We start from the raw sequence: 121,896 nt of genomic DNA on the forward strand, positions 1-121,896 counted from the left end.
TATTTTCAGAATTTCATTCAACTCAATTAAACAACATTTGTATGATAATTTAAAAAACGGATTTCAACGCACTCACCATCCTAAAATACATAAGTTAACAATATTCCAAACCCATTCAATGGTGCGTACCATCGGTACCGAGCGGTACCATTGTCCGAACGTACTATACTCTAGTATAGAGATACATATATTATTTCTTGATAGGGGACGGTGCGGTCAGCAAGCTCCAGAATTAATGGTGCGGGAAAGGGTTGAGCCATGCAAAATATATTATGTTAATTCGCAAGAGAGAAAATTTCTTCGAGGCGAAATCCGTTAATTTTTCATTTAATAAACACCTAGGCGTAATAATACACGTAATATTATAATTGTGAAAAGCGCGAGCATACCTGCCTGTCAGCCCCTCGTTAATTTTAAACGGCGACTTCGTGAAAACAAAACTGCTGTTTTGACGAGGAAATTCAATTGAATTTTCAGCGTTGTATGGAGGCTATTTTCCATCGATAACCGGTCGGAAAAGCGCACGTTATTCGATCACAGTTCGGAAAAGCGCACGTTATTCGATCAAAGTTTGCTAACTGGATGTTCGAACACTAACCGTTGAAAGTGCAAACTTTAAATAAGTGAAATGCGCATCTTTTTAGAGGATTGTAAAAAGATTAAATACTGTTTGCCATATAGGGATATGTCTGATCTTATCGAATTAAGACCGAATTATATTTCAAAAATTAAAAAACTGTCGAAATTGAAACATGCAAACAAACACAATCGGAAAAAATAGTTTTTGTGTTATGTTTACCTTTGCTTTTTTCCTTTATTTTATATTTTACTTGTTTTTATATCATTATCAAATGTAGGTCATTGTGGCGCATTAGGTTCTTCCTGTAATGCCACAATGGTCCTAAACTATTCATAAATAAATAAATAAAATAAATGTTAATTTTAGTCGTTAGTATAATTCGAAAATGATGATTTTTAATTCGAGAATTTTCATGTAATCTCATGTGACTCACTTCGACCCCGGTAATTTTATTTTATATTAAAATAAATGAATAAAACCAGATTTCAGATAAAGAACTGGTTAAAAATGGAGACCCGACAAATCCGCGTAATATTTTTTATTTTATCTCCTTTTTTAATTGTTAATTTTATTTTCCTCTATTTTGAGTTACTTATATTTTATTTCGGTTTTCTATGTTATTGATATTTTTTATCTAATTTATTATTTGTATAACTTTATTTATTAGCCTTGGGTACATCGGCTATATCACTTTTCCCAATTTTTCTTAAATAAATAAATATTTGCTAAACGAAAAAATTGTAGAATCAATTCCGAGCTAACAATACTCGAATTTGACATTCCGAAATAAAAAGGTTAAATATTGTTTCAAACTTTTATAGGCATTACAAATTTTATAGTCACTAAAAATTACGTGACTCAAATGTCTAATTATAATATGTTTTAATATTTATTGGATATAAAATACTGTTACGTACACCGCCGAGTAGTTGCAATCGGATTAAGCCGAGTAGCATCCCAGAGACTGTGTGACCGTTATAATTGGTTTCAAGGATTATCTCTAGACTCTAAGTGCATGTAGGCTAAACAATGGCCACCGAAGTGGCCGCTATTTGGTCCCTTCTCAGAAGTGACCGATACCGTGGGACTGGGTATCGTGGGAATACATATCCGGGTACATGCCTAAACAATAGGGAAGCAACCGGACGTTGAAGATGTCTTGAGCAACCGACCCGTTATAAGGCGGTACTTAGGCGATATCAAGACATTGTGGACGGAGCACTGCCAGTGCGTGTATCTCCTAAATCATCAATAAATGTTGTGACACGACTTTGGCCTTTTACTTGTACAAGGTGCTATCTTGCACGGCAATAATAATAATAATGACATAGACTATATAGATATATTTAAAGTCCGATTTAAAAAGTGACATTGATAGGGTCTCGTTGACACCCCTGTCAGAGTTAGTGAAAGTGTGTGAGTGAGTGTGTGTGTGTAGTTCATCGCCACAAATCGATTAGTACTCCATTAACGTCCGTGGCAGACTCCCCTATCCAATTTCAGTCAACATCGCTTTCAGAGGCTTCATACGAGACTAAATACCGTCGTAATCCGGCGTTGCAAGACCGGAAAACCTTCCGGACTACCGGTACGGTGGGCAACGGTCGAATCCAATAATCGTTACGGGCAAATTGCTTTCTTTTTGTGGCTGCGAGCGCTCCCAATTTCAAGCCGACTGACACTTTTTTCCTTCACACTCTGAATTAATCAATGAGAGTGAATATGTCCTCACTTGTATCTATTACATGTACCCATGTAAAGCTTGATCCAAGGGATTATCCAGACCACCACGGATTCGTTACACCCAATCATCCGAAGGTGGAATCTTTCGATTACTTTGAAACAAAATGTACTTGACCGTTTTTGAATTATTTATTGATCTTGAAAAGCAATCGACTACGCTTTTTCTATAAATGGTGCGATCATTGAACTGAATCCATTGTTTGATGACTTGAATGGGATGTGGTGCCTTGTAGTTCTGCTAAGACACCATGTGCTAAGATGGTGGTTTGTAGTTCTGCTAAGACACCATGTGCTAAGATGGTGGTTTGTAGATCTGCTAAGACACGCGCTCACTTTGTTTTAAAAAAGCTGTTTAAATTATCATATTCATACTCAGTGGGAAAAATACACCAGAAAAGTTACGTTTCAATAATGATAATATTAAAAAATTTTTCGTCAGTATATTGGACCATACCTTTTGAGTAATGTTCAATCAAAAATGTATCAATAGAGTTTTCAAAAAATTCTATCTATTAGTTCCCCATTGTACTCCAATCTAGAAGTTTAATCAATTGACTAAATAAAATTTTATTAACAGTCCATCAAAGTACACATGTACATATATATTCAACAATATAAAAAAATGATATTTTAATAGTTTATTAGAATTAAAATTATAGAATCGTGAACGGATATGCAAACGACTATACTATGCGCCGTTTTGAATTTAGATTTCAATAAATTTAAGCCATAGTCCAATTTTAAACATAAAGCTTATATATAAAATATAAAATAAATAACAGAGATCTTAATTTAGAACCCTGTGGTACTCCATATGGAATAATAAAAATTTTAGAAATTCTTTCATTGATTTATACATTCTGTCTTCCTTTATTATTCAGATAACATTCAAACCAACTTAATACTTTCCCACCCAATCCTAACTCATTTAATTTTTCTATCAATCTTCTCCTATCTATGGTTTCAAACGTTTTTTTGATTAAAAATAAATAATATGTTGACTGGGGACGTTTCGTGAATATTCGTCAATAGTTTTCACGCGTGTGACGTAGCATTGTCTGCATATTCGGAAAATGGAGAAAATTCGCAAACGAAACGCTTTCAAATAATTTGAGTCGTTTCGAATGAAATAGTGATGTAATAATTTAGACGATGGGTTTTCAGAGAACGGGCTCGCTTGCTTCGTTCGACCTCATTATAAATCATTTCACCTGATAATTGCGTTAACCCTTTATCCGAGACGCGGGTGTGTTTTCGACCCCACGTGCTCAACACTCGCTCCGAATTTTGATTATATCTACGTCCGTGTGTGAGGATTTAACGTGATAAAATATTGAATTTTCCACCGTTGAGACTCGCCTGGATCTACGTATAATATTTTCAACATGTGTTTCATGTGTAGGAAAATGTTTTAACTGAATTTATTCACACTCAATTATCCATGCTCGGAATAATTTCCTCCAATCAAAATGATTTCCAATTGTATAAACTTCTAAGAGAATACTTTTTGGGTTATATTTCACGGGCTAATAATTACAATTGTAAAACTGCCCGTTAACTTTAAACGAGGAATAAGCTTAAAAAAAAAGAATAAAAAAAAACAACGACGCAAAAATAAAATGGCACGTGTTATATTAATTAAACATCGTGAAAATGGATATTGAATTTATAGCGCATGCATCGTATCAAATTCCAATTGAGCGTAAATTTTAATCAAACTAATTTTCGGGTCACGTTTATTTTATAGATTTTCGAAAGTTTCGCGTGCTTTAAATATTTATAAAATATATGTGGCCGTACGTGTGCCAATTTTGCCAGAGTATCCATTTCCATTTGCCACTTAAAAGTGGAAGCTTGATGTGAATTATTTATCGACATTGTACTGCTATATTATGTACAATATGAACTTATGAAAAGACTAAATTTAAAATATCCACTTCAAACGTTTAAAAGGTCATATTTGGTAAATTAAAAATGGAAACTTTTATATGTACATATTTTTCACCATATGTATCTACATTTTTGTCAAAAGCGTTTATTTAAATTGTGTTACATCGGAAAAGCTACTTCCATTTCGGAAGCAGTATGTTTGGAAACCAGATTATTGATTCAATTAGGCAATACGTGGAAATTTCAATTACTTACTTTTACTTGCGGCTTAGTTCAAAATCAAATTAAATTAATACTTTTTGAACATTTCAAAGAACAAACGTGATTTAATTAGTATTGTATTAATTTATAAGAAGCATAGCGTTCGGGTTGCGTTCATTTTGACTACCAAAAAGTTGCCGGTTTCAATCCCGTAGGTTGACCTTGATTGAAAAAAAATATATTCCGAGTATTTCTGTAGTGTTGTTGGTCAGAAACGTACGTAACTCCAATTCGTTTGTTTGCCATAAAAAATACTAATTTATCTGATTTAATTCTTGAAATTTTAAAAAATAAAAAATAATAATAATATATTATAATAATAATAATAATAATTAAATATGATATTGATATATAATTTTAGTTATAAGAAACAATCAAAATTAAAAAAAAAAAAAACGTGAAGTTTACATTGAGCCCGGCGTTGCTTGAACAAAGCATCCTAATGTCCATTCATAATTCGTTTTAATTAATGTAAGAAATAGAGCACTTAATGTATCTTCATTCTATAATAATGTAACGTGGGAACATGAGAGAGAGAATCCACTGTGGAATGTGGGTGAATAATAAAGACCCCGGATTAAGCTAACAGAACACAATCAGTGTCCGAAAAAAGAATACGCTGGAGTTCTCGCAGACCTGGGCTAGTGCGTGCGTAAGCAATAGACTCGCCATGGTAGAACTTAAAGTGCCTATACCAATGATGGTGGACCTATGACCCGTGGGTCAGACCTAAGAAGGCTTGTTGAATGTCCCACGTGTTGATTCGTAAAAATTTAAAAAAAACATAGAAAAGCCTTGTAAAAAAATCCTAATATCGATGAAAGGTAAGTGTCAGCAATAGACACATTAATTGATGGGGGAAGCTGTGCTGGGCAACTTGTCCGTTATAAAGAGGTACACACGGTAGATCAAATTATTCTGGAGTGAGTGGTGGACTTCACTCTGATTGTCAGTGCGCGTTATTCGCTTGTACTTATTTTATTAAATATCTCTAGACACAACATATACATTGTTTTTTGAAATCTCCATACTGATCGACGCGTTTGCCACATACCCACATACACACACATCGCGTCCGTTTTTATATATTTCATTGCGAAACGTATAGAAGCCGTAAATATTCACACCGTCGCGTCCTGAATTTTTGACAATTTTCAATCGGCACTGTCCAAATTGAATTACGTTTGTTTTCGTGTCGTAAGCGTCCCCGGGCATCTCATTAGACGTGGCGAGTCGCATGATTAGTTCCACTTTCTCCAGAATCTCGTTCCAGGTCCCGTGTTTCGGGAGTCCCGCGGAATACCATTAGCATAACAACGAGCCGGCCCGGCTAAATTTTTAAGTGGAGACCCACCCCTAAAGCCTCCAGAACCTTCAGGACTTCCATGCAAAAAGCGCTTTGTTCGCGACGGCACAGCCTTAAAATAAACACACGTGCGCGGTCGCGCGCCCTTTTTACAACACCATTTTTGGCAAGGGAGGCTGCTATTAAACAAACTTTCCCAAGCAACTTTAGCCTCCATTCCCGCACCTTTGCTTTCGCCCCTCCTCCCCCCTCTCGCTACTTTCTCTCTCTGTCTCTGAATTTTCCTCCATTTTCCTCCCTCCCTCCCTACAATGTATTATATTTTAATCAGTCCCGTCCGAGACGGAACCCACTCAACCCAAGTTTTTTACTCTCCGACAGTTTCTCCTACCCGTTTTATAAACATACAAAGCCAAGTGAAAGTAATTTAATACTCGCTTAACAGTTTTAGTTATATATTATAATTTTAATTTTCTTCAGTATATCTTTGACTTGCGGGAGCTGAACCCACGCAGTTTAATCGATCGTATGATGAAAGGTTTTATTTTACTTATTAAATATAACTTAAATATAAGGTATTAAGCTCATTTTATTTTATTTTTATTTTTACATACAAATATACCAGGAAGGCTTAACAGGTAAATCCCAAATGCGCCTTCCTGGTCCACATAATTATTACATAGATACATGTAAATCTAAACAATATCTGACATATATGGTCAGATATTACAAACATCGTATTAATACGATAAATAACGATGAATAACTTTCATGTAACAATACGAATTTTATATTCGATCAACCACAGAGACATCTATGGTGAGCAATATGGCGAAACCTAAGATATAACAATAACTAAAGGTTTGCAACAGAAAATTGGGAAGGAAACGCCAATTTTACAGGAATCGTTTCAATGAAAATCAGAAAAATTGGCAAATTCTGATAAAAAATGATCGACCTCGACAAACCAAGGTCTGGCCAACAGCGAGACTTAGCGGGAATCGAACTCGTAACATCAAGTACGAAATAATTCAACATTTACCACTAGACCACACCATATTTACTGAGTGCGCGTTCCCACCAAAAATACCTCGACGAATGAACAAACTGTATCCCAGCCCTATGCTGGGAGTATAATATGTATATAAATATATGGCAGTTTTGTTCCGTGCTTCATTCAGAGCAGGGCTGGTCGACGGATCAAGAACAATAAACGCTCTCACTCTGATCTCTGAAACTTCTCTACACGTCCACGATATAATATTTTAAGGTAGGCAATATGTGTGCCTTATACTGGGTGTGTGCGAGCAAGATTCAGAATATAAAACACAATAGTCATGAAGTAACAAATAAAGACAAGCCTGGACGTGTCAAAGCCTACCCGAATGTGTCGAAAAAATAGCAATTATTAGAGACTCGTATTTTTAGCATTTTTCTTAAAAATTATGAAATTTGAAATAGATGACAATCGTGAAATATGATAATAGATGCTAAAATCACAATAAAAAATATCACTTAAAACGAAAATACGTATCAATATAATTGATTCATTTGAAGGTTCTTTCAACCCTTTGCCCATTTTGGAAAGAAATTTAGGGCTTAAAAGGATAGTTGAAGGTGTTTTCGCCACTCAAACAACACAACTGCTTTATTAAACTGAAACTGATGAAAGCAAAAGGTTTGACTTGGAATCGAATTTTAAAATGGTTACTGAGAAAAGTGTTCTCAAACTTAATTCACTCTTAATTAATCTTGAATAAAACTTATTTATTTAATGAAATATTTCTTAATTGAAATAAAACTTATTTATTTAATGAAAACTTTTCAACCCAACAGTAGCGGGTTCAGAAAATGGCATAAATATAAGAGTAATAATATTACTATTTAAAAATATACCTTTATTTTACACAAAATTAAATATGATGGGTTTGGTTCTGCTGCAGTAAAATTAATTTGGTGACCTGTAAACATTAGATTTTCTAGTAAATATACCTATAAATAATTAAGTGGTAACTAACCAATCATCGCACTAACTTAAAAAAGAAACGTGTTCAATGCTTAATATTAATAAAATTTAGTTTAACATTTTAGTGTATTTTTGACTAATTTTTGATTATTTTATATTAATTTTTTATGTTACATACAGAGACATGCTATAATAATAGAATAAATACATTGTGTCAATATTACGTAGTACGTCTCCATAACTACGCTAAAACGCACAGAATATAATCAGGGTCATCACATATTCACTACAAAAATTAAAGTTTATTTTGATATAGATTTATTTACAATTTAAGTACATATATGGTGGTGTTGGGCGTTGGTAGCCAATCCTTTTCATTTCTCAGTTGGCTGATTATTTTTATCCACTTTTTTTTATATTTGTCTGTCCTTGGGAACTCTTAAATTAGCATGTAATGTATAGTTTCAACAAAAAAATGTATAATATAAAATGAACGATGTTTATATCAATTAAACTTAAATAATTGGTTATTAATATAAGTGAGTATTCGGCGCCATCAAGAGAAATGTTTTTACATTTATTTAAAAAATAATTTTTACATTTCCTGAAATTTATGTAGAATGCAGGCGATCGCCATGGCACTTTAAAAACTGTCAAACTACAATGTTAATTGAATAATATGTTAATAATATGATCAATTAACTTCTAAAAATGTATCCCATGTTGTTTATTGTGTGTTTTTGAATGCATTGTGTAATTTTTAACGATGCACTTGCCCACCTTGCGAGTAATATAAACAAACAGAGAAGTTTTTATCGGACATACTCGTCGAGCACCAAGTATCAAATACGACTGATGCTAAAATTATTTAGGAATGTCTGTGGACAATCCTCACTTGACAAAAATATAACGCCTAAAGCCACTTCTATTAATCCATATTTATGTATTATGGTCGCGTAGGTTCAAACATATCTATTCTATACATGAAAACGTACTTCATTTCGTTGGTTAAATGTATAATTCACACTCCGACTGAATTAAATTACACGTCATTAATATTAGAGCTGAAATTTTAATTAAATTTAAGTCTTTAGAAAGAAGTTTGCGTGAAATGCGACCTAAAATTGTCCATGCAGTCAGCTCGTCCACTCGAGGTCTGACTTTGAAGTCGACCCTATAGCCTCTTACGTAAGGGTCACTTTTGCAGGGTGAGCGAATTTCACGTCTGGCAAGGTAAGGCCTGAGCTTAATTGCTGTCAGGTTAGCGATTCGTTTCCCTCGAGGACCAATTTCACAGCTGCAAAGAATACCGAAAGTTTCGTCCTCCGAAAAACATAAATTGAATCTCTCTATGTGTATTTAAGAACACTTCAAAGTCTGCATCTTTTCGACACATGTACAAACAAATGTATATAAGTCATATGTATTCGTATGTTTGATTTATTTTTCGCTTCGATGCAACAACAAAGGGATATTTTCCTTTATTCTTACATGCTACCTGTGTCATGTTTCGTTTCGCTCTTTTGTTCGATATTTATATTATTTTATTCCCCCCTCCCCCCCCCCCCCCAACCGTCCTACTAGCAAACAAAGAATGCTTGTGTATTTATTTGGGAATGTGTTCGAACGTTTTATTCATAATTTTTCCTATGCTCGAGAGGATTACTTTTCATTAAAAAAAGTTTCAGCATCAGCAGTAGTAAATGAGGGGGCAAAAAGCAACTTCATCCAACTTAATAGTTATCTTCAGGGTGTCACGTTAGAATTATTACTATCATTATTTTCTCCCTTTTGACCAATTTTTTGTGTTATTGTAATGGAGGGAAAGTTTCTTTAAATGGTCCTATCTTTGTCTATAAAAAACTATTCATCGTCTTATGATGAATTTACGATTTTTTGTTTAAAGCGAAAGCTATTAGATTATCATAAAATTTTATAACACATGTATGTATGTATTTTATATCGATTCGTAAAGTATTTCCTCTCAAAAAACATATTTTATATTTTAAGTGAATTATTTCAAAAACATTTCATATTCAACTCAGATTAAACGTGCTTAAGCTCTCATTAGATTTATATACCTGCATATGTGTGTAGGTGTATCACGTACGGTATTTAAAAAAATAAATTTAATATATAATCAAAAGAATATTAAGTTGGAGATTTATGTAACTATTTCATATCTCTGGCATGAACATTTTTATATTCTCTTTTGATAAAGTTTTCTCTGGAGAATACTCTTTGCATTTTTAATAGCTGTAGATAATTTTTGAATACCATTACGACACAAACTACAATATAATAAAACATTTAATGAAAACAAACCTTTTATATTATTTTTATCAAATCTTTTGTTAAAACTTTCTTGTGTTTTAACAATACACAATTACTTTAGCACTATACCTACGATTACATCTATATAAACATATATTTTTTGTTTACTAGGTCAATCGAAAGAATCAATGATTATGTTTGAAAAGGTTGCATTAAAAATAAATAATCAATTGACATAAATTGAAATAATAGTTTAAAAATAAAATATTCAAAACTTTAGCCACTCTATTTTAAATGAAGAAAAAATGTCTTATAACTTTGTTGGAATTATCTTTTTAGAATCTGACAAAAAGACCACTCACTTTATTCAATACTCTATATATTTTTACATACCTCCTTTACGTTTCACATGGCTTTCGTGTCAGTGGTCATTTTTATCTCTTATCCGATCGTTTTCATACTTTGCCATATTGCTCATTTTGGTCATCAATACACATTAATGTATCGTCTGCCGTTACGTTGGAGATAAAATATCGTATACAACGCGTTTTAAACACGCGGAAAGTAAATCTTCCTGACGTTTAATAAGCGTTCGTCCCGTATCTTCCAACCTGTTCGCCTTGATATGGCGATATAAGATTTTAATTGTTTAAACGCCTATAATTCACTCTATATTTTATGAATTTTGCTCTATTGGTTCTCGTTATCTCTAATTTATAAATATTTATAGATTTAAATCTCATATGTACATATATATTGGCACAAATTTGGCGTGTAGCTTCTTGTAGGGTAATACACGATATATATATATTGATTTTTGGCCAAATATGTCATTACTTAAATTAATCTGCCTTTCATATTTCTCGTATTCATGTATAGAGATTTATTATTTTCAATCTCTTATTGTATAGTAGCGATTTAAGTTGCTGTCTATTTTTTTTATTATTATTGCCTCTAACTAAATAATGGCTACATCATTCGTTAAAAAATAATAGCAAGCCTTTCGAGTAAACTTCAACGACAAGTTATAAAAAGATCCTTTTTCATAAAACCTAGTGCACATTAAGAAAGCATATATGTATAACAATATATTTTGAAACCGATCACATTCTAAAACTTTTTTAATAAAAGCATACATGACACTTTCCAGTTTTATTTTATTAAAAATTTAGTACAATTAATTAATTTTATTTAATATGTCTATACATATAGTACAAAAAAAGCGATTCTCGGATAGCTCAGTGTGGGAAATTCTGACTGGGATCTTCACACACGTATGCATGTACGTACATATGTAAGGGTAGGAAAAAATTCGCACCGACCTTTGGTCTGGGAATAAATAAGGGTCCGTGATTTTTGCGGACCAAATGAATGGGCAGGTGAGATTGAACCTGGGGCGGTTTTCCATAAAAACGTGCCCTTGCAAAAGGCCTCCATTACATACGATTTTCCTCGGCAAAATTTCGTGAATATTTACACGTTCCATAAAAATACACGCGAACGACGAATATATTTTCGAATAGTTGACTTTTTCACGCCTCTATTGATTTTTCCGACTTTCAACCGTGTCTGCGTTATACCTCCATCGAACTCGTTTTTCACTATGTGTATACATACTATGGAAAGGGGTGGGGGACGTTCAAAAAGTTCAAAGAAAATTTAAATAAAAAGGCTTTATTCAACATATGTATGGATGTCCCATTTTAGTTCAAATACATTTCCTCGCCCTTCTATGTAAACTATTCCAGTAGATATCTATGCTATTCTGATATTCGATGGATGCTCTACTAAACATTTCCCTTCACACAACTACTTTGCATTGAAAATTTAGTTAAAAACGGAATCTTTTAGAATGCACTCTGATGATTCTAAATACATTTAGAAAAAAAATTTCATAGCGTTGATATTTGGTTAAGAAATCGATTTCAATGGTTTTAGTTTGACTCTTATCTTAAGATTAGCCTAAGGTTTTCCAGCATGGAGAGAAAGATTCAATCGATTCTAGATTATTTTATTTACCAGGAAAGCTTGACAGGAAGACCCCAATGCGCCTTCCTGGACAATAAATTAAAAACATTGCAGCAGTTTTATTACATAAATCAATGTATTTCCAGAAGCTGTAGAACGTGAAATAGCAATTAATTACAGAATTAATCCATTGAGACATCTATGGATAAAGTTTTTTTACATGTTTTTTTTACAAATTATACACACAATAAATACAGAAGATTTTTTACAACAGGAAAGATGATTTTTTGCCAATTTTGAGGAACCGTTTCAACATTGATCAGATAAAATTGGCAAACTCTGATAAGAAACGATTGATTGGGAGTCATAAATACCCCCAAATCTAACCAACAATATGACGGATCGAACCCACTGATCACTTGGTGTTAAACATACACACTACCATTAAGCCATGTGGTTTCTTTAGTGGATTTAGAAACTTTACATGCATTCTAGACGGTGCATTATAAAATATTTGACTTCACACAAAAATTTTAGCATCAAATACGACGAAAGCTTCCTTTTATTTTACCCACCATTTGAAATTCTTTGTTGATCCTTCGGATTGAAGTTTGATTTCTATTCTTTATGACTTTTCACTTTATATAATTTCCAGAGTGGATATTTTCTTCACGTACCGAAGTTGACCATTTCTGCATTTGGCGTGTTTCAATGGTATTTGAAATAATGAATACAATTATTAAGATTCATATTATGCGGTGCATTGTATTATATTTATAATGATCTGTGATAGCTAAAATAATAAAGAATTTAATGTTTAATGTTTTCAAATATACATGTAATTTCATATTAACATATGTAGGTCTCAGATAATTTACGTTTACATTTACGAATAATTTTAAACTTTCCGGGAATTTTTTGAAAGCTCTACGTAGATATTTTTCATTCGCTCCGAATGGTTTTTGTTTTTTTGAGGGCTTTCGTTAATTTGCATATTTTAATCGGCAACGCCCACGAGCTGGCGCGAAATACTTTCAATATTCAATATTATGAGTACGTCGAAAACAATGTAATTTGAAAAACAGTTTGACTTGATTGAAAGGCGCTTTATGACGGGTTACGATGAAAAAAAATCGATCTCTCGCAGTGAATGCGTAATTGAAATTTTATTACCGGTTCATCGCTTTGGAATTCGAACAGGGCTTTGTTCGATACTTGCGTCTAGATCAGGCGTGTCAAATTTACATGCATATGTAGGTTCGCAGATCACAAAAAAAAATACATTAAATTCCACAATACAAGTGATCCAATGTTGAAAGAAAATATTTGGCACTCGAGTTTTCGTTAGTATAATGGATGACTCTCAATTGATGGAGTTTTCGGGTGCCAGATGTTCCATGATCAAGATTTTAGTGACGTTTTCGACATCGTTATGTGCGGAATAATCACCGAGCCAATCAAAACACCACGGTATGTAGTTTTCCAGGTGTTGATGTGTTAGTGTATCATTGATGTAGACTTTAAAATTAAAATAACCAAAAAAAAGTACGTATTCCAAAAAATTAAATCACATCATCTTGAATTCGTTGCTTTTACAATTTTAATTGAACCCAAAAGTCATTGTTTGAAAACTTGTACGGGATGTGGCTTCATCTTTTTAAAAAAAAAAAAAAAAATATATATATATATATATATATATATATATATATATATATATATATATATATATATATATATATATATATCAATGTTTGTCTGTCTGTCTCGGCTTCTAAACCTCTAAGGCTTCTAAACCACTGAATCGATTACGATAAAACTTTCAGGATTTGTTGTATGCATGTCCAAGAAGATTACTGTGCAAAAAAAACGGCTGAAAACAGGAACAAAACCGGGAAAAACGGGAATGAGTGGCATTGCAACGCAATCATTTCAAATGTTTTCGTCTCGACATGCGTTGTTAGGGTGATATAAACAAATAATTGAATGACTTCAAATGTGTGCACTGTCTGCGTTTTTCCAACAAATGGGAACGGGAACGGGAACGGGAACGGGAACTGGAACGGGAACGAGAACGGGAATGGGAACGGGAATTTCATGCGTTATTGTAGCATTGCAACGCATGCCGGGCTCAGCTAGTAATTCATATTTTGTAAATAATCATCAGAATTATTTATTGTATCTGAATATTTGATTTGAGGTGCCGGGGGCGAAGGCACCGGGGCGCAGACGCCGGATTCTGGTGGGTCTACGTGACGAGCCAGAACGTTAAATTACAGAAAACGCAAAAATCGGAAGGCAAAGATCGAAAATCGAAATATCAAAAAAAGGGTGTATGGTAAATGGTACATACTCACTTAATTTGCGCGAGCAGGATAAAACAGGAACAAGAGGAACAGGCTTTTCCTCCCGTAGTAATGTGCGCGCGCAGAATTTCGTCACGAAGACCGGATTCTGTTATACATATAATTTCGAAAGAGACTTAGTATACATATATGTTTGTTTATTTGTGACAGTCAATTTAATAAAAAAAACAAATGAGTATTCAAATAAACTTATATAAAATAAAACTATTCAAATAAATTTAATAAAATTTTTACTATTAGATTAGTCATATTTAAGCGGTTTACCACTAGTTATTTATTTATTTATTCAAATTCAAAATGCAAAACTGCTAATACATATAACACAAAATAACAAAAAAAAATTATAAATCATCTTCCACATAGATATCCATTAAAACCACTAGTAAACATGTATGTAGTTGTAGTTATCAAATCAAATATTCAGATACAATAAATATTTCTGATGATTATTCAAAAAATATGAATTTTATTTATTGAATAGTTTAATGCCAATCACTGATCCACTCTCTTTTTGTATTGAAACTTTCCATAGCATCACGTTCAATACCCCTGTCTTGAATTTTTCGCTCAAAGGGTCTGCTCTTGACATTTTCGAAGACGTCATAATTCAATCACACTAAACACGGTCTTCGTAAACATTCTTTATGAGATTTACGCGCAGCAGGTGCCCCTCATCCCGACCGAAAACAATCGATACGAAATCAAAAGCGTTATTATTACATTTGTGTATGAAAATTCTTATCGTTTCCCTCTTTTTATTCCTCTCTTATTTTACGTTCGTGCGAAAAACGTGCCCGCGTTACTAAAGTGTTCCTCTGCTGGTTCATTAGCTCTTTTGAAAACCGACGACGCCATTTTATTCACAAGAAAAAGCGGCGTATGCCGGCGCTAATGTGTTAACAACGATAAGAAAAGACAAAAACGTCATATCGTAACAATATTCCACTCTATATGTACTCCAAAGAGATCTTCACGTTTTATTTCATGTTTTTACATTTTTTTAACACCATTAAGTGTAAAACCATATGATTTATCAACATTGGCCGAAAATTTCATTTTATATACATATATATAATAGTTATTGGCGACGAAAAAATTGTTTTATTAAAATTCAGTGATTTACATGACTGTATTTGTTTAATTAGTTATCACTATATTTTTGTATCTATGTGAAAATAAATTACTTTTTTACATACCTCCTTTACGTTTCACATGGCTTTCGTGTCAGTGGTCATTTTTATCTCTTATCCGATCGTTTTCATACTTTGCCATATTGTACATTTTGGTCATCAATACACGTTAATGTATCGTCTGCCATTACGTTGGAGATAAAATATCGTATACAACGCGTTTTAAATACGCGGAAAGTAAATCTTCTTGACGTTTAATAAGCGTTCGTCCCGTATCTTCCAACCTGTTCGCCTTGATATGGCATTATCAGATTTTAATTGTTTAAACGCCTATAATTCACTCTATATTTTATGAAATTTGCTCTATTGGTTCTCGTTATCTCTAATATATAAATATTTATCGTTTAACTCTCATATGTATGTATATATAAATTTCAAATTTGGCGTGTAGCTTCTTGTAGGGTAATACACGATATATATTGATTTTTGGCCAAATATGTCAGATTTGACATTTCATGGCTAAAAGTATATCTCTTCACTGGGTTTTATCTGCGAAATAAGTATTCAATAATAAGTTATGTTGTATCTAATTGTTAATATGATTTACAATAAGCTTACATACATTTAGTTTTTTACAATAAGCTAACATACATAAATCACATACAATTATTTTTAGTTATCAGCTGATTTAATTTATCTGATGATTGAAAAGTTCATTTCTGTAAATACATTAACTCATTTATGGACAATCATACATTGATAAACTATTCTTAAAGCAATCTTAGTATTAATAATCTATTCTAAACTGTAAGGTTCCCGGCATAAGTGAGTATACATATTGCCGGCAGCAACTCATAACCTCAAATTTCATTGTTTATTCCTTCATAACAAACTTTCTAACCAATACAAGCTACACATGTACACAGATCAAACAGTGATAGTTTTATTTTTAGTTATCAGCTGATTTATTAAAATCGGTGTTTAATTCAACATCCATAATTACAATCAAATAATAATTTTATTTTCTTATAAATTACTCTTAAATATGTACATACATATATCAAATAAACAAATAGCTTTATTTGTAAGTTCGTATAATCGTCAAATTGAGATATTAATAAATTATATACATATACAAACGTGTATTCTTTTCGAAACGCTATTAGAGTATAAAAATGAAAAACTATCCGAGGCTTAACTACCATTTCCGGCTGACCTATTTCGTCCAAAACGTTTTCCACAGCCTTTATTATTACGAATATAATTCTCTATTTTTTCTCTTTTGTGTAACAACACACATGCATATGTGCTTTTGAAATATATTATAGTATATACAATATTTGACAGTAATAAATGAAAGACTGTGCTTCGAAAAATCTGACTAGAAGAAATAAAATATTGTAAGAGATTTCTAGCTGGCAAAACTTTCAATAGAAAACTCCAATATAAAATCACTCGTAAATGGATCAATGACCTGTACCAGTTCAAAATCAATTTTCTACAATTCCAAGAGATACATTTAAACATCTTAGACTTTATTATTTCTTTTGGAACACGATATAAATATTAATAAGATATAATCTTATTTGAGAAGGAATACTTGAGTCAAATTAATTATTGATTCTGAACGAATTTCGTTAGTAAGTATCGTAAACTGAATTCAATATCGAAAGTCAATTAATTCGCAGCTGTCTGCAAATATAATAGTCAAAGAATATATGAATCGATAGTGATTCAAAATAATTCATTGAAATTAACTGCTCAATTTGTGTTATATTAGAAAGCTTTCAATCAATATCTGAAAATCACAAACATTTAGTATATGTATAATTCAAAATATATGATATTAATATTTTCAGCTTCGGTACTACCGGTAGATTTGTACTTTATCTATGTACGTAGTAACAATAGATGAAGTTTTGTGATCATGCGAAAATTTTGACTGATTCGAACTAAGAATCGATTACTGATCACGTTTTCATGATCTAGGAAAAATGTGTGTGTCTGTGTATTTTGATGATTTTTTGAACACCGTTAGTCCTATCAAACCGAAACTTAGTATCGGTTACTAAAATTCTTATCGACACGACGTAAATTTTTTTAAAATTTTTAAGTTGACCGGAAATGGTACCTCCCCTTATTGGTGTCCTCTTTTTTTAAGTTTTTGAATTCAATTATCTCCCAAACCGCTAACTGAATCTGATTAAATATTTTTTACATGTAATAGGAATTATAATTTTTATAACCTTATATTTTTTAAATATTTTTATCTGAACCATAAGTAGTACTTTTACTAAAATTCATATCTAAAATTTTAAGCGTAATACCAAGTTATCTATAAAATTTGGTAAGCACTTCCAGTTAATTTTGGTAAACTTAACCGGAAGTGGTAGTTTACTCTTGTTCGATTTTTCTTCCACTAATTTTTTCAACCCCTTATACATGTGTGATCTTCACGAAAAAAATCAAGTATAATTCTTATATCAATGTGATGATAATAAAAAAAAATCACAAAATTTAATCAACCGGAAGTGGGATTTTTATCTCTTAGAAAGGTCAAAAATGTTGTCGCCTGGATCCTGTCCACATTCCTGGACGTATTAAACTGAAAATTTATATTTGTTTTCTTTATGTACTAACTATTCTTTATGCTAACGTTTTGGTAAGAATTCGTAAACCGGAAGTTGTATTTTTTTTTAAAACAATATTTCATTATTTTATTTTGACCTTCTAAATTGTTTTTATTTTCTTGATATTTAATGAGTATTATACTGATAGTAATTTTTTCATTTGATTTATAATATTTTTATCATTTTAACCCTTAGTTTATTTCGCGAAACTTTCATATTTTATATTTAGGAGGCTAATTAGGGCAAAATGCCTTTGCTATCAGAAAAATCGGCTAGTTTGTACGGATTTAGTAAAAGAGTCAAACCTCAACGTCTTTTTGACCTGTAAAGGGAGCCGTACGATATTTTTAGCTTAATTTATGATTCATAAATTCAAAATCAAAGATAAAGTATGCCAAAAATATCTTACTCATACCTGAGACTATTTTCAAATCGATATCGAGGGTATAGCGGTAGAAATCGGTACTACCGGAAGTGATTTTTTTGGGGGACAATTTAAATGCGCATTTTATAAAACAAATCCACATTTGTCGTAAACATTTAATAAAAATTTGTGTGAATTAAAAAATATAGTATGTATACTAGTGGTTTTACCCGGCTTCGCTCTATAATATAAACCGCTTAAACATGACTAATCTAATAGTAAATATTTTATTAAATTTATTTGAATATTAATTTGTTTTTTTTTATTAAATTGACTGTCATGAGCAAACAAACATATATACTGTCTCTTTCGAAATTATATGTAAACCAGAATGCGCCGCCTGCGCCCCCGGAGCCTTCGCCCCCTGAGGCTTCAAAAGCCTTATGTTCCTTTAATATAATATTTGTACACTTTTGTGTATTTGCAATAAAACTAAAAACATCTAGAAAATTATTAAAAATGTGAAATAAATAATAATAATAATAATAATAATAATAGCTTTTATTCCAGACGATGAGGAGAATAGTGCAATCCCCAACGCCCATATAAATAATATATAGATAATAAAAAAAAAAAAAAAAGTATTGAAAAATAGTAAACAAAAAATAAATAAATAAATACATAAGTAAATATATAAATATTACTGATAATAAATAATATTAATAATAAATAATAATAATAATAAATAATAATAATAATAATTATAATAAATAAATAATAATAAATAAGTCTAATAATAATAAATAATAATAATTTTATGTCTATTCAAGGCGGTCGGTGTAGCAGTTCCATCCATCGAACATACAATGAAGAATGCAAATGAGAAGATGCAGCAGCAAGAAGACAATTAGGCGATAAAAATATACGAAGACGTAGAGAGGCCGCTCTCATCCTGAGAATGGCTTCAAAATGAGGCACATGCCCTTCTACAAACATTTGCGACGCGCTACAGCTCCTAGGTAACCCGAAAAGAGCACGGTAACAGTTGTTGTATTGTACCTTTATCTTCCTCATCGTCTCCCGCTTGTATCTGGTCCATAATTCACCAGTATAGAGGCTAGTACAAAAGGACATAAATAATTGTCTCTTAACCTCTACACTGGAGTGGAAAAATCGTCTAGCCAGCATATTTGCCCTTACACAAATGGCTCTTCTTTGTCTTTCGATGTCACGGTCATCAGATAGATCCTCCGTCAGCAAGTGTCCCAGATACTTGACTTCCCTAACAGTTTCAAGATTACGCCCATCTAAAATAATGTTGGGGACGAAATGAGGACCTCGACCGTATCGGAAAATCAGTACCATGGATTTACTCGTATTATACCGCATATTATGTTCTGCAGCATAACTCGAGCAAACTTCCAGGAGGCGATTCAGAGCTGACGGAGAAGGCGCCAAGATCACCATGTCATCCGCATAGCTGATGTGGTTACTGCATATTCCTCCTATGTGGCAACCAACTCCAGTCTGTCGAAGGCGATGTGAAAGTTCATCCATGTAAAGGTTGAATAAGCCAGGAGACATTGACCCACCCTGTCTAACCCCGCACTTCAAAGAAGCGGGATCAGAGTATGAATTCCCCCAGCGTACATGGCTGAACTGATTCCGGTGCCAGGATGCTAAAAACCTCACGATTTGACTTGGAGCTCCCCTTTTTAACAGTTTGGACCAAAGTAGATCATGATCCACTCGATCGAAGGCCTTGGATAAGTCTAGAAAACAGGCGTATACGGAAGTTTTTCGCGATGTATAAAAATCCACTACCTGTTTTAAAGTGTAGATGGCCATGTCCGTCGACGAGTGCTTCTTGAATCCAAACTGCTCATCAGCTGACAAAAGGTAGCCACTTAATCTGCAACTCAATATCTTCTCTAGAATTTTAGATAAAATGGTGGCTAGAGCAATAGGACGATAGCTGTCAATGACTGAAGCATCAAGCTTTGATGACTTGAGGACAGGAACAATAGTCGTCCTTGAAAACTCTTCAGGTACATGTTCATGCAAAATCATCACATTGAAAAGCCTTGCTAATATGATGAAGAAATTCTTACCACTATGCAGAACATGATCCGTACTAATGCTGTCCCAACCAGTTGCTTTCCCTCCAGACATTGACCTTAACGCAGTTTCAACTTCGTCGCCAGTTATGACGAAAAACGAATCTTCTGAGATAGACATAACCACATCAGCCCTGCCCATCAAATCCGAAACAGACTCTTTGAAATGCTTGCTAAACATATTGGCAATACTCCGATGGTTGTAGATTCCATTAATATGTACCGGGATAGTACTGTTTACTGCTAAAATAGCATTTGTAGCATTCCAAAATTGCTTGAAGTCTTTATTTCTATGATATAGAGCTATCTTGTCCATAACACTTTGATTAGCGTTGCGTTGACATACCTTCAGTGCAATTTTAAAAACATGCCTAGCATGACGACGTCGGTCGGCAATTTCTCCTGTAGAAGGGCGGCCCGCTGCGACCCATTCTATGAATGAGTTCCTCGAATCTAGGTAGCGTGCCGCTACCTGATCGTTCCAACCAGGAACCACCTTAAACCTCTTATCATTATACTGATGCGTTGGTGAAGAAAATGATGTCGAAGCGGCATTTCTCAACACATCTACAATCGAATGATAGAGGTAATTAATGGAAGTCCTATGCTCAGTATCAGTGCATTTTCTCAAATTGCAATTTTGAAGATTATTATCACATACAATACGATCCAAAGAGTTAATTATTTCTAGTGAATATGCAATTATGTCGGAAGGGTTGCGTGGCATCCAAGTTGCAATGTCGCGATGACGATAATTGTGATATGGTCTCGAACGATTCAGACCATTCGAAGCAATTATAACAAAAAGCGGACGATGATCTGACCATACTACGTCAGTATGGACTTTAAAATCTTGAATGGATCCTAAAATTCCTTCAGATGTGATACAGTGATCCAACCACCGTAAGGAGCCGTGTGCGTCACTAACATATGTAAATGTATCAGATGGAAGACACGCATAATCTTGAATCCTCAAATGATTTTCTTCACAGAAGGATAGTAGTTCGTTCCAAAATAAAGAGCCAGGATGAGCATTAAAATCACCCATGACAATAAAATTCGAGCGACTATGATCTTCGATAGCGGCATTAACAATGCCCAAGCAAGTAGTAAAATCTTCAAAGTTTTCTGGTTTTGCCGTCGGCATATATACATTAATAATTAACAATTCAATATCACCTTGCTGAAGTTTAATGCAAAGTAATCTCGGATTATGAAGGTCAATTTGGGTGACTGTAAAAGTTTTTTTGTACAATATACCAACACCACCATAGGGACGTCCAACTAAAGGTCCATTACCGCTGTCCACTGCAGATGTACCAGTGCCTTCAAATGATGGATGGAATCTTCTCAAGTATACAGTTTCAAATTCTAAAAACCATGTTTCTTGTAACAAAATAACGTCGGCCTCATTACATAGTTTGGAAATGTAGGATTCAGTACGTCGAAAAGAGCGACAATTATAGCTGACGATTGTTATTGTTTTGTCCCCCATTAATATAGTTTTTTCGGAAACGTCGGAAAACAATTCCGGTCGGCCATAAATCTTGCACGAGCAGTTTTGTTGCATTCGTGGCTTCAGTTGCAACAATGAAAGACTTGAAACCGCATTTTGTTCGAGATGGTAGTTCTTTTAAGGTGAATTTGAAATTTACTTTTTTCTTTAAATATGTACTAATTATTTCGACATTCGTCTCTAACGAGAATCTAGAGATGTAAATTTCAGATTCTGGAATTACAGCTTGCAATTCAGAATCCTTGCAAGTGCCTCTTAAGTTGGCACTTCGTCTAATGTTTTTTTTCGTTTTAACTAATTTGAAATTATCGTTGTTATCATTTTCAGCTAGTGGAGCGCCAGCACTGGTTGACACTCCCTGATTGTTTGCATCGTTCGATGTAACATTTTTCGAAGCGCCGCCACTGGTTGACGCTCCCCGCTTGTTTACATTATTCGATGTAACATTATTCGATGCGTTCGGCACAGGAGGTAGTTTCGATTGGCTATTATTTTTGTTGGTTTTATTAGTCTGCTTACGTACGGCATCCGCAAAGGTTCCGGTTTTTTTTAATATCTCTTCCACCAAGTTAGACGCATTCAAATCGCGATTTGAAACATCGGAAGTGATCTTGTTCATATCTTCGCGCAACTCAGCTATTGCATCCTTAATGAGAGAAATATCATTCGCCCCACCCTGAGACTTCAGAACTCTCACCTCTTCCTTCAAATCTTGAATGGCACTCAGTAATGATGTAACATCAATCGAATCGAAAGAAACAGGAGGCAAACGTCGCAGGTTGACAGCGCCAAAATTTGGTAGAACAGACACATCTGTCTCTTTAAACATTTTAATAATGTCTTGAATACATCTTAACTTTTTTAGATCACCTTGTCGTCGTGTATCTCGCACATCAGGCAGAAGTGAAATGAGCACGTTTCTCGCCACCATCATTTCATCCTCAGTAAAGAAGTCACATATTTGGACAAGTGATACTTCATCTAGGGTGTCGATCTTGTTGCGTATGAACGCCAGAACTTCATTTATCACCACTCTACAGGCACAAATCGTGGCCATATCGGTAGAAAGGGATGTAGGTAAACACGTCCGTCTGTGTATACCACACAACGCGAACTCTAAAAAATATACTTGAGCATTTAAAAAATAACAAATTTAAATATTGATATCTCTATTCTTGACAAAATTTACAATAAAATAAGCCAATATCCGCGAGTTCATTGAAATTGAATTTAAGATGATTCAAGCACCTTGAGGAACTAATTTATATTGACATGAATTTTGTATATATGTACATATGTACGTATACATACATACTAGGTAGAATGAAAAAAATCGTCAAAACAGTTAAGCCATTTATCAAAATAAAATTGATAAACATACATAGTACATATAAGATGCTAAATAATGTTGGCAATATAATATTTAGACGAGGTGCCCATTTAGGATCAATCTACAAATTGATGTAATACAATGCATATAGAAATATGTACATACCATGTGGTACTCGTATCATGAAAATTGTAGATCGCTTTGAAACACGTGGGGGCAATGATAGGATTTGGAGCTGTCATGAGCCGTTAGAAGCATCTGTACCGCGATTGAACGTAATGTCGAACGAATGAAACAATATCAACGGGTGGTTATTGCATACATAAGAAATAATACACGGTCGTAGTCGTCAGCATTATCAGACTGTGCCAGATTAGGGGCTGTTACTCGTAACTGGCACCCCGGGGGAGTTGAGTGAGAAATCGATTGTCGCCGAGGGATTTCCCGTACAAAGGGCGGTCGGCAGATAAGGAATATGAGAGATGAAAGGGCATCCCGGAACGTAAGATGTAATCGGGAAGTGTTCTCGCATTAAAACCCGACAGAGATTTTTGCTTCAATTTGGACGATAGGCAGTCTAACGAGCGAATTACGTGATCGCCGGCCAGAAAATGTCGCAAAACCTCAGATAAACGCTCCAATTCTCGCCCGTAATTGATATTTTGCGTTTAATTAAGCCTCCAGGTGAGAAATTCGATAAAATTCGGTGTCGAATTGATATATGTATGTAATCGTCAGTGCATTTTCTAAAGGCGCTTCATATATACGTGCTGTCACGTTCCAATGAAAGATTAATAGATTTTAGTTTACTCATTCCACCGCTGCCACCAAAATTATCACAAAGATTAAATTCTTTTTTAAAACTACTTGGCTAACTAACCAAGGTTTCATTTATCTTGAAGTTAGATATATTCGAAAAATGAATGATTTCATTATGGAACGGAGAGTTTAAATGAGATATGTAGAACTGTTTCACTTAAACTTTGCATCACTATTTAACTTAGTTCTGCTGCTGATGTGTTGACCGTCACTTACGGAGTCGATGGCGATGACTATCATTCTCGGAGTCGATGGTAATGACTGACTAATTCTAACAGTAATGAGTTTATAAACTCTTTTTTAAAACAATGAAGTGTTTAAGACACGTGACGTACAATTTTGGTTAGTCAGTAAATTAGGTGTGCCACTTATCAATGGTGCTATTTATTAATTTAGGTGTGTCACAAATCAATGGTGCGTCTTATCCCTACTGATTAGTCAACTACATTGATAAGCGAGGTACATAACAGTGCTAAGGTCTTTTCATACTGGAACAGCACATAAAACAGCAATACAAAAAAGTATTATTTGGTACATTCTATTACATACTAGCTGAACCCGGCATGTGTTACAATGCTACAATAACGTAGCCAATTCCCGTTCCCGTTTCAAGTGATGGTTGGAGCTCAACTAACGTCTCTTCAACGGCGTGTCGTCATAAACCAACTGGTAACGTGGTTACCAACGAACACATTTCGACAGTTTACTGTTTTACAAATTTTATTCGTGAGTCGTTGATATTTGTCAGTCAACTCCCTGCGTTTCTCTTAAATTTTAATTTTCTACAATCAGTATCATACTTCTAGTAGAAAAATTAAGTCGAATATAGAATGTTTTATAAGTTCAAAGAAAGTCAAATTATTGATTTTTATTTTTCCAATTAAATAATTAAAAAAGAAAAATGGGGGCGCCTCGCAGCGCCCCTTGTCTATGGCGCCCTAGGCACATGCCTACTCTGCTGGACCTTTGAGCTGACCCTGCATCTATTCATACTAAACAGCAGTACATGTCACCGTAACGTATCAAGCAAAACCGGTTTTCTTTGACCACCGTGAAAATATTTCCATACGACGTGACGTCATAGTAGCAAGTGCACGGGTATTAACGAAAGTGCGCATGCTCATATGAATATTTTCAGAAACGTCATAATATGACAAAATTGACTCGACGATACGGTGCAAGCGATATTGCACCGTATCATCACACTCTGTAATGTATTTGTAAGTCGATTTTGTCTTTCACTCAGCCGAAATTTGTCTGAACGTGCGCTAATGTATAATATTAATTAGAAGTAGTAATTTTAATGCACTGCTGTGCTGTTGCTTTGGAGTGCTGGACAATTTGAATAGACTTTTATATGTGAACACGTTCATAAATAATGTACTAATGATTTTTATTCAAACTTTTATAATTCGTTAGCATGGTTAGCATGTAACTCATTCGATTGTGTGGTCACAGGTTATATTTCTGGCTTTGTCACTGAGCAGATATTTTCGTTTCTTATAAGAGAAAAAATTGACCATTCTGTCTTATTTTTCAAAAAATTTTACAGCATCTCATAATTTATTGATATTTTAAAAATCTGAAAAAATTTGTTCACAGATGTCTCTATGATGATTGTAAAGTTTGATGATCGATGTTTGTAATTGATATCGTATTAATAAAAATGATTGTAACTCATATAAAATAAATAAACAAATAAATAATGTTTTTCCCTTATTGATTATAACTTCGTTATTGATTCTTATTTCATTATTGAAACTGGAAAATCTCACTAGATCTAACATATATTTTGGATTATTTTCATTTAATATTATATTATATAAGAAATGTTCATATACATACGATACTTATGTAGGTACATATGTTGACCTGCTTTCGACGTTAAAGTTAGTTGCAGTTTCGAAAATATATATTGCTCCACTGAAGCTAGAACTCTCCCTCTCTTTGTAGATGGATATACATATACGTATATTTATTACATAATGTATAATGTAAAAACTTAACAGAAAGAAGTATTTTCGAACTTTTCAAAGTTCAGGCGATACTTTTGATTTCTCAGTACACACAAAAAACCAACATACACATTTTCCGCTAGAAATTTCCGTTTTATATTTTTTATTTTATTTATTTAGCTACACGTGTGTATACTCAGTATAAGTACAAATGTATGTATTTATATGTATATGTACGTATAGGAGCGATTACGCGTACTTGACCCGGTGACGTGTGGTATAAAATAAGGGGGTTTGTGTTTATTATTCTGCTCAGAGTTTAACAAGTGTGCTTAATTCGGGAAGGATATACCATCACGTGTCACACACTCTGTTACCTTAGTTCTGAGATGGGCCGCGTGTTTGCAACACCTGACGGTTCGGGGAATCTTTATACCAAAACATCAAAGCTGAATGTTTACTTTAATAATGTGATATTACATATTACATATATGGCCTGACTAAATTTGAAACGTCGATAGAATAAGTTCGATGAAATCAAATAAAATTTGATTTATTGATTTTAAAATTATATTGAAAATTGCTCAAATGGGCACTAATTACACTGAGCAACAAAAAAATCTATTTTTTTTTTCATTTACCGAAGCAGAATTCAATCAATCTTTCGTGACTAGGAATTTCAAAAATATCTGAATTTCCGATACCGGTATTATCGAAATAAAGAAAAGAACAATACCGGTATTACCGGTACTTTCGGTTTTTCTTTAATTAATTAATTTTTAATAAACAAAAAAAAACATTGCTTCCGATATCCCAAGCTTGCATGTTTCAACATGTTTATTGAAAAATACGCCAAACCCAAACATTCAAATATAATATATGTAGAATAATCTGGTAAAAAACTGTAAAGTAGGTACGTCCCAAATGTAACGGATCATAAACTGTGATTTTTTTTTTATCCTTATGTTCATTTTATGTATTTTTCCATTATTTTATAGTATTTTTCTGCTTTTACCTTTTATTTATTTTTAATCTATGAATTATTACTATTGATATTATGATTTTTATTTTTCTCTCTTATTTTCTTATGGAGACCATTGTGGCGCATTTAGTTCTTCCTGTAATGCCACAATGGTCCAAGCTAATATTTAAATAAATACTATACACACTTTATATTCAATGTGAAACTAAGGATAGGATTTGAGGATTTTATTTATTCTTTTATTTGATTTTTTCATCTTAAGCTCATTTTTATGTATTATTTTTTACTATTTTTTTTATCCAATTTTTCTTGCTTTTGCTTTAATTTTTATTATATGCATATTATTTTATTTTATTTTTGTTTTCTTCTCTTTTTCAAATATAGGCCATTGTAGCGCATTAGGTTTTTCTTGTATTGCCACAATAGTCCAGAACTATAAATAAATAAATAATGCTTCGTAGAAACTAGTGCTTTGATTTTTAATTTTTTTTTTTTGCAATTCCGAGTTAGCCTTATCAGTAGAGGTACATAGGGGCCGCTCATTGTTCCATTTTTGTAAATCCTTTGTAAAAAAGGTTCGGCAAACCATTAACAATGCATTTACTATATTTGAACAATACGCGGCACCTCTGGGTCCGGGCTTTACTTATCAGATACCCAATCATCGCTCACTAGAGATGCAAACGAAGAGTCAACCATCAGTTGGGGAATTAGTTATTGTTGAAAAACAAATTATATTTTTTTCCATACTCTAATTAGAAAAATAGTCCTTGTCGTGTAAACATTTTCTTATTTAAATTAAAATTAAAAAGGTTTGCGAAATTGAAACACAATGTTAGAGGGCCTAAATATACAATAGATATATGTATTATATGTTATACCAAAAATTTTGCCGAACATTATATTTAACGATATGTATCGGAAACCGTGAAAATTAAAACAATTCTACAGACAAAGATATATGCAAAATATATACACATCATAAAAATATGCGCATCGATCGTTTTCGTAATTTTTAGCCATGGAAATATCGTTTTCGACGAATAAAATGTACGAAATTGAAAAAAATCGGCATTTCATTTTTTAATACCGGTATTACCAAAGCTATAGTTTCGATCAAATACTGATACTACCGGTATCGATAATTTTGGAATCCCTATTCGTGACCCATCAAATTCAAATCTGACAATATTTTTTGTTGTCTTGCTCTAATTTAAGAGATATGAGCGTTTAAAAAAATGTACAATTTTTGAATTTTGCAGTATTTGATTAAAAATCTAGTATTGCTTTCAAAAGTGAGCATTGGAATCAATAGATACATATTTTTCCTATTGATTGTAATTTTTTATTGCTTAAAAACTCGTATAATTAAATATCTGGGGATTTTTCAAAGTGAAAATGTTTTCTTCCGCAGTATAACGAGTTAATTTTGGAAATTAAAAGCTGTTTATTAGCTTCACTCTGTTATTTTTCACTTTACCAAGTTGAAATAAAATATGAAAATATGTGAAAGTTGATGTTTCTTAAAATATTCATTTCTTCGTTGTTATCACATTTTTTGTATTGTGATTTTTTACTGTATGTAATATTTCATTCAATTTTCACAAATTTCTAAGTATTATTGTTACTCTATTTAATGATAGAAATACATATTAAGAAACTGCTGTACCTGAATTTGATATTTTCCAGCTTAGTGAGCGTAAGTTATAGGAGATTATTTTAACCTATTTAAATTATGTTATATTATATATGTATGCTTTTATTTGATATTTTTACTTTGTCTACTATTATTAATGCTATTGTTTTTTATGATCATTTATTAATGTATTTTTGTCCGTATAAATACATATGTTATATTGTATTTTCGACTATTGTGGCGCATTAGAGATTTCTGTAATGCCACAATGGTCTAAACTTAAATAAAATTATACAAAAATAACCTCGGATTTCAAAGAATACATATTATCTTGTTACGTCAAAGCTTGTTTTTATCGTAAGCTGATTTGAATTGGTAAATATAAATACACTAGTGGTTTTACCCGGCTTCGCTCGGTATTTGTAATCATGACTAATCTAATAGTAAACATTTTTTAAAATTTATTTGAATAGTTTTATTTTATATAAATTTATTTGAATATTCATTTGTTTTCTTTATTAAATTGACTGTCACGAACAAACAAATATATATGAACATATACTAAGTCTCTTTCGAAATTATATTCAAAGCCCGCTTTAAAGGTCAAGGAATTTGACCCTTAAAGCCCTCAACATGAGGCCACCACCCCCTTAACGAATACAGTCTAAGAGACCCTTTCGTCGGAGATCAAGACGGTTGTTCATGAATATCCCACAAGAACAACCGCACATCACTGTTCTAATAAAAAAAACCACATTGTACATAACCAAGTACAAAATAAACAACAACGCATGAACACATAAAGCGCGCATGCGTTAGGAAATAATACCTGAAATGTGCCGTGCAAATGCACGCACACCTGTTATATATATACACAATTATATGTATACCAGATTCCAGCGGCCCCCCCCCAGTGCTTTCGTCATCTCCGCCGTCGCCCCCCGGAGCCTTCGCCCCCTAGGGCTTTGCCCCCGGCACCTGTGCCCTCGATGCCTTCGCCCCGGGGATTTAGAATCCTTTGAATCGAAAAAAATCGAATCGGCGCCTATGAATCGAAAAAAAAAATAATCGAATGTGTCGTCTACGAACCAACGAACGAAGCTTATATACATACATACAAAGTCTCTTTCGAAATTATATATTAGATTTGTATTATTTTCTGATAAAATTCACAGATGAAAATTACTAAAAGTATCTACATATGTATGTAGGTACATATCATACATCAAAGGAAAATTGAAATGCAATTTAGTGCAAGTATAAATATTTGATAGCACTTAAGCGCCTTAGAAATGGAAGCACTTTTTACGTCTGAAAGTGCAGATAAAAATTTAAAATGAAATCTGAAGTTCGTCAGCCGTCGGCGCTTTGAAAGCTCTCGCCGCGGGGCTACGAGTGACGAAAGCCCCGAAACGAAGCATTTTCCGCGGTGAAATGCGGTCTGGGAGAGAAAAGGGGGTGGTGGGGAGGATGGGGGAGGAATTTGGCAGGGCTTAGTGCGGGTGTGGGTGTGTTCGCTTCAAAACACTGAAACAGAGGTAGGCACCATTCGGCTCTGTCGTAAAAAACACGCCATAATATACGGGGCGAAAAGAAAACTCGTGGAAACAAAACCGTTGCGTCGTGGAAAAGCGCCTCTTCATTCATTCTACCAATATATTGTGGATGAAAGTTACATCCGAGGCTTACGTGGAACGTTTCACTAAACGCTGAAAAGCGGCTTATTGTTTTTGTCACACGTCGATTAAATTTAATTTTTAAATACGATTGAAATTTACATACATATATTTAAATTATATAAATCCATCAATTCAGTAATTGTTTCAGTTTTATCCAACTTCGTATTTTGTACCATATAAACTAATATTTCGACTTCAGATTAAATTCCATGTTCTTTATAAATATCCTTTTAATACGCAGACTTATTTTTTTATTTTTTTTTTTTATTTTAATTAATTAAATTAAACAGATTAATCCGAAGCGGCGAGTTCGCTAAAAAGATCGAGAAATTATATATATTTAATACACAATTATTACATATATCGCAACAATACATGAAATCTATCGTCAGATATTACAACCATCGTATACAATACGATCAATACGAATTTTATATTCGATAAACAACCACAGAGACATCTATGGTGAGCAATATGGCAAAACCTAAAATATAACAATAACTAAAGGTTCGCAACAGAAAATTGGGAAGGAAACGCCAATTTTACAGGAATCGTTTCAATGAAAATCAGAAAAATTGGTAAATTCTGATAAAAAACGATCGACCTCGACAAACCAAGGTCTGGCCAACAACGAGACTATAGTGGGAATCGAACCCGTAACACCTCGCACGAAATAATACAACACTCACCACTAGACCACGCTGCTGGTTAATTAATGTTTGATTATAGATGAAATAAAACTGATTTAATTTGTTTTATATACACATATGTACATATATATATTGTTAGTAAATTGCTCAATAGTCAATTACTCAAATGTCAAATTACTCTAAATACGAGTTCTTCGAATTTAAATTATTCAAAATACAATTAACTACAAAAAGATACATAGTTGTTAAACAGAATTATCAGCGCAATTTTACTAATTGTAATTTATATTGCTATTGAACTTTTTTTTCAAGTTACGAAAAAAAAACAAAAATGAAAGATATTAAATATTGTACATTATAAAATAAAAATATAGGCTAAATTGTGTTCTGTTCTACGTACATACATACATATAAAAATGTAAATATAATATACCAGAATTAATTAAGCTGCTATATTTGAAAGTGGCAGAAGTTCAATTTTCAGTTCAAAAAACAATTTGTGTTAATTCACAAATTGTTGTCACTTATTTTAATTCGATGTGTCCAGAATTTCGGTAAAGCATAATATATGTACATATACAAGCCATCAGTATTTTTAAATATTGTAAAACGCAAAACATTATATTTAATATTTTGCGAGATATTTCTCGAATTGAAGAAAAGTGGACTTGTGCCAATTTTTACAAACCTCCTGTACGTTTCACATTAAGACGGCTTTTTTATATCTCTTATGTCTTATTAATATATCAGATCAATTATAAAAAATTAAAGGTTTCATAACATTTTTAAGCAAATCGTTTTCGAGAAATTGACATTCGAGGAACTTGTATTTCTACCACTGTGACATTTGAGCACTTGATTTTTCAGCAATTGATTTGAAGAAGTTGCATTCTATAAATTTTTCCGGACACTATAAATCTATAATATTATTATTGTATGTACATATGTATATATTTTAGAAATTATAATGGTTTTTGGCATTTTAATACCATACTTAGTTTGTCTCATACGTACCTAATATGTATGGATTCCACCATTTAAGATATGCCATTTTTTATCTAAGATCGACGCAAAACGTTTCAAATACCATATAACTACGCTGGGTGAATTCTGATGAATTATGTATGAATGTGTGTAAATCAAACTTGTGCACGGATTTGTAAAAATAGAGAAAATACATTGAAGTAAATTCCCGTTTGTACGCACACACTAGGCGGAAAATCTTTGTTTTAAAGTGAAGCTCAAAAAAAATAAAAAAGGGAGAGAATTATTTGCATATATATAAGTCTTTCACCTGGCCGTTCTTTCTGCGAAAATACCGAACGGGACGAGGCGGAAGAGTGGTGGGGGGGGGCGGGATTTTCCGAGATTTTCTTTCACCTTATCGGGACGTATTCAAATCTATAGTATCCGTGGAACACCGCCAAAGAAGTCTGAAGTTATAGAATGAACGATCTAAAATCGCGTAACGTTAATAATACATACATACGTAGTTGCTCGTGCGTCGGGGAAAAACGAATATTTATTCGGACGATTCGAGCGGAAAAACGATCGAACGACAACGAACCGCGAAGCTTTCGTCTCTTTAAAATCCCATTCTCGAACGTAATTTTATTCATCGCATTTCGTCTTCCTCCACTTCGTCCCCTATCCCTGGTCGTTTTCCCGCTTTTCCGGCTGCTCGTACGTTTCCATCGCGGGGTGGAAAATCTCGTCCTCCACATTCACTTGTGGAATATCGAATGGGATTTGAGCAAACACGCACGAAGGCTGCCGGGAAAACAAGGGGATAAATAAAAATGTGCGCGACCGTATTGACTTGGAACTCGTGAGTGAAGAAAAAAATAAAGAAGAACTTTTGACACGATGACATGTGCCATTCAGACTTTTGATATGATAAAGATGCTCATATTTGAAATTCTGTTGAATTTTCTTATTATGTGTGGAATCATATTACATCGTTTTAATACGATTACTCATAATAATGAGATACATTTTTTCAATTGTCAGTCTGGCGTTTGAACCGTAAGCTACTATTTTTTATATAATATGTATTTAAAATTATTATTCTGAAGCTTATTGAGACTGCCATATTCTATATTAAAGCGTATGAAACGTGATTGTTTAAATGCTACAGAAAAAGCTAGCTGTAAAATAAACCAAGTTCTTAAGAGGGCTGAACACCAGCACCTTGTCCATACAAACGTATTAGACTTCTCCCTTCCTCAATTATAGCACTAGAGAAATTATTTTTTAATATGCTATGGATATCTAACATAGGCATGTTTCTGTGGTTTTATATTTTTTCATTAGTAATTTTTTATAGGAGCTAGGAGCCGCCAAACATATATAAAATCGCCTCTTTTTTACACCCACGAAAAGAGTCCAGCGTGCTTATTTAACGGTCGATTTCAAAAAAAATACGCACACAGTTGCATAGAAAATATCTTTTTCATACCGATGATGAATTTTTTTTAAAAATTGGTCCAGTTTCGGAGGAGAAAATTGGAGAATACGAAACCTCGATTTTGTCGATTTAAAATACGTATTATCTGGTCGAAGCGCAACTGTCGCATTCACTCAATATATATATTGATATATATTGTTGCATTCACTCAATATATATATGGAAGAAAAGAACGGCAACAAAATTAAGGTTTCGGATATCCAGCCCTCTTAATTAATCAATGACATTTATTGTATGGAATTACTAGTTGTTTGTTTACGGATCATTTAATATAATGTAATAACAAACAACAGCCACTTAAATTTATATAGTGTTAAAAGTTGAATAAATTTGGATAAATATTGACATGCTTATGATATTAAGAAATGCATGCAACAGTCGGATAAAAAATTCTTCTATCCAGCACGTATTGCAATGCAGCAACTTTAAAAATGAAATCTGAAAGCTAATGCTATGGTATTTGAAATTTAACTTGAAAACAAACACATTTATTCACATGTTAGCGAAAAAAGCACCGACAATCGGATCATTTTTCTGAATGGTATCGTTTACCTTATAAAATTTTTCCGTATGGTACATTTTACTGTATTGTAGCATTGTACATATACATATAATATTAGCACTATCAAAAACGTTACATTTGAACGAAACGAGTAAACATGAAACGAGTAAACATGAAACGTGTTGAGTTGACGTTTTTAATACGGTTTTCTGTAACCGACTGGTTAAAGTGGGACAACCGTTTGATATTTCCGTGTAGACTTTCGTAAACAAGTCAACAAACGTTCATATATATGTATTCTCTGTAGAATTACATCCTTGTATTTAAAATGATATTTGGTTTATTATATGAAGATATAATACATACATATATGTGTTCCATATTTAATATAACGTAACGGGATTACAAATGCTTTCAGAATATTCTGCGTTGAAACAAATTTCAAGTTAAAGCCCTTGGGAAAGTTACTGGTCTTCTATTGATTATTTGATTGCCTATAGCGACGAGATAAATCTGAAAGCACTCAGTTTCATGTATGATTCTGAAAACCTACGAATTTGAGTAAACCGCAGACAAAACAAAACACGCATTTACATTTAAGTATAAGCACGTATGTATACAAAATATGTATATAGTTAAATGTATACATATGTAAATGCTACAGACGAACTTTCTCTAAGGTATCATTAAGGAGTGTGTTCATGTTTTATTGAAGACGAGAAATAATAATTTTAAATTTAATATCGTTTTGCTTTGTAACAATAATATGTATGTAGGAGCATTTAAATAAAAGTTTCCGGTGTGTTCGTGTGTGTATTGCCTTGTGAAAATGTCGTATTTTCCTTTGGCGGGGAAAAGTGTACTGAAGTGTCTTTAAACATTATCATTCCTAAAAGCGGAACTGTGTACCGGTAATAGTGCTGTAGTACTTTTTCAACATTTCTTAGGACATTCTCTGGTCGTTTGCTCACTTCACAAGTCCTTAAGTAGTTTTGTCGTTCTCATTGCGACACACAGCCTCCTACAATGTATGTATCTATGTACATGCGAACCCATAGGTACGTACAAGCCCCTGAAAAAGCATGTTAAATCACTGAGCGTAAATTAAACTTTACGAAGGAGACATTCCAAAGCTCATTTCGAGATCCGTTTCGAAACGATAGCGTAATGAAGTCGAAGTAAAGTGGTTAAATAAACCGCTTTCCGGACGATTTCTTTTCGAAATTTAATATCTTTCTACGCTATACGAGTACGTACCTGTACTTGGTCTGCTGAGATATTACCTTTTTCAGTTTGAAGCATAGTTAAACAAAATCTATTAAAAACCTATAATTAATATTTGCATATACATAGTATATACATATTTGATTGTGCTCTTTTTAACACTAAAATAAATACAATATTTTTATTGATAACTTGCTTACCTCGATAAAGTAAACGAATTTTTTTTTAATCCAGAATAATAGTCGAAATATGATTTTTCTAAGTGGAATTTTATTTAATTCTCATATAAAGACAATTTAATATATTATCCTTATTAATTCAATTCAGATTCGTGCAAATACAATTACGAGCTTTTAGCTCGAACTTTTACCGATTTAAAATTCAGTACACTTCCAATTAACCCTTTTAAACAAAAACAAAAATTGTGTGGCCAGAACATTATTTCAATAAACATGTTTCAATAGAAAAAGCTCAATATAAAATAGTATTAACAGTGGGAAAAAATCCCAAGTGAAAATACGTACTTTTGACTTTTGATTTGAATTGGACGACTACTTAGAGAGATTTGAAAGCTGAAAAGTACTACAAATGAAAGATAAAATACCCGACTATAGAATCCAATATTTATTTTGAATAAGAAATTGACAGATTTTGAGACATCTACCGAACAACACCAAGATATAGAAAAATCGCTCGATTAATAAAATAACATATAAATATCTCCGAATCTCGAGCCAATCAACATTTTTTATTACCAGATTAGTATTATTGAAGTAGTTGTTATATCTTTGGTATTATTGAGGAAATGTGTTTTGGAAAAGGTCGATTCCTGTGAAGGACATTTTTCTAAATTTTATCAGCCTGAATAGCGACGGATAAATCCCGAAAATGGCCAGCTTTGTATTGCAATAACAACACGTGTATTACAATAACTAAGCCTAAAATATAATTCTAAAAATAATCAGATTTGTATCATATAATTTTTATATAAAAATTTAATGCACCTGTTTGAGAATGTTTCATATTCAGAGATGGAAAAAAGAATTTGAATATTATGCAAATTTCCCATTACATAATTATACTGTGCAAACATTATGTACCTATGCTATATTATGCTAAATTTTAGGACGAAGAATTTCTTGAAAAAATCTTTACGATTAAACTTCATATTACATTATTTCTACCAAAATTTTATACGCTTTATGTAACTCTATATTTTCTATATTGTAAAAAATCTATGTCAGTTTCATAACGTTTCAAAAATTTGTTCCAGTGATAATTTAAAACGATATGGTTTAATTAACGTAATTAAAAATTATTTTTCTTGGAAAGAGCTTTGGAATTTTTTCATATCTTTAATTACAACTTTTAAAAGTATCCATCAAAAAAGTATTCATTATAATTATGCCTCAAATACTTTTTTCTTTAAATTAATTATTAGAATATCTTGAATAAAGCGTTTATAATATATGTTATAAGATGTACACATCTAACCTCTTATTTACTACACTCTTATACAGATAGGGCAAAAACAAATATTCAATATCTAAATAAAAGCAAACAACTTTCGATAGCATTATACCACAAACAAATTTTTGGCCGAAAATGTTACTCACATGAGATACGTATATGTATATATACATACATATATGTAAATATGTATAGGTTTAAGCCTGTGCACATTTTTAGTATATCTGATAGGAAATTATTTTGATTGATTTTTAAATGCTTTTTATTATTACTAAATCATGTTCAAAATATATCTTATATCTATTTTAATAGCTACTGATCTTCTGATCATTTTATAATTTTTATTTAATTTTGTTAGTAATCATTGTACTATATTATTCTAATGTTGATGTACAGCATAATAAGAAAAATAGCTCAAAACCCCATTTACAATTCTTATAAATGCTCATAATACATCTAATACATAATATTAATAAAAGAGTCTCTAAAGTCGATGACCTAAAGCAGATTGTGTTTGTGTTTTTATACCTGAAGGGTATAGACATTTTGTCGTAATCACTAAGACTCTTCACAGGTGTGTTAGTATGGTTATTATTAGTGATTCTGTCATAGAATCTACTGGTTAATTTGTTAGTAATGTCTTGCATTAGCTAATTTATTATTTATGGCTTGCAGTTTTTTCAAGTTAGTATATATGGGTGTGGTATAAATTATCTTTAGGGATTTATTTTGTATTATTTGTGGCTTAGAAAGGTTAGTATTCGAGGCGTTAACTTATAAAATTATGAAAATCTGGAATAGTACGGATTCAATAGGATCCTGCTTGAATTATGTATGTCTTTTTTACTACTTGAACTATATAATATATTGAAATATTCTAATTGAAATATGTTTATTTTTGTAAATGTTGATTTATTCTTCCTGTTTGACAATTGGAAACTTATAGTGCATGGTAGCGGATCTCAATCTTTCCAGAATATGAAGAGCAATATTTGATTGCAAATTCATTAAAATTCAGATTTTTTGAAGTCTTTCAATTAAAATGTTATTTTTTAAATACCCATACCAGTTGTCTAATGACGCCACCCTGTATTACATTTTACACGACAAAAAAACTTATCTCTTTCAGCCTGCCTTCTCTGTTTGCAAATTCGTTTCAGTCTCCATTTGCAAGCGAAAAAAAACTTCACAGCAAAACAAAATGGCGGCTGGCAAAGAACGCGTCCATCGTCCCGGAAAGGGCTCCGGAAAGGGCGTTAAACTAAGCAGAGTGTAAACAAGATTGTACTGGTCGTGGACCAAGAAAGCCTTTTTATTTCCGGTTAACGCGCCTCATCCGGTCGTTAGTTGCCGGAGAACGATCACACAACAAATAAACTCTTTATGTTCCATCTTTCGAATTACTATTTTCGCACTGAAAAACGAGCCATTATCGTCCGGAGCGATTTGCATAATCAAATTTGCGTAAATAGTATATGGAAATTTCATCGCTGTATTATTTCAGACTTTGTATTACGCTCTCGATACGGATCACACGCGAAATTGAAATTCTAATTCAGACGATCGAACTCTAGAGTGCCAAATTATCGATACTCTCTGTATTTGTGAATATGTATTCGAACGAGTCTAGCGTACCTGTCTATTAGAGCAACTCACTTAATGTAATTATTTGAAATTAAATTCTAAACTGAGCATTGTTTGTGAGTGGGCTTTGAAGTTTGGCATCCGTTTGTGCCAGAAGGCGTTTCTAACGTACATAGACTAAAATCACTTTAAAATGAAACCCACAACGATGAAATCTAATTTGCAAAATAGTTCAACGTTCAGCGTTAAAATGGCTAAAAATAAATATACATATGTACATACGATTTATATATATACTTTAGTTAACATTTGCTTCATTAAATGTTGCATATCATATGTACATACATACGCATATTTGTTCAACTATGCAAATGTTTGCATTATTCATTGTATCAAATATAATTTTGTATTCTAGGATTCGTATGACAAATTTATTTAAATCATTTTCTCTCTAAATTTATTTGATATCTATTAAATATTTATTTACGATTAAATATTTGTGATAATATTAATACTTTTTTCGTGTAACCGATTTTAAAAAATATTAGATAAAAAGTAGGGTTGTGGAGCTGAATTCATAATCGCCAAAAATTTGTCCCAGATACTGATTTCACATTCAAGTCGTATTACTTAACAATGTATGTTAATATTGAATTAATAACGAACGTATAGAGCTCATATTTTTAAATCTGAGATGCAGTTTATTTATATATTTTTCTCAAATTCCAAAACCCTGGATTGATTTATTGATCTCAAATACTTTTTACAAGGTTTTTATTAGTTTCACCTTATTCGTTCGCAAGACATTCCTTTCTAAAATATTTCCGATCACTTTGAAACTTTGCAATTTTGGCAGTATTAGCCTGCGAGCGATATTTCAATTGTGTCCGCTAGGTCGATAGTTATATTATTGTAATAAACATTTGAAAAAAAAACCTTCAGTCGCGAATGAAATGATATAAAAGCGACCCAAGGTTTTAATCATATATTTATTTGATTTTTAAATGCTTTTTATTATTACTAAATTATGTTCACAATACATATTACATATATTTTAATAGCTACTTATCTACTGATTATTTTCCATTTTACAATTTTAATTTAATTTTGTTAGTAATCATGGTATTATATTATTCTAACTTCAATGTACAGCTTAATAGGAAAAAGAGCTCAAAAAATTATTTACAATTCTTATAAATGCTCATAATACATCTAATACAAAATATTAAATAAAGACTCTCTAAAGTCGATCACCTAAAGCAGATTGTGTTTAGGTAATCTAATATATTTAATTACATTAATCCTCTAGTATACAATTTATATTTTTATATGAAGTAATATATTTAATTAAATAAATCATATACGTAAATCATCAATTATAATAGTATAGATACATATTATTTTTGATTCATATAAAGAAATTTCTCTAAGATTATTATTTAAGCCGGTAACAATAGTCTAATTTTTAAAATAATCGAGGCTACTTGTCTATTTATTTATTACTTTTCAATCCCTAAAAATAATTTATAATACACCCATATATAATAACTTGAAAAAACTGCATGCCATATATAATATTCCGTTTGTTACAGACATTACTAACAAACTAACCAGTAGATTCTATGACAGAATCACTAATAATCATACGAACACACTTGTGAAGAGTCTCAGTGATTATAACAAAATGTCTATACCCTTCAGGTATAAACACAGATTACCTAAACACAATCTGCTTTAGGTCATCGACTTTAGAGAGTCTTTAATTAATATTATGTATTAGATGTACATATTATGAGCATTTATAAGAATTGTAAATAGGTTTTTGTTCCTATTACGCTGTACATATTAACATTAGAATAATATAATACTATAATTACTTACTAAAATAAAATAAAATTGTAAAATAGAAAATGATCAGTAGATCCGTAGCGATTAAAATAGATATAATATGTATTGTGAACATAATTTAGTAATATTAAAAAGCATTTAAAAATCAAATATATTACTTTTCAATAAAACAAAAATTTTATTTAATGCAAACGGAATATCAAGACCAATTTAAAAATCAAGGCATTGATTTGGAAAATCGTAACATAAAAGATATGGATTTGCGCAAAGTTTTGTTTAGAGTATGACATAAAACAGCGATTAAAAAAGCGTTGGATACCCCTGACGAAGACGTCTCCAAGCTTATATATCGCTTAAAGGCTGTAAATTTCACACGAGATATATCCAAACGATAGCTTTCACCGCGCGCGGTTCGCTAACTTTCAAAACGTTTCGAAGAGAGCCAAAGAAAAAACCCCATTACGACATTATTGACGTTCCGCAAGAAAAAATGACATTTTCCCCCGGCGAGGTTTTCCTCCGGGTCATGCTCGGGCATTCCATTAAACCTAGGCAGATTTTGCTCGCCGGGATGAGGGGTGTCGGTGGAAAAAAATAAATTTCGCTTTTACGCCAAGTCATTCCGTAGGTAATTTGAGCGTAGGCGGTAAACAAGCTATTTTATGTATCCAGGTCATTTAATGTATGAGAGTGAGTACAGGGTGGGATTCATGGGGATTCTGAGGAGTTTCGACGATAAAGTTTAAAACACTCCGCGAGCCGGAGAGCTCGTTAAAGTTGGCCGGCCATAACCGATTTAATACTCCGGCCATTAATCGAGTTCGTTTCGCCCTCGCTAAATATCAATTAAAACGATTGAGAGCCCCTGCATCGAGAAGCTTCACCTCCCACCTCCAACTAACACCCTTACACCTGAAGTCGTTTTCTAACATGTCAGATGCACTATGATAACAATAAAGGGGATGTGAACATATTACAAATCATTTAAATAAATCGCCTAATACATATAATATTAAGTGATTATTATTTTAAATAGTTCTAAACTAAATTCTAAACTAAATTAAATTAAACTTGGATACCCGAGAGGCCCTTTTCTGTATGAAAACACTACTCCAAAGATGCAGAGAAGTCCGTAAACCGGTGTACATCTGCTTTATAGACTTGTCGATGTACATAGTGTCGATGATCAATTCACTGGGGAGATTCCTATAGAACGAGGCGTCAGGCAAGGATGCATCCTATCACCTACTCTTTTTAACAACTATGTACAACGAATCCATCTTCCACGATGCTCTCCAAGAGGTGGAGGGCATCAAGGTGGGCGGCGAGATGATCACCAATATAAGATATTCTGATGACACGGCACTAGTCACTGAAAATTTAGCAGACCTGCAAAGATCTCTAGACCGTGTACATCAAGAAAGCAATCGAAGAGGTCTGCGCATAAATCTAAAGAACACAAAATTTATGATAGTAGATAGAATGCAAACAGACACCGGGAATCTAACCTTGGATGGAGAGGTGATAGAAAGAGTAAAAAGATTTAAATACCTGGGTACCTGGCTGAATGAAGAGATGGACCCAGATGAAGATCTAAGAATCCGCATCGAGATGACTAGAACAGCATTTGTAAAAATGAAGGTGGCGCTAACAAACAAGCATCTCAATCTTCATACGCGGTTGAGATTCGCGAAGAGCTACATACGTCTGGACAGTATTACTAGACGGATGTGAGACGTGGACTCTGAAGACCAAGATGATCAGCCGTATTGAAGCTTTTGAGATGTGGGTCTATAGGCGTATGCTGAAGATTCCGTGGACCAAAAAGATATCAAACGAAGCTGTCCTCGGCATGATGGGGAGAGGCAGGGAACTTGTTTCTGTGATCAAGCGGAGAAAGATGGAGTACCTCGGACACATGATACGGAGTCCAAAATACGAATTTCTCCGTTTGATAACCATGGGGAAAATAGAAGGAAAAAAATGGATTGGCAGGAAATAGTTATCTTGGCTTTGAAACATGCGCATGTAGACCGATATGAGCGCCAAAGAGTTGTTCCGAGCTGCTGAAGACCGATGCGGATATCTTCAAATAATCGACGAGGTGGTCGCCAACGTCCGGATGCGGACAAGGCATTAACAAGAAGAAGAAACTAAATTCACTGGATAGAGCAATTGACATTTGTCATATCTCTTTTCATTCGCTGCACCGCTTCCTCGGTTACAGGGATTCGACCAACTAGAGAAGTTAATAGTTGACAATTTTAATTGTTAATTGTTGACTTGGCTGTTATATTTTTATGGATGTGGGTATTTGTACATACAGTATTGGCGAATTATTGGCTATTTGTACATACAGTATCAATTAGTCAATAATACGTCGGCCGAAGGAAAAGTTTCTTAATCGACTTATCTTCTTATGTACTGTGTAGTGTATGTACTGTAATCTATTAGGCGAGTGTGCATGGTTAATTGATATATAATAAAAATAAAAATTTGACGAATACAAATGTATTTAGTTTCTGTCATTCACCGCCAAATATAAATTGTATTTCTTATTATATGTACATATATTTACAAATATTTATTTCTTATTTTTAACGTATATATCTTTATATGTAGGTACATATATAAGAAATATTGTGATTGCAAGAAAATTCGACCTCGAAATTATGATTTGTGTCATCATCTAATATCGAGTATTTATTGAAAGTCGATAGTTTTTTAGGTTTGTTAAAAGTGTCTGTTTTTATTTCTCCATATTGTAAATATGTATGCATATACATACATATGTTAATATGTACCTATGTAAGATTGCACGTCTTTTCTTTATATTTATTTTTTATCTCTTAAATCTGATGACTGACATATAAATACATATATTATATGTACATAATGAGAAATGTTATTTGAAATATCAAATCTTTAGCTTCTGGGCTTTATTTTTAAATATGCTTCATGCCAATAAGTGGTGGATAGTGAAAGAAATCGCCATTTTTTGGTGTAAATTCTTATTTCTCCCACTTTATTAAGTTTAAACTATTTTAAAAAATGAAATTCTGTAGCTAGAGCTGTGAGCTTATGTTTCAAATGAAAAATGAAAATAAGAAATTAAAAATGATGAATTTCATTTTATATGACAGAGCGGACAATGACATCCATATCTCCTAAATATACGTTGACCATATTTTTTTGAGAAAATAAACGACATAATATAAAGAATCGTTTTATAACTTAAAAAAATATTTCATAACATTTATTATAAAATATAAGAATACAAAATTTTGAATTTTAAAAAATCATATTGACTATACATTATTCAAATTTAAAACACATTTACCGCTTGTTAAAAAGTACGTTTAGATAAAAAATATATATAAAGATTGGGTTAAAGACTATCAAAGTCGATAAAATGTAAAAATGGCGCATTTTTAAACGCTCATATCTCATAAACAAAATGAAACCAACAAAAACCATATTTTAATTGAGTGGGTCAAATTTAGTAAAGATTGATTTTTTTTGCAAATTTTGTGTATTTTTAGAATACAAACAATATTAATATAATTGACACAGCTTTGAATGAAGGAAATGTTCAAGAATTTAACTTTACCAACGCGCGGGAAAATTTTTTAAATGTTCCTACGACTACTTTCCTGACTTTTCAGGGTGAGGATTTTCTTGGTGCCACCCTCTCCTGCCAGCCTAAGTTTTCCACTCGAAAGCGGTTTTGCAATAGAAATTTTTGTGCTGCGAGCGAAAAACCCTCTGAAAATTTTCCTATTAACTATTATATTTTCTCGCTTGAAAGCGTTTTTCTTTCATAGCGAAATGCAAGGAGATCGTGTGTAAGAGCTTTTTGCTATAACTTTATATTTTTCCACGAGAAGAATTTATTGTACCTTTTACGTAATGTTTTCCGCCAACAAGAGGAAAACTGGCATAGATAAATTTCACACGCGGATCGCTTATATTAGATTATGTTCTAACAAAGGGGACTCATCTCGAGGATACTTTGTTTCGTCAATTTTACTCACACACACAAACTCAAACATAACACATTACTTACGCTCGTAAAATTTGACTGTCTACTTTTAGATAAATTGACGCATTTAAAGTATTATGGCTTTGATGGATGAATATCATAGTGAATGAAAGTTTAAAGTGGCCTCCGCCACATATTTGTGGCTTTCCTAAACTCGCAATATGCAGGAAAGCTTATCCACAACAAAGTTAAACTTTGACACTTGAAAGCCACACCCTTGTAAGGGATTATTACTCCATTAGAAAGTTATTTCAATGTGCGATACAATAGATGTAACTGTGTAAAATCTATGTACTATGTACGTACATGAAAATACGTACGTACATAGAACTAGTTTCTCGCTAGTTTATTTTACTTTTTGCGAAATAGTATTTTCCTATGAGAGCGAGAGAAGCCATAGAATGATAAATTCCATTCCAATCTAACAGAAAGGAATGGTTGGACGTGGAATTTCAATATTAAGTCGCCTTTTCCGTAAGAAAAGTCTCTCGAGTATGTGTACATATCGATTTCTGCATTGTTACGATTATTCAATTTCATATCGTTTTCAATTTGAAAAATTTCTATTCTTATATCCAAATACATATTCCATATATTATATTCGTCTATTAAAATAGATGACATAATGTAAATAAATTGTTTTAAAAAATTTATTTGATTTCTCAAAATGTACAACGTATAAATTTATAAAACACTCACATTCAACTTTTAAAAATCTTCAATAAAACTTTGGATGGTAAAAATATGAACTGAATTACTAATCGATGTTCATATATTACTGAACGTTTATTTTATTTTATTTACAGTATTTTTATACAATTTATTGACCAATTACATCCAGACCATGAAAGCATATGTTGATTTAGCTAAGACAATACAAGTTTCACAGAGAAAAGATATTGTACATAAATATAATACTTGATTATATTTATGAATTTTCAATAGCAAAAAATCAATTCTTCTGGGATCATATACAATGTAATAAAAAATGTTTTTGAGTACGCAAACACAATTTTGTCAAAATGATACATTTTCATCGTGATATTTTCTATATAAAATTTTTTGATAGATTCAAAGAGTAAATTGCCACTTCCGATTCTTCTGATATTCTTCAAGCAATATATGTATCTAAAACTATTTTCGTCGCGACTGAAAACATGAATTTTTATTTTTGATCTGGAAACGTACTCGATCGTGCGTTCGAAATATATTATTTGATAGAAGGAAGAAAATGCCAAAGTGAAATTCCACTTCCGGTCAACGGAAATTTATCAACCTTAAACGCCGATATCAAACTATCCGAAATATGATGTTTCAATCCTTCGGTGGTTCTGAGAGAAAATACCGATCGTTCCAAAGAAATGTTTCGTAACCCGGACTATTACATGAGTGTATTTCCAATGTAATATAATTGCCGAATGATCGATTGTACCCTTATATTAAGGTTTTCTTTTCATTTTACATTTATTAAAATTGATTTTATCTTTGTTCACAGACGAAAGCGAAGGCAAGGAATGCGAAAATCTGAAAAATCACTCCATGTTATAAAAAGGGAAAAAGTACTAAATTTCTTCTCGGAATTCATAAACATTGAAACGTTTTAATAATGGTTCATAAATTCATCAACTGTGCACATTCAAGGACGGAGACGAAAATAAAAAGTTGTCTCGTCATTTTAATACGAATGAAAAGGCTGTGAAAATGAAATCGCCCCGAGGAGAAGACGAGCGCCGTCTATAAAAACGAAAAATGAGGAAGGGGAATTTTCCGCCTCGAACGTTTTCCAGTGAGAAATAAAATAAAATAAAAAAAAAAATCTGATTGACTAATAAAATCCAATTGTATCTCGCGCAGTGGATTCCGGGGCGAGCTCGAATCGTTAATTTATTTCGCGCAAAGGGGAAGAATCAAAAAAAGTTTTTTCGTCAGTGAAGCGATGTTGAATTCATAACAATTAATATAAATGGCATCGCTAAAATGGACGAGACGTCTTACGACAAGCAAAACTTGGAGAACTTTCACTACGAACCGTACATAGCGAAAGGCATTATGAATGGTGACGTCACTTCCGTCTCTGGAGGACTGCAACAGGAAGCTCGCCAACGAATCACCTGTTGTTTCTGCTTCAAAACCACCAAACTACGCAGAAGACAGTACATAGTAAGCTTCTTCACCAACCTGGGTATATTCTCTCTACTTCTGGGCTACACCTTCCTTGGATCGTTCATATTCCTGGCAATAGAAGGTGGCGGACACGGACAAGCCCTCAGACCCAGAATGCTACCCGACAAACAGTTGTCCGATGTCAAAAGTGGCGATAAAAGCAACACCACCACCAACGACTACGAAGACAAAGTCAAAGACAAGTACCAGAACTATTCTTTCCTGAACGATGTGAATGCCGAAGCGAGGGCGAGGACCGTTGAGAACATATGGGAGATTACAGTGTCGTTGAACATTCTCTACCGGGAGAATTGGACCAGACTGGCAGGACAGGAGATATCCAAGTTTCAAGAGGAGCTGGTCCAGAGAGTGGCACAAGAGATGGCAGCTCAGTACGGTGCTGTGTATCAAGAGATGGCGCTTGGAGGGTTGGCCAATTCTTTTGGAGAATACTCGTTTTCGCCAGACGAAAACGAATGGACGTTGGCTAAGGCTTTCTTCTACTCTCTCACCGTTCTCACTACTATAGGTAAGCATGCATCCATATATGTACGTATAATATATATATACATATATATGTTCGTAGAGAAAATTCAATTTCTATTTGTCTGTTTGCTTGGTCCTTGTACAGGATAGTCCAACGTCGACGATCACATTATAAAAAGCTCTTACGTTCGAGAGGTCGGGTTTATATATATATATATATATATATATATATATATATATATATATATATATATATATATATATATATGTAGAGAAACAGAATTCGATCCAGTATACATTCGTATATTTATGTATGTATTAGTTATTATATATTTGTTTTAGACCAAAGGAAAAACACAAATTTTGAATTCCCTACAATGAATGGCGTAGAATATTATAACACGTGTTTCGCTATACAAAAATCAAAATGTGACCTATTGGCGTACTTACATATATTACATTATATTTGTATGTTTTTGAAAATTCTAACAACAACATTTTTATCAAAATAGCAACGGGATCGTTAAAATATGGTAATCAATTTTCTGAAAATCTCCGTATCCGTCGCGTTAATATTGCGAAAATATTCGTTGCAAGCAATATGGAGACTGCATTAAACGATGACTTTGAATTCTTGTTAATCGATCAAAACTGACGCATTGTTGACTTGTTTAAACTGCAATGGATGATTGTTAGCCGCATTTTTCTAATAGTTTAAATAATAAAAATCTAATAAAAAATGGAAGCTTTTATCAAAAAACGAAACGAATAGTTTAAATTTTTCCGAGATAAATCGTAAATTACATTGTTTAAATGTTTTATTTAGTGTTTCCTTGATTATACGCAGGCTTTTCACAATGTCCTTTTCACGATGTCCAAAAATTTTATTTTTCACTTCAACTTAATAAGGAAACCGGTACTACCGGCTTTTGGTCAAAATTTTGTACTTTTTGAGCTTCATTACTTTTTTCATTTGATTTATGACATTTTTTCATTCTAAGTCTAACTTTCGTCAATACTGAAAAATATTGAAGTGCTGTACTAATTGTTTGTACGAGTTGTTTTAAATTTAGAAGAAAACGTTGTATCAACTAGTTTTAATTGATTAGTCGACCCTCGACGTTCTTTTTGCTCTGCAAATACCGGTATAAATAAATCAATTCCGGTAAGTACGCGCGAAAAATTTTTTTTTTCGTACCTTAGTCAAGTAACGAAACATGCCATATGAATTTTTTAATGTAAAATTATTCCATTTATATGATGTGGTGAATTAAAAAAAAATAAACTAATAAAACCGTCACAAACTTGAATGGTCCGGCAGTGCAAATATTTTTTTAGAATTTTTATACTATATTTACGGATTCCCCATAATACAGATCATCTTTTCCAACTCGAGTTGTTTTCAAATTCCAAAATTCGTTGTTTTCGATGTACCCTATTATGGATATATGTACATGTGATGTTATGAAACTATTTGTTCCGACGCTTCCCCTTTGAGTTTATCTATAAATACAATATACGTTTTCAGTCTTAAAGCTTTCATACTATTAAACTGAGTACATGTGGATGTATAATGGGTAGGGTAATGTGAATACAGCATACCTGAATAGCCGCAAATGGATCGAATACTGAGTACTTTGCATACATGTTCAAAATTGGATTTTCATTAAAAGTTAGCTGGCCGAGGTTTAAAGTTTACCTTTATGTGGAAAGTTTCATATTTGTTCAATCGAATCGTTTGCTTATGATATTCATAGAAGCCTAAGGATCAAAACATGCATTATTATTACACCGCGGTGACATTATATAATAGCTACTGCATTATAACGATGGCAATTTTATTATGTATGCATAAATTAATAATTGACAAGTACATAAGATCAAATCACACACATATCTGTTGATATGTGTGTCATTATTCATTGCGGATATTCCGACTGTACAATAAATATTTGGTTTTATTGTTATTTGCGTGCGTGAAAGGATGCAACGAACCGTTTATAAAATATTTCACCACGTCCAGTTTTAACGATTTGAAATTTGGACGATCTGTGTATATATCTATATGGGGCAATAAAGATTTTATTATGGGCAACAATATGAATGTAACGTTTTAAACTAGCACTCTATTCAATTGAATGTTAACGGTCGAAACATTCTAATAAAAGTAGTAGGCAGATACATACATACATACATGTGATTTAAAAAGTGCATAAATACAATCGGTGGTGTACATATCTGTACTATTAAGCATGTAATAAGATCTATAAACTTCAATATAACATCTTTCTCGTATCCTTTCAGCCGTGAAACGTCTGATGAAATAGCAAATGGGAAATTTCGATAAAAAAATTGGTCGAATTGCCGGAAAAATTGTGAATTCAATTTCTATCTCGCATTTCGAGCATGCTCAGCTCATTCGTTTTCGTTTGTTTGCTTATGGTAAAGTAAACATACACATCCCAACTCGATGATATCACACACGGAGACGAAATCATTTCCATTGTAGATATTTAAATGATGAAAAAAATCATATCCGATCCGTACGAGTGAACCGGTTCGAAAAATTCAAGCAAACAACCACATCCCTCGTTTCTGTTCGTACGTATTATTTTTTTCTAAAAATAAATTTGGTAAAATATAGGTAAACCTCACTTTAAGCCCAATATATTATATTTATTGTGAAAGATATTAAATTTTTCATAATACATATGTACATGTAAAAATGTCCACTTTAACAACGTTACAAAAGTTAATCAATTAATAATATTTTACAAAGAGTAATCATCGAATTTAATGCTCTCAAACAAAGGTTCTTAATTAGGTCTAATCTTATTCCCAAGAGAGTGATAAAGTTCGTGTTGAGACTTTTAAAACGCTTAATCTTTTTGTTTCAAATGAAGCTACGTGGCGTCGCTAATTATCAACTTTAAATTTATATGTTAAAATACTTTTTTATTTATTTTCCAATGAAGAGCATGATAATAATAAATATTCAAACTTAAACGATATTTTTTAACACAATAAAAGTAATATTTACAACAATTCAAAGTATTTTTACATACCTCCTTTACGTTTCACATGGCTTTCGTGTTAGAGGTCATTTTTATCTCTTATCCGATCGTTTTCATACTTTGCCATATTGCTCATTTTGGTCATCAATACACGTTAATGTATCGTATGTCATTACGTTGGAGATGAAATATCGTTTACAACGCGTTTTAAAACCGGGGCCCATAAGCCTTCCTGACGTTTAATAAGCGTTCGTCCCGTGTCTTCCAACCTGTTCGCCTTGATATGGTCATATAACATTTTAATTGTTTAAACGCCTATAATTCACTCTATATTTTATAAAATTTGCTCTATAGGTTCTCGTTATCTCTAATATTTAAATATTTATAGTTTTAACTCTCATATGTATATATAAATTTCAAAATTTGGCGTCTAACTTCATGTAATGTAATACACGATATATATTGATTTTTGGCCAAATATGTCAAATCTGACATTTCACTGTATATCTCTTCACGGAGTTTTATCTGCGAGATAAGTATTCAATAAGAAGTTATGTTGTATCTAATTGTTAATATGATTTACAATAAGCTTACATACATTTAGTTTTATACAATAAGCTTATTTAATTTGTCTAGAAGATATTTTATAACAAAATTGATTTCAAACTAGATCAATTTGTTTTTATGGCTTATTATAATATATTATTAATGCCACAAAACTTTAAATTTTCTGGTAATATTGAAGAGTACACTCATTTTTTTAAATATAATATTATATGACGGGAGAAAATTTTGTTCGTATTTAAATAACAGACCTTATACATTACTCCGTCAATCTCCAGTACAAAATTCAACGCACGATGTAATTAAAAAAAAAGATTTCCGCTCTACTCGGAGAAGGCGATTTCAATAAACCAAAAACCTCATTATGAGCACACAAAGCGTTAAACTTCAATTTGAGCGATTTAAATTTGAACCCCGGAAAATGTAGGCACGTATAATATACGTACAAAGCCCGATGGAAAATATGTCTTTGGGTGCCTTTTTAAATGAATTCTCGATTCGGAATAAATCTAGCAGGAGGGTAATAAATGCGGGCTTTCGCCACATTCACCTCGCGATATATTGCCATTTTATCAAGTCAAGTCGATACGTCGGGTCTATTAAACTCTTATATAATGCCAGCATATATTCATTATATAGGATGATTATATTATGTGTATTATACTGGCTGATTTATAACTCGGAGTACGTATTGAAAGCGGAAATATATGGGAGTTGCAAAAACCTAAGCTAGAAAATGGAGCGTTAAAAGAAGTATGTACGATTTATGTTTAATATATATATATATTTTAAATTAAATTAAATAATTATTTAATTTTAAATATAAGTAGATATCAATTATCACAAAAAGCTTTTAAGAGAATGTTTGTAGCTTAATAATTTATTTTATTTCTTAGATTAAAATATGTATGTAGAATATTTATTTAAAGATTAATTTTTATATTTACGGAAATTAGCAAAGATCATTTTATTTAAGGTCACCAACCCTAAATCCTCTATTATTAAACAAGTCAATCTTGTAAAATCTTGAAAAACGCGAATTTTGAATTTTCATTAATGGACCTAGAGGAAAACTTTCATCGTATCAAAGGATAATTACATATATAAAAAGTTCATTGATTTTAAATACTTTCTTGTGTCTCCAACCAACCGATTTATTTCGGAATTTTTTTTTTTTTTAATTAGATGTATTTTTCGAGGAAAGCTTAGAATTTCTAACTATTTAAAAAATAATAAATACTTAAATATGCATCTATGTTAATTATGATAAGTTTTGACTGATTGACAAGAATTTAAAGTCGCCGTTTTGCTAGAAAGGGCTATTTTCAGAAAACTGACATTTTTTTCATGTTCCCATAATTATTTTGAAAATAAAAATATTTAAGAGTTTCCTTGAGTATATAATTTTAATATGAACACAAAAAAATCCGTAAAAAGTAAATAATTTTATGAAATATGAGGAGGCCAAAATCACCTATTTTGTTGTAAAACATGACATTTTACGTCAAAAGAAATTTACGTGTTTGTATAGAGTACACATGTATGTACATACATATATTCATAATCTTTTTCTTGAAAAGTTGACTCATAATAGGTAGCTTTTCACATCTAACTCTAGTCTTAAAATCATAATAAAACCTATAGCTCTTTACATAATACCAGTCTAACGATTATGACAACGATGGTAAAATTGTATTATTAATCTTTGAAGGACGGAGCGTCGAGATCGAACGAGTATTCCAAACCGGGGTCAAGTAAGACCCCAGTATTTTTTAATCAAAATATAGCATTTCTCAATACAAATGGGATCAATATATGTATATCTTATTAGTCATTTTATACATCGACATAAAAAGTTTTAGTCCTATAATATGTTTTTGACTATTTTTGTATTAAAAAATAACGACAAGCATCGACACGCAAACGCACATAGGTAAAACCAATAGGCGACTGCATGACTCAATAGCCACACGCACGAAAACAATATCTTACGAAAATATAGCTGTCTCTTTCTCTCGCATTGATTCATCGATCAACAAGAATATGCAAGCGAACAGTCAAAAATACGACTTATCGCTACCGCCTTTAAATCATACTTTGGAACGTAGAAATGTATGAATGTATTTTTTTTACGATGTACCCCTTTTCTAAATCATACAAAATCTATTAAATATTAAAATAAATTTCTTGTAAGAATACAAGAAATATATGATGTATAGCTTTGAAAACCACATAGTTATTACGAAAAACGTAAAAATCGGGGCACTTGCATACCCCACTTCGGTGAGAGAGGGTTAAAGAAATATAATTATTTTATGTGTTCTTTTGTTTTATATTTTAATTTTTATATTGCTGTTTTCTCTTCAATATATTAGAACATATTTTTTAAGTGTAAATTTATATTTGTAAATGATATAATATATTTTTAAATCCTAACAAATTTTATTAAATGCTTACGATAAATACGCATTTATTTTATAAAGGACGCATATAATTTTTTGCCATTATTATTATCAATAATAGTCAAAAAAGTCAAAAACATGACTTATCGCTACCGCCTTTAAATCATACTTTAGACGTAGAAATGTATATTTTTACGATGTATCCCTTTTCTAAATCATTCAAAATCTATTAAAACAAATTTCTTGTAGTTCATTCTAGGAGTATAAGAAATATAGCTTTGAAAACCACATAGTTATTACAAAAAATGTGTTTAAAATAAGGCGCAAAATACAGATATCAATAAAACATGTTTTTAAATTGACATTAAATATGCATTAGCTTATTTTTTTAAATGCCAAACAAGTAAGTTAAAGCTTATCTTTGTTATATATTATATACTAGTGGTTTTACCCGGCTTCGCTCGATATTTGTTATATAAACCGCTTAAACATGGCTAATCTAATAGTAAACAAAAATTTGTTTTTTTATTCAATTTAATCAGAAATGAATGGTTTTTTTTATATTTACGGGAATCAGAACTGAAATTTTAATTGGAACTGAAAGAGGAATCCGGATCCAGAACTGAAACAGGAATCGGGAACCGAATCTGAAAAAGTAGTCCGGCTCTGGAACTGAAACGGGAATCAAGTGACCCAATTGAAGTGGGGGATGCAAGTGACCCAATTTTTACGTTTTTTGTAAAACGTAAAAATTGGGTCACTTGCATCCCCCACTTCGGTGAGGGAGGGTTAAAATAAAACAAATGATTGCTTTTATTGAGCAAACAATCGGAAAACATCATAGGAATTCCTAAACGATCACATTATTAAAAATTTAAAATAAAGTCAGATTGGAAATCATAACTAGCGATTTTGGCCACGTAATCGGTAACAGTGATGGCGATAATCCTCTAGTAGGGTACGGTCGTAAAAACTATTATAATCGAATTAATTGCGAATTAGGTATACGAGCAAGTTTCAATTAGTGGATGTGGGGACCTTTCGCCAGTGTAGTACACATTTGAATAGCGACTATCGATCCCGACGACCAGACTTGGCTTTGGAGGGCTAAAGCCGAGCCCTAAATGGCCCCACGGAAGCCCTAAACGCTGACACCGTGGAAAATGTATCGGATCGGAAAACACACACACACGCGCGCGCATACAAAACAAACGCGAAAAGGGGATTCGAGGATAAGCCTTCGGATAGGTCTGGCAAAGTAAAATAACAAGTTAAGGGCGGACGGAATGGAGTAATTGAAAGAAACTGTTCAGGGCGTGAGGGGATTTGTAATATTTCCATCCGAAGGAAAATCCACGAATAGCTGACGTTAAGATTAGTCGCACGCGCCAGTATGTGTGTGTGTGTGTGCACTTTTTAACGGTCTGAAAGCCAAATTGCGGATTTTTCTCTTGAGCGACCGATCCCGATGTGAAAATGTGTCGTGGAAAATTTCGAACGGGTCTTTAGAAAAAATTGGGAAAATGTGCCTCAACAAGTGTGTTTTTTTACAGGGTATAAAATAGTATCGGATTTGAAAATAAAATGTTTCCGATGACGTCACAGTTTCGACGTTAGCCTCTGGTGTATTATAGTTTGTATGGCTTTGCTTTTTGAAGGTTTGCTTATAATATAACTAACAACGTATCTTTTTTCATCCGATTCATAAATTATGCCTCGTAGAATTAATCGACTTACTGGTATTTGAAATTAGGCGTATCATACAGATATCAATGAAATATATTTTTAAATTGACTTGAAATATGCATGAACTTATTTTTTAACCATACAAGTAAGTTAAAGCTTATCTTTGTTATATATTATATACGAGTGGTATACAATAGTAACGGATTTGAAAAAGTTTACGAAAATTAAAATTTTTCCAGTGACGTCATAGTTTTGACGTTAGCCTCTTGTGTATTATTTTTTAATAATTTTAATAATAATTTTTTCATCTGATTGAAAAATTATGCCTCGTAGTATGAATCGACTTACTGGTTTTTAAAATTAGGCGTATCATACAGATATCAATGAAATATGTTATTAAATTGACTTGAAATATGCATGAACTTATTTTTTAACCAAACAAGAAAGTTAGAGCTTATCTTTGTTATATATTATATACTAGTGGTGTAAAATAGTATCGGATTCGAAAATGTTTACGAAAAATAAAATGTTTCCGATGACGCCACAGTTTCAACGTTAGCCTCTGGTGTATTATAGTTTTTAAGGCTTTGCTTTTTGAAGGTTTGTTTTTAATATTATACGGTCTTGACTTCATCTAAGAACGTATCTTTTTTCTCCTGATTCAAAAATTATGCCTCGTAGAATTAATCGACTGGTGTTTAAAATAAGGCGCAAGATACAGATATCAATAAAATATTTTTTTAAATTGACATGAAATATGCATTAACTTATTTTTTTAAATACCAAACAAGTAAGTTAAAGCTTATCTTTGTTATATATTATATACTAGTGGTTTTACCCGGCTTCGCTCGATATTTGTTAAATAAACCGCTTAAACATAAACAAAAATTTGTTTTTTTATTCAATTTATTTGATCGAAATAAATTATTTTTAACGACAGCCAATCAGAAATGAATGGTTTTTTTTATATTTACGGGAATCAGAACTGAAATCTTAATTGGAACTGAAAGAGGAATCCGGATCCAGAACTGAAACAGGAATCGGGAACCGAATTTGAAAAAGTAGTCTGGAACTGAAACGGGAATCCTTATCCGGAATTGAAAAATGAATCCGGATCTGAAACTTAAAACGGAATCCTGATCCGGAACTGAATAAGGAATTGGTAACCAGAACTGAAAAAGGAGTCGAAATCGAAATCGATATCGATATCTTCGTCATTGAAAATTAGATTTTTTCGATAACATCACGGATTCTACAAACCAAAACTTACATAAATACAAAGAATTTTCCAAAATTATATACTAGACACACACATACATACATAGATATATTCATTTTAAATATGACTTGTTTTACAGCAACGTAAAATTTCAAATTTAATATTTATCTAGTCTCCAAGCGGACTTTTCGTCGAATTTCAGAGTTGGGTGAAACACAGTTTTAAAACTACGTACTAGTGAACTTTATCATATTTAAATATTTATCTTATCACCAAAGTATCGCTCCCTTTTAAAATTTTAAACACGCGCTAAAATTCAAATCGATACAAAGCCCGCTATTAAATAAATAATGTCTGCACCGTTTTGTTCTACGCTAAATCACCCCATTGTATAAACTAGACTGGAATTGTAATTATATTTAATTGCGATGATTGTATAAAATTGTCATAACAACTGAATAGAAAATGACAACCGGCTTTTGTTCGACTCGAATTGATATAATTTAAATTCCGTTCAAAAAGTTTCCGGAGAATGGTCATTATTCGAAAACAGAATTCTATTGATGCTGTGAAGACCATGGTGAAAATTGATAACCGAATAATGATAGCTTAGACTTGGCAGGTCCATAATACATGCAAATATGTAATATGTATGCATTAAAAAAGATGAACTATCTAAACAGGCTTTACATTACAAATTTTTAAACCTTTTTAAATTTCTATACTTTGAGGTCCAATCGCCAGAATTATAATAGATTAGACAAAATCAAAAACCCTAAAACAAGTTTTATTCCATATTGAAGCTGTATGTATGTATGTATATCAACTTTCAAATTTTCTCGACGTATTTTTTATTCGTTGTTAAAAAATCGATAAAACTGTAAAAGGAGTCAGACTTTCTAAAAAATATAAATATAAATTCAATAACTATAATTAAAAGTCTATCAATGACTTTCTAATGCCTTTTCCCTTTTATTATGTAATTAAATTGATATAAAAGTAATTTCGATGAAGCTTTCGAAAAATCAAACAACTCCTTTCTATAATTGTTGGAAGTAGAAGAAGAGATTTGGAATGTAATTATTTAAATTGTTGATAAAGAACGTTTTCTCAAAAGTCACATTCAATCTTCAATGATACTTATTTATTTTTTTAAGCATTCGGCCAATTTTTAGTCCAACTCCTATATTATTAATTTATTTTATATTTAATGTATACCAAGAAGGCCTAACAGATAACCCCAATGTGACTTCCTGGCCAGAAACATCGTGCATTTGATACAAATATTATTAGTATTATAACATAAAAAGTACCTACATAAATAAATATCAATTAATACCCACAGAGACATCTATGGTCAATTTTGAAAATTTCCAGCATTTTAAACAATTCAGTAAATACACACCAATTAACATCCATAGAGACATTTATTATCAAATTTGAAAATTTGCGGCATTTTATACAATTCATTGAAATTTGAAATTGTTGAAAGCTCTAGTTTTTTTGAAAAAAATGGGTAAGGTTGCCAATTTGTTGGAACCATTTCGATGAAAATCAGATAAATTGGCAAACGATCGACCTGTAGTCACAAACCCAAGGTCTGCTCAGCAGAAACCAGTGGGATTTGAACTCTGTTCAAAGCATTATATGCTAACTTATAGGTATATTTTGAAAATATGTGCTAAAACTAAACATGAAATTCGCTATAAAATTCTTAACGTTAAAATGCTGAAATCTAAAAAAATGGATGATAAAAATTCGGGTCTCTACTAATGACGTATAAATTAATTTTTATTTAATAAAACGACTAAAACGAAATTATTCGAAGGTCTTATTATGCGCCTGGGAATACTTTAATATTCGCTCGGTACAACGCAAGCGGGATTTTACTGTATTTTTTTATTATATTGCGGGCCTTTCCAAAAATCAATAGCCATGTAGGTTTAGTCCGGTCAAATAAAATATTAATAAAAATTGCCCCGTTTGTTGTACTCGGCCAAAACGTATGTGCTCCAACATTTCTCTTGACAACTTGATCAATTATTCAATGAAGGATATCTTGGTTCATAAATTTCATTCAGTCAATTAGCAGATAAATGGATCCGGGCTTTAAATGTTCCGTATTTGAAGGGGTGTTTTCAGGAGCCATTTGCCATTTTGAATGTGACTCCGTAATGATGTGAGTTAAATAATAATTGAGATAAAAGCACATAGTAATCGGTAATATGAAAAAAGTTTCGGAAAACAAAGTTTATCGCGTATGATTTATTGATCGACCGTTTTGTGCGCTTGACAGATTAATATATCGTGAAATAAATGGCAATCGCGAAGTCGAAACAAGGATTTTTCATGTTTGTTTTTCAGTTTGAAAAATATTAGAAACGATAAAATATTGTTTTCCAGCGATACGAGCTCGTTTTATCAAGTGTTTCTGGCTTTTATACACTTGCTTACTTTTTGCCACGTATTGTACGAGTTTTGCCGTATTGTAAAAATACTTAAATGTCACGCGTCGGTCTCTCGAGACTTTATTTCTTTCCTTTTTTTTTCGCCGTTTATTGCTTATCATTTACATTGGGAAAAGTCGCGAAACGATCTTATTTTTCATGAATATCGCCCAATGCACGTGTACAACATTCGTGGAACAAAAAGCACTGAATTCGACAATAGTCGTGTAACTCCAATGGCTATAACTAGGGATTGCTATACGAAGATACCGGTAGTATCGATATTTCACAGAAAATCAGCCTTTGGTAATACCGGAATTTAAAAATGAAATACCGATAGTACATTTTATTAGTGGAAAACGATATTTCCATGTCTAAAAACTACAAAAACATCCGATACGTATATATTTTACATATATCTTTGTCTGTAAAAATTATTGTGACTTTTACTGTTTTCCAATACATATCGCTAAATACAATGTTTGGCAACATTTTTGGTATCACGCTACCTTTAAAATGTGTCTCAAGCTTGCAAACCTTTTCAATTTTAATTAAAATAAGAAAATGTTTGCTATAAAATGCTGATTTTTTTTAATTACGTACATACCTACATTGAACATGTGATAAAATATATTGTTTGGTACATTATTCAGTACGATTTATTCATATAGACTGCTGACACAACATGGACTATTTTTCTAATTAGTGTATGGAAAAAAATATATAGTTTTGTCTTTCAAAAACAACTAATTCTTCTTGTTGACTCTTCGTTTGCATCTTCAGTGAGCGATGATCGAGTATCTGATAAAAATAAATCGGAATTGAAGTAAAAAAACTCTAGTTTCTACGAAATATTATAATCCTTTATATCTGGGACGTACCTACTTCACAGTTTTGTACCCGAATATCCTGTATTTGAATGTTTGAGCTTGGAGTATTTTTTAATAAACATGTTGAAACACGTTAATGGTGCTCGGTATATCGGTATCTTTCTTTTTTATTTCGATAATACCGTTATTTTTCCAATCCCTAGCTATAACACAAAATTCTTAAATGTAAATCAAAAATATTTATTTTTACAATTCTTCAGATTATTTTATGATATGATAAAGAATTCTAAAGAATAAATTAGTATTTAATTTAATAAGTTGCTAACGAGTGACTCCGTAACGGACACTATCCAATTAAAACACGATTTTATTCCAATAATACAGTTGATCGTTTTTCGTTCAAGCTTGAGACATTCGAAACAAACTTGATGCATATTTCAATATTCGGTATATTCATATTAAAAAAATGTATCCTTAACTGAACACAGGTAGCCATGCCTTTTCCCGGTTGTGTTTATATTATACTATACAAACAAGATATTGAATTCGAATGTTGGTATTTTGCGATATTTCGCGGATATTGTATCGAATGATTGATTTAGTGCTTATTATTATCCTGCAAATAACTATTTACCTGTCAAAATATCCGCTACGAGCCCGTATCGGTACGGTCCCATCTCTCGGTAAAGGTTCATTTTTTACAAGGGGGAGCCTAGCCAATGCTATCTCGAGGGAATAACCAAGAATTGGACAGATAAGGCACACCGTAACTGTACCAGATACCCAAATATATATGTATGTGTGTGTGTGTGTGTGTGTCGGAAAATGGAGAAAAATTCAGGTGCCTCAAAATATACTCTGGAGATATTGCTATTGCATAAATTAAATATAATATCTCGAGCATAAAACGGCTATATATGTGTATGTACATTTTCTGTCCAATCATGTATATATACTTATACATACATATAAAAATATAGGGAAATTTTGTGAGTGAAAAACTTATATGATGTATCGCGGTGAAAGCTTTTCCCTTTTTTCGAAATTTTGTATATACATTTTTTTTCATACACAAAACAGAGTGAGAGATTATCACAAAGAAAAAGTTAAATTGAATTTTTTTGTAAGGTCGGCGTTCCGTTTGAAAAAAAAATTGTATGATTTTTTTTTTTGAAGAAGAAGGAATTACTTTTCTTTATAAAGTGAATTTGTCTTGCTGATATGAAAGAATCATCGCTGTAGAAAAGTCTGAAATCAAGACGAAATCGCTTAAAGATTTCATCTCGAGCTTTCGCCTAAAAAAGAATTAAATTAAACCTGCACATTTGCGGTCGAATTTTCATTTCATTTAACTTCTTCTGTATATTTATTTTATTCGAACATATTTTTCGATATTAATCGTGTAATTCACAGGGGCTCTCAACCTTTTCGATGTGTAAACTGTTATAGGAAATACGTCACAACATGTAATTTTTCACTTTTCTTATCTAAATATTCATACTTAACCCTTTGACTGCTTAACAACGATATATCGTTGTTTATGAAAACGGCGAGAATTACTAACAACAATCATTGTTGACGTCATAATGGTCGTATTTGAATACTTACTTATGAGCGAGTGCATCATTGGTATGAAACATTTTATATATGTACATATGTATATATTTATTTTATATCAACGCAAACTGTTTCTAATACCACTATTTTGTATCTATAATAATAAAGAATATGGAAAAATAACAAAAACAATAGAAAATCTTTTTGTATTACAGAGGTCACGAGCTGTCGTACAATTAAATGCAACTAAAATGTACACCAAATGTTTATGATACAAAAATCAGAAATTTTCACCCCCTACTGCATCTCACTCGTTGGCTATCATTTACTACAACGAAAGAAAGAGAGAGATGTATTGTTTCAAATAAAATGCACAGTATATTATGCCATAATAACTCGGCCAATGAAGTACTTTTTTTTCTTTAAAAATATTATAAATGTTCGTAGCAGCAAAGGGTTTAGTTGTGGATGAGGAGTGGGTTAATGTATCATTTGTGATTTGGCCACTATTTTTTACTGTATGACCACAAATACAATGCAAAAACTACGAAAACATCAAATACACATGTAAATATTCGTAGTGATAGTGAAAATGTCATTTACAAAGCTGTTCAGTCCGTTTTATTTCATATTGTGTCACAACAATACGAGTTTTTACGGCACAAAAATATTATTATTACGTAATACAACAGTAGTGTCACATTTTGCGTACAAAATGCAAGCATTTCCAACTGTGATATTTGAAACGTAATACGAGGATGAATAACGAGTAATTTTCCTCCGAGCGTACGCAAATAATCCTGCTTTTCAATAAAATGCATTTGCATCAATGCAAGCTATAGAATTGCATACAAATGCATAACTACTAAGTATCAAATAAGTACGACACAATGTGAATATCAACGTTGTGTATAATATTTTATCATTCTTTTATAATATTTTCTTTTCAATAAAATAATGTATATATTTTTTAAATAAGTGCTTTAGCTTTAGAACGTGTGAGCTAGTATTACGGAAATAAGACAAATAAAGTTTTCAACAATATAATATAAAATAAAGTAGTATTAGAGATACCTCTAGAACAGACAATTGAAACAATTTTATTACGGTACGATTAAGCGATACAATAAAAAAAAATAACATTGGTCCTTAGAACGAATCATTTGCGCATTAGAATAAAGAAAATTGGGCATATAATCAATATATTTCTGTTAAATAAAAAAATATTTTATTTTGTAACATGTAATTTTTTTTGACATACCTCTTGTTATTACATCATTTAACAGTTAAAGAGTTAAATGATTTAAAAGCGCAGTAAAAAAATTTGATAAATGAGAAATATAGCAACCTCGAGAAAGTGAATATATGCATGCGAAATGCGCATAAAAGATGCGTTAATGCGCATTTCATTCATTTTAAAAAAATTAAAAGTAACTTATCAATTTGCCGGATTTGATATTAAAAAAGCTGACCTAATTTAAACATTGAATTTGGTGATTTTTAAATCATCAAAGCTTTTTTCATTTATTTTTTAAAGGGTTTTAATCTTATTTTACTTTTTTAAGTGTACAAATATTACATATATATGTATAAAGACACATAATTTTTTTAATGCGTTCTTTTTTTATAATTTAATATGCTGTTTTTTCTTTAAAATATTAGAAAATATTTTTAAATTGTACATTTATATTTTTAAATAGTACAATATATTTTTTATTCACACAAATGCTATGAAATGCTTACGATAAATGCGCATTTGTTTTATAAAATGCGCATTTTAATTGTCCCCTTTTATTATTATATCTCTATTATAATCTTATACATATACATATATAATTTCGAAAGAAACTTTGTATGTATGTCGTAGATTCCGTGACGTTCAATAAATAAAAAAAAAGCAAATAAATATTCAAATAAAATAAAACTAATCGAATAAATTTAATAAAATGTTTACTTTTAGATTGGCCATCTTTAAGCGGTTTATATTACAAATACCGGGCGAAGCCGGGTAAAACACTAGTTATCAATAAATGACATATTATTTTATATGAGACCTTGAAACATATGTATGTACCTCGCTTATCAATGACAGGAGTGCCGGACTTTGATAAGACAAACCATTGATTTGTGGTTTACCTAATTTAACAAGTAACACCATTGATTTGTAGCACACCTTAAACACTGACTAACCGAAATTGTACGACATGTGTCTTCAACACTTCATTGTTTTAAAGAAGAGTATCTAAACTCATTACTGTTAGAATTTAAGTTAGTCATCAGCATCGAGACTCCGAGACCCAGCAAGTGACGGACACAACTCAAGAATGCCAGATTTTGCCCAACCCAAAAGATAAAAATCATTTATATAGATCACGATTCGATCACATAAGTCAGTCATCACCATCGAGAATCCGAAAGTAGTAGTCATTAATATCGACCCAGCAAGTGACGGTCAGCACAGCAGCAGAACAAAGTAAAGCAAAGTTAATTAGTGAAACAAAGTTCTATGTATCTCATTTTAAATTCATCATCGTTCCAAAATTAAATCTGCAGTTTTCGAATATATCTAACAATAACATAAATGTAACGCTTTTATGATAATAAATACATCTTGGTTTGTTAACAATGTAATTTAAAACATATATAAACTGCGTTTTGGAACATAACAGTACGTATGAATAAATTTAAATTACAAAATATTGTTCAAATCTTCGTTTTATGTATATTAATGTTTATATTACACAAATCTGATATACAGAAAAATGTTTTTCCGTCACTTTTGACGTGATCTGACGTCAGCTAATACGCGCAATATCAAATTTCTAATGTCAGAACAGTACCTACATATATGTACATATATGTATAATCGCTACATAAGTACAATATAATATAATACGTAAGATGGGGGGGTTGATAAGCGTGTGTATTAAAACAAGCAATGACGTCACGCTTTCCGGAGTGCACGTAATACGGCAATAATCAGATAAGGGTTGTTCAGAGAATCCTGTCACGGTTGGCTAGCCCTGGCCAAATACCAAATACGACTCTCACATCGCTTCATCCCTTGATTCATTCTTGATTCGCCCTTCTGATTGTGTCCCATAGATACATATCGCCGCTATCCAATGGCATACCCCCCTTCTACCCCCTTCTAGGTAGGTACGTCTGTCTATTTCTAGTTTTAATGCTCCACTCGAGTGAGAAACTTGTGAAATATCCATTAAATAATATCGCATTGTGGCAGTGATTCGCAACAGCTGCTCATGGAATTTTCTGTTACAAGTCCTTATAAATCTCATACCTTAAATATACATATGTGAAAGACTTTTTTGTTTGTTTGCTATGCGAATTTCGATCTTTAGAAAGATTCGGTTTTTTTTTGTTCCATGACATGTTATGATTTGCCCAAAATAAATATAGCTAATAGCAGTGGCAAGCTGAGAAAATGTTTTTAGGGGTACTGGGATATACCCAGTTATAGTAGTAGTTCTCAAAATAGTGTACGAGTGGAAGTTCAATATGAAATTTATTAAATATTAGTGTTGCGCCCGATGAAATATCATCGCATGGGTTATGGCATATTAAGTTATTAAATTTAAAAAAAAAAAAAAAATGTCGGTCGTATTATTTTCAAATATCAGAGCATTTAGCGTCATCTATTAAAAAATTAATTAATTATTTTTTATTGCTGTTTTATATTGTATATATGTGGGTAGGTAGGTAGGTTTTAATACACCCGCTTACATTTTCATCGAGTCTATCCATTGAAGTAGAATGGGTAGAAGCCCTCTTAGCTTCCAAAAATGTTGCTACAAAAACTCCGTGCAAACGGAGATTTCGGCTGTTTTGCTCAGTTGATTGTTAAACTCTGTAGCAGTAGGATCTCTTTGAAATAGGCTCTACTAGTGAAATTGTGTGGTAGTATTAGTTCGACAAAGTCCGAACATCTGTATGTGCCCGTGCGTCCCTGAACGTCAAGGGACGATAAGGGACGATCACTTCCACGATTTTTTTTCCTCACTCTTTTGTCTTTCTTCTGACTTTCCGTCTCTCTCTTCGATGGCTCGCTTTTAAGCGATACTTTTGTTAGGAATGACGATTCTATACATTATACTTCAATGAGTCTATCCCTATATCACAGGTCTGTTACCGGTAACAAAATTGCTTACATCACGCCATATAAAAAAATACAAAACGATAATTTGATTTAACGTGGTTTTGTACCTTTTTTTGCAAACCTCCTTTACGTTTCACTTACGATTACAATTCAGCAAAAATTTGCCTCTTATCTGATCATTTTCATACTTTGCCATGTTGCTCATTTTGGTCATCAATATAAGTAAATGGATCCTCCGCCATTACGATAGAGATAAAATATCGTTTAAGACGCGTTTGAAGTTTGCAAATTTGGAATCTGGGTGACGTCTATGTAGTCTTTAGTTTTATACTTATGTAGATGGCGGTATTAAAATAAAATTATTGGTATTTTCATTCAAAATAATAATTTATATATCTGAATATTATATACAAAACTAAAAAAGAGGTTTGTTTTTAAAAAAACTTTTTTTTAGTTATTTTAATTATTTCATATTATTTCAAAATATTTAATCTAATATATAAATTCGAAATATACTTTGTAAGTTTTTTTGGTTGGGAACATCAAAAACAAGTCAAAGTGTCTATGACGACGATTCGATTGGTTGAATATTATTTTTTTTCGATTCAAATAAATTTAATAAAACAAATAAATATCTACTATAAGATTCACCATGTTTAAACTGTTTATATTACAAATACTGCGAGAAGCCGGGTAAAACAACTAGTATCTCATAAATGAGAAAAAATCATTATTCGAATTAAATGGGTCAAATTTAATAAGGATTGAATTAGTCTCTGCTCTTATATGTAAGAAACGTGATTTTTTGTTGCTTAGTGTAATGGAAGTATTTCTATCCGGTCCGCTAATGCTATTTATGCGTGATAGCAATTGCTATATAATAATAATAGTAAGGTAGTAAATAAATAGAAGAGAATACAAGTTTTTGAATTGAAAAGGTTGATAATCGCCGTACCATAGCGATCATTGTAGAACATCAAAGCTGGTAGTTCACGCTTCGAAGCGACACAATCTACAATAGTGGATTCGATAATAATAATATGTAGTAGTACAGATGTTTCGTTCGAAATTGATAATGTCCATTTGGCTCCCGGAGATATTCAAATTAGCGCGGATTTATATTTGTGCAACGTTGTGACAGAATTTCCATCGAGATGGGGCTTTTCCCTCAAATGCTCGTTCGCTCGTGAAAACTTGAGTATCCATTTTGCAGAAGAAGGTTCGAGTCGAAACCCTCAGGAAAGCGATATTGCGATATCGAATATCGCTCACTTCCGATCGCCTAACTACTGCCCGCTAGCCGATCTGTTTGAATTTTCAATCCAGAAAAAAAAAATGGGAATATCCTATAATAAAACATACCCTCTTCTACAGAGGGCGTTTTCTTTTATGCTTTTTTTTTGATCCTCCTTTCAAACATTTACATACGTGAAAGGCAAACACATCGTTTCTTTCAAATGTGGACGATAATGTACGAATTTGAATGTTGCTTTCATTTCTTATACAAGGAAAATTAATACGATGCATATCTAAATTTTTACTTCATTTAATGTTTGTATATAATAAATTCTCAATATATTTATTATGTATGCATTTACTTTGTATACATTCATTTTATTTTAAAAACCTTATAATAATATTTTTGAATATATTATTATAAGGTTTTATAAACCTGAATATCTTATACCTTATATTATAAACCTGAATAATTCAAGAGTACACGGTAGTTGGTATACAACTACCGTGTACTCTTAATTATCCGGGCCAATGACCGAAGCACGGATATTTTTAATTATTTATTTTAATTTAGAATTAAAATACGATATATTTCTAAGCAAATAACAGTTTTAAACGTTTAACACATAATAAATTTTATTATTAAAAACATTTTCTTATATCGATACAATTTTCCTAAGAACTACATACATATATATAAAAACGCAAATTCACTAGAATCTCATAAATCTCTTTCTACATTTTCGAAAATTTTCCTTCACGATAGAACTTTCCTTCACTTTTACTTTGAACTAATATTAAATTTTTTCATTTTAATATAAATTCGATGCCATTTCATGGCAATGCCGTTATTTTTACTAGTTCAATAATATTATTTCATCAATGAAGTAACTCTTTGATTCAAAATTTAAATTAAAGGCATTAAAAAATACTGAAGTTATACACGAATAATCCACATCTGAATAATCGAGATATATAATATACTAGTGGTTTTACCCGACTTCAATATAAACAATACTTGCAATATAAATCGCGTAAACATGACTAATTTATTTATTTAATTTAATTTATTATTATTTTAAAATAATAACAACAATAAAATGACCAGTGTGACCTGACAGGTTGCTCCAAAGCGTCACACCGGTCTTACAAAAAAAAAGAAAAATAGAAAGAAAATAATAAAGTAAAAGCAATAAAAATTCCAATCATTCATCTCATTCAAATAGTCTCGTATTGAATCTCAAGAAACTAACCAGCTCATCAACATGACAGTTGAACAGGTCAAAATGCTCATCAATCACATTAAGGAACCGGATAGCTTCCACCAGTGACGAGTTCTTGAAAGTAGACGTTCTTGCAAAGATAGGTTGAAAGAATCGTCGATTACACAGCGCTCTACCGGTCTCAGGAGCCCAAAACTTAAGCTCTGATAAAATCGAAGGATTGTCAACAACTCCATTTAAAACTCCAAAGAAGTACAATTTGGAAATGACAAAAATCCTTCTAGAAGCCAAAGAATTAAAGCCCAAGGTACCTTGCAGAAACGCTGTGGGAAATAAATACGGATAATACCCATACTTTTTCAAGTATAGGTATCGTAGAAATTTCTTCTGGACTCTTTCTATCAATAGAGATAATTTAATTTCAGTAGGACTCCAAATTACAGAGCCAAACTCCAATATGCTCCGGACAAGCGAACAATAAAGTAACACCATTATATTCAGATCTTGGAAGTAGTGAGAATTGCGCAGAACAAATCCAAGCATTTTAGTAGCCCTACAGCACATATCTGAAATATGAGTCGAAAATTTGAAGTCACTCCTAAACAGTATACCAAGATCAACAGTTGAGTCAGTTCGTGTTAAATGATAGTTCCGAAGACTATAAGCGAACTCGAGAGACCTTGAGAAGGAAATAACGTGGCACTTAGTCAGGCTGAATGGTAGATTATTATTTAAAGACCATTGAGATAGTAATTCCAAGTCATCCTGCAATCCCACACAGTCGGAATGACAACTGATCGTTCTAAAAATCTTCAAGTCATCAGCAAAAAGGAGAAATCCAGAGTGATCAATCGACACACCAATATCATTAATAAACAAAAGAAATAATAATGGACCAAGGTTGGACCCTTGTGGTACACCAGACGAAGCATGGTATTCATCCGATCTATGCATAACGCAAGAAACATATTGCTTTCTGTTCGACAAATAATCTGTGAAAAAATGCACTAAATTACCAGATAACCCAAAATTAGAAAGTTTTCCAATGAGAATGTCATGGTCAACCTTATCAAAGGCCTTTTCAAAATCAGTATAGACAACATCTCCCTGAAGTGAATAATCAAGAGATTTGCCTATTATTTTGGAAAAGCATAATAAATTCGATACAACAGAACGAGTAGGACGAAAGCCGTGCTGTTGATCAATCAAATATTGGCTACAATGATTAAAAATATATCTATGAAGAATTATTTCAAATACTTTTGCTGGTGCAGAAAGAACAGAGATAGGTCTATAATTTTCAACCAGATACTTATCGCCTTTTTTGAAAATTGGTGTTACTTTTGTGATTTTCCACATTTCAGGGAAGGAACAGGTTTTCAAAGAAAGGCTAAATATGAACTTGAGTGGGTTTATGAGGCCCCTCTGACATCCCTTCAACACAAAGTCAGGGAGAAAATCAGGACCACACGAAGTTTTACACTTTAGACTAATATAATAGTAGGCATTTTATTAAATTTATTTGATTAGTTTTTAATTTTATTTTAAATTTTTTTGAATATTCATTCGTTTCATTATTAAATTTAACGTCACGGATTCTACGAATCAAAACTTACATACATACAAAGTCTTTTTTGAAATTATATACAAATGTACTAGTGGTTTTACCCGGCTTCGCTTAGTTTTTATTATATAAACCTATTAAACATGGTTACTAAAAATTAATTTGTTTTTTATTAAATTTATTGAATTAAAGAATCGAAAAAAAAACAATTTTTAATGACAGCAAATCAGAAATAAATGGTTTTTTTATATATAAGTGAATCGGAACTGAAAAATAATCCTGATCTGGAACTGAAATAGGAATGCGGATCCGGAAACGGAACTGACAAAGGAATCGGGATCTGGAACTGAAAAACTGAAAAAGGATTTCGGATCCGGAGCTTAAAAATAAATCAGGATCCGGAACTGAAACAGAAAACCAGATCCGGAACTGAAAAAGAATCGGAATCTGGAACTGAAATAGTAATCGGGATCCGGAATTGAAAAAGGCATCCGGATTCGGAAATGATAAAAGAACTGAAAAAGTAATCTGGAAACAGAATTGAATGATATCTTCGTCATAAAAACTTTGATTTGTTACCAACCAACAATATATATATACATACTTGCAAAGTCTCTTTCGAAATCATATATTAGATTAAGATTGTATTTTTATTTATATCATCAAATAATATCAAATATTTCATCGGTGAAGAGGAGAAGATGATTTATATGAATAGATATGTGATAATACGCGTGAATGTGATATTTCTTTTTGACATTACTTTACCATATTTGTAAATATGGTAAATGTAATATATTTTATACACACATATTATTATATATCTACATATATATAAGTACATGTGTGCATACATATAAGGCAGACGTATATATTTCCGAGTGACGTCACCGGTCCCGAAATAAAATCCGAACAATGTCAATCTGCGCTCGCTCACTCGCTCCGATCGTTATTGAATTCCGAAAATCGGCCGAAAAATTCACATCGAAAGTGCACACACAAAAGAATGTGCGATTAAAATTTGCCAAGTCGAATCCGGTCGACACCGGAACCACATCCGGCCATCGGCTAATCCCCAAATCTCGTTTTCCGGCAGACCGCTCCTACATGGTACGCCCACCCTCGACGACAGATAATTCGCGGACCCTTTGTTTCCTACTTTTATACGTTAAGCCATCCGTTTTGTTTAGCCGCCGAAAATAGTGGTGTTAAATCCCGAAGCGTTCCGCAATTAGCGGATTACTTGTATTCGTTTTAAGCCTTTCCTCTTCCCTAGGTGAATTCGTCCGCTGGGAACGTTCCAAGTTTCAACCCAAAAGTGCTAAAATTTCACCTAAAATTATTGTATGTATCATGTTTCATTTAAACTTCAGGATGTTTATTTAATTTTTGTCCGCAGACTGCATCCACCCCTTCTTCGAGCTATTTTCCACTTAAACGGATACATAAAAAGTTGTTTTTACACGAGTGGACAAAATCCCTCTTCGTGTTTGGTGGAATGGTTTGGACGTTGAAAAGCAAATAGGCTATAAGAAGACCGACAAAGAAAGCTCTAGATACTAGTTTTTGAGGCGTAAACTTTTATAGTTTCGATAGAGCAAATCCATATAAAAAGTGCGTCACAATAGTGTTTAAAAAGGGGATGAGATATTTTGGTAAACTGTGATTTAAACTGCTGAAAAGTGGTATTTCTATTACAAAAATTATTTTCATTAAAGCTTGACGAGATAGAATGTACGGATGGACGAATAAAGGTTTAAGCTGCCTAAATTAAATTATATATATAGGATTTAACGTATCAGAAAGCATTATAATAGTCTAATATACTATACGAGATATCCTGTCATTATATGACATACATAAGTAAGTTTTATATATTATGTTGAATTTCTTCCTAGAAATTCACAATAAGTATGCGTTGATAACGCTCAGCAACAAAACATGACGTTTTTTACCTACCGGAGCGGAAATTAATCAATCTTTTACCCATTAAAATTGTTATAGAGAGAAAAATTAGCACATATATTATGGAAAACAATGTGTAAAAATTGAGCATATTTAAATTCTCTAGGCAATTATATAAAAATCACAATCAATAGGTGCGTACAGCGCACACAACACAAAACCGTGCTCTACTAGTAAGAGTTTTTAGCTCGCAATTTTACCGATTTCAAATTCAGCACACATCCAATTAACCCTTTTAAATGAAAACAAAAAATAGTGTGGCCAGAACACTATCCCAATAAACATGTTTCAATAGAAAATACTCAATATAAAATAGTATTAACAGTGGGAAAAAATCCGTAATACGTACTTTTGACTTTTTATTTGAACTGGACGTCTACTTAGAGATATTTGAAAGCTGAAAAGTATCCTTAAAGCGTCTTTATCCTTAAAGTCGTCTGAAAACGCTTGTTGAGGAAGTTGACAACCTGATCAATTTCTGGAAAAAAATGACCATATTGGATGCTATACACGGATTAACACAATATTGGTCAAAAGTAAAGCCAGTAATACTTGTTCGATCATGGAGAAAGATTCTTCCGGACATAGAAGATTTAGTGGATTCTGTAGAGAATAAAGCAAATGATATATCTGAAATATGTGGATTATTGGAAAATTTTAAATGTTTTGAAAACGTGGATATGGAAAACATCGAGGAGTGGCTTAGTAATGATTTAAGTGATCCACGTTTTAAACGCAGATATCATTTATTTGGTTTCTCAAGAGAAATAAAATGATAGTGACACTACAAGTGGAGAATATACCAGTGGTTACATTAGTCATAAAACGGTACAACACTAGTACTAACTACTAACGGCCACTTATCTATGAGCGTTTTTCTTAATAAATAATGAGTATTATGTTAAAATTATGAAACAAAAACTTGTTTTGTAAATATTATATTACATTCGAAACCCAGTCAAAATTTGATGATTCGGATTATCAGTGTTTTTCAATTACACTGTTCGACACGAAAAATGGTACAGAGACGAGATATCACTTTTCTTATATATCTATGCCCAGTAAACACGAATCTGGTAATAAAAAATGTTGATTGGCTCGAGATTCGGAGATATATGTGTTTTTTAAATCGCGCGATTTTTCTATATATTTGTGTTGTTCGGTCTCGTGTCTCAAATTTGTCAATTTTCTGTTCAAAATGAGTATTGGAATCTATAGTCGGGTATTTTATCTTTCATTTTTAATACTTTTTAGGTTTGAAATCTCTCTAAGTAGTCGTCCAATTCAAATAAAAAGTCAAAAGTACGTATTTTAACTAGGGATTTTTTCCTACTGTTAATCCTATTTTATAATTAGTATTTTCTATTTAAACATGTTTATTGGGATAGTGTTCTGACCACACTATTTTTTGTTTTTCGTTTAAAAGGGTTAATTGGAAGTGTGCTGAATTTTAAATCGGTAAAATTGCGAGCTAAAAGCTCGTACTAGTATTTACTCGTATTTACACGAATCTGAATTGAATTAATAGGGATAATATATTAAATTGTCTTTATACGAGAATTAAATAAAATTCCACTTAGACAAATCATATTTCGATTATTCTTGTGGATTAATAACAAAAATTCTATTGATAACTGGCTTACCTCTATGAATAGATTTATAAGAAAGTCATATCTCGTCTCTGAACAGTGTTATCCGTACCCTTCCTCCCCAGCACTAGCCCGGATAATCGAGAGTGTACTATTGTAGCATTTCAATCATTCCTAAATTAATATACACAACGAAAAGCCCTCGGACAAATTGCAGTGCTGTCCCTAGCGGGCATGGAAGTGCAGCGTTCCATACAAGAGCTTTTGAATGCATTGACATTTGATTGCACGCCTCAGTTCTCGGTGCATAGCATTGCGTTTAAATTCAAAGTAATGCACACACCCACGTCGAGATACGATATATTACACGTGCAGTCTTCGGTATGTACCACTTGCAATTAGCCACTATTGATGCACGACTAAGTGCATCCCGTTCGTGCAGAATCGACGGAGCGTTTAAGACGACCCAGTTCCATCATTTCCACACTCGAAATTTTCCTGAGTGATGTTTGAAAAGCTCGGGTTGTCATTCTGGAATATTTTTCGGTGTCGTCATCTTTTCAATTGAATGTTACCTTGCTCAAAATTCTCCCATTTTGACGTCAAATTCAGCTGTCGACACAGGATGCTTATCTAATCTTATTAATGTAGCATATTCGATTCCGAGCTATTTGACGAACGTTTTCACAAATTTATATGAAATGAGAGGTTGAGAGAGAAATTTCTATGTCAACTTTTAATCACCATCTAGATAAATTGAAATATAATAAAATACATACAATTAAATTCAGAAGTCTAAAAAATTTTAATGTCTGAAATAAAAATATGAATCTTTGTTCATTGAAAAAGAAAATACTTCGCGATTGCTTAATTAAAAAAATTCGATAATTAAACATACATACACGTTCACACATACCGGTAATGAGAGCGTTTTCGATAAAAATTGAGACAAAAGTTCTACATACTTCCGATGGTTTGATTTTGTCCGAAAATTTTTTATTACTTAAAACCACTATAATTATTATACACATTGAATATCAAAAAAATAAAAGTAATTTAAAAGGTCAAAATAAAAAAATGAAATATTGTTTTCAAAAAAATACAACTTCCGGATTACGAATTCTGACCAAAACCTTATCAGCACTTATTTAATACATAAAGAATACAAATCTAGATTTTCAACTTGATACGCTCAGGGCTGTTGAAAGAATAGTGGCCACAACATTTTTGAACTTTCTAAGAGAAAAAAATCCCACTTCCGGTTTATTCAATTTAGTGATTTTTTTTTTATTTTCATAACATTGATACAAGAATAATACATGAATTTTTTTGTGAAGAGCACACATGTTTAAGGGGTCGAAAAAAATAGTGGAAGAAAAATCGAACAAGAGTAAACTGCCACTTTTGATTGACGGATGCTTACCAAATTTTAGAAATAACTTGGTATTAAGATTAAACTTCTAGATATGAAATTTCACTTCAATAAAACTAAAGGTTTTTGAGAAAAACATAAAAAAACTCGATTCTCTAGAGTAAAGCTTCTACTTCCGGTTCAGGTCAAAATATTCAAAAAATATTAGGGTATAAAATTTATAATTTCTATTACACGAGAAAACATTTAAGTCTGATTTGGTTAGTGGTTTGGGATATAATTGAATTCAAAAGAAGACACCTATAAGGGAAGGTGCCATTTCCGGTAACTTAAAACTTTGAAACAAATGTACGTCTTATTGATAAGAATTTCAGTAACTGATACTATGTTTCAGTTCCATAGGATTAACGGTGTTCAAAGAATCCCCAAAATACACAGACAGACACACATTATTTTCTAGATCATGAAAACGTTTCTGAGTTTTCGATTCTGAGTTTGAATTAAATCTCATCTCGAGTTATAATTTTCCCATGATCACAAAACTTCATCTATTGTTACTACGTCCATATACAGGTAGATAAAGTAAAAAACTACGCACAGATAAAAATTCTGAAAATTCAATACCAGGTGACAGTCTGGCATATCCAAATCCTCATATAGTACTCTACAAGTATACACATATTATATAACACGTTTTGTCTATGTAGTTGTAGATGTGTTTTGTTTCGGCAAAAAATTAATTAACAAAACGAATCGTAAAAAGTATTTGTTAGCAACTCGGCTGGCTGTTCACCAACGGGACCATTTCCAAAATTGCTTATTCATTTTAATTACTACAGAGTGTGTTATCGTATTAATTATGTACAATATATTCTTTGAATAGTGCCGTTGTATAATATAATATCAAGCAAGCTGTATCGTTGACTTCTACATACATATATACATTTGTATTCAATTGAATAATACCGCTTTTCAAATCGAATATCACATGAAATATTACACTTACATCACAAATCCTTCTGCGATATTGCTTATTGATTTATATGCAATAACATATGTATGAACAGTTCCGAGAAATCGGAGCTATAAAAATATGTATGCGATGTTTTATTTAAAAGTACACTTCCGGTAAATATTGACTTGATATCGAAACATCTTGCAAAACATACAGAGAATCGTAGAAATAAGTTAATAACTAACCAAGGATTCTGGCCTGAATTTGTATTATATATTACAGCATTTTCCAACCGGGAAATCACCCTCAGGGGTATGCGAAAACAAAATTAGCAATGACGGAAAAAGAAACAGACATTAACGTTGAAAGGTATGCTAGTACCTACATACAAATCAATACGTTGCGACATTTCCGATTATTTTATTTATTTTTTTATATGCATTTCTTACAATTATAAGTATATTTTATGCATCCGAAATTCTTAGCGGGGACAATTTAAATGTGAATTTTATAAAACAAATACGCATTTATCAAAATCATTTCATAATTTGTGTGAATTAAACATAATCTTTTATTTATTTTTTTTACAAATATACATACGAGAAAGGCTAAACAGGTAGACCCCAATGCACTTTCCTAGACAATCAATTAAAAACATTGCAGCATTTTTATTACATAAATCATTGTATTTCGAGAGGCTAAAGAACACAAAATTAACAATTAATTAATCTATTGAGACATCTATGGATTTATAATTGTACACAAATCAAATTCAGATATTTGTGACAGCGGGTAGGATGATTTTTGCATATTTTATAGAGGAACCGTTTCAACAATGAAATCAGATAAATTGGCAAATTCTGATAAGAAACGATCGACTTGGAGTCACAAATGACCAAGTCTGACCAGTATTATTAAAGATTAACACGGGATCGAACCCGGTAACCTCTCCATGCTAAACATAAACGCAACCACCGAGCCATACTGCTGACTACGTTATATCATTTAAAAAAATAAATGTACAATTAAAAAAAAAATTCTGATATATTAAAAAAAACATCATTAGGAATAAAATTATAAATGGTTTATAAAACAAAAGAATACATAAAAAGTCTTATGTTTCTTTAATTATTTTTAAATATGTAGATAATGTAATAAAATACGAAATAATACTAAAAACTGTAATAAAAAAAATAGTAATCATTTTAATAATTACATATGTATTGTTTTAATTAGACCAGCATTTTAATATCAAATGCGGGCATTTGAAAAGTTACTTTAACAACATGTAAAATATAAAGCAACCTAAAATGAATGAAATGTGCAATAACGCGGAGTATTAAAAATCTCGCATATATTATACACACTGTCACGTTCCAATGAAATATTAAATAATTTTTCTTTTTTTTAAACTACTTGGTTAACTAACCAAGATTTCTTTATTACTATTATTACTTTACATTTATCTTATTGGTAGAATGTAATTATGAAACGGAGAATTTAAAAGAGATACGTAGAACTGTTTCACTTTAACTTTGCTTCACTATTTAACTTTGTTCTGCTGCTGATGTTAACTTTATTATACTGCTTTGTTAGCCAGCAGTATGGCTTAATGGTAGCGTGTATGTTTACCACCAAGTGATTAGTGGGTTTGATCTTTCATACTGCTGGTTAGATTTGGGGATATTTGTGACTCCAAATCGATCGTTTCCTATCAGAGTTTGCCAATTTTATCTGATTATTGTTGAAACGGTTCCTCGAAATTGGCAAAAATCATCTTTCCTGTTGTCACAAATCTTCTGTATTTATTGTGTGTATAATTTGTAAAAATTATGTACAAAATCTAAATCCATAGATGTCTCAATGGATGAATCCTGTGATTAATTAATAAATTAATTGTTATTTCGCTTTCTTCAGCTTCTGGAAATACAGTCATTTATATTATAATAAAATGCTGCATTTTTTGTAATGAATTGTCCAGGAAGGCGCATTGGGGTCTTCCTGTCAAGCCTTCCTAATATATATCTATGTAAATCTCATGAAACTGACCAGCTCATCAATATGACAATTGAACAGGTCCAAATGTTCATCACATTAAGGAACCGGAATGCCTTTACAAGAGACGAGTTATTGAAAACATACGTTTTCGCAGGAATAGGTTTGAAAAGTAAATGATGACGCAAAGCTCTACCACATTCAGGCGCCGAAAAATTAAATTCCAATAAAATTGAAGGGTTGACAATTCTTCAATTGGGTTGCATTGGGGTCTTCCTGTCAAGCCTTCCAGGTATATATATTTGTAAAATAAATGTGTTGACTGCTACTCTCGGAGTCTCGATGGTGATGACAAACTGTCACTTGCGGAGTCCATGGTGATGACTACCACTCTCGGAGTCTTGATGGTGATGACTACCACTTGAATTCTAACAGTAATGAGTTTATATACTCTTCTTTAAAACAATGAAGTGTTGAAGACACGTGAAGTACAATTTTGGTTAGTCGGTGTTTAAGAGAGCTGGACCCCATCGCTTTGTCCATATAAACGTATTTGGCACTAGAGAAATTATTTTTTTAATATGCTATTTATATCCACCATAGGCATGTTTTTAAGCATATATTTTTTGAGAAATAATTGAAACATGCCTATGGTGGATATCCATAGCATATTAAAATATAATTTCTCTAGTGCCATAATTGAGGAAGGGAGAAGTCAAATACGTTTGCATGGACAAGGCGCTAGAGTCCAGCCCTCTTAAGGTGTGCTATAAATCAATTGTGTTTCTTATTGAATTAGGTGTGCCACAAATCAATGGTGCTACTTTTTAAATTAAGTGTGCCACAAATGGTGTGTATTATCCCTACTGGTTAGTCGACTATATTGATAAGTAAGGTACATAACAGTACATAGGAACAGCAACGTCTCAAACGACAACCGCACGGTGCATTAGCGTTCGAATTACAAATTCACTGACATTAAGAAGTGAATTTTTAATTATATTGTAACATCCATATTAACTGCTTGAGCTTTATTGAACTGACAATAACAGTTACACTGTAACATATACAAACAGAGGTAGACGAGTCGAAAAAGGTCGGGAGTCGCCGTTCCAATAGATGTGTATATAAAAATATCGGTTGACCCGGAATAGAAGCACGTTCGTTAGGGCACATCAATTATTGGAAAGAAGACCACTTCTAATGCGGCACTAAGCGCAACATCGGCTGAAAAGCTTCAACCGACCGAGGCTTTCACGCGAATCCAGAGCTTTTTGCTTCAGATTTAGCGCGCATCCGGTGGATTCGAGAGCAGACACGTTTTAATTGAACCCTCGGTCGATAACACACACACACACACATACAAGCGCTATAAAACCCTTATATAAAAGTACATGTGTACATAAATCCCAATATAAAAAAGTAAAATTTCATTAACGTTCTTGCAAGCTTTTACAAGAGGATTTAAATGCTCTTCATGCTTGGTCGTTAACTAACCGTTTACCTCTTAATGTGTCCAAATGTAAGGTAATAACTTAGTCTAGTTCTAGATATATACCTTTCTATATCTGGCTGGTAGCTCTGAATTGAACTGGGTAGAATCTACTGTTGATCTTGGAGTTTGATTTTGATTTTTAAATGCTTTTTATTATTACAAAATTATGTTCAAAATACATCTTATATCTATTTTAATAGCTACTGATGTACTGATCATTTTAATAATAAAAAAAGAGCTCAAAAACCTACATATTTACAATTCTTATAAATGCTCATAGTACATCTAATACATAATATGAATTAAAGACTCTCTAAAGTTGACGATAGGTATAAAGATGAAGGGTATAGACATTTTGTTGTAATCGTCGAGACTCTTCACAAGTGTGTTAGTATGGTTATTGATGATTCTGTCATATAATCTACTGGTTAGTTTGTTAGTAATGTCTGTAACAAACGGAATATTATATATAAGGCATGCAGTTTTTTCAAGTTAGTATATATGGGTGTGTTGTAAATTATGCTTAGGGATTTATTTGGTATTATTTGGAGCTTGGAAAGGTTAGTATTCGAGGGGTAATTCCATACAGGTGAAGCATAGGTTAATAATGGTAATATGAGCGCGCGATATAATTTTATTTTATTTTGAGTTGATAAAGAACTATGGCAATTAAATATTGGGAATATTGAGGATATACTCCGAATCGCCTTGCATTTCGCTGCTTCAATATGAGGTGCCCATCTCATTATTTTATCAAAAATTACTCCTAAATATTTTATTAATGACTGCCATTTCAGACTTCCTCCAGAGGGAATTTTCATATCTGAACTTGGCTTATGCTTTCTAATACTAAAGAATATCGTTTCTGATTTGGTTTGATTAATTTGAATTTTCCACTTAGTGAAGTGTTCCGTCATTGTTTCAATTGCAAATTCAAGATTTTTACGAATAGTGTCTGGTTTTTTGCTACTTGTGAAGCAAGCGGTGTCATCTGCATATAGGGCTATGTGACAGTTTTTTGTAATAGGTAAGTCATTTATATGTTTATATGGAGAATAAGAGTGGGACAAGCAAGCTCCCGATCTTGGGGTTGCTTTTTGGAGTGACCTAAGGTTTTCCAATTACATTGATTCTGTGTGTAGCTCAGATTCAAGTATGCTAGGATTTGTTTTTCGCAATTCCCGTAATTTCCATAATCCCACTGTTCTGAGGCTTTTGTACAATGCTCTGGTGAACAGTACTATGGAGTACGCCTCTATGATCTGGAGTTCTTCAGTCAAAACGCAATCTATTATGTAAACTTGAACTTATTCAAAGACTCTTTCTCCGGCTTCTTTATGAGGAGCCATATGAGATTTAACCATATTTATTTACTTCAAAATTTGTCATGGGTATGGTCGGCTACACTTTTTTTGAACACAGGAGAAATTTTGCTCTCATCAAGTTCTTGTTTTCTATATTTAGAGGTTTTATCTCATGCCAATCTATTCTGGCGTAGATTGGCGTCCATGCTCAGGAGACTTTTGATCTGGACCCGCCATCGTCCCCTATTTCATATTCCTCTGGCAAGAACTGTGGCATTATTTTGGTTCTTCCATTCCTCGAGGCCTCCGTTTCTTAAATTCATTGGATTGTGCCATTTACATTTTTCATATCTCTTTTCATTAGCTGCACCGCTTCCTCGGTTATGGGGGTGTCGACCAACTTGAGCAGTTAATTGTTGACAATTTTAATTGTTTACTGTTGAATTGGCTGTTATATTTTTATGTATTATATGAATTTTTAATGTCATGTATTTTTTCTTCTTCTGTAATTCGTGTATTTTTACTTTATCTATGTACGTAGTAACAATAGATGAAGTTATTGGATCATGCAAAAATTCGAATTCGATATTTTGACTGATTCGAACTCAGAATCGATCACTAGTCACGTTTTCATGATCTAGAAAAAATGTGCGTGGCTGTGTGTCAGTGTATTTTGGGGATTTTTTGAACCGAAACGGTTACTGAAATTCTTAACGAAACATAATTTTTTTTCAAATTTTTAAGTTGACCGGAAATGGTATATCCCCTTATACATAGGTGTCCTCTTTTATTTAAGTTTTTGAATTCAATTATCTCCCAAACCGCTAACTGAATCGGACTGAATTTTTTTTAGATGTAATAGAAATTATAAATTTTATAACCTATTATTTTTAACTGAACCGGAAGTAGTACGTTTACTCTAGAGAATCGAGGTATTTTATTTTTTTCTCAGAAACCTTTTTTGTTTATTGAACTGAAATTCCATATCTAGAATTTTAAGATTAATACCAAGTTATGTATAAAATTTAGTAAGCATCCGTCATCCGGAAGTGGCAGTTTACTATTGTTCGATTTTTCTTACAATATTTTTTCTTATGTTATTAATCTGCTTGATCAATCTGTTAGGCGAGTGTGCATGATTACTTTATATAAAATAAAAATAAATTTGAGAGATATGAGAGTAAGCTTAGAGTAGATGTGAAACGAAACACTTCAACCTAATCAGTCGCAATGGTTTAATTCGGAAAGTTCAAGGCACATTTGCTTCCGGTTGTATTTTGAAAAATCTGTCATTCGAGCAATTGTTTTTTGAGCAATTTACCTAGAACCGTCGAAGAAGTCTCCATAAAATTTACGCAGCTTTGTAGCCTGAATTGATACAGTTTCGCTAACGGTTCAATGAAAGAATGATGTAAAATTTAAGAGTATCACTCGTAAGCACACTCGTTCTACGTACGTACGTATTTATGTACATATGTACATAATGAATATTAAATAGGAAAGGAATTCACGAAAACGGTAGTGGTTTTACAACTTTCATTGTGTCGCACTTAACCCTTTCCGCTCGTAAAGCTACCCCAGTTTAAAGTTTCATTCCATGAAACAATGCCACATTTTCTTTATATAATTTAATGGCTGTGTACCGATTTAGATACTCGTATACATATTTAATAGAGTCTAACAAGCATAATTTTGTTGAATTTGACTTGTCAACTCGTGATATGCTAATCAAAGTCTTCCTTTACTTATTAGTATACATATGTATACATACGAAATTTAAATGGAAAATTTATTTAAAATATTTCCATGGATATTAACTCACTAGGTACTGAACGGAATGTTTGGGAATTTAAAATATGTGTGCATATTATGTAAATTTTTAGCCTTCAAGTTTTGTTTAATATTTATGCTTTGATTTAAAATAAATTGGGCCTTCGTTTATTACTCATCTTTAAAAAGCTCATTATTTTATAATAATTGCTGAAATTTTGAAGAGATATCAAATAAAATAACTTTTAAAATTACATTTTCCTAAACTCATCTTTTATAAATTCTGTTTTTTGGTGATTTTATTTTTAACGATCAATACAGAATTTCCTAACGAAATTTCTTTCATAATCAAGATCAAGAACAATAAACTACATCTACCACTATTTTTCGCATCTTGAAACACGTCTACACGTCCAAGCTACAATATTAATAGTATACATGTGCATATTTATACTAGACAATAGAAAGGATAGTGCATTCCCAATAATCTAAATAATAATTAAATACAAAAATTAATAATTGCGTTCTGATTCAATTTCTTTTCACACTTACATATACTGACATCGACATTATTTGAGTACTTCTAAAAATTCTTAGTACTTATGTAACCATATGCGTTGCCTTAGAGTTATTCTTGTCATGGCACATATGATGTACATATGGACTTTTATTTGTTCCAATGAAAGATTAAATCATTTTTCTTTTTTAAAACTACTTGGTTAACTAACGAAGATTTCTTTATTATTATTAATACGTTACATTTATCTTATTGGTAGAATTTTATTATGGAACGGAGAATTTAAATGAGATACGTAGAACTGTTTCACTTTAACTTTGCTTCACTATTTTAACTTTGTTCTGCTGCTGATGTGTTGACTACTACTCTCGGAGTCTCGATGGTATCGACTACCACTCTCTTAGTCTTGATGGTGATTACTGTCACTCTCGGAGTCGATGGTGATGACTATCACTCTCGGAGTCGATAGTGATGATTAGCTTAAATTCTAACAGTAATGAATTTATATACTCTTCTTTAAAACAATGAAGTGTTGACGATACGTATCGTACAATTTCGGTTAGTCGGTGTTTAAGTGGGCTGGATAACCGAAACCTTAATTTTGTTGCCGTTTCTTTCTTCGATATTTATATTGAGTGAATGCGACAATATATATATCAATATATATATTAAGTGAATGCGACAGTTGCACCTAGACCAGATAATATCTATTTTAAATCGACAAAATCGAGGTTTCGTATTCTCCAGTTTTCTCCTCCGAAACTGGACCAATTTAAAAAAAAATTCATCATCGTATGAAAAAGATATTTTCTATGTTTGTATGGTCATATTTTTTTAAAAATCAACCGTTAAATAAGCACGCTGGACTCTTTTCGTGGGTGTAAAAAAGAGGCAATTTTATAGATGTTTGGCAGCTCCTAACTCCTATAAATAATAACGAATCAAAAAAATAAAACCATAAAAACATGCCAATGGTAGATATCTATAGCATATTAAAAAACAATTTCTCTATTGCCATTATTGAGGAAGATAGAAGTGTAATACGTAATTGTATGGACAAGGCGCTGGTGTACAGCCGTCTTAAGATGTGCTATAAATCACTGGTGTTACTTATTAAATTAGGTGTGCCACAAATCAATGCTGCTAATTATTAAATTAGGTGTACCACAAATCAATGGTGCTACTTATTACATAAGGTTTGCCACAAATCAATAGTGTGTCTAATCCCTACTGGTTAGTCGACAAGCGAGTGTACATGACAGTATGTATGTAATAAAATAATTAACAAAAATATAATCATATTTTAGTTCATTTCAAATTAAATATACATAATCAATAAAGCATACATAAAACTCCATATTGAAATTTCCACAAAATCACCACGAACGTAAGCGGGCAAGAGGAAAATTCACCTCCATTTTCCGGCCACAACGTGACAATTTTCACGCAACATTGCCCGCCGGCTTTAATCCGATCACATTTATAATGAATTTCGTGTCAAGTGCGTTACAATTTTGCATGAAAATCATGTTTACTTTTAATAAGTGGCTATCGGTGCCAATAACGAATTAACATATTCGAAAGATTAGCATCTGCTTCCATGGCTTACCGTTTCATCACCCGACCCCCATTATATTCTATTATGTTTTTAATGTATACACACTCTTACGTAGGTACGTGTGTGTATCTAAAATGTGTAGCTAGACTAAACATGTACCCACCCACGGTGGAGTAGAATACTCATAAGCCATTATGGGTACAACTAAGTGGCTCCATTATTCACTGACCCTTATTGAAAGTGTGGCCATTAATCACTCATCAACATCGACGAGAAGTTCAAATACTTAATAAGTCTGCTAACTCAGTCTTCACCACACACACACACACACACACACATATTCCTCTACATTACACTTGGTAATCGGTATTATGTTAAAACTTTCTTCGAAATTTGTCGATTAATATTTATCACATGTAACTTTTATGGCCGCGATAAATCTCTTTACATCGGCTTTAGCGACTCACAAACTCAGCATAAACTAATTTTTTAACGATGGAAAGCAAATAATATTCTAGTAGAAATATTTTTGCTTAAAATTTTGTGGCAAAGCATTTTTCAAAACCAAAAAGTTAGAGCGAACTTCTGTAATATATTCTAGTATCAGAGTGTACAAACTTTCTAGCATGGAAGCTGCACTGCAGCTTTTTAAGGGCTTTATTAATTTAAAATGCAACGTGATACAATTAAATGTGCAATTTGAATGTTTGAAAAATGCATTTAAAACATTCTTAGTAACATATTTGATTTTTAAATTACTGAATTATGTTAACAATACATCTTATATCTATTTTAATAGCTACTGATCTACTGATCATGTTCTATTTTACAATTTTAATTTCATTTTGTTTGTAAGCATAGTATTATATTATTCTAATGTTAATGTACAGCATAACAGGAAAAATAAATGAATATAAAAAACTTTAGTAAAAAAACTATTGTAACGTTACATAGAGAGACGCCCCGTAGACCGGTGACGTCATGGTGACGCCGACCAATGGTGGAGTCGGGCGTTGCGGCCAATGGCTGCACCCGACTCCTTGACCAATGACTATACGTGTCATAACGTGTATGCGCTGAGCGCTGAATATTTATAAGTATGGTGCGCTCTCGAACGGTGGAATTCGGATCCTGACCTCCACCGGACGAGCAGCAATAAAGACCTGGAACCTGCCTGCGTGTTTTCTTGTACCTCGACCTGACTCCACTTACCGTTGAATACTCTTCACTATATTAAAAAAGAGGACACCTATAAGGCGAGGTACCATTTCCGGTCAACTTAAAAATTTGAAAAAAATTTACGTCGTGTCGATAAGAATTTCAGTAACCGATACTAAGTTTCAGTTCGATAGGACTAACGGTGCTAAAAATATCCCCAAAATACACACACACACATTTTTTTTCTAGATCATGAAAACGTGATCAGTGATCGATTCTGAGTTCGAATCAGTCAAAATCTCGAGTTCGAATTTTCGCATGATCACAAAACTTCATATATTGTTACTACGTACATAGATAAAATAAAAAAACTCAAGTAAAATAAGTGTATATAAACAAACAATAAAATTAATAAAATAAAAAGGCAATTTAATCAATATTTCAACAACAAATGTACAAATGTGTGGGATTAAAATTTCAATCAAAATGATTTCAATGATTGGGGTTTCAATCAAAAAGATTTCAATGATTGGGGTTTCAATCAAAATTATGATCCCGGCTTAAACTAATGTAGATAAATATATTACTAAGAGGTATGGGCCGCCTTGGTATGTATGTGATGATCTAAAAGCGGCCCATGATGTATGTATGTAAGTAAGCTTATTGTAAAAAACTAAATGTATGTAAGCTTATTGTAAATCATATTAACAATTAAATACAACATAACTTCTTATTGAATACTTATCTCGCAGATAAAACCGACTGAGGAGATATACAGTGAAATGTCAGATTTGACATATTTGGCCAAAAATCAATATACATATATCGTGTATTACATTACATGAAGCTAGAAGCCAAATTTGAAATTTATATATACATATGAGAGTTAAAACTATAAATATTTAAATATTAGAGATAACGAGAACCTATAGAGCAAATTTTATAAAATATAGAGTGAATTATAGGCGTTTAAACAATTAAAATCTGAAATAGCATATCAAGGCGAAAAGGTTGAAGATAGATTATGGCAGCCTTACGTACCGTCATAAACGTCACCGTATCCGAGATTCTGGATATTTGTTACGCATTGTATACGATATTTTATCTCTAACGTAATGGCAGACGATACATTTACGTATATTGATGACCAAAATGAGCAATATGGCAAAGTATGAAAACGATCGGATAAGAGATAAAAATGACCACTAACACGAAAGCCATGTGAAACGTAAAGGAGGTAAGTAAAAATAGCTCAAAAACCTATTTACAATTCTTATAAATACTCATAATACATCTTGTACAGAATACTAACTAAAGACTCTCTGAAGTCGAAGATCTATAGCAGATTTTGTTTAGATAATCTGTGATTGGAAATAAGGGAAATAATCAGGAGAAAGTTTACCTCTTATCCGATTGTTTTCATACTTTGCCATATTGCTCATTTTGGTCATCAATACAAGTAAATGGATCCTCCGCCATTACGATAGAGATAAAATATCGTTTAAGAAGCGAAACAAGTCCGGACATTTTTAATCTCGGTGACAGTTGGTAGTCATTAATTTTATACATAGATGGCGGTAGTAAAATAAAATTATTGGTATTTTTATTCAGAATGATAATTTTATATACAAATTATGTATAGAAGAGGTATGTTTTTAAAAAGCTTTTTTTAATCTTTTTATTTGATTTTTAAATGCTTTTTATTATTACTAAATTATGTTCACAATACATATTATATCTATTTTAATAGCTACTGATCTACTGATCATTTTCTACTTTACAATTGATGGGCTGAAAACCAGATTGGTACAAGTGAAATTTTTGAAAAAATCTGGTTTAAGTGCTAAAATAATAGCATATATGAAAAGCTATTATTTTTAACCCAGTCTGTCTGCAGTCCTGCAGTCTGTAGATGTGAATTTCTAGCATGTCCAGTTCCAAGAACTGTACTATAGCATTTAATGATATTTATGTAATATTATACATACATACGTATATTATATAAAGAAAGCAGATTCGATCGCCGAATAAATATTTTATGCAGATGGTGATGATGATGATGAACGACCGCCGCGCCGTAAATAAACGACATTTTTTTTAATCTCGTTCAAACACTGTCGTATCCGTCGTTAGTAACACTGCGAAATTGCTTCCGTCGTTTCTTTAATGTAGTCTTGTTTATTTTGTAAATATTAAAAAATAAACCGAGACATAATTCTTAATTGGTTTTACGCCGTAAATATTCTCCAGTAATTTATATCTACGCGACTGTTCAAATTTGCTTTCTTATTATATACATACATATGTATGTACTATACATATTGTATAGGGTTGTCAGATTTCATGAATGTCAAACCGGGACACCCCCCCCCCTCCCAAAAAAACAGATCAAATAATTTTTTAATTATATTAAATAATTAAATTATATTGATTACTTAAATAGGAACAAAAGCAGTCATAAAAAAATAAATTTAAAAACAATTGACAATATAATATAAACAAACGAATAGGAACAAAAGCAACCATAAACATCTAAATTTAAAAAAATACAAATAATATACACTAAACACAGTGATAGGAATAAAAATACTATACAGATTTTTATATTATTAGTAACAAAATCAGTTATAAACATAATAAATAAAATAAAAAGGCAATAAAAACAATATTTCAACAACAAATTTACAAATATGTGCGATTTCAGGATTTCATGATCAAAGAGTTTTCAATGATTGGGGTTTCAATCAAAATTATGATCCCGGCTTAAACTAATGTAATTAAATATATTACTAAGAGGTTTGGGCCGCATGTGATGATATATGTACGTATGTGATGATTTTAAATCGGCCCAAACCTCTTAGTAATACAATTAATTACATTAGTTTAAGCCGGGATCATAATTTTGATTGAAACCCCAATCATTGAAAACTCTTTGATTGAAATATTAATAATGAAATCCCACATATTTGTACATTTGTTGTTGAAATATTGTTTAAATTGCCTTTTTATTTTATTTATATTTTAGTACATTATTTTATTACTAGTTTTTTTTTAGTTGAGTTTTTTTTATTTTATAATTTTAAATATCTTAATATTATATACAAAACTAAAAGGTTAGTATTTAAAAAAGTTTTTTTTACCAGGGTTTTTATTTTAAAATTTTAATTTACTAGTTATATAACCGGAGTAGAACTTTTAAATCTAAAAATAAAACTATCACTGTTTGATCTGTGTACATATATTAAGCCTGTATTGGTTTGAAAGTTTGTTTTGATTTGAGGTTATGGGTTAAACGTCATTCTGTCAGATTCACCGAACAGTGTTGCCACCCTGCATAAAGGCCAGTGTGGCAATACCCAAGACCGTTGGCTCAGCAAGCCTCCACAAAACTATAAATATTTATATATTTAGAGATAACGAGAACCTATAAAGTTTAAATAATAAAAATTTGATAGCGAGATGGCAGGGCGAAAAGTAATGAAACTACCGATGTGAATGATGAATGTGACAGATAAACGTCACCGTGTAATACGATGCAGTATTTTCAAACGTGTCTAATACGATATTTTTTCACCGTCGTAATTGCGGATGATACCTTAACTTATATTGATGACCAAAATGAGCAATATGGCAAAGTATGAAGTACACTTGCCTTACTGTACTGTCAAACATTGGACAGCCACTGTCAAAATTGTGTGTTTAAAACAGGACTGTGGAGTCGGAGCATTTCAAGCGGAGTCGGAGTCGAAGTCTTAAACGATCAACCGACTCGGACTACTTTTTATTATTTTCTTTAATTAATTAGGTCAACTAGAATCTTTTTTTTAACTAGAAATTTAAATTTATTTAAAAGAAATTAAATTTCTTATCATGAATTTATATGACATTATAAATAAAATCGTTGAATTGCACGTATTTTGATGTGTTGTAGACAAAACCGATTGTTTCCCTCGTCTCATAATTCAAAAATTGGGTTATATGTAAGTAAATTTTTAGTGACTTTTTTAATTCATTTAATTTTTTATATTTCATAAATCGCTATTATTTTAAATCTTATACTAACAATTTTATAGGTTTATTAACCCTCCCTCACCGAAGTAGGGTATGCAAGTGCCCCAATTTTTACGTTTTTCGTAATAACTATGTGGTTTTCAAAGCTATACACCCTATATTACTTGTATTCCTAGAATGAACTACAAGAAATTTATTTTAATAGATTTTGTGTGATTTAGAAAAGGGATACATCGTAATTTTATCGTGTATTAAACATCGAATAGTGCAAAATAGTTGCAATAAAAGAATAAAATAACGGCTGAAACAGAGCCATCTTTCCAAGGTGGGTATCAATTACACACTGGCCGTTGAGGGCAGCGTACTGAATGCACCCTATCTCTCTCTCTCTCGTGTACAAAGGGCTTCCCGCGATATTAATTACTTCTGCTAATATTGCTCACATAATAAAAGTTTCAATGAGGAATACATATAGAAATTATGAAGAACCTCCATTCAGTATATTTGGAGAAATAAAATAAAATATAAATTCTGGTCACTCGCTATCCATCACAGTGCGGCAATTGAAGTAAAGTAAAGCAGCGTAATTGAAAGGAGAAACATATGTTGAGTAAAAATAAATAAAATATACTTACAGGTAAATGTGCTTATAGGTATCTGCAAGTTAAATTAAATCTCCTACCTTCACTGTAACCTTTTTAAATATTCGCATTGTTGTAAAACAACGTATATATTCACCAGCTATATGTAGTCTCCATAGCAACAGTTTGAGCGCCTTTGCCAATCATCTTCTTCATTATACATTTATGTATATAATATTTTCATTTATAAAGAGTGCACGTAATTTAATTAAAACTGTTGCATATTTTATACCATTTTAAATATTTTTTTGATTTAAATTAATATCATACAAAAAGAAACAAATTTATTTCTCACACGCGTAGAAAAATTCAACATAACTAAATAATAAAAAACACGCACTTGAATCACTTTGTATCACAACACGTAGCCAATTAATCAATAGTGACCGGTGCAAATGATGACTTATATGTAACATATATATATGTAACATATATATATATATATATATATATATATATATATATATATATATATATATATATATATATTTTTTTTTTTTTTTTTTTTTTTTTTTACAAATCAATATACACTCGCCATTACAGATTTGCTCCAATGCGACGGGTGTACGTTAACGAAATACAGAATACATAAACAATCAGAAATCAGAAATACAGTAATACATACATATATGTACAATCAGAATATATAGCATATAACAATTAATCAGAAATAATAATCATAAAGACATCTATGGATTTAGATTTTAGATTTTTTTTTTGTATACAATTTTTAAACATATAATAAATACGAAATTATAGAGATATCTATAGATTTCAGATTACTGTGTATAATTATTACAAATTATACACAGGCAGATTTTGTGACAACAGGATTAGATCTAATACCAATTTTCAGGAACCGTTTCAGCAATGATCAGATAAAATTGGCAAACTCTGATAGAGAAACGATCGATTTGGAGTCACAAAACCCCCAAATCTAACCAGCAGTGGCGAGGACTCGAACCTTTGACCTCAGTGGTTTTAAATATATACGCTACCACTAAGCAAACTGCTGGCTGTTTGGCTTAGTGGTAGGATATAAACGAAGTACACGGATTCGCAGACGAATTATTCAGTAAAACTGTTTTCAACACTTGAATTGGGACGGGATTAATTTAATTAAATATTTTCAGCTTTATTTAAGAACGATATCATTGTATCGAATGCTATTTTGTATAATCAATTGAAACGTTGATTAACCGCGAACAATTTTTAACTACTTAGTGTAAGAGTCATCCGTAGAGACACGTTTTTTGGGCATGTATTTTTGTCAATTTTAGCATTTTCATTTTGCATTTTAGCATTTTAGGGCATCAAAAGAGTTTAATTTTAAATAATAAAAAATTCGATGAATTTTAATAAAATTTATTTAGCACATATATACAATTTAAAGACAACACAACAATTAAAAAATAATATAAAAATTCAAAAATGTTTTGGAATTAAAATTACAATGATTTTTTTTTTGTTTATTTCAGGTTATGGCAGTATGGTACCTCGCACAGCGTTGGGAAAAGCCGTAACCATTGGATACGCCCTGCTAGGAATACCACTTACCATGTTGTACCTGACCAGTGTGGGATCTATGCTTTCAAAAGTGGCCAGAGGGGCGTTTTCGAGAGCCCTTTGCTGTTGCCTGTGCTCAAATTGCGGATACTGCTGCTACGACGAAAGGAGAATGGCTGAAAAGGAGCGACGCATGAAGATGAAAAGGCAACAGGAGGAGATCAAAACACAACAGAACACCCAAAAACCACAAGAACCGTTCTACGTGGTCAAAGCAGCCTCGGAAGCCATGACGTCATCTCACAACAAGGACATGGACAAGTCGAATCCAAACCTGAACAAGGACGTGGACAACATCAGCTGGCCTGATACTGATTCGAAGCTTTCCATGCAAGGTTTGAGCATACTGGCGCCGATTCTTCTATGCCTGTGCATAATGTTCGCATACATAGTAATCGGCACCGTAGTTCTGTATAAAATTGACAATTTGCGTCCCATCGACGGATTCTACTTCTGCTTCATGTCTTTGAGCACTATCGGCTTTGGGAATCTGATTCCGGGGCATTCGAAGCAGAACGGCACTGAGAATGCAACCATGTGGTTCTGCTCGATTTATATCATGTCTGGATTGGCTCTGACGGCCATGTGCTTCAACGTGGTCCACGACGAGATCATACACAGGCTGAAGCACCAGCAGAAGGAGTGGTCTCAAAAGGGCAACACAATAAAGGACGAGGTGAATCTGCGCGATCCTTTCTATATAGCGTCCTGACAGTTCTACAATGGAGGCGCGGTCAAAACCGAGAATTTGTACAGTGTAATGGAGGAGACGAATTTGTGCACGATCAAAGGGAGAATGGGGGAGAGTTCCATGTGCTTGGATGATGTCATAGAAGAAGGTTCCACGATAGGAGGTGGGTCTAGTGTGAGCGATGTTCCCATGACTGAATTCAGTGGAGTTTCTTGCAACGGCGAGGACGAGATCGTGGCCATTGTCACGAAAAAGGACACTGTGAATAGTGTCAATATGGTGGCTTATAATTTCCTACCGGAAATGCTGAGCCAGGTCATAAACACCACACCGTGAAGTGAGTGCTCGCATAGTTTTGGGTTGACGAGCAAGTGGATGCTCCTCCAGGGTATTGCTATATGTTTCTCGTTCTTCCTTTCTTTCCCCTGCATAATTAATGTCTGGATGGAGAAAACTGCTTGATATTCTGTAAGGGAAGCCGCTCGGCTTTTGTGTAAACTAAAAACAATGAGGGTAATTAATTTTAAATGTACAATATTAAAATAACAATATTTAGGCTACGTTGAAGTCTCACCTATATATCATGTAATAACATCGTAGACAAATCAGCATTTTTTAATAATGTATCAAAAAATCTAAGATATTGAGATACTCTTGCTTTGTATTATACTTTTAAGGTGGCCATTGGGGTAGAGATTTATTTCTAGAAATTTTTGTATCATTAGCTATCTCTCAGACAAGACTTTAATTCACAATACAATCACGGCTTGTGATCCCATTTGTGTTCATTGATTTTTGTAAAGACTCAGAATATTAAAATAGCAATATTGTTTTTTTAAATGTGGCTAATGATCTCTAGGTATGAAATTTTTCGTTGTCATACACAAGTTTATTCAAACAACAAATGTTCATAGAATGCATATATGTAAATATGTACATAAGTCAATGGCCACCTTTACAGTCATTCTCATATTATATCATGATTGTATACCTTTTATTTACAAAAATTAACATTCTAAACATTATATTTAAATATATATATCGTGTAATCATATGGACACTGACTGTATTGTATTGTATAGAGTGCGGCAAAGAAATGGGCGATTGCAAAAGTTAAATGACAAGAATTCGTTTTAAGTAATGTAGACATTTTAAATTAATTTGTATTATATTTACAAAAGGCGAGGTATTAATGTGTTCCAATTAAAATAAAATTATTTAAATCGTAAGTACAGTTTTAGTTAATAGCTCAAATATTTGCATACATAAATTATTTGCAGCATTTTATAATAATTTATACAAGCTTTTGTGTGTTCAATTATTTTGTTACGTGAAAATAATTATTTCCAATCGCCGAACTTTTTGCCGCATCGTTTAATAGAAACATCGTACTCTCAATTCATTCGATTATTTACATAGTTTCATTTAATATATTTAAAAATATATATAATTTGGAAAAAAAATATATATAAATATATAAATATTATACATGTACTTTAAAACAGTCATATTTTATAACATATAATGTCACAATAGAAAATAATAATCAGTCGAGTCTTTGGTTTTCATTAGTTTTAAACGCATTTTAAAATATCTTTATATGTATAAATATTTACATATCACAATCAAAACACAATAAATAAAAATATGTGGTACATTTTATTTTCAAATACGTTGGAATTTTTATTTATTTATTTACACCATGTGTCATCTTTCTCCACGAAATGTAATATGAAATAAAATTGTGTTCCTTATTTACGTCCAATATGTGTAGATGACCTGGTTAAGTAAATTTTTTATAATAATAAATATAATTAAATATGTAAGGTAATATTCCTCAAAACAATTTTGATTTTGATTTATTTTTTTATAATTCAATGTAAATATTGATACTCAATTCAATTATCATAGTTTGTTAATCGTTCAATTGTATCAAAACATTAAATAAAAAATGTACTAAACTTTAAAGTGTTATTTATTATTTTTACACATTTTTTCAAATATTTTATAAACAATTTTATTTAAAAATATTTTGCTCGAACAGTTTAATTAAAATTTAGCGTACGCCCTTGTTATAATTCAACGTCATTAAAACCGAAATATGTTAATGACGCGAAAACAGAAATCGATCAAGCGACATATTTCAATTAAATTTTTGAAATTTATAATTACGTTTTCAGACTATTATTATTTAAAATTATATCGTTATTTTAATTTTATGTATTTGCTGTAAAATATTAGACTTTTTTGTTCAACAGCTTTAATCGAGTGTTTTTTTAACGATTCTACGAGTTAGAAATATTGTATTGTCAATTAGTCATCCAAATCATTAAATTTTATATACAATTACAGTCAAACTATACTTACTAAGATGAAAGAAATTGAATTTTGATGTGAAAGAAGTGAAGTCATTAAGAAAACGAATGGCCAATAGAAGCCGTCCCATAATAATATATGCGGGAAGCTGTAATGATCATCAAAGTATAATGTATATCGTATCTATAGCTAATTTCCCAACCGTTTTATCATGAAGTATAACCACGTAGAAGCTGAAGAACTATTTATATCTATGAGAGATTTATCTGAAGTCTAAATAAGTGTACACAAACATACCGAAAAGGATGGGAGGTAAATCCCTTATTCTTAATTATAAATAAAACATTTTTTTTACGAATAAAATCCACTTTCTGGGAACTTGACGAATACCAGACAATATTTCAAAAACGGAATATTTGACTTGAAATATATTTTTGAGCTTGCAGGATCGCTCCGTGTAGATAGCAAACGGTCTGTGCGAGTTTGCACTCACCTGAGGGACTCCCGGTTCGCAAAGGGTTAATCGAAAACATTGAAATGCGATATCGAACGTCGGATTGGGTAATGTTGGGCAAATTTGCCAACTCCTTGCGACCCACCCCCTCTAAGTCGCTTTTCCGCTCAATAGAGCGCTCTTGTATCTGACAAGTGACGTTCGAGGCGGATCCGGTGCGGAAAATATGAATTTTCCGGCGCCATGTTCGTGCGATAAATTTGATTACACGTCATGCAGAAAAACCGAAGGCAATATGGTGCCAACGAGGCCGATATGTGTGTGGGGGTGGATTTCGAGGTAAATATTAAATTTCGGACAGGCCAATAAACGCAAGCACGCTTGGTCACACCAGTGCCGCACTTTAAACACCCACTCTTTCTGCCTGTTCAAAATATCATTTTCCAGGGGTGATATTTATATTTTTTATTAAATAAAATTTGAACTTATATTCTAAAAATAATTTAAAACTAATAGTTTTACGAAATTATGTTCAAGATACATCTTATATCTATTTTAATAGCTACTGATCTACTGATCATTTTCTATTTCACAATTTAATTTAATTTTGTTAGTAATCATAGTATTATACTATTCTAATGTTAATCTACGACATAATAGGAAAGAAAGCTCAAACACCTATTAACAATTCTTATAAATGCTCATAATACATCTAATACATAATATTAATTAAAGACTCTAAAGTCGACGATCTAAAGCACATTGTGTTTAGATAATCTGTGTTTATGTATACCTGAAGGGTATAGACATTTTGTTATAATCACCGAGATTCTTCACAAGTCTGTTAGTATGGTTATTAGTGATTCTGTCATAGAATCTACTGGTTAGTTTGTTAGTAATGTATGTAACGAACGGAATATTATATATGGCATGCAGTTTTTTCAACTTAGTATATATGGGTGTATTATAAATTATTTTTACGGATTTATTTTGTATTATTTGGAGCTTGGAAAGGTTAGTATTCAAGGCGTTATTCCATACAGGTGAAGCATAGATTAAAAACTAATAGTATCATTTCAATACATACAATTAAAATCGATTGACAACTACGTCTGTACGTACATATGTATGTATGAAAGGATATATTGTATTATTTAATTTTATTTAAAGTTTGGATCATTATAGCACTACAGGAATTCCTAATGCTCCACAATGGTCAAAAATATAACAGAAAAGAAACAAAAAAATAAATAAAGAAATTAGACATGAAAAAAACCAAACATATATATAAACACAAACAACACATTTAACACAATCATAAAAATAATAAGCTATATAATAGCGGATAATAATAATAATTAGAAATTATAAAACACAACAAACAAGTGAATATATTATAAAAGAAAAAAGATAAAGAAAAATAAATATAAACATGTATATATGTACACAGACAAAAATACATTTATACATAATAAATAAACAGATTTTAAAACAAGCACTAAAATAAATAAGATCTAATGAAAAGATAAATAAAATTAAGAGAAATGGGTTCGTGTTAGGATGTTATCGTATGTATAACAAATACAAAAATCAGAGGATTTCGATAACAGGTATTTATTTATTTATAAGAAAATATTATACAATTAAAAATTAAAATGTAGGCAAAATTTCAGAGTTGAGTATAAGGAGTCAATAGATTTTGTTATTGATGTGTTTTTATTGTATGTAGGTATGTATGTCTTGAAAAAAATCATCATGATTTATTTGAAGAAGAAATAATGAAGGAAAATAGTGAAATTATATTTTCACTGTTGTATGTTCATTTTTTTTATATTACAGTAACAGGGATGGGTTTGAAATATGTTTTAGATTTTTTTTAATAAAATTTATCTATTGCCTTTCGATTTTTAAAGAAGCAGGTACGTGAATGTTAAAAGGAAAATTTGTGCAAAAGTTTTAATAATAATGCCTCAAAAATGAAGTCTTAAAAGAGACCTTATTCACAAGATGTCATGTGAAGTATAAAATTTTCATACGTTCCATATAATTGTATGTAACATTATTAAAATTGGTTCATTACCAAAAAAAATATTGATTCTGTAGTGTACAAATTCATAATATTTTTAATTAAAACAATACAAATTGAAACATTCTGAAATACAATGAAATTAGAATAGAGTTCATACAACAAGGACCTGAACGATTGCAAGGAGTAAATGAATGGGTCAAATTTGGATGAAAGAAAACTTTATAAGATAAGAAAAGGGCTGAGATGGAATAAAATAAGAACGCAGAGATTTATTTATTAATTTATTAAAAAATCAACAGGCAACAGATGTAGAAATTCATAAAAATAAAGAATAAATATAACAGAATAACATCTGAGCCCAAATATAGATTTTTACAAAATACATAATACATGTACATATCTAGTACATATAGACAAACAAATGAAAAAAAACTAAAATATGACTAAATAAACATAAAGTGATATAATATAATTGGATAAAGAATATATAATAAATTCTAATAGATTCTAGATTAAAATTGTATCTTGCAAGATCCAACTAGGTATGCATGTAGTATAGGAAATGATTGAATGTGAGTAAAGATAACCAGATTATCCAATTGATATGAGTAAGAATCATCTGAATAATTGTACTTTTTGACATAATTTATCTACATAATAAATAAAGTATGTGTTTGAAAATAAAAATAAAAAAATATGACCAAATTATTTATTTGTTTATCATCAAATTATAATGATTTAGTTAAACAGCATTGCAGTATATGGCACATGCATTATAAGAGGTGAGGATCTTTGAGTGTTGAGATTGGCCAAAACCTTTTTATATGTTTTGTCGGTTGCACTATATTCTGTATAAGTCTCTAGAGGCTCGAGATTTCCACCTAAAAAACGACGAATTGAGCATTATAAATTCATTTCAATTTCATATTTGCTTTATACTAATTCAACCAACTCACCTATGGCCAAGAATTTGTCACCGAACATATATATGCTGCTACTCGTTTGAGGACTTGGCAAATCGCAATACGTAGTCCATTTATTTAAACCGATATGATAAGAATCGACGGCCGTTATAATATCATTTCCTTCTCCACGACCCCCGACTACTATAATTTTTCCAGAAATTTGAGCACTCTGAAAAATAGATTTATATTATAATGTGTATCAGTATGGAATGGAAAATTTTGTTTGAATTTTGTTCGTCTCTATGTATGCAGATATATAATATTTACTGAATGCGAATGTCTTTTGCGAGGCATCTCCTTAAAATTAGTCCATTCAACTAGTTCGTATTCAGGTGAATACATTTGAAGATCATCGACAATCATTTCTTTATTATCCTTGTATGTAACACCGCCAGTTACAAATATCTTACCATTAACAACAATAGCGGAATGCTTAGCGACAGGAGTCAGCAATGGATTTTTCTCAACTTCCCATTCAAGTGTATTGCTATTCCACCTATTGAAAACCAAGCAATTCTGTTAAACAAAATTGAAACTCAAAACGTTTATTTCAATTAATGAAAGTGCATTTGGGGGAATACTGAATGCTGTTTTTAATTGAAATCTCATTTGGATACATTGAACGCGTTTGGAGAAAAATCAGGACCTGTATTTAAATTATTTGATTATATAATGACAATCTGAAACTGAAATTTGATTATATAACCACAATCTTATTATGCTTGACAAAAATTCAGTTCAACCCATCTAGTGGCTTGGGAGATAAAAAATAGTTTTAAAAAAATAAAAAGGAGAGGTACCAATTCTAGTAGACTTTAAAATTTACAATGCAAGAATAAATATTCTAGTAATTAATACTTAAGTTTAAGATATCGGAATTATGTATCTATAAAATACACGTACAAACACACACACACACACACACACCATTAAAACGTAATTAGGGGTCGATTCTGAGTATAAACCAGCTAAAATGTCATAGCTGAATTTACTCACGATAAATAAAAATGCGAATGCACTCATACAAGTATAAAACGCTGTTTTCTAACCACGATGAAGATAAATGGAAAACGAAAACATGGATGAGAGTTTTCTATGATAAAACCGCACATAAAAAGCAAATCATAAAACAAACCGGTAAAATTTTGTGCAAAATTGTTCATCTTTGGTCCCAAACTCATATTCGTTGCTACAATAAAACATCATCAAAAATTATTCACTTTATCTATATATGTACACTAAAAATGCATTTCTTTTAAATATACATATTTTTCCATGTGCAGTTTTATTTGATAACTGGGTGCGAGGTACGATTAGACTAACCGAGATAGTGAAGAGATTGAAATGACACTGGAATTAAACGAACGAATGTTGGATAAGAGAAGAGCTCAAATAGTAACTGAGAGAATAAGCCACGATTAAGATAAGTGAACAAACTGAGGAAAAAGAGGTTGACAAGATATAGAAGATGCAAAATGTTGGAGAAGCTTTTGTCAACAGTGGATCGAAAATTATGATAATAAATAGAGTTGGTGACATCCTAGACAAAGTAAGATAAGATAAAATTTAAAAACAATAATTTGAATTATACATTTGAACTCACTTTTCTACTGAGGACAGAAATTTGGTCTTTTCAACTCTACCACCGATCGCATACACATCAGTAGAAGATTCCAATTCCAACACAACTGCAGCATGTTCATAGCGACTGTTTTTCAATGGATTTAATGTATACTTTTGGCCGTCTTTGAAATCAATATAATCCACCTGAATAAACTATTGTATAAATGTGCACATTATAATTGCGGTAATAATTTCAATGATAAATTACAGTTTTCTCTCCAGAATTAGAGTCCTTCGACCCGCCAATGATCAACATTCGATCATCGAGAAGAACAGTTGCGAATTGACTCCTCTCGAATTGGCAATCTTTAGATTGAGTCCATGCATTTTTCTCATCATCGTATATCTCGATCGTATCTTTTCCCTAAAACGCATCGTACAAAGACAATAAATCAATATTACATTTGAGCACTGATAATGATGAAATATATGCACACTCACTTTGGATTCATCGGAACTAACGACGATCAATTTTGACGATTTTTTACGACTCTTATCTGTTTTGTTAGATTTGTTTGAAGAAAGAGATTCAATGGCTTCACCTATGACTTGGACGAGATCTGGATATTCACTGTAGTATTGCAGAACTGTATCAGATAAATTCTGAAGAGAAAATTAGATAATATTGTAATAATATCTATCAGAAACATTATACATATTTTTTTATAAATCATCACCTCCAATGACACGGCAGAGAGTCTCAAACATTTGAACAAATCAGGTAAATGTATTTTACGCGTTTCGAAATCGGTTTTGACCCACAATCTCACTGCCTTGAAGACGTATTCCTCGGAAAGGGTGACTAAATCATCGGAAGAGATGATTTCAATCACTGTAGAAGCTGGCAGAGAGAGAAAATCGGAAGTTTTATACACCTGAAACAGTAAAAAAAAAAATAGTACATATTATTTTCCTTTACATATACATACATCAAAACATTCTTTTTATAATTGACTCACTGCCCAAAATTTCTCTATAATCAAATTCATTGCTTTCTTTTTCAAATTTGAATCCGTTGAATTTTTCAAAATATCCCAACAATTTGTAAGATCTTCTTTCGAATACATATGGGTTGTATCGATTCCGATATCTTTAGCAAATTCTATGAATTGTTCACGCTCACTGTCGATGACGGCTAAAAAGTAATTAAAAAAAAATTAAACAAATTCAAATTATTCCATTTTGACTTGTATATATGATCATACATATTTCGCCAGTGTAGCAATATTTCAAAACTGCATCCAGAACGCTTTGGGTATATTTCATAATTAAACTGACATCTAGACCTTCACTATTATTAAATAGTTTACTCTTGAAAGCTAAAACGCCGGCATTTGCATAAATACTAAAATAATATAAAAAATCAATAAGAATTCAATTTATTTGTTTATTATATTATAACTAAATTACCTTTTGGAACTATCATCGTCGTCATCTTCTTGGATCATAAATTCGCAATGTTCCTTTTTCACCATACACTCATATAAGAATTTATTCAGCGAGACAGCATATTCTTCATTAATTACAACATCAGCCATCTTGTCTTCAAGTTTCACTGAAGCCAATTAATATAATACGATATTCAAATATTCAAAAACAAATTTGAAAATGACTTGCTTACACTTACTACACTTATGTCAGTCATGCGGTGTGCAACATCTCCTTATATACATATGTATGATTGATAAGAAACCGCAGTTTGAAAACATATTCAGGACAATACAGAACGATACATTTCAAAAACAACATACAATATATACCGCAATCACTATTGAGATGTATTATAAGGAGAAACCTCAAACATTCTTGAAAGTACGTAAGTGTATAACAACATTATCTTAGTGGCGTGCGGCTTGTGAGGAAAAATAAATAATATATTACATAATATTATTTACTTTTATACTCTTAAAAAAATATGATGTGTGTGTGTTCCATGAAAAGTATAAGCAGCATGTTTCAGGATGAAATCTTATGGGAAGTTAGACAAAAAAATGAGTTTTAAAATGAATTAAAATACACACATAAATATCAAGGTAATGGCCATAGCATTGGCTTTATTGGTACATAGTTTTATGCCATTAGTGTTTAAATATGATATCGGGCATATAAGCATGGTTCGAATAAAGAGCAGCTGGGGCCGTATATCGGCAATAACGTGGCAAAGTCTTCCAAGTCATCCATCGTCTCTGGTTTATCGACGCAGACTAACGACTTCATAATCCAAAGTTGTCCAATTTTCGACCACTTTTTCGATCAGCTAGGGCTGTATATCGGCAATAACGCGGCAAAAGCTTCCAAGTCATCCATCGTCTCTGGTTTATCAGCGCAGACTAGCGACTTCATATATCCCCACAGAAAATAATCCAAAGTTGTTCAATTTTCGACCACTTTTTCGATCAGCTGGGGCCGTATATTGGCAATAACGCGGCAAAGGCTTCCAAGTCATCCATCGTCTCTGGTTTATCGGCGCAGACTAGTGACTTCACATGTCCCAACAGAAAATAATCCAAAGTTGTTAAATCATACGATCTTTGGAAGCCAATTCACGACCGTAAAATGGACGTAGCGCAAGGTTGATTTTGCGAATTGAACCAGGAATTTCGAAATAAATTTGCACAATTTTTAAGCGTTGCTATGACGTGAATATATTTAAAATGGCAAACCAAATTGGGCACAAATAAGCTACCAAATTTAAAATTGACTGTCGTTGGAAAAAAATTGCCAATTCATAAAACAAACCTTTAAATAAAACATCTTTTATATGTATACCTTTCAGCTAATGCCGATATGCGGCCACGGTAAAAATTCTCATTAGGACTCATATACCACATATTCTAAATAAATTTTTTCATATTGAACTACATATGTTAAGTGCGTCACACTAAAATGATAACAAATTTTGACAAGCTTCCAAACACAGACCTGACAATAAAACCTCGCCGGATCTCTTTCGGAAAATTTTCACGGAAAATCCTAGAAAAATGTCGTTTGTTTGCTGTTGCGATTTATCCGTCGTGCCGTATCTGCGTCTGGCTGCGAAAATCACGCATTATAATGACAAAAGCCTTAAAGCCATTGACGGCTGGATGTCAATCGCGTCTCCGCCATTTTCAATCACAACTCCGAATATAAATCAGAATCTGACAGATCGGTTGACACCGGAGCGCTACCCATAAATTTGCTTACACACCCCATCCTCTCCACCCCTCTCCTTCCATTGAAACCCACCCCCACAATACGTTCACTCTCTACCATGGCAAGCCACGTACGCTCCATCTTGTAGGGAACTAATTATTTGGTGGGTTAAGAATAACTAAAATGATCAGTTAAAAATTAATTTTAATGATCAGTAATTTATTAAATAATTGATCAGATAAATAATATAAATGATAAGTTAAACCAAATAAATTATCATTTTTGACAGTTGGATGATAGCGTGTCGCCCATCTTAGATCTTAACAGCCAACATTTATTTATTTAAGGGTCAAGTTAGGTTAGGTTAAGTTAGGGTGAGCCCTATTAATTTAAGATTATGTTGTTAGGGTCAGTATTTATTAATTTAACAGACATGCGAGAACTAAGATAGTGAGACTGAAATGAACTTGGAGAGAGGGGCTAGGACTGAGGGGGTTGGAAACGGAGAGAGGGTCAATATTTTTTTATCAACGATGTTCAAGTTGTTGTCAAACACATATCCAAGAAAAAGTCAGACGAAGGGAAAAAACAAAAACCAAAGTCCAGGAGAAAAGCGAAAAATCAAAACACCAGTGAACGTCAGATTTTATCAACACTTGGTCCGGCGTAAACAAAGAAACGCACGCGGATGCAGAGTACACTACCGAAAACGACCCGATATGGCAACATTGGCTCTACTTCATCTGTCAGAATGCGTAAAATTGATCGTTTCATTTAATAACTAATCATTTATTTTAAAATCTTATCATTTCGTTTTATAAACTGATAATTTTGGTTTAATTACTGCTCATATTATTTAAATACTTATCGTTCTATTTAATAACTGATCGCATAGCAACTGATCAATACGAACTAATCATTTATTATATTCACTGATCAATCCATTATTTTAACCTACCAAATGGTTTTTTTTACATATCTCCTTTACGTTTCACATGGCTTTCGTGTCAGTGGTCATTTTTATCTCTTATCCGATTGTTTTCATACTTTGCCATATTGCTCATTTTGGTCATCAATACACGTTAATGTATCGTCTTCCATTACGTTGGAGATAAAATATCGTATACAACGCATTTTAAACACGCGGAAAGTAAATCTCCCTGACGTTTAATAAGCGTCCGTCCCGTATCTTCCAACCTGTTCGCCTTGATATGGTGATATAAGATTTAAATTGTTTAAACGCCTATAATTCACTCTATATTTTATGAAATTTGCTCTATTGGTTCTCGTTATCTCTAATATATAAATATTTATAGTTTTGACTCTCATATGTATATATAAATTTCAAATTTGGCGTGTAGCTTCTTGTAGGGTAATACACGATATATATTGATTTATGGCCAAATGTGTCAAATCTGACATTTCACGGCTTAAAGTATATCTCTTCACGGAGTTTTATCTGCGAGATAAGTATTCAATAATAAGTTATGTTGTATCTAATTGTTAATATGATTTACAATAAGCTTACATACATTTAGTTTCTTACTATAAGCTTACATACATACATCACATACAATTATTTTTGGTTATCAGCTGATTTAATTTATCTGATGATTGAAAAGTTCATTTCTGTAAATACATAAACTCATTTATGGACAATCATCCATTGATAAACTATTCTTAAAGTAATCTTAGTATTAATAAACTATTACTGTAAGGTTATTAATAAACTATTATTACTGATCAAAATGATTTTTTTACTGATCGGTTAAATAGAAGCCCATCTTGTATAGGTGTGATATAAATCAAAAGTTTTAAATGTTACATAATGATATCCAATCAAAAGGATGTTTGTAGCACAGTACAATAAAACACGCTACCTTGCTCTCTTCGGGCTACCAAGGGGTTTGTAGAAGGGCACGTTCCTCACTTTGAGACCATTCTCAAGATGAGCCCATTATATTATATTTATCATTCACTTATTCTATTTATATGGAAGGTGGGGATGGCACTATTTTCCATATCTTTCGGAATAAAAAAATATTTTTATTAAATATTTAATTTTAATACAATATATATTTAATCAATATATTTTACTCCGATGATGGGTCATCCAGATTAGACTACAATGTTAGCGTATGCCTTGTAAGTTTAGTACGTAAATTGAGACTCATTTTATTGCAAACTTTAGGCCAGAATAGAGATGGGGAATTTCAGGAAAATATTTTTGTAATTTCGGAGAAAAAATTAGCACATACACATTGTATACAATTTTACAAGATTAGCTCGTTTAATCACATAGGACATATGTATGTATGTACATATGTTCATACGCCACATTAAGTAATCCCAAAAACCCTCCGCTTTAATTCATTAACATAAGAAAATAAGCCATAGTCAAAATAAACAGGAATGTTTTGATTCCATTTCGCACAATGCGTACACATTTATTTATTTATACCGATCAGTTTTACCGATGAGAAAATGTTCGATTTATATTCGATATGTAAATTTCTACAGATTATCTACACATGTGTGTGTGTGTAAATTTCGCTTGCATATTGTGCTACGAAGATATTTATTTAAGTCGTAACATGGCATAATAAACATTCGATTTATCTGAATATATGTAGATAGTATTATATAATGCATACACATTCGACTAAGCAAGCAACGAACGCCTCTGAAAATTATTGCTGAATCTACTTGATTAATTTGAGACTGGAGCTCGGGCTTGAAACTTCTCGCTATGTTTATTTGCAATAGAATTTATACATGTGATTGCTGGAGTCGATATTTGGCAAATGATGCAACTTATGCCCTATCGAAGATATGCCGATTGTGTATTTTGACATTAGAGAATAATATAATTACGCTCGTCTTCAGTTTGCTTAATTTGCTAAAAGTCTTCAATATTGGCTGTAATTATTTAAATTTGGATTAGTATGTATGTATGTATATTGAAATTATTCCAAGATTGAGAGTTCCACTTTTTTGACGAGCATTTTTTTTATAAAATAGTCTCCTCTTTTTACGATATTTTAAGTAAGATCACATTTTTCGCAATATATAGAAATAATATTTAATTTATCTATGTATGCTACTCCTAATTCGTGAAATTTGCTCATTTCATGACATTCAAAAAGGCTCAATTCATGAACCGTGCAAGCTGTTGTTATTTTTGCAAGCTTTTTGTTCTCTGTTAGTTCAGTGACATATTACATATTATATTACCTTTAAACTGTCCGCTTTTATATTTGGTCATACAAAGAAATTCTTCTGACTAAATTTACTATTCAATATTTATACAGAAAGCCAGTATACATGAAATTTGGTGTGAACCTTTTCTATACATTACTCTATTGCACTAACTAAAACTATAACAAAATTTCAATTTTTCCTATTTTTACATACCTCCTTTACGTTTCACTTACGATTACAATTCAGGAAAAAGTTTGCCTCTTATCCGATCGTTTTCATACTTTGCCATATTGCTCATTTTGGTCATCAATATAAGTAAATGGATCCTCCGCCATTACGATAGAGATAAAATATCGTTTAAGAAGCTTTTCAAGTCCGAAATTTTTTAATCTCGGTGATGTTTGGTAGTCATTAATTTTATACATAGATAGCGGTAGTAAAAAAAATTTTGGTGGCTTTATTCAAAATAATAATTTTATATACAAATCATAGAAGAGGTACGTTTTTAAAAAACTTTTTTTTATAATTATATTTTTCATTATTGAAAAATTCGGAGAAGTCAAAAAAACTGGTAAAAAATGTATTTTTATTTCAGACAGCCGCTATTTTGCGAAAACAAATTTCTTGACTTTTTCATATTTTGGGCGATTGCAGCATTTATTTGGATTAAGAATTTATTTGTTTTTTTGATATCAGATTAATAGGAGGGTTGCAATCGTGACAACCAGGGCGCGCCATTTTTTTGAGATCCCTCACTTCGTCAGCCTGTAACTTTTTGAATTTTGAATTTTATTTTTTTTTGATTTTTTTTATGTATTCTTCAAACATTAATAAATATTTGGTAAAATAATGGCTACTAAAAATATTTTTTGTTTTTTTTTATTGCAACTGAAAAAATAACTACAATTCATGCCTGTAGATTAGTATACCCCCTTAAATCTATAAGATCTAATTTAGTTTGGGTGTTAGGCACTCGTATAGTTTTCAATGCTATTTCTCTTAAGTGGTTTCATCGTGCTTTGTAAACATTTCCAAGTAGTGCTGACTCATTGGTCGAGCGTGTAGATGTCAAATCCGATTCGCGAGCGCCGAATGCGACGCGTCTACACATTCGCGCAGATTCGAGTTTATACAAAGGCATAAGGAAAACATTTTAAACAGTAAAATCTAGTAAATTATCCATAGAATGAAATATTTTAGAATTGTGTACTGCACATATGTACATACATGGTTCTGCAAGCATTTTTAAATTCAACTATTCATAGATGAGCAGCAGGCATTACACAACAGTGCACGGGATAGAGAGAGTAGTCGGAACAAAGAACCTAATCCGTAAATGCCAGCAGATGAATATTTGATGAATGCTTCACCACTAACTGGATTCGCGTGCGCGAAAGGCTCTGAATTAATGAACGGGCTTATGTCTCGACGGGCCTCGACCCACCGCTTCCATACCCCTGCCAAACCGGTGGTATTTATCCCGCAACTTGGAATGCTCCACAAAACACCTGTCTCTTGCTTACTTGCTTGCTACCTACTGCCATAAACCTGACGCTCTCGAACAATTTTAATTTGATTTATCATAGTATCATTTGACAGTTTGGAAGCCGATGTTTCATATTCTCCAGAGGAACGAACCAACAACCTCGACAAATTATAATTGAGCTTGTTTCACAAATTTCACGAAAACTAATGTATGCCATGCGGAAATGGACTTGATGTTAAAATATGAACGTACTCTTTATTTTATGCACTATTTTTTATTCTTTTGTTTTTTAGTGTTTTTCTACTTTTATCTTTTATTTATTTTCAATCTATGAATTATTACAATTATTATAATCTCTTATTTTCTTATGGAGGCCATTGTGGCGTGGCGCATTCGGTTCTTCCTGTAATGCCACAATGGTCCAAACTAATGTTTAAATAAATATTATACTCACTTTATATTCAGTGTGAATCTAAGAATAGGATTTTATTTATTCTTTTATTTGATTTTTTTTTCACCTTATCGTCATTTTATGTATTATTTTTCTTTTGTCTTTTTTCGTTTATTATTTTTTTATCATTTTGCTTTTTTCTTTTTTATGCATGTTATTGTATTTTATTTTTGCGTTCTTCACTTTTTCAAATGTAGACCATTGTGGCGCATTAGGTTCTTCCTGTAATGCCACAATGGTCCAAAACAATAAATGAATATATATTTGTATATACATATACATTGGTATATGTATAAGCCTGACTATAAAGGTATACAGACAAGCCTCTCGTAAGATCTCCAACTATTTATTTATTTATTACAATTTTGCAATAGTGACATTACAGAGTAGTTCCAAGTCGGTAGTATGGCTATGGCTAAACTAAAAAAAAAGTAAACAATAAGATGAAAATAAAATAAAACATAATTAAAAACAAAATAAGCATAAATATAATAATAGAACATGCTACGATCCCAAATTAAACAATTTGATTGTTCCATTTGGAGTACCACAGGGATCTAAATTAGGACCTCTGTTGTTTATTTTATATATTAATGATTTGGTGAAAGTATTTTATATATGGAGAGTTCATATGTTTGTGGATGTTACGTTAGTTTATATTGTAGGTTATGATGTGCAAGTTATGAATGATATTTTATGTAGGGAATTACAATATTTAAGCGATTGGTTATGTGAGAATAAACTGAAAGTGAACTTAATAAGTAAGACAAAGATGATGTGGATGAATAATAAAAGCGTTGTGAGTGATGTGATTATGGATGGGAGAGTGGTAGAAGTAGTAGATAATATTAAGTATTTAGGCATTTATTTGGATTGTAAATTAAGTTTTAAGGTGCACGCAGATTATATTATTAAAAAAATGGCAAAAAAAGTTGGCGTATTTTGTAGGTTAAAAAATTTATTAAGTATAAAAAGTAAAATATTAATATATAATTGTATTGTACGGCCTCATACTGTATATTGCGCTACAGTGCTCAATCCATTTAGTGGAACAGTCTTAAATTAAGCACTTTAAAATTTGTATATAAGCTAGATAAGAATCTATGACCCAAATATTTTAATAATTACATAGTTAGGAATAGAGATTTATTATAAAACTAGAAATAGGAATTAATTAATTATAGGCAGAGTAAAAAAACAAGAACTGCAGGAGGTGTCTTTCACAGAGGTGTACAAATCTACAATGCCCTTCCTGAGAACATTAGAAGTGCTAATAACATTGGTGCTTTCTTGAAGGGTGTTAATGGATACCTTTGTGGAAGATGATCTAATTATATAGGTTAATAAATGCAGTGTTTGGCATTATAATTTTATGTTATAGTTACTAATTATAGTTATTTTGTAGTTACAATTATAGTTGTTACTTTTGTTATATATTCATTAGCAATTTGCTATTTTAAATTAAATTAAATAAATAAAAAATAAAAATAATACTAATGCAGTGGTTTTATATTTATAATGTTTATTTCATGTTTTAGTCAAATTGAGAAGAGGACCTAATTTGAGCCTAATTACGATAGGAGAGCATATTTATTCCAATATCATATTACTATATATAATAGTATAATTTCACATCAAACACAATTTTATCAAATAGATTTTTATGGATTAAAATGTTACTTTTTTGTAACAAAATTATAGTGTTTATAAAGCTGCTATCTTTCAATATTGTTAAAAAGAAATTTCGAATATCGCTTCTGATTGATGCCTCAACTTTTAAATAGGTTTGGCGTTTGCGAAAGTAGCTTTAAGACGCTTAGAGATGTCGAACAAAGTTTGGCCTCTTCGAATTGCCTGAATTCAGCCTCAATACATCAAGATAATCAACTCAATCATCCGGTTAAGATCGATGTCGTTAACGACAGTCTGCTATACAAAAAAGTGAACCATTTATTGATTTTTTTCTTTGAAAGCAGAACTTTTTCCAGTCGCTCTCGTAAAATAAATTTCAATCTAAAAAAAATTAGAATACATGTAGGTATACTTTGTATAGGTACATATGTACATACATATTTATAAATTCATCCACATTATTTCCATATACATATATTTATATATTTATGTATATACTAATTTAAAATGAACACACGTTTTTATCTTCATTTCCAAAAAAACATCATATAACATTTAACTATGAAATTGTTAATTTTAAACTTCTGAGTTGAATTTTATTGTCTGAGTCGAAATATTTCTTTTATTTTTTATTATAAAATTACAAATATATTTTTTATAAACTATATATGTACGTACATACTTACATATATATGTATGAAAATAAAAAGCTTTATCGCTGTGCCACTCCAAAAAAGAGAATAGCTCTTGTGCCTGGAAAGGGGCTGTACACAGTTACATATCGAAAATACATGTTTTTTTATAATAAAAATCATACTTATTTCAATGAACTTGTTAAACGACAGCTTAGTTTCTGGAGTGTTCATTTAATTTATATTTTAATTGGACTATATCCTCAATTTTCTTAATTTCCGTAGAGAGGCTATCGAATTTTAATATAAATATTTCATATATTCCTGTAACATGATAGGTAACACCAAATTGAAACGATGGCTAAACATGTACGAATTTACAAACTTATAAATTTTAATCTAAATTCCCCTCCCCCCTCACTTGTTCACATGAAGTTTGCACTTGTGTGCAACAAAATACTAATTTAGTATATTCTGATAGCTGTCGAATGTTTCAAAACAATCGCAATATGTATTTTGCAACATGACGATCATTTTCCTCGCTATAAAATTGTCTACTTCAATTATTTTATTATAATAAAATATTACGTAAAATGTTTCGTACTAAAATGTCAAACGATACGAACGAAGTGAAGCCGGCTTTAATTTAAAATTCTTGTCACTTTCTTACACCTGTACATATGTAATATATAATAACCTATCATAATCCAGCGAGATATGCGTTTTTAGATTATAATTTAGGGCTAAAAAAGGAAAATAGTAATTTATACAGAAAGTACGCATTTTTATTTATATGATATGTACTCGTATATGTGTAATATTTTTAACGTTAAAAATATGAATAAAATTTTTAAAATACTTGTGAAAAATGAGATACCTCTCTCACTTTTACTTCTTCATTATATATTTACGTTGACGGCAGGAATCGCACGATCGCTCATCCAGTATAAACAGATTAATAATATATTAGACAGCATTTGGACACTTTTTCACATGAAGTAGATACTGTTATCAAAGAGCAGCGTTGTATTTTTATTTAAAAAAATAGTTTATTTTATTTGTATTGATTATACATATTTGCATATGTAAAAAGGTTAATAGCAAACTTCTATGCAGGAAACCCTTTTTTTAAGTTTTTCTAATTTATATAAATAAACACAATTTTGGGTTGTTCTCGGCATTTTTTTCTAAAAATTATTTGCATACATAAATATGTATGAATCATGTCTTTTACCTTTTTTTTTAATTTTGTACAAAAAGTGAATGAAAAAAGCCATATCATAAAACACAAAAACTATGCTGTTGTCATTTTATATTCAAACTTTAATAAATAATTTCGAATGAGACTCCATCTGAAGGAATCTAATTGCGAATAGATTTATTGCCAAATTTGCCGTCTCGAATGATTGTACGACCGATCTTACAAGAGAAAAATCTCTCGAATTCATTTCTGAAAATATTTTGCCTGAGAATTGATAAATGCAATTTTCGGATGAAAAAAGAGATTGGGGCATAAAAAGCTTTCAAGCGACTGTAACAAATGCAAAACGTTTGTTAATATTATGAGTTCTTAAAAGAAATCAAAGTATTTTGTGAGTATTTCATCCTGATAGTATCGTATTTTATTTGAGTTTATCAAATCAGTAGACAGACAATTTATTTATTCATCACTGAAAAGCTGCTACAATATGTCCGCAAGCATATTGGTTCGTAAATTTAAGATGAATCAATATAACTTTAATCAATTCATTCTGAATTTGACATGTCGATAAAATACATTTAAAGATTGACATAGGTACATATGTATTTGTTAAGTTCAAATAGAAGGGCGTATTGTCTCTAGTGTGTGTGTAATTAAAATTAACGATCTTAAAGGTAGAAAGTGCGAATCAAATTGAATATTCATATTTTGCTTGTTGGTCCCTACTATTGGTATATTGAGTATATATTTGAGGATTATGGCTGAAAGGTTTTCAGCTTTCAAACTCACACACACAAAATATGGCTAGGTAATAACCATGCACATTTCCCTTTCCAGAAGAAGGTCGTGGTGAAGCATACCATCTCTTTGTTAATTTAGTGATCCACCCCATGCTTAATTTCCGTCTCATCTCTGCACCGACTACAAGGTGTTGGAATAATAATCCAAACGGGGCAAAATCCAATATTGTACTTCCGAGCTCGTCCGGAATCCAATTAAAACAAATCCCGTTTGCGATCTCCTATGCAAAAATATTGTTGCTTTATTAAGGCAAAGATAGAGACGACTTGTATTGTATATAATCCAGCCTTTGCTTAGCTGCGGCCTAATTAGGACATACGGAGACACGCAGATACAAAAGGCACGCATGGAGATACATGATGTGCGTAACCTCAATGTGTCCTGATTTAAGCGCAAACTTATTAACTGCTCGGCAAATGACGACTTTTTTGGTTCATAGACGAGATATCAATTTTCTTATATGTAGATGTATGCCCAGTGAACACGAATCTGGTAATAAAAATGTTGATTGAGGCTCGAGATTCGGAGATATATGCTTTTGTAAATCACGCGATTTTTCTATATCTTGGTGTTGTTCGGTCGATGTCCCAAAATCTGTCAATTTCCTGTTTAAAATGAATATTAGAATCTATATTCGGGTATTTAATCTTTCATTTGTAGTACTTTTCAGCTTTCAAATCTCTCTAGGTAGTCGTCCAGTTCAAATCAAAAGTCAAAAGTACGTATTTTCATTTGGCATTTTTTCCCTCTATTAATACTATTTTATATCGAGTATTTTCTATTGAAAGATGCTAATTGGAATAGTGTTCTGGCTACACTAATTTTTGTTTTCGTTTAAAAGGGTTAATTGGAAGTGAGCTGAATTTTAAATCGGTAAAATTGCGAGCTAAAAGCTCGTACTAGTATTTACTCGTATTTACACGAATCTGAATTGAATTAATAGGGATAATATATTAAATTGTCTTTATATGAGAATTAAATTAAATTCCACTTAGAAAAATCATATTTCGACTATTCTTGTGGATTAATAACAAAAATTCTATTGATAACTGGCTTTACATCGATAAAATAAAAGAAATTTTTGTTATTAATCCACAATAATATTATTATTAATCCACTGGAATTTTATTTAACAGCCGCACTGTGAAAATACATACATACATATATGCAATTTATACGTGTATGTATGTACATACATATGCATAAAAATATTCCAACTACACCTTTATGTCAATTTTAAAGCCATAACTGTGAAAATATGGTTCACAAAGTGCCATAAAAACGATAAAACAATTTTCATTCTACCTTGAAAAAAATGTAAATTTTAATTTAAGAGGCTTAAAATTTAGTGTAACGATGAATTGAGTCGATCTAAATATTAATTAAAATGATGGTTGGTAATTTTTCCATTGAATTAAACATATTTAAAAACAAGTTCTAATTGATATTTGAAAATTAATTGAATTTCGATATTATTTAAACCACTTTAAAGGTCAAGGAAGTCAACTTATAAAACCCTCAACACGAGACCACCACTCTCCCTCCCCTCTTAAGATTACAGTCTGAAAGACCATTTCGTTGGAGAACGAGACGTTTATCAAGCTAGATTGCACCAGATCAACTGCACATCACGGTATTTTTAGAAAATCACAATATTCTTTTTAATGATAATTTAATTAACTTTCATTATAAATATAATTTAATACATTGAATTAAATTTCAATTTAAAGTTTTCAATTCGAAATCCAAAAATTTTATATATGTATAACATTTTCGATTTTCTGAAAAAAAAAATTTTTTTTAACTGTCATTAGTTTTTATCTTTAATTTTAAATTTACAGTAAACTCTCGATTATCCGGGCTTCTTATTTAAAACCTAAGAAGTATGCACATTCGGTATAAACCCGCTCTTTCAAATGCAGCTTTATAGAGGGCAGTGGTTGTAAACTCTTTGAAAATATTCAACAAAACCATATTTTTGTATAATAAAAAATGTTTTATAGAATTTCTCGAGAAATTGTAAAATTACTCGAGAAATGAGAATTCTCAATTTGGCATTTTTTTCGAGAAATTCTCGAGAATTATTATTACATTGCTAGATTACGCTGAACAAAGAGGATTTGAATATAATAATAACTTTACATGTATAATAGCTTTAAAAAAAATTCGAAGTGATATTAGAAATTTGTTTAAAAAATCTCAAAAACGAAAAAAAAATTTAAGATTTTTTTTATATGCCTATACATTTGTATATATATGTATATGAATATATATACATACAAACATATATACATTTTATTATTTTTATATTTTGGCAACACTAGTACTAACTACTAACGGCCACTTATCTGCCTAACTATAGGCGTTTTTTTTAATAAATAACTAGCTTTATTACCCGGCTTTGCCCGGGATGTATAAAAAAAATTAAAATAAAATTTTAAAAAAATTAAAAAAAAAAATATATATATATAAATAAAATTTTTTTAAATAAATTTATTTTATTAGGAGCGGTGCCCCCGACAGGGGCCCCATGGGGCTGCGTAAGCATTAGCCCGGATAAACGGGAGTGTATAGTATTTCTAAATTAATTACGTGAAATATATGTTCAGTAAATTAAGATAAGACGCTTGCCAACGACCATACCACGTTGAATACACCGGTTCTCGTCCGATCACCGAAGTTAAGCAACATTGGGCGCGGTCAGTACTTGGATGGGTGACCGCTTGGGAACACCGCGTGCCGTTGGCCCCCCTTTTTTAAACATTTTTATTTTATTTAATTAATTTATTTTATTCATATGTATGTATGTACTCTAATATAACATACATATAAATATATAAATAAAAAACATTCATGGATTTGCTTAGATTTTGTATGAAAATGTCATAAGATTTTGTTCGATGGAGTCCCACATAGATGTCGGTAGGGTCCTTCGCTTTATACTTGCGGTAATGTTGTACTAGGGCTTTTATATGCAACGAGTGTGTTTTCAAGTTATCGCTTCTCGGCCTGTTGGCTAAGATCAAAGTGTAGTATCTGTTCTTATCAGCTTAATATCTGATAGTTCCCGCATCGCGGGACCAGTATATTAAACTGATTTTTGGAAAGTGACGGGATGATCGGGGCTTGCTCCACTCCTGTCGCGGGTTGGCCCGGCATTGCAGTGCCGCCGGGATCGGCCCACATTAACTATTCATATTACCCTCTCTTCTTATTGATAGAGAACCACTAACGTTTGCTTATGATTAAGCTTATGCCGAGGTTCCATGCAATGCATTGAGACCGTTCCATTAATGTTACACTAAGCAAGAAGAGAGCGAAGAGGATAGTTGTTCAAAGAAATTGACAATAGTGCCCCTTATTTGTGACCATTGCACCGGATCTTGTGATTGATCATCTTGTCTCCGGATTTGGTTGGGTACTCGTCAAATAACAATAGACCGCTCCATATTTCGACAGGCTGGAGTTAGTTACCACATAGGAGGAAATTGGGCATCTATTTTTGTCAATTTTAGCATTGCATTTCAGCGTTTTAGGGCATTAAAAATGTTCAATTTTAGCATCTATTTTTATGAAGAGTTTAATTTTGAATAATAAAAAATTTCGATGAATTTTAATAAAATTTATATACATATATACAATTTAAAGACAACACAACAATTAAAAAATAATCCAAAAATTCAAAAATGTTTTGGAATTAAAATTACAATGAAAAAAACATGAATATAAAAATACAAAGACAAAAAATATGAATATAAAAATATAATACCAATTAAAATTTATTAAAACTCAACATGGAGCATATTTCTACAGATTCTGTTTTGAGATTCGTGCGACGATCGGTAACATTTATATTGTATTTATTAAAATACCTTTCAGCATCCACACTATTGACATTTGACTGCACAACCAAACTCTTCATATTTAATTTTTGTTACCATCAATAATAGCAATATATCCGGCGTGAATTCACTTTTTATATTCTTTATTAATTGTCTAAAAAAGTGCTGATATCCTCCCAAACATTGAGTCTCTGTTAATGGGGACGCGACAATTGGTGCAAGGCCAAAATGTTCAACGACAAAATGTACCCGAAAATTAGTGCACTGACAAAATGTACCCGCGACAAAATGTACCCGCGACAAAATGTACCCGCGACAAAATGTTCAAAAATGTTCAAAATGTTCAAAAATCCTAAATTATCCTATTTTAATGGCAAAAGTAACTTTTTATTGTATTATATTTATCGATGTATATGGTACTTTTTATCGTATAGATCGCGGATGTTATTAAATTATTATAAATTAAAGGTGTTCTCAACCGTACCAACATATACTTATTTAAATTGAACAATTACATTTTAAGCGAATGTCATTGTGACTCATTGAATATCATTTTAAGATGTCATTGAATTAGTATAAATGTCAGGGGTTCTCAACCGTATCCAATATTTACGTATTTAAATTGAAAAAAAAACTTTCCGAGCGTATGAACTGCAGATTACATTGCATTAGTTTATATGGCAGGGCTTCTCAACCGTCTCCAAAATTTTCTTTATTTCAAATGAATAATTTACTTTTTATCGTACACATCGCGGGCGTTATTAAATTAGTATAAATGACAGGGGTTCTCAACCGTATCCAAAATTTTCTTTATTTCAAATGAATAATTTACTTTTTATCGTACACATCGCGGGCGTTATTAAATTAGTATAAATGACAGGGGTTCTCAACCGTATCCAATATTTACGTATTTAAATTGAAAAAAAAAACTTTCCGAGCGTATGAACTGCAGATTACATTGCATTAGTTTATATGGCAGGGCTTCTCAACCGTCTCCAAAATTTTCTTTATTTCAAATGAATAATTTACTTTTTATCGTACACATCGCGGGCGTTATTAAATTAGTATAAATGACAGGGGTTCTCAACCGTATCCAATATTTACGTATTTAAATTGAAAAAAAAAACTTTCCGAGCGTATGAACTGCAGATTACATTGCATTAGTTTATATGGCAGGGCTTCTCAACCGTCTCCAAAATTTTCTTTATTTCAAATGAATAATTTACTTTTTATCGTACACATCGCGGGCGTTATTAAATTAGTATAAATGACAGGGGTTCTCAACCGTATCCAAAATTTTCTTTATTTCAAATGAATAATTTACTTTTTATCGTACACATCGCGGGCGTTATTAAATTAGTATAAATGACAGGGGTTCTCAACCGTATCCAATATTTACGTATTTAAATTGAAAAAAAAAAACTTTCCGAGCGTATGAACTGCAGATTACATTGCATTAGTTTATATGGCAGGGCTTCTCAACCGTCTCCAAAATTTACTTTATTTCAAATGAATAATTTACTTTTTATCGTACACATCGCGGGCGTTATTAAATTAGTATGAATGACAGGGGTTCTCAACCGTATCCAATTTTTTCTTATTTAAATTGAAAAAAAAAATGTTTTTATGCGTATTGCAGATGTCAATGAATTAGTTTAAATGTCAGGGGTTCTAAACCGTATCCAATGTTTACTTATTTAAATTGAAAAAATTACTTTTTAAGCGTATGTCATTGAATTAGTTTAACACCTCTTCTTCGCACCTCTGTGAGGGACAGTACATATAAGATAATTATAAATTTTAGAGTTATTTAGAGTTAAGTAATTAAATGTATTTTTAAAATTAGCTTTATAGCTAAGATAATATATAAATAAATAAACGTTGAACGCCACGTTTTATTTTGATAAAACAGTTCCCAGCCAGCGGTCACGTGTATTTCGAGTTTTAACATTGAATGTGACCTTTACGGCGTCTCTAAATCAAATTCACATAATTTTTTTACAAAATTTTGTTTAAAAATGCAATTATTTTATTTCTTCTGCAAATAAGTCTTCTAGTGTACATTCGCAAGCTATATGTATAATGAAAGTTTTTTTTAAACTTAATATTTCATTATACAATTATAAGGCAAGAATATCAAATATTAATTTAGATAAATTTAATGTATTATTTTACAGTCAAGTCTCGAATTACGACTATTCGGATTAACGATGGAGAGATTTTACTTAGTGTTTAGCAAAAAACAAATGTATGAATCGGACATTGTATTGTAGAAAAAAGGAGGTATGTAAAAAAGGCAGACATTAGAAATTTACAGCTAAAATTATTTTTACATACCTCCTTTATGTTTCACATTAATATTGCATCATTTACAACTAACTATTATGCGTAAGGGTTGCATACAAAATTTAATTTTGACATGTAAAAGACAATTAAAATGTAAATGTAAAAAAAATCACGCGCGTTGAATAGAGATGGCAAAACAATAATATATTTTGAAATTAGTTCTATGATTGACAGATGAATTGTCTACACAAATGGACGAAAATATGTAAAAAGACAAATGGGTTATAAAATTTTACTACCCTCATGTTAGAGGCTATTGAATGCATTTTTTTCTTTGCGTAAAACCCTAGGACAATAGGCAAATGGTGGGTTCGAAATCTCTTCAATGTCCTCTTCAACGTCGGTTTGTAGCAATGGAATAATAAATTTTAGCTATTCACAGTTGATAAGCTCGATCACATTTATTATAGAAAAATATACATATATGTATGTAATTAATTTATAATTACTCTGGTATTATAAAGTCCTAATAAGGTTATCAAGTTAACAATACCAAGTTATATATAAAATTTAGTAAGTATCTGTCAACCGGAAGTGGCAGTTTACTTTTGTACGATTTTTCTTCCACTATTTTTTTCGACCCCTTAAACATGTGTTTTCGTCACAAAAAATTCAAGTATAATTCTTGTAGCAATGTGATGAAAAGAAAAAAAAATTATTAAATTTTATAAACCGGAAGTGGGTTTTTTTCTCTTAGAAAGGTTGAAAATGTTGTGCCCACTACTCTGTCCACACCCCTGAACGTATTAAGCTGAAAATTTATATTTCTATCCTTTATGTACTAACTTAGAGCTCGTAGGGTTTTGGTCAGAATTTGTAAACCGGAAGTAGTATTTTTTTTTAAAACAATATTTCATTATTTTATTTTGACCCTTAAAATTATTTTTATTTTCTTGATATTTAATGAGTATAATACTGATAGTGATTTTTAGTAATAAAAAAAATTTGAACAAAATCTGACAACCGGAAGTAGAACTTTTTTTGTTTTGTGCAAGTTTCCATACATCGCTATCATAGTCATCAGTTCAATATCGAATTTTGTTTTGTTATCTTCTTATATTCCTCAAATACATAGATAAAGTCATGGGTTGGTCACACCCGAATTTTTTTTAGTAAAAAAAAACCGAGGGGAGGGTCATAAAAATTAAACACCGACCTGGTTCTTTTTAATTTAGCACTAACAGCACCCTGAGCTTCAATGAATATAGAAAAAACCTTATCTTGCAATATGCAAACCGTACTTGACCAGTTTACGAAAAATTATTTTATAGGCTTTAAAATTATGGCAAATAAGCTAGAACCACAATATTTATCAAGAAGACTATCTTTCAAGCAATGTATTATAATTTTCAACCATAATTAATTTTGTTTTTAAGGTCATTCCGTAGTCCGGTTTTGTGTTACATCGGCATTTTAGGATGGACTGTACATATGTTAATAGATAATTAATATATCAATAATTTATATGAATATTAAAACATGGCAATGTCTACTGTCTTCTTTTTATTATATACTGATAATGATGAATTTTTAAATAATTACATTTATTATTTATTACGTATTCACTCCTTTGTAAATCAAATTCAACTTTTTGCTAATCAAATTCACACGTTGAGAAAAAAAATGCATGGTTAAAATAAAGTGATTGTAAATCGAATTTTATTTTTCAGCTCAAAAGAACCTATTGTCTTCGAAGTATTGAAGCGCATATGCTTCGACCAAATCTTTTTCTAGGAATCTTAACATTTTTTATGTAGTTAGGGTTGGTTAAATGATTTTCCCAATGTAATTAACCTTAAAATACATGAGGAAATCATCGACCTTCTGTTGGATTTCTCGTTCTTGTGCCAATAGCCATGGGTTGAGAATTTGGAGGAGTTCCTCCCAGCTTTCGACTACATTTTCTGGAGGAACAAATGCTAATGCCAATACCATTTTTAATTTAATTGCATTTTCCTGATTATCGTAAAATTCAGATAATCCCAATTCCTGGATTTTTCTGTAGGTACTTTGGGACAGATGGAAAAAGCAACCCGTTACTTGCGCATTTGGCCATATGTCAGACGTGAACCTCGTGTAGCTTCCATAGACATATGGAATGTTCGAGACCGAATATTACATAATTATGGAAAAACGGCCAACGAAGTGGAAGGCTTCCATATGAAAGTTGGCTATACAATTAGAGCCCAATTTCCAAACCTGTGGAAGTTCTTGAAAGCCCTTCAAGGTCTCCAAGCCAGAACCGAGAAGTTAGTACAAGAACTAAACTCCGGAGTTATTCTCGAAACTGTGTTTACCGAAACACTCTGTTCTGGCAATTTTTCGCATGGACACCTTCTTCGCTTTCAAATACGCAGCAATCAAAGTTTTTTTTCGGCGGAAATATCCCTGCAGCGACCAATTTCTGAAGAATCGATATTGTTAATTTAAAAATTCAAAATTAAATATTAAATCCATCAATTTTATAAAATAAAAACTATTAAACCCATACTTACCCTTAGAACAATCATACAGCAAAAGGTCTCAGCTGAGCATGATCTTTTCAATGTTTGAAAGCATTTGACGCACAATGAACAAAGGCGTACCCTTAGCAGGTACGCCTGTTATATTACGGGTTTTTTGTACCAAAGTCTGTTTTATTTTGCATACATACAAGATAACTGTATTTTGTACATAGTTAAAGAGAATTACGTTTTTTTACCAATATACAGAAGAAATAACTAAGATAAATTTACAAATAACGAAGTGATGATTAGAACAAACACGTATGTCGCAAAATTCACAAAATTCACAAAATATATATATATATATATATATATATATATATATATATATATATATATATATAATTCAATGACATCTGCAATACGATTAAAAAGTTTTTTTTTTCAATTTAAATACGTAAATATTGGATACGGTTGAGAACCCCTGTCATTTATACTAATTTAATAACGCCCGCGATGTGTACGATAAAAAGTAAATTATTCATTTGAAATAAAGTAAATTTTGGAGACGGTTGATAAGCCCTGCCATATAAACTAATGCAATATAATCTGCAGTTCATACGCTTAGAAAGTTTTTTTTTTCAATTTAAATACGTAAATATTGGATACGGTTGAGAACCCCTGTCATTTATACTAATTTAATAACGCCCGCGATGTGTACGATAAAAAGTAAATTATTCATTTGAAATAAAGTAAATTTTGGAGACGGTTGATAAGCCCTGCCATATAAACTAATGCAATATAATCTGCAGTTCATACGCTTAGAAAGTTTTTTTTTTCAATTTAAATACGTAAATATTGGATACGGTTGAGAACCCCTGTCATTCATACTCATTTAATAACGCCCGCGATGTGTACGATAAAAAGTAAATTATTCATTTGAAATAAAGAAAATTTTGGAGACGGTTGAGAAGCCCTGCCATATAAACTAATGCAATGTAATCTGGAGTTCATACGCTTAGAAAGTTTTTTTTTTCAATTTAAATAAGAAAATATTGGATACGGTTGAGAACCCCTGACATTTATACTAATTTAATAACGCCCGCGATGTGTACGATGAAAAGTATATTATTCATTTGAAATAAAGAAAATTTTGGAGACGGTTGAGAAGCCCTGCCATATAAACTAATGCAATGTAATCTGCAGTTCATACGCTCAGAAAGTTTTTTTTTTCAATTTAAATACGTAAATATTGGATACGGTTGAGAACCCCTGTCATTTATACTAATTTAATAACGCCCGCGATGTGTACGATGAAACGTATATTATTCATTTGAAATAAAGAAAATTTTGGAGATGGTTGAGAAGCCCTGCCATATAAACTAATGCAATGTAATCTGCAGTTCATACGCTCAGAAAGTTTTTTTTTTCAATTTAAATACATAAATATTGGATACGGTTGAGAACCCCTGTCATTTATACTAATTTAATAACGCCCGCGATGTGTACGATGAAACGTATATTATTCATTTGAAATAAAGAAAATTTTGGAGACGGTTGAGAAGCCCTGCCATATAAACTAATGCAATGTAATCTGCAGTTCATACGCTCAGAAAGTTTTTTTTTTCAATTTAAATACGTAAATATTGGATACGGTTGAGAACTCCTGTCATTTATACTAATTTAATAACGCCCGCGATGTGTACGATGAAAAGTAGATTATTCATTTGAAATAAAGAAAATTTTGGAGACGGTTGAGAAGCCCTGCCATATAAACTAATGCAATGTAATCTGCAGTTCACACGCTCAGAAAGTTTTTTTTTTCAATTTAAATAAGAAAATATTGGATACGGTTGAACATTTTGAACATTTTTGAACATTTTGTCGCTTAAACATTTTGTCGCGGGTACATTTTGTCGCGGGTACATTTTGTCGCGGGTACATTTT

General features: G+C 31.7%; 2 protein-coding genes and 2 non-coding genes across 4 annotated transcripts; 3 read left to right on the plus strand and 1 right to left on the minus strand.

Moving 5' to 3' along the window:
* Positions 1 to 46,273: 46,273 nt before the first annotated feature.
* On the plus strand, positions 46,274 to 91,412 carry LOC143911056 (uncharacterized). The gene is made up of 2 exons (XM_077429781.1): positions 46,274 to 46,988; positions 90,613 to 91,412. The coding sequence occupies exons 1-2, from the start codon at positions 46,274 to 46,276 to the stop codon at positions 91,410 to 91,412; spliced, it is 1,515 nt and encodes a 504-aa protein (XP_077285907.1).
* Positions 91,413 to 96,468: 5,056 nt separating this feature from the next.
* On the minus strand, positions 96,469 to 100,418 carry LOC143923181 (kelch-like protein 25). The gene is made up of 10 exons (XM_077446736.1): positions 100,189 to 100,418; positions 99,984 to 100,123; positions 99,738 to 99,913; positions 99,456 to 99,653; positions 99,220 to 99,381; positions 98,987 to 99,142; positions 98,759 to 98,922; positions 97,423 to 97,651; positions 97,147 to 97,324; positions 96,469 to 97,071 (listed from the first exon to the last, which is right to left on the minus strand). Exons 1-10 carry the CDS (start codon positions 100,314 to 100,316, stop codon positions 96,929 to 96,931), a joined length of 1,674 nt encoding a protein of 557 aa, XP_077302862.1. The 5' UTR covers positions 100,317 to 100,418; the 3' UTR covers positions 96,469 to 96,928.
* Positions 100,419 to 113,946: 13,528 nt separating this feature from the next.
* Positions 113,947 to 114,065, plus strand: LOC143920453 (5S ribosomal RNA). Its single transcript, XR_013261340.1, has one exon. It is a non-coding gene; the product is annotated as a 5S ribosomal RNA (ribosomal RNA).
* A 248-nt stretch (positions 114,066 to 114,313) lies between these two features.
* On the plus strand, positions 114,314 to 114,506 carry LOC143920461 (U2 spliceosomal RNA). Its single transcript, XR_013261341.1, has one exon. It is a non-coding gene; the product is annotated as a U2 spliceosomal RNA (small nuclear RNA).
* The last annotated feature ends 7,390 nt before the right edge of the window (positions 114,507 to 121,896 follow it).

This window comes from Arctopsyche grandis, chromosome 1 (assembly GCF_051622035.1).
Source record: "Arctopsyche grandis isolate Sample6627 chromosome 1, ASM5162203v2, whole genome shotgun sequence".
NCBI classification, from domain to species: Eukaryota; Metazoa; Arthropoda; class Insecta; order Trichoptera; family Hydropsychidae; genus Arctopsyche; species Arctopsyche grandis.

Bases quoted from the DNA above. Each gene is read 5' to 3' on its own strand.
- LOC143911056 (XM_077429781.1), top strand. From the start codon at position 46,274: ATGGACGAGACGTCTTACGACAAGCAAAACTTGGAGAACTTTCACTAC. The intron at 46,989-90,612 runs GTAAGCATGCAT...TGTTTATTTCAG, and splicing joins CACCGTTCTCACTACTATAG to GTTATGGCAGTATGGTACCT.
- LOC143923181 (XM_077446736.1), bottom strand. From the start codon at position 100,316: ATGGCTGATGTTGTAATTAATGAAGAATATGCTGTCTCGCTGAATAAA. The intron at 100,124-100,188 runs GTAATTTAGTTA...ATATTATTTTAG, and splicing joins GACGATGATAGTTCCAAAAG to TATTTATGCAAATGCCGGCG. The intron at 99,654-99,737 runs GTGAGTCAATTA...TTACTGTTTCAG, and splicing joins TTATAGAGAAATTTTGGGCA to GTGTATAAAACTTCCGATTT.